The following is a 144179-nucleotide window of genomic DNA, read 5'->3' on the forward strand; positions in this document are numbered from 1 at the left end:
CCACCACGACTTCCGTTGAAAGGGCAGCTCTTTGTTTTGTGATCCTAAGATATAGGAACAGACATTGGAGGGCAAAATTTAACACAAGAACATCACCTGTTATAGCATCTGTAGGCAGAATGCCTGCCACAACAATGTTAATTGTTCCTGATGTAAGTCCAATTGCTGTTGGAAAGCTAGCATGACAGAAGTAATTGGCCTAATTTTGAGTCCTAAGGATGTAGGTGGCTAGCATGGCTATGTTATTCACACATGCTTACAGTCTGGATGGTCTGAGTCGTGGACAGGATAGTTGTTGCAGCAGCAGTCACCATGGTCACGGTTGAGCGCGGCAGTGATGACGAGGCCAAGTGTGCGTTCGTTCAGAATGAGAGGGGATCTTGTCATGTGCTTGCTTTTAGGGTCCCTTCCACTTGCCATTCAGCTGGACTGGAATCCATGGCGCTCACACCGTTTGATTGGAGTTCAGAGGCTTCTCTTTGTTGAAGTTTGAGGCCTTCAGGTCCCTGTTGAGGTGCCAATTCTTGGGGTTAATTCCTGTCAGCGGGCCCTGAGACCGCCTAGGTGTGAGGTGAAGGTGTTCTTCCGCCACGAGACCACTAGGAATACTCTGCTGAAACATGCCCCAGCTACTTGTTGCTGACCAGGCTTCCTGTTACCTTGTTTGGGAAGGCAGTGGAAGATGGTCCAAGTGCTTGGGCTCCTCGCCCTTGTGGAAGATCCACGTAGAGTGCTGGCTCCTGGCTTCTGCCTTGCCCACCCATGGCTGCTGCGCCATGTGGGCAGTGAACCAGCAGAAGAAAGATTTTTCTGTTTTTCTGTGTCTCTTCCTCTCTGTTTTTTCAAATGAACAAATAAATATTTTTAAAAATTCATTTAGTGGATGAGGGTGTAACTAACAGTGAATCAAATTTGACAAGTTTTATGACAAAGTTTGTTTATTAAATATTTACTTGAAAGGTGGCGAAATCATGGATACACTTGGATAATGTTCGGGGATAGAGTGTTACAGGAGAGGAAAGATAGTAGAGAGAATTTTTTTTTCTTTTTTTAAAAATTTATCCTTATTGGAAAGTCAGATTTACAGAGAGAAGGAAGAGAGACAAAAACAAAGATCTTCCATCTGCTGGTTCACTTCTTAAGCGGCTGCAACTTCCAGAGTTGAGCTGATCCGAGGCCAGAAGCCAGGAGCCAGGAGCTTCTTTCAGGTGTCCCAGGTGGGCGCAGGGTCCCAAGGCTTTGGGTCATCCTCTACTGCTTTCCCGGCCCACAGAGAGTTGGATGGGAAGTAGAGCAGCCAGGATACAAACAGGTGCCCATATGGAATCCCAGCATATTCAAGGCGATGGTTTTAGCCATTAGGCTAACGTACCAGAATTTTTTCTGTCTTTCATTTTGTGTCTGCTGGAAGAGAAAGACTACTCACCCACCCATTTCTCCCACCATGCTAGATCCCAGGTGAGGCCGAGTAATCCTGAGGGAGGGAGCATTTGTCTGACAGGCAGGTTGATGGGATTACACAGGGTGGGAGAAATGTGGCTTCCAGCCAGTGACCTTAAACTTGTGATTAGCCCCATCTTATTCCCCATTCAAAGATTTCTGACTCAATATTAAGGATTGTTGAAGAATATGTAGTCATCAGTTATTCTGTAGCTGCTTCCTGCTGATGAAGGGCATAAGGCTCGCCTCTCCTGGGTTTGGAAATCTCTTGCTATCTCATCTAATGGGTCTTTTTAAGAGCCAGGAAACTTCCAGTCAGTGCCTGAAACTATCCCTTACATCATCATTATTACTCTGCAAAGTTGCTGGATTCTGAAACAGACAAGTTTATCAATCAGCATGAGCAAAATTGAAAGAAACAAATTATAAGTGGAGTGGTTTTTCAGGAGCAAAGATTGCATTTTCTTATTTCCAAAACACCGGGTGGTGATAGATTGCCCCTGTGCAGATTGTAAAGCCATCTAGTCTGAGGAGAAATACTTTTAATGTACCTCTCAGTGAGATGACAAAGCAGAGGTGACAAGATATATTAATCACCACACAAGCTCCTCCTTGGTCTATAAATGTTATATCTGAAGGCCTGATGGTTGTCCATGACTACTTAAGACAGAATGATCTCAGACTTGGGTACTTGCTGTAGAAGTTGTCCTGAAGGGTGGGCCAACTTACCTAAGGCAGTAGTCAGGTTTTTCAGTTTCTCATGACCCACCATTATCTTCTAATATTATCTTAGAAGAACTCAAAGGAGTTCTACCAATAGCAGCTTCCTAAAAGGATCAAGAGAAGAGGTAAGAAAAAAATTTGTCTGCCTTAAAGTGTACCAGACTTGATATGATGACTGCAAAAGCTTTACTTTTCTTTGTGCTTTATGGAGAGGTTATGTGAGGTCTTTGGTACGCAGTCTTCTCTTACATGTGTACATGCATATGCTCCCCTTCTTTGCACAGGAGTCAGTAACAGAGGTGGACTAATAAAGAACATGTGTGCCGAAGCCAGACACACCCAAGGGCTCTTGTCTCTGATTTAGAGAGCTGGTCTCATTTGAAGCCAGCAGGACATGAAAGCGCTTTGCCAATGCCAACAGCCAGTGGAGGCTGCCCCCAGTCCAATGAGTGTACCAGGAATGTGGCCTGGGGATTCTGGCCTGCCAGCTCTTGGCTCCTGGCATGTTCCTATCCCAGAAAACACAACTTACAGTTTTTAAAACAAACATATCTATTTGATAAGAGGTGCCTTAACAGGCAGTCACTGGTGATCTCGTCTAATTCCTTTACATCCTACACCAGGAAGCTGAAATCCAGGGTGAGGGGCAAGTCTTCGTACTGCCCACCACTCTGCCTCAGGTCTAGTTGGGGCAGCACATTCTCTGAGCTAATGATTGTGACAATCAATCCGTAAGAAAGATTTGGGGGTGGGACTCTCCTGAATGCAGTGGTTTTCAACCGTGGCTTCATGTAAGATCCACTTGGCCAACTTTTTAAAATCCCAGTGTCCAGGGCATATTCCTGGCCAATTAAATGAGAAAGCAGGAAGCGGGACTTTGGCCAATCTCACCAGGTGATTTCAGTGTGTTGCCCTTACAGTTTTCTCTCTACAGACAGATGTAAAGGTTTTGATTAAAAATGATTGTAACCTCAGCCTCCTGGAGGGCAATTAGGAAGCTCTTAAAATTAACTGGCCTCCTCCCAGCTCAATGCCTGTGCAGAGAGGGAGAGGTGATCAATACATATTTATGGTTGTGACACCTCAGCATCAGCTCCGACTTTAATAAGTCCCCAAAAATAAGAACGACTCTTGACAGAAATATTGCGAGCGTTTGGGTTGGTGAGACAGACTGGAGCCTGTTCTCTTGAACATAATCTTTGTGGAGAACAAAAACGCTTGTGCTCTCTGTGGGAGGCCAGAATTTGTACCTGAAATCTACAAAGAGCAGACAGAAACTAAATTTGGGTGATTCTCTATTCCTTTCTATTCTTTAAATGATCCCCTTTTAAAACAGAGAAGGCATTTTGGCGAACTGCCTCTGTGTCCTGCTCAATTCTGCTCCGTCCCGTAGGAAGGGGATGAAGGGTGCTAACGTATTCCTAAAGAACTGGTCATGGGGAGAGCAGATAAAAGCTGACCCCAAGAAGGGTTTGGGGAAACAGGAATCCCTGTGTCTCCCCTGGGCTTGTTCTAAAGGGAAAGATGGAAAAAGAAATGTGGAGCACAGAGTATGAAGCCATCCATTCCTTCTGATCAGTCACTAATTAACTATGTGATCTAAATTTGTCTGACATCACTTCTCTCACTTAGAGATGACAGTGCTTTTTTTTTTTTTTAAACAAGAAAGATAAGTTTAATTAATGAATGGGAATGCTGTATGAGAAGCAAAATATTTCCTAAAGATGTTACCAATGTAGACCGGGTAGGTTGCTAGTTGCTCTCATTGTTAAGTAAGCAAGCACCACACAGCCACACCTTCCATGAACCAAACTTCATGAGGAGTGACCTGTTTCTAGTGCCTCTCGAGTGATAAATTTAGTCACTGGGTTCTCTAATAAATGGGTGTTTATTGCCCAAGAAATACGAATGCCGGCACACAGCAGTCGGTCTGCCTGGATAGCCCAGTCATAACAGCCCCAAATCAAGTGGCTAGTAACACAAGTGTTGATTTTCATTCAAGGTATGTGATGTTGGTTGTGACTTTGTCTCCACATCCTTTCAGTCTGAGATCAAGCTGAAGGAGAAGCTTATTATCATGGCCACAGAAAAGCAGAGGGTTTTGTTCTAGACCTGTAAAGGTTCGTGAAGCTTCCATCAGACTCAGGTAGGTTAGATTTCCCTCCATCGACTCTAAGAAGCCACGTGGTGAAGGCTGACCTCAGTGAGGGCTGGCAACAGCACTCCTGCTCAGAGCCCTCACGGGCAAGCCAGGCAGCTCCTGAGAGGACTACCGACGGGGTCTGCCTGCATGCCTTGCTGAAGGAAGTGGGATCCAGAAAGGCTTCTCAAAGAAAGTGGCATTTGGGCTGAGGAAGAACTGCTCAGGTGATGGAACTGGAGGAGGGGGACTGTTTTAGAATATGAAAACAAAACACATGTCCAAACTCAAAGTTGGGGTCCTGAAACAACTGCCCTCAGAGAGTGGGAGGAGGACAAGCAGACGGCTTCGGCTGGAGGGCTGAGGCCTGTGGACAGGGTGCCTTGTTTAGACAGTGAAGGAGGTAGTGTTTGTTAGTGCATTAATGAACACGTAGGGGCAACACATGGATGTCAAACTATCCTGGATAAACTAGGCTGGAGGTCACCCACTGACAAGTGAGGTTACGGAGCTTGACTCATGAAGAAGTCTGAAAGACTCTGAGTTGGGAAGAGGCAGATATCAGGTATACATTTTAGAAAGCTTAGTCTGACTGCAGTGTGGAGGACGCATTGGCTGGGGGAAGAATAGAATCAGGAAGTCCATAGGCTGGCCCGGTGCAATAGCCTAATGGCTAAATCCTTGCCTTGCACGTGTCCAGATCCCATATGGGCACCGGTTTATATCCTGGCTGCTTCACTTCCCATCCATCTCCCGGATTGTGACCTGGGAAAATAGTTGAGAATGGCCCAAAGTCTTGGGACCCTGCCCCCGTGTGGGAGATCCTGAAAGAAGTGCCTAGCTCCCTTATTTGGATCGGCACAGCTCCGATTGTTGCAGCCACCTGGGGAGTGAATCATCAAATGGAAGATCTTCCTCTCTGTCTCTCCTCCTCTCTGTCTGCCTTCCCAATAACAAATAACTTTCTGGCTGTCTTTAAAGTGAACACATATGCTGTCGTGTGGCTAGGACGCACCCACATTGGAGAAGATAATATGTCTTTCTTTTTCACTTTCTTAGTTTTTGTCTTGAATCCTGTTTGTTTTCTTAGCACTTAAAGCAAATTTTATTAACTTTTAACAAGCATAACTATTGTGTGTTTTTGTAAGGAACTATGTGGTGTTTTATTACATGAATACCTTGTCCAACCAAATATTTTTTATTCTTTCAAGCACTTAATATTTCTCTACAGTGAAAATATTGAAAATTGTGTCATCTAGCTTTTCTTTTCTATAGAAAATACACAGAAAATTGACATTATCTATTTTTATCCCACTGTGCAATAGAAACCCACAACTTCGGACTACTATCTAGCTAAACTTTGTACTCATCAATCAGTCTTTCTGTATTCCTGCCTCCCCACATCTCTTCTCAGCCTTTAGTAACCACAATTCAATTTTTAATATCTGTGATATCATATATTTTAGATTTCACACGTGAGGCTGATTATTTGGTATTTTTCTCTCTGGACTTGCTTATCTCACTTAACATACTGCGTCCAATATGTTGTTGTAAGTGACATTTCATCCTTTAGTGACTGAGTGGGATTTTATTATACACACTTACTACATTTTCTTTATCCAGTCATCAGTGGATAGACAGTAGGTTGTTCCACTTCCTGGTATATTGAATAGTTCTGCAATAATCCTGAAAATTGGATGTTTACGTAACAAGTGGATTTCACTTTCCTTTGACATACATCTAAGAATGGGATTGCTGGATTGTACCATAGTTCCATGTTTAGTTTTTTGAGTAACTTTCATAGTGTTTTCCACAAAGGCTTTACTAATTTACATTTCCACCAATAATATCCAGGTGTCCCCTTTTCTCCACACCCTGCTCAACACTTATTTTTTTGTCCTTTTGATAATAGTCTCACTGGAGTGAGGTGATATTTCATTGTGATTTTGATCTGTATTTCTCTGATAATTAGTGAAGTTAAGCATTTTCTCATGAATCAATTTTGTCATTATCTGTCATCCTTTGGGAAATGTCTGTTTAGATTGATGGCCTATTTATTAATTATTTAAAAGGTAGAGAGAAAAAGAAACAGAGACGGAGAGAGATCTTTCATATGCTGATCGATTCCGCAAATGGTGAGCACGGCCAGGACTGAGTCAGGTTGAAGTCAGGAATTCACCTCGGTCTCCCGTTCAGATGACATAAGCTCAAGTCCTTGACGATCATGTGCGGCCTTGCTAGCTGCATTAAGCAAGGGACTAGATCAGGAGGAGTAGCTGGGGCTTGAACAAGCATTCCAACTCTCAATAAGAGGCAGGCATCCCAACTGATGGCTTAACGTGGGACTTCAACACTTCACCTATTTGTCCCAGTTCTAAACTGGATTGCTTGATGTTTTTGCTACTGAGTTGTTTGAATTAATTTTATATTCTGAATTGTGACCACTTAGCAGTCTCACAGCTTATAGATATTTTTTCCCATCCTATAGATTGCCTCTATTCTGTTGATCTTTCCCTGTGCTTCCTTCATACAGTCTTAAAGTTTCAAGTCTACATGTAGGTCTCTAATCCATCGTGTCTTATTTTTTTTAAATGGTGAGAGCTGGGGACCTCGCTTCGTTCTTCCACATGTGTGCATTTCCCAGTGACATTTACTAACAAGACCGTCTTTTTTCTCAGTGTTCTTAGCACCACTGTGAAAGAGCAGTTGACTTTCCTGCTAAGGTCTCTATTCTGTCTCATGGGTTTACAGATCTGTTTTTATGCCAGTATCATGTTGTTTTAATTACTTCAACTTTGTAAAAAAATACTTTGAAGTCTGGTGCTGTAATACGTCCTGCATTTTGCTCCATCCATCTAAGAATCTTTTATATGCCAATAAAGATAGTGTAATGCCTTCTAGGTTTTTTTGTTTTTTTCAAGATTACTTTGGCTAATTTGAGTCTTGGTTCCATAAAAATGTTTCTGGTTCTAGAAAAATGTTATTGAGATTTCAACAGGATTGTACTGAGCTGATGAAACACTTAGGGTAGCGTGCACATTATCATGAGTTTGATCTCTCAATCTACGAACCACGGCATCTTTCAATTTCTCTCATGAATGATTTATAGTTTTCATTGTGGAGATCTTTCACCTGTTTGAGTAAATTTATACCCAGCTTATCAACTTATTTATAGCTATTAGGAAAGGACTGCTTTGGTTTTTTCTCACATGACTTCATGTTAGTATATAACAAACTACTTTATTTTTAGACTTTTTTTTATGTCCTGCAGCTTAGTTGATTTTGTTTTTTAGTTCTAATAGCTTTGGGTGAAACTTTAAAATTTTCTATATATAAGGTCACAATATTACTTCATTCTTTCCAGTTCAGGTATCTTTTGTTTCTAACTCTTGCTTAATTGTTCTCTAGCAGGACTTCCTTTACTCTGTGGAAGATCTAGAAGAGAAAGCGTTTAGCTTGTCCTGCTTCAGTATGATGTTAGCAGTTGGTTTATTATATATGGCATTTCTTATGTTGAAATATCTTCCTTCTGTATCTAATTTGGTCAATGTATATGAGGAAGGGATGTTGAATTTTATTAAAGGATTTTTTTTCTACATCTGTTTAGATGATCATATGAATGTTGTCATTCTGTTGATGTGGTATATCACATTAGTTAACTAGTTTATGTTGGAAGATCCTTGTAACCCAGAGATGAATCCCACCTGACCATAGGTTTTTGAATTTGACTTGTAAGTATTTTGTTGAGGATTTTTTTTTTTTTTGCCCCATGTACATCAAGAATATTGGCATGAGGATTTTTGTTTGTTTGTTTGTTGTTTTTGCTACTATTGTGTCATTTTTGATTTTGGTACCAAGGTAATGATGGCCTCATAGAATGAATTTGGAAGAGTTCCCATTTATTTATTTTTTAGAAATAATTTGAGAAACATAGGAATTAATTCTTTAAAAATTTGGCAGGATTCAGCTATGAAGTCATTCATCCTAGTTTTTCCTTTCATGGAATGTATTTTATTATTGTTTCAATCTCACTACTTGTTATTGATCCGCTTATGTATTTATTTCTACATGATTCAGTTTAGGTAAAGAACTTGTCCATATTTTCCTAGGTTATCAAATTTGTTGTCAGGGTTGTTCATATTAATTTTTAACAATGTCCTCTATTTCTCCGGTGTCCGTGATAATGTCCCTAATTTCATTTATAATTCTATTTATTTGAAGTTTCTTTGTTCTTCTTGGTTAGTCCAGCTCAGATTTTATCAATTTTGTTCATATTTTCAAAGAACAAACACTTTATCTCATTGATTATTTTGTACTTTTAAACCCTTATGTCATTTATTTTTGCTGAGTTTTATTATCTTTCTACCAATTTGGGATTTCTTTTACTCTGGTTTTTCAGGTCATTTGTTTGCAGAAATAAGTTGTTTGAGATATATCTGCTTTTTTGATGAAGTCATTGATTGCTCTAAATGCTCTTCTTGGTAGTGCTTTTGCTGTCTCCCAAGGGCTATGGAATGTTATGTTTCCATTTTCATTCATTTCAAGAATTTTTTAATTTCCTCTTTGATTTCCTCCTTGATCCAATAGTTGTTCAGAAGTAAGTTGTTTAATCCCCACATATTTTCATGTATTTGTGTAGTTTACAACATTTTTCTTGCTATTGATTTCTGGTTTTATTGCACTGTGGTCAGGAAAGATGCTTGATTTGATCTCTACACTTTTAAATTTGCTGAGACTTGTTTTGTGACCTAGCACGTGGAAGATCAGTTTCTGATATTGCATTGCATGCTACATGAGAAACTGAAAATGGGGAGAAGTCTTTTACTGAGCGGTACTGATCAAAGAGATGGCAGGATGAACCGTCATGTGCAATGAGTCCAAGCTTGTAGAAAGCCTCCTGAGTCACCTGACCATGGCAGGGCTGGCTTGCTTTCTCTCTGTGTCACTGTCGGTTCGGTTCCCTTTATTCTACATTTGTTTTGGCAATTTTTCTATTTTTTCAACTGCAACTCAAAAGCATAGTAAGAATATTACAATTCATCCCAGGTCATAATGGAATAAAAAAATCATGTTTGTTTAAGATTCTATATTTATCTAACACAAGATCATGCAGATACGCCTCCTCTTCCTTTGTTTATAGATTTGTAGCTCCATCTGACATACAACACAGCTCCATCCCCTCTCTCTGCATTCTTACTTCCTCTTTTTCTGCTGAGCCCTTCCTGCTGCCCTGTTCATGGGGTGTTCCAGCCCCCTTACCTTCTTGCCACCAGTGTTGCTCTCCTGCCACTTCTGTTCCCATTCCTTCACAGGCAGTTTTATGCAGTCCTCTGCATATTTAAAAGACAGATGACTTTGCATATTACACATTCTGACAGTTTGCAGTGTGACAGAGTGAGCAACGAGCTCTTTGCACAGACTGCGCATCCAAGTCTCACCACTGTTGGTGAGGTAAATGCTCTTATTAGTCTTTCTTGTTTGTAGAGTTGGAAACTAAAGGCAAGGACAAAGTCAGCAAGTGTAGCACCTGACAGGAAAAAGCCTCATGTACCTGACATGGAATGTAAATATGGAAATACATATATTTCCCACAAGGCAAGACATTCAGAGGTAGGAAGCTGCCAGTGTTGGTTCAATAATTCAGCAATGCCAAGGATGGTTGATGGGTCAACCAAGATGACTGCACTCATAAATGGTTCATTTGCCTTCAGATCTGGAAGAAAAAGGACTTCTCCTGAGTTCTTGTCTTTCAAGGAAGAGAACTGCCTCTTGGCCCACCAGCACTATTACCACAAGAAAATTTCTTTTTGCACATGCCAGAATTGATAACTCCCTCCTCTCCTTTCATCCCTAGATTGTCCAGTGCTAGAAAGCTTTCCTTGACTGGTTTACACCTATCATATTTCATCTGTGGAGCTGAGATGGAGTTACATTTTGTGAGGCTTAAGGCATCTCAAATTCAGTAACCAAAACAGGACTACACTACAGAGGAGAGAGGGCAGAGATGCTCTTTGAGGAGACAATTTGCTACATCCACTAGTGTTCAATGGATGTTGGTTTTTCAAGTACAGAGGAATCAACTCCCAGTGTATTCTTCCATATTGAATTGTCACTATGCAGCTGGATTCAGCCTAATTTTCTGCAAACACCAAACATGCTTCCATTTCTCTTAATATCTGAGAGTGTCTGATTTGAAGTATGTTCTTCAACATACAAGCATATAATGGCGATATCTCGGGTTCAGCTTTAGAACACTGAAGCAAAGTGAGCCACACCTTACTGTGCAATAGCAACATGTTCATAAAAGAACCGACGTACGGACCTTACAAATCCCAACAATCACCTAAGCCTCAGTGAGACACAGCTTTTTTTTTTTTTAACTGGTGGAAGGTCTAGTCTTGATGTTGATGGCTACTGATTGATCATAGTGGTAGTTGCTGAAGGTTGGGATGGCTGTGCCAGTTCTTAAGAGGGTGATGAAATTTGCTACCTCAATTGATTCTTCCTTTCACAAGAGATTTCTCTGTAGCACACAATACTGTTTAATATCATCTTACCCACAGCGTATTTTCTTTCAAAATTGTCATCAAGTTATTCAAATTTCACAACTACTCTACCAACTAATTATGCACAATATTCTATGTATTTTGTTGTCATTTCAGCAACATTCACAGTATCTTTACCAGGAGCAGTTTCCATTTCAAGACACTACTTCCATGGCTCAGCCAATACAAACAATTCCTATGTAATTCCATCCATTTAAATTTCATTCTACAGTTTCAAGAATTCGGTCAACTCTTTAAGTTCACTTCTAATTTTACTTCTCTTGCTACTTCCATCACATCTTCAGTTACTCCCTCGACTGAAGTCTGGAACTCCTCAAAGCCATCCATGAGGGTTAAAAGCAACCTATTCCAAACTCCTGTTAATATTGAAGCTTTTACCTCCTTGTAGGAGTCACAGAAATTTTCCTGATATTGAGATTGCTAAAGACTTTTCCAAGGTTTTAAAGTTATTTTGTCTGGATCCATTATAGAAATTACTATTTATGGCAGCTGTGGTCTTATAAAATATGGTTCTTAAATAATAAAAATAATCAAAATAAATCCTTGATTCATGGGCTTCCAAACGGATGTTGCATTTAGTAGGCATGAAAACTCTATTGATCTCATTGTGAGTTCGTTAGAGTTCCTCAGTAATAAGCAGAGATGAGTAGAGATGATTTAAAAGAAATCTTTCTGAGAAGTCAGTATCAACATCGAGCTTAAAATATTCAGCAAACCATGTTGTAAACAGATGTGCTGTTTTCTAGGCTTTGTTGTTCCACTGACACAGCACAGACAAAGTAGATTAAGTATTAACTCTTAAAGACCCTAAGATTTTCAGACTGGTAAATGAGTGTTGAATTCAGCTTAGCATCATCTGCAGTAACTCCTAACCAGAGACCCACCTTGTCCTGCCAAGCCAGTGTGGACTTCTCCTGCTATGTAAGCCCCCAGTGGCATCTTTCCATGGAAGGTTGTGTGGTCTACAAGGAAAACATGCTATGTATGTAGCTACCTTTACCAATTTTCTGAACTATAAGTTCTAGATAATGTGGTACATCTTCTACATTAGCACTTGCTGCTTAATCTTGTACTTTTTACAAAAAGATTATTTATTTATTTAATTGGAAAAGCAGATATACAGAGAGAGAAGGAAAGACAGAGAGAAAGATCTCCAACTGCTGATCCACTCCCCAAGTAGCCACAACGGCTGGAGTTAAGCCAATCCAAAGCCAGGAGCCAGGAGCCAGAAGCTTCTTCTGGGTCTCTCATGTGGGTGCAGGTTCCCCAGGCTTTTGGCCATCCTTGACTGCTTTCCCAGACCACAAGCAGGGATCTGAATGGAAAGTGGAACATCCAGGACAAAAAACAGAGCCCATATGGGACCTTGGTGCCTGCAAGGCGAGGACTTTAGCTACTAGGGTACCGAGCCAGGCCCCTCCTTGCACTTTCAACATTACAGACTGGGCTTCCTTCATCAAGCCTCATGAATAAACTTTAGGTAGTTTCTTTTGCTGCCTCCTCTCATTTCCCTGAACCTTCCTAGATTTGCAGAGAGATGGCCTTACTCTGAGTTAGGCTTTGGCTTAAAGACAATTCCCATGACTAGTGTGGTCTTCTATCCAGATCAATAAAACTTTCTTCATGTCTTCAATGAGGCCATTTCACTTTCTTGTCATTCATGTGCTTACATTTAGTATCCTTCAAGAATTTTTCTTTTGCATTTTCCACCTGACTCATTGGCATAGGAGATCCAGTTTTAAGCCCCCATCTCAGATTTGGATTTGCCTTTTTCACTAAGATTTATTATTTCTAACCTTTGAGCTGAAGTCAGAGACTTGTAGCTCTTCCTTTCACCTGAACACGTGAAGGCCATTGTCAGGTTATCGATGGACCAGATGTCAGTGTTATGTCTCAGGGATTAAGGAAGTCTGAAGGGGGAGAGGGAAGCAGAAGAAAATAAGTGGCTAATAGAGCAATCGAACACACACAATACTTGTCGGTTAAGCTCCTCACCTTGTATGGACTTTGTAGTGTTTCAACAAAATTACAGTAAAAGCATTACGATTACTGATTGTATGTTACCACAACAAACACAATGCTTACAAACTTTGAAATTTTCAGGTATTACCAAATGTGATACAGAGATGTGGAGTTGTCAGAAAAATGGTCCTGCTAGGCTTGCTCAATGCCAAGCTGCCTCAAATCTGAAATATGCAAAAAATACACTGTGTGCCAAGTGCAATGAAGTGAAGCACTGTGAGACAAATTATGAAGAACTCTAGGTATTTATTTCAACTCAATGCAAATTGATTTCATGGTAATTTGAAACACCAGAGACTAAATATTAGTCTTCTTAATTTTGATCCATGATTATTATATTTATTGAAAAGTAATTTCTTGCCCCATCAGCTATTGGGCTAGTCATCATCTTAGTGGTTGTCTATGTAATAATTGCTCTCCAATTCCTTGGAAGGTAACTTGCCCAGCTCAAGTCCTACAGTTTCCTATAGCTTCCAGACCTACTTAAAGTTATCAGAATGTGGGTGTAAATCCTGGCTATGCAGCAACTATGAACAGCACACATGAGAAAGAAGCCAACATCAAGGGGACCGTGGCAGAGCAACTGGGACAGTATCGATGATTGTAAGCTGCTGCACAGGCTCAGATCATCCACCTTCATTTGAAAATAGTATCTGAGAGCTAAAAAATACTGTATGTTAAGACCCTCAGGTGGGTTTCCATGAACAGCAACCTGATACAGTCACATTGATACAGTGTTCAATTGCAGCTCTAATAATTGCTATGTAGGTGAGAGTGGCGCTTCAGAACATTGGAATAAAACAACGTTGGCTCTCGTCCTGAAAGCAATTCAAAATGAACAAAAATACAATTAGAGCCTAGTTCAAAGTGACCAATTTTTATCATGCTTTTGAACTCATTTCTTCTTTATTTGCCTCTTCTTCCTGATAAAGATATTATCACCAAAAATCTCTTGCTTGCGTATGAACTGCAGTGAACATGCAAACGTTATTACAGATTATTGAGCACTTTAGGTTAGTCTAGTTTCATTTTTACCATCTTTATTCAATGAAATTCTACTGAATTGTCAGGGTAAATATAAACAAACTATGTGAGCAACCAGAATATTCAGCAGAGATGAATAATAACTCAATAAACATCAACTGAGTGTCCACTATGAGCCAGCTACTATTCTAGGAACTGGCAAAACAGGGAGACAAAACCCACTCCGGTCCTGGTAAGGCAGACAGATTCCAAACATATGATCCAACCACATCTCCGGCTGCAGGCCATGCTAGGAAGACACAGTAAGAGATACTGGGAGAGGGCTCACAAACATGGGTTTATATTAGTCTGGTCAAGGAGGACCTCTGGGAGGAGGTGACATTAGGACTGAAACTGAATGCTGCAAGAATGCAAAGAGAAATGGGCCCAGTGTGATAGCCTAGTGGTTAAGGTCCTCACGTTGAACGTGCCAGGATTCCATACGGGTGCCGGTTCTAATCCCAGCAGCCCCACTTCCCATCCAGCTCCCTGCTTGTGGCCTGGGGATGCAGTCGAAGATGGTCCAAAGCCTTAGGACCCTGCACCCATATGGGAGATCCAGAAGAAGCTCCTGGCTCCTGGCTGTGGATTGGTGCAGCACCTGATGTTGTGGCCACTTGGGGAGTGAACCATCAGATGGAAGATCTTCCTCTCTCTCTCTCTCCTCCTCTCTGTTTATCTGCCTTTCCAATAAAAATAAGTACTTCTTTGAAAAAAAAGAAAATTTCCTTCACAAGCCCTTTTGGTTCTTACTCCAGGATATTCTCAAGAACTCAAAAAGATCCGGAATGTTAGTCCAAGCCCACCTGTAATTAATTGTAGTGTTTATGTTTAAATAGGTCAATAGCTGAGTTCAACCTCACCATATGATGTGAGCTACTACAATAAATTGCAGTGTGAAGGAAGCTGTAATATGAGGGTCAGGACAGCCACTCACATTAACCCTAGCTATGCAGACGAGAGGTGTTTGTTCTAATAAACAGTCTCACTGCTAAAAAGTGGGAAGGCATCTGTCAGGTTCCACCTACGGCTGAGCTGAAAACCCAGAAGACAGGGACCTTGGGCAAAAAATATCCTGTCGATTTCTTTAGCAGAAGACAAGTTTGTCTGGTGGGAAACCACAGGCATGTTTCTGAGTCAGTCTGTCTTCTCTGAGAGGAAAACTAGCGAAAAATGGACGAGTCTCTCACAATGAACACATTTCTTGTTTTAATTTCCCAGTGATTTCTAAGCGGGCCCTATTTGTAGGAAAGCAGCACTTTAAGAACAAGTTTGAGTGAGAAGCAATAGTAACAGCTTTTCAAGAATATCAGTTTTGCCGAGTGATTCCAGCACAAGAAGCCCTGCCAAAGGAAACATCTAGAAGGGCATTGCAAAGGCACTCAGTCTCATTCTCTGGCTGCAATTGCACCTTGATAATTCTGTACTACGGATCTGGAATTCTGCTGTTTTCTAGAGACATGAAAATGTAAATGTTCTTGGTGCTGTTAAATGTCTAGGTAACAAATATGACTTTGTATACGTGCGTATGTGTATCTGTGTGCAGGCTACACGTGCACTTGTTTGTCTTGGTGTGTGCGGTGTGTGTGTGTGTGTGTCAGTGTGCAGGGATGTGTGTGTGTGTGTGTGTGTGTGTGTGTGTGTGTGTGCAGCCCCATGTGTCCCACATTCTGAATAGCTCAGATTGGGAACCCAGATAACCAGATTTACCATTGAAGTGAATTACACGCCTCCTCCGGCCTTCATTTCCTTATCTGTAAAATTCGGAGATCAGACAGAGCATCTTTGGGGTTTCTTCACGCTCAAATGCGCCGTGCAAGGACTCCGCCGAGAGCCAGCTCTTCTGGCACATGTCGTGATCTTTATTGTCTGATTGGAGGTTAGGTCACCACTTCCACTCCTCATAGACAGTAAGCACAGGTCATGCAACAATTTTGAAAGTACGGCAGGGAGCAGAGTCTATCGTTTCCAGCTTACATTCTGCCCTTTCTTTTCTGAGTACACACATAAAGTTCTTGCCCTTTCCCCCACTTGGGGATATCCAACTCCAGCCAATGAAGCCGTGCTGGAACTCAGAGTGGACTCTCAACTGAGGAAAGCTGTTGGACAAAACAACAGCTCAGCTTTTGCCATTAAATTTTTTTTTCTGGAAAAAAGCGAAGGAGGAATGACAGGAACTTATCCCCACTTCACAAAACACGGAACATTAACAATCTCCACAGATTGGTCTATTTTCTTTCTTTTTTTTAAGATTAATTTTTTTTTGGTCTCTTTTTCAAGCATTCTTTTTTTTTGAAGATTTATTTATTTTTATTGCAAAGTCAGATATATATAAAGAGAGAGAAAGAGGGAGAGAGAGGAGGAAAGACAAAGAGAAATATCCTCTGTCTGATGATTCACTCCACAAGTGGCCACAACATCAGGTGCTGCACCAATCCGCAGCCAGGAGCCAGGAGCTCTTCAGGGTCTCCCATACGGGTGCAGGGTCCCAAGGCTTTGGGCCATCCTCGACTGCTTTCCCAGGCCACAAGCAGAGAGCTGGATAGGAAGTGGGGCTGCTGGGATTAGAACGAGCGCCCATGTGGGATCCTGGCATGTTCAAGGTAAGGACTTCAGCCTCTAGGCCACGGTGCTGGGCCCAAAACATTCTTTTCTTTTAGCCATAACATTTATATTACTATCAGAGTCTTTTTTTTTTTTAACTACAGGAAACTGGGTGATAATAAGTTTTCTGCACCTAAGATTCGTCATACATGTAGTAGAGATAATATTAATTAACTCAAGATTGATATAAGGTTAGAAGAGTTATTGTGTATAATGTCTTTATAAAAGTGTATCATAACTGCTAAATATCATTGCTTGTTAGCTATAGGCTTTAATTTAAAAATTTTTCATTTATCATACTGGTGATGTACATCACTGAAAATAGTAAAACTGAAGACTTTTAGTCAGGGAATCCTTCTTTCCATTTTTTTATGAACAAATTATGATACTTTGTCAGTATCAGCTGAGTGGCATCAACAACGGGACTTCACTTGTTGCAGCATCAGGTGCTGGGAGAAACCCCAGGTCATGGTGCTGTAAGATTTGACATAAAGAGGTCCTGGTCCCCAGTCCGGGAACAGCCATCTTTTTCCTGTGTCCTCTTATGATGGAACGAGTGTGAGCTGTCTGGGAACCTTTGAGGAAAGCACTGATACTGTTTAGGACGGCTCACTGTCACTAACCGCCAGTTCATTCCCAGGTGCCCCACTTCCTGGTGCGATCATCTTGGGGGGTCAGAATTTTAGCACATGAGCTTTGAGGGGAAGAAAATGTTCTATTGCAGGGTGCTTCCTGGGGGTGCTGCAGGTGGATTCTCATGTTCCCGTAACAGTGATACTGGGGGAGTGCTGCAAATAGCCTGTGATTTTTGTTGCTGAACAATGCAAGAGCTCAACCCTGACCAGATGGGATATTTTCTGAGAACATGGGAGGGAGGGAGGACAACGTTCGCATGCTGTAATCCAGGAATGACAGATTTCCGAAACTTCTGAGCCAACAGTGCCTTTAATTTTGTAAGGCGGAAACAGGACCCTCTCTTTAATGCCATCCCTTGAATTTCAGTCACCAGCGAAAGCATTTCTCACGGGGTGGGCCCACTGCCTGCTGAGCCCGTTGCCCTGGATGAATGATCTCTCCATCGTGCCAGCCAGGGCTGCTGGCAGTCTGCACACTGCTCGAATCCACCAGCCTCTTTACCCAACGTGGCTATTTCAGTAGCAGGCTGAAAAGACACAGTTGCGATACAGATGTGCCTAATGGAACAGTCTTTGTTTCTCCGGGAACTAGTTTGATAGAGCTCTTAAAGCTGTGCTTTTACGTGTAGCTGAAAACACTTAATCATCAAATAACTCAGTTCCTCCTGATTAAGTTCACGCAGTAGATAACAGGTGGAATACAAAATTCTTCCTCTCTCCTACGTGATAACTGTGGTACTACAGATCGTTGTCCTGACTTTGGAGTGAGACGTCAGCTTCAGTCATCTCTAGCCTCACTGAAGTGAGGATTCTGTCTCCTGCTCCACTTTCCTTCCGCTGTCCATCTTGACTTTTGATGCAGATGTTCACGGTGTAGGCAATCTGCAGCCTGATGCCAGTGAACTGTCAACACCAGAGGATGCAGAATCCCTGTCAGAGGCAGAGAGGGCTACCATGCAGATCAGCTCTCCAGAACCCACACATCTCCGCAAGGGCCTTTTGGTGCTGTTGGTCTTCCAAAGATCAGCCAAGCTCAGTGGAGAATGGGTGCCCAGATCCAGGATGCAGGAATATCAACCCAGGCCTGCCAACGTCAGGGTTGGCCATGCTACTCTCAGACTTCAGCTGCCTTTCAAGACTGCCTCTGGTTCTACTGGGAACTTTTCTGCATGTTTGCCAAAACCTTGGAATCAAGAGAGCCTTAGGGGATTGGGAAGGTGTCTGGGTTCAAATAAAACTTTTATAGACAAAATAAAACCAACATAATTATTGGGCATTAGAGAATTTATGAGTCAGGCAGCACTTAGTATCAGAAGAGGTTTTCAGAGCTCCACTTCAACAGTGTGAGCAGTGGGATTTTGCAGTCTAAATGTGGGAATAAAGCGAAGAAATTTTGCTATTAGGTACAGCTAGGTTGTTTGCCTTTTTCCAGGATGATTCAGTGGAAAGTTCCTAGTTAGAGGTTAGTGAGCAATTTTTGACTGAAAAAGTCTCTAGGAAGAGGTTGATTAGAGGTTTCTAATTGGTGAAGCTTAAGTTGCATTTTTTTTCAATTTATGCTAACTGGCACGCAAGGCACTGAGCTGTCTCAGTCTAATGGCTTGTCAGTTAATTATGTCAATATAGACCATAGCACACCCTCTTCTCACACACACACTAGGCCTCCTTTTCTATTTTAAGGTTTCTGTGGACACAGGGCTCCGTTCAGCACAGCAGTCATCTCATTCTTTCCTCATGACTCCTTGTCCGCCCTCATCCCATAGGGTAATGCCTCCTCCTGCAGAAACAGGCATGCTTGAGACTTTACTGGGCATCCTTGGTAATGACTTCTGGTCAGTGTGGTTCTCAAGAGGTCTCAGAGTTCCGACAGGGACACTTCTAGCTCTACCAGACAATCAAATCTGATCTTCCCTTCACATTATTCTCTCCCCTTGCACCTGGTCTTGCTGCTGGTGGAAGCCTACACTTCTCTATGTTCATACCTGCTCTCCATCTTCTGATTGCTTGTGGGTATGAGAGGGAGCAAGAAAGATGTTGTTTGGTTGCCTTGCGTGTTGTATTGGTTTGTATTGCTAGAACATATGGCTAAAGCCCAGCGCTTGCTTTGGATGGCTCCTACTCGATTTCCCATTTCTCTATACTGTTTCTGACAGTCTCCTGCAGCTCCGGGATGCTGATGGTACATGTACATGCTCAAACAGCAAAGATCTCACCTCTGCATAGCGTCTTCTCAGACGGTTTCATGGGCTGAATTGTGTCTCCTTTGTAAAACATGTATTAAAGTCCTTTCCCTCAGTTCTCAGACATGACTTTATCATGAAATCAGGTCTTTGAAGCACCTGCCTAGCCATGTGACACATCAGTCAGGCTAGAAACAGACCTGCAGGCATCCATGAGAATGGCTCCAGGATGATAGGTTATGTTGGGAACCATTGAGGGCTTTTAAGACCGGCTATGCTGGCCCCACAGGTCTTCTAAGACCAGCTGCTGCACCTGCTGGCCCTCACAAGAGCTGGGACTGGGGATGGATCTGCTGGCAGGCCCAAACAGCTAGCGCCAAGGGCCATATCAGGTAGACTACAGCACCTGCCAGTCACATGAGAGAGCTAGGGGCTGGGGGCAAGCTGGGCAGGGGTCTGGAAGGGCTAGCACCACAGGCCTCTCTGATTCAGGCTGCTGTGCCTGCTGGTGAACACAAGAGCCAGGGCTGGGCGTAAGTCAGACAAAGGGGCCTAAAGGGCTGGGGTCATGGGATTCTCCGGATGAGCCATAACAGGTGCTGGAGAGCATAAAAGATACTGCTGGGGATGAGCTAGAACAAGGGTTTGAAAGGTTGGTGCCACAGGGGTCCCTGATCTAGGATACAGCACTCTCTGGGGTGGTGGAGGCACTAATGGATTTTGGTGTTGGTAGGCAGCCCATACTTTCATGTACGGTCGACTTTAGGCATGTCAGGATATCTGATCTCGAGGATTAAAGTCTGTGACTGTGTTGTCTGGCCTTGATACACATATTGCATGACTGGGCCACCTCCCTTGCTAACTGCTGTGCAAGGCAGTCAACAAATCCCCAAAAAAGTGATTTAAACGAGGGGGACAGAGCCTTTATCACTGATTGGAAATTATCTGGTTCATTAGAGGGATCCATTAGATGAGACAAAGATTTCCAAATCTGAGAATGGCAGCCCTACACCACTAATCAACAGGAAATAACTAATGAAGATGGGATGAATGGGCAATTTTCAATAACCCATAAGATAAAAGGTGAGAAATCACTGCCCTTTCCACAAGTAAGTGATCTGGCAATGCAGAGAGGTGGTCTCTCTTTCACGGACATAAGATGGAAGGCAGAGAGACATTCCTCTTTCCTCCCAGCTCATCTCATTCCTGAACATGGCCCACATGTGTCTGTCACCTCCTTATCATTTGTATAAACTTTGTATGTAAAACAAGACATTGAATCCCTGTTGACATAATCCAATTAAAATGAGATCATATGGGATTAGGGTGGGTCCTGAATCCAATGACCAATGTCCTAATAAGGAGAGGGATATTTGGATCCAAATATGGACAGTGAAGCAAGCCATATGATGAAAGGGGCAAAGACAGAAATTTTGCCATCGCTAACCAAAGAATATTGAGAAATGCCAAGGGTTTTCAGCAGCCATCAGGAACAAATTCTCTCCCTGAGCCCTCAAGAAGAAACCAGTTTGCCAAATCTTTACTTGAGGATTTTCAACATGCAAAACTGTGAGATAATAAACTTCTGTTGTCTTGAACCTCGCAGTGGGTAGTGTTTTATCCTAGCGAACTAATAAAACGCATTCTCTGTTGCATTGTTTGCTTAGGCAGCTATATACCATGAGCATGTGTGAATAAGAAAAGCTAAAGAAAATGGAAGAAAATGAGAATTTGTAAAGAGAAAAAAAATACAAGGAAACAAGTCTTGAATGCAAACCAGTTATTGTTTGTACAGCAATTGCCCTTGTTGAACCCTGTTAGATGAGCTCTCCCTGGGTGCAGCTCAGGGAATTTCCCCTGCCCTACTCCTATACTTATATCTATTAGAAGGCTAATAGATCCAATATACTGTGCTGATAAGGTCCTGGAAGGACTTTTGAGAACTCAAATTCATAACTCCTGTACCCATAATTCCCCAGAAGAGGGTGAGAGGAGAAGGCAAAGGAAACCCAGACTCAAGTCCTGGTTTTGGATTGGCTCAGCTCCAGCCATTGTGGCCATTTGGGAAACGAACAAATGGATGAAAGGTCTTTCTCCATCTTTTGCCTTCTCATTGTAAACCTGCCTTTCCCATAAAGATAAATAAATCTTCAAAAAAGAAGCCTTTGCAACTTTGTTTGCCACTATTCTGCCTCATGATTGAACTCTTCTTGAGGGAAGATCAGAACCTCTGGGCAGCCCATCTCTGGTAGCCTTCTTTTACGCCTCTTCCCCCTCCACTTCCCCATCTCCCCAGCCAGCGTGGTATTCTACAGAAGTCATTTGACTAAAAACTAAGTGTGTGAGCTTAACAAGATTGGAGAAGGTCTTGGGGTGTTTCGTGATGGTTGATCATTAGGTTGAGTGGTTTGCTTTTTGTTTTGTTTTTCTATTTTGTCTTGTACAAAAGAACCAATCAGTTGAAAATCTCCCTTTTTTAGCTCAAGAAGAAAGATTATTATTGTATATAATTAAAACAAACTGTTGTTAGCTAGCTTTACATTTATTAAATCATATGTAATCCAGTCATCTTGTAGTTCCTTACTGTCTACCCCACAGTATAAAGAAACCTCCCTTCAAAAGTGGTGTTATACATGATTATGGTTTCCTGCATTTTCAGTTCCCTTTTTGGAAAGAGTAATGCCACGGCCACACAAGCAGCTGCAGAGGCAGTGCTCATCCACAGAGCTGTTGTACTCTTACTACCTTGGTTACTGTCTCTTTGAACTGTTTCCAAATTAAAGCTGGGCCGTCCCGACTCTCCCAAAAACCACACATCCATGCAAAACGATCCTCACTACTCCAAAGACAGACTCAGCAGGGTTTCATCTTCCTCCTTCTTGTTCCTTTGACCTCTGCTCTTGATTGTCCCCGTGGAAAATAGGCTAATGTTATCAGACCTGAGCATGTTGAAACCACAGGAGCTCACTTATCAAGATAGTATCATTAAAGCAGGGGGAACTCATGTCTCCTTGACCAGTTTCTCTCTACCAAGCTTGGTGGGCTGAATTAGCAGGACAGACAGATCAGGTAGACGTTTAGTTCTTTTACCCCAACTCCTCACATAATGTGAACATAAATTAACTGCACCAAACACCAAAGCTTCAGCTGCCCAGAGCCATTTTAGAACCCTGGGAACTCTGTTCTTTAACCAGTCAACACATGATGCCAGGGCAGTCCACCTCGTGACACCCTGGAGCTGATAGGCTAGAAGCTGCAAACAAATGGAGAAAGTGATCTATTGGGCAGGAAGGAGCAGGCCTGGTGGATTTCAGTGTCTCCACGAGGAAGGGGGGTCATCGATGGAACATACTTTTAATTAAGGAAGTGTGAGAGGCTTTTTTTATCACATGGGTAAACAATTTCTTAGAGTAATAGAGAGGTTGTCAATGAGTCTTTCATGTTCAAAAAGCCCTATGTTGTGCTATAGGTCAATGAGAAGCTGTGGAAGGTGAGATCTGTTCAATACTCATGGCCTTAGGTCTGCAGAAATTTCCATAATATAAGGAAGCATCCTACAGGGACACAAATGCTAAACTGAAGAGGTTTTTTTTCCCTCCTGGCTATCTTGGCTCCTTTGCCTCATCTTCCACAAACATCCCTAACATGGATTAAGCTGCCTTCTTTAAAGAAACCCAGAGACTGAAATTAAAATTTTGGACAATCAATCTGTATTTTAATAAGAAAAAAATCAAATCAACCCAAGCATGCATGAGACAGTAGGGAAGAAAACTGTGTGGATAGAATGAGATTTTAAAAATGTAATTACAGAAGAGGCAGCTGTTTATTTGATTATCTCCTATCTTGGAATCTTGGGCTTCAGCTCTATAAATGTCTTGTAAATGATCGGTTCTTCTTTCCCATTGCCAGGATTTCTTTTTCCTCTTTATTTGGTTTTTTTCCACTGTTGTTCCAAACCAAGTATTGTTGGGGCTCTAATGGACAAATAAATATTCCACTTTCTTAGTTTTCTTTCAAACTGTGGCTACAAATCCAAGTTCTCTGTCTCCTGGGCCCATCAGAAAGAACATGCTGTTCTTAGTAAATAAAGACAAAAGCATAAAGTAGGAAATTTTACCCAGTTTGAAATCTGATGAAGATCATCTCAAATTGAAGAATTCCAACATTAGAGCAACAAACTCCATTCAGCCAGGTTTGATCAAGTACAGTATTTGGAAGAAGAAAGATCTCTCTTCTTCTTTCATCCTCCGTTTAGAGGGATTTGCCCCCTTTTCAGAGAAGCCAGGCTGCTAAGCTACCTGCTCAGCATAGAGAAGGGCCTGCCATGTTTCTGTGGGTTTGACTGAGGGAGTGCGAATAAGAAAGGTGCCATTCCAGCAATGTTGTTTTGGGAGAATGTGTTCGTTGCTGCTGCTGTTGCTGCTGTGTAGTGCTCCATACACTTGAGGATTTACCAGCTTTTTGATTTTCAGAGAGAGGTAGAGACAAACCAGCTATCGAAGCAGATGTTGGCACAGACGTATGTGACCCAACAGTAACAGACCTGTGTTGCACATCAGGATGCTTGAGTTTGACTCTAGCTGCAGCTTCGGATTCCAACTTCCTGTTAATGCAGATCCTAAGATGCAGTGAGTAGTTCTAGCAGTTGAGTTTCTGCTAGTTTGGATCAAAATCCTATTATCCTCCTTTAACCCAGACCCATCCTAGGCACAACAGACATTTGGGAAGTTAACCAGTGGGATAAATGTCTCTCTCTCTCTCTCTGCTTCCGTCTCTCTCCCTCTTGCTTTCTCTTTTATTCTCTACTGAAGATTTTTAAGTGGAACTTGTGACATTCTTTCTCAGCTTCTCTCGCAGAGTATGAGTTCATGGCCCAGGCTCTCAGAGCCAGACTTAATCACAACAGATAAAACCAAAGCCCAAGTGGACATTGCATGGACCCCTTCTTTGGCACCAGTGATTGCAGAACGACAGTGTTCCAGGTGCCTTAGATGGCATCACCTTGTATTGGGTACATGAAGAGGTGGTTTTCTCATTATGCCTGTGTGTGGAATGATTGTGACCGCTGCCTCTGATTGCTTGGCTTGAATATGAACTCAGTTCACAGTGATCTGAGAAGTAGCAACATCCTTTTCATAGTTCCTTCTCTTCCCAAATCAGCCAGAGTTCTATTACGTGCATCTAGGAGCACTGATGTTCATAAATAAATATCAGCACTTCCTTTGCTCTAACTGGTGTGTAGGGTATAGAAAATTTTCATTTATATCCCCTAAGGGAATGTTGTTACTGAGTGTTGATTGCCTTTCTTTAGTCTAAATTAATTAAATGACACAATATCTATTGTAGAAAACAAAGATCATTTTACACTGTATACTGTAAATAGTGATTATAACGTGTGATCTTTCCAGAGAAATAATGGGAAACAATGCGTTCATTCAGACAGCGCCTGTGGAAATTGCAAGGCTGTCCTCTACACTGCACTCTATTTCCTCCTTAGCTGTAATGCAGCAAACTCTACAGTGATTTCACTGTGAAGTGACAGCAGTAAAATCCAATGGTGGAGTAACAGTTGTAAACAAAGTGAATGAACTTTTGTTATATGGAAAACATGGGAGGCGCAAATAATTCTCTATTCAAAAATGGAAAACGAATAACCAAGATGTTGTCTCTGATTTGTGGAACAAAAAGGGGTATCCTCAATGCTTATCTCCGTATCTTGGGTCCATACAAATGCTGGAGAGCTAAATATAAGGTGGGCATCCTATCTATGACGCTCTCCTTTAAAATTCACCTTGTAGGCAGATAGGGAAGGTTGTTCATGAACTTGACCCACAGAAGCTCCTGTCTCAAAAGAGCGTCTCCTCCCACCTGCGCATACTTCTCATCCAACTCATTTCGTCTGTGTGTTCAAATGCTGTTCCATGTCTGTAGACTCCCTAGCTATGATGACCTTGTGTCTTCTGTCTCTTTGCCCTTACTGAGAGCAAAGCTGCCCCTAAAATGTATTGATTTATTGGTAAGTCAGAAGAGCTCATGGATATGTGTTCAAATTATGAGGGAACTTTTGTGGAAAGGACATAATAAATTCCTTGCACACACGAAGAAGGTTCAAATGCAGAATCATGCGGAAGGAGAGGCCCATGGCAGCGAGGGCAGTGGAGATGTGGGCATATGATCCAACTTAGGAGAAGGGGCCAGAGTAGTGAATTTTTCTTTCTTTCGAGAAAAGCAAAAGTCACATTTTAGGCAGTGAGTTAGCTGATTGGCTAGTTTTCTTGTCTGTCTATTTGGTTTAATCTCCAACACAAAGCATCAGAGCTGCCAGAGATAGTTCAAATCCAGGATAGATATCCTCACTGCCATCAGCAAGCTGCATCAGCAAGCAACACATAACAGTCGACTCATTATGGTCATTCTGCATTTACTGAGTGCCTGCTAACCTCAGCACACCACTGCAGATGTTCTTAATTTTCACTCGCTCATGTGATTGGTTTTATTTCTATCCCACTTTACAGTAACAGAACAGAGGCTCAGGAATGTCAACCCCTGAAAGTTCACAGCTAGTAAGCAGCAGCAAAGAGATGCAAGGCCTAGGCCTTCTGAAGTCATTCTCTGTAAGCTCATAGGGATGAATCGAAAAGAGTTATTCTGAAGGAGCAATGAAGGTATTTATTCATGTACATATTTGTAATATACTTCCTATACTGGGAAGTGACTCAAGGAACGTCTGACTTTCTGGATGACTCACGTCAGAGGAAGATGAATGCATTCTGTGTGAAGTCCCAAAGGGTATCTTTGTCCTCTGCTCTTCCCACAGCATGCTCTCTCTCTGAGAAAGTCACAGCAGTGTAATGGCTTCATCTCAGTCTGGGTGACTTCTGAGTGGCCATCTCTAGTCCTTTTCTGCTACTCTGCTTTAGGTGTTACCCTTTGGCTGTAGCATCCTGGGTCTCTCACCCAGAGAGAACACATCGGATTTTTATCACGGGGGTGGATCCTACTCTGAACATCACCACCTCCCACCGAACTCCCAGAGGCCAATCAGGTGGACTTGACCTGCACCCAACCTTTGGACACAGATGTATTCAACATGCCCCTGAAAGGCAATTGAGCTTCCCTGTACTCAGAACCATTCTGAAATACAGAAAATACAAGTGTGGATTCTGAGCAGGTGCTGCAAAGAGAAAATGGAATAGTTATACAGGAAGTGTGTAGAAATTCCAGATGGAAAATTATTTGGGCTAACTTTCTTTGTGCAAAAAAGAAAATTTAATTAATCCCCAAACCTGAAAGATAAAAAACCCCACTTTATCATTTATTCAGAAATGGCCATGGGCATCTAGAGGGACTAACAATTTCAGGAGTTATTTTATTTGAGCCTCACAACAGCCCACCAAAACTGTGGCAGATGTTATAATTATGAGTTCCATATTTATGGATGAAGAGGTTTTGTGCCTACAGAGTCCCTAGTTAGTGAGCAGTGGTGTCAGGATTAGATCCAGTGTGACCACCCAAAGCCACACACACAGCTTTGTCATTACTGCTACTGCCATGGTCCACTTCATCTATTCAACCAGAGATGAGCACTCACATTTGATTTCGAAAGTGAATGTCAATAACTGCCAAGGACTTGTCACCTGGAAATTAATTATTCAACACATTCATTGCATTTTACTTGACCTCACGTAGACATGAGCTACACTTCACTTTATTATAAGCAAATCCCTCCTCACCTCACTTCTCTGTCCCAAGGCCAAAGCACAAGCAGCTGTCTGAGTGAGAGGATTGGGGAGTGACAAGGACAAGTCACAGGACATTTTGGCAAAGGGTCACATTGAATTAGGGGCTTCAACTGGCATTTGTACATTTGCACTGTAAATAGAGAGCTGATTTGCCTAAATCTAGCTAATACAAGGAAATGGGACGTTTCAATCATGTAGCTAGCCCGAATCTTTGAGTTAGGAGGTCAAGCAACCGATGGAATTCCAAAGGACCGGCAACGTCTGCTAATAAAAGGAAAACAAATAAATTACACCTTTTGAACTCTCAGCATTTTTTAAAGCTTTAGAAATAAGAAAACACTAAAACCAATATCTGTGTTTCTGAGATACATGTTGGAGGGACTGCTAGCATAGCCCTAAGCAATTTGATGAAGTGCAAAATTTCCTGGAGACAGGTGATAAAATGACAGCAGTTAGAGCTCCTCACTGCCTTTCCCAAGCAAGCAAATGTGGGCACAGTTAGGGAATCAAGAAGTATCTTTTAAGCAACAGTTAAGTCATTTTCCCTCTTCCTTTTTATATTTCCTAACCCCTATTATCCATTTTTTGGCATTCCTAAATTTTAGGCATATTGTAGTAGTAATTATTTTAGAAAGCAGATCATTTGGATGTTGATGAAATCAACATGTAATGATAATGAAAACACACTAACTCATAAATACTATCAAATTTATTGAGTTTCCAGGAATTGTGCTTATATAATGAGGCCTGTGCCCAAGTTTAATTACTCAACATTCATTCCAGCTCTTCTATTAATTCTGTCTGTTCTCGGTGTGCATAAGCCCTTCCCAGAGATGCCAAGCATCTTCCTTTCTTACATGGTTTAATAAGGTTTGTAGGGGAGAAGAAAAGCATCAAGAGTGAAATAGAAGCAACATTTTTGGTTCAAATGAGTGGAAAATAAGGATTTGTCTAAAGCTGAGCAAAGTATAAACATTATGTGTGTTGTAAAATGCACATGTGCTATACGTCTATATTGTCTCATTTCTTTCCGTGTTTCATCTCCTTCACATTTATGAAATGGCTCTATAGAACAGTGTGCCTTTACTTCATGGTGTTATAATAGCAAACATGGTACCAGTTATATTTAAAAAACTAATTCTTTTATCTGTTTGAAAGGCAAAGTTATAGAGAGAGGCGGGGAGAGACAGAAATCTTTGATCTGCTGGTTCACTCCCTAAATGGCTATACCAGGCGAGCCCTGGCCAGATTGAAACCAGGAACTAAAGGATTTTTCCTGGTCTCTCACGTGGGTTCAGGAGCCCAAAAACTTGGTGCAGCCTCTGTCACTTTCCCAGGCCACTAGTAGAGAGGGCATGGATTCCAACGTATGCCCATTGGGGGTCCCAGGGCTGCAGGAAGATGGCTTACTGTGCATGGCACAGCACCAGTCCCTCCAGCACACATTTGCTGTGAATGCTTTGCAGCCCACTCCTGTGTCCCCTGCTGGTTATTTTTCCCTGGAGAACCCTGACTAATACGCTACTTGGAGCTTGCTGCTGTGCTTTTGATACATCTTAGGAGTGATAAATCTTTGTTTTCTGAGAGGGAGCTTGAATTTTGGACTCTATCACATTTTATATCAGGTTAAGTTTGATAAACAATATTGAAGCTGGATAGAAGACCGAGAAAAATAAAATTGATGCAGTTGGTGTGGAACCTCTTGAGACACTGAGTTTCCTCTGTGACATATAGCTGGGCTCCTACGATCATTTCCAAAGAGCAGCTCAAAAGCAACTTGAGACATGGCAGAGTCAGTGTCACAAGGCTGGACTGCGACAGGCTCCTGTGGAACAACGCTCATCAGAAACTTCAGGTCCTGCGCATCAAATTTATAAAAGCAGTTTCATTAGTTCATAAACTGATGTCCCAGCACACGTGCTCTGCCAACGGCCACACGCTTGGTGCTCCGGGGGCAGCTGCTCAGCAAGCTGGGACTGCGGAACCCCATCCCCACCCCAGTCCTCTCAGTCCAAACCTCTGCTGCTAGAGAAACCAGGTTCTTCTCGACTTTCTACCTTTAAGACGAGTCTCCACAGAGCAGGCCCTGCAATTGGTTTTAGTCTGGAAGCTCCTGGTTGTCTACAGCTAACAACGTGGTAGTGCATGGAAAAAGTCTTCATATGGGATGATCAGAAGGCCCATGTTTCATCTCAGCCCTCCACCAGGTGGCCTTGAGAGCCACTCCTGTCCTGGGGTTTCTCTTCTCCCTGCTCCACTTTGTGCAGCTGACGTCTGCAGCGCATCCCTACCCGTCTGGTTCCCCTTGAGTTCGGTGGATCAGAGGAGAGAAGCTGGTGCACTGGGGGCAACACCCTGCACACACACTCCCTCCCTGCGGGGTTGTGTGCTGTAGCTCCATGGCTGCTGCTCCCATGAGGTGAGCCCTGCCCACAGTCGCAGCCCTGGCCAAGTTCTGACTCCGGGGTTTTCCCCTTTTGGCTGAGAAGTAACAAAAGCTTCTCATTGCTGCTAGTCCCAAAATGTTTCAACATTCCTAACTCTGCCCAGGCTTCAGTAAACAGTCCCTTCAAAAATCCTTCTAATTATGCCTCTCAAATATGCCTTCTATTTCCTGTAAAGACCCTGTCTGATGGAGTTTTCTCATATGGATAATACAAGATTCAGACATGTTGACGCTTCAGCTCCCTTTCCTCCCGGCTGATTTCTGTATCTCCTACCACGTTATGTTTGCTGATGGAAATGGGGTAATTTTACGACCACAGACATGCTCAAAGAACAGTAACCTGCTTTTCTAAGGAGGCCATGACTTTCAAATTTTATTATTTTTAAAGTCAACCTAAGATGACTTTAATAGTCCATCGTCTTCATCCATTATAGCAAACTGCTTATTCAAAATATTTGACTTGGAGTTGGCAAACAGACCCCAAAGTCAGTTCTTTTTCTCCAGGTCTTATTTAAGAATCCAAGGATTAAAACGCCTATAATTAATTAGGGCACCTTCTCTTTTGCCTGATTCATGAAGTCCACCTTGCCCCAGCCATGTCCCTGCTGACCTGCCTGCAGGTTTGTCAGCCTGTCTCGCTGGACCCCATCCATCCAGCCCATCTAATTGTAACCGCTGGGATGTAACTAGACACCAACGGCATTCTTCATTTTGAGTAATCGCATCAATGAGTTATATTAGCTGTCATATTAAAGTAGCTCTCTGCTAACCTCTGGTAATATGAGAACACAGTCACCATCAGCTTTCCTTTCCGTTGGGCAACACCAGGGCCCGATTGTTTTTGCCTGTTTAATCCAAACTAGTATAAAATGCAAGAGAAGAAAGAGAAAAAGAAGTGAACTTGAGAGCTGTTCATTGTTTCATTTTGTGTAGGTTTCTCTCTGCCTTCAAAAATTAACAACGGGTGTGCTAGGCAGAGATCTTGCAGAGCCCAGAGTGGCGCTCAGCTGGGGTCCTGATCCCCGCCCTGGTTTAGGAAGTGATTGGGGATGCTACAGGCTTCCAGAGTACAGCGGGCTTGGAAATAACAAGTGGGTTGTAATCAATGTAACCATTCTGTCAATTTTTACCATCTTTGTCCCTTCTGCAACAACAGGAGATGAGAATTAAAATAAATATCAGCATGTTACTTAACTGTCATATTTTATTACTCTGCTAAGATGAAAAAGTAAATGGGCTCCAGTTCTTCATCTCTTAAAACACAGGTTTAAGTTGTTTTACTGGATTTGAGAAGGGTGTTTACAAAAATGCCTGGGATTGCATTTTTTCCCTATTTAAAATGGATCAAATGCACTTTCCTTTCAATGTCTTGTGATGCCAATATATTTCTCGATGAGTATGATTTGAAAATAACAAACACAGATTTCATAAGCTGATGTCACCTGTCATAAATTCAAATTTTCCAACCTTGTTAAACTCAGACTCTTGCTACTTGGCATTGTCACGGTCCCGGCTGTCTTTTTGCACTTGCCCTGAAGGCAAGAAGATGGCAAACAGGAAAATCAAACTGAGAACGCAGATGAGAAATGAGAAGAACTTGAGAAGGCTACTTTTGCATACAAAATTCAAAGTGTGATTCCTCGATCTATTTACACATTTACTTGCCTCTGCTCTGTGTGACTGGCTGTAAAGGAAGACTTTTGATTAATAATAATTTTAAGACAGAAAAATAAAATTATTCAGTTCAGTAAAAATGCATCAAATCAAAAAGTTGTGTTCTGATACTCTCCTGTCTTTTTATTTTCCTCTTTCTCTCCTTCCCTCCTCTTCCATCTTTCCCTCTGTCTTTATTCAGTAAAGAGGCCAATGCTGCAACAATTAAAATAATAGAGTTATATAAATAGGAACACTAAGATAGAGTTGGGCTGCTTAAAAACATATTAATTAGATACCAATCATGGCCTCTTATGTGTCTTGCCCTATTTTGAGTGTTGGGAAAAGGTGACTCTATGTTTGGCAGGGCCTACTTCTGTCCCATTAGTATAAATACACAGATTGGATTTCCATTCTTTGGCAGAGCACTTCTGCTGCTTTTAGCTGCCACTGCTCCTGCCGCTGCTCCAGCTTGCTACCACCGCCCTGCTTGCCTTTCTTGGTAGAAAGTCGGCTTGGTCAATTGCCAACTCCAGAGATGATTTCTATAGTAATGGGATGCCCAGGGCCATGGTATTACACACAGGATCATCAACTTCTGTCTAAATTGAGCAACTGTGATAACTGCAGTCAGATGAGGCCTTTGTAATTAAATGCTTAAACACAGAGCCAAGTCGAGAAAGGGAGAAGGCAGGAAATCTCCCTAATGAGTGAAACTCTAAACATAATGCAGTTGTGTTTTTTTTTTTTAACTTCCAACAATCTATTTTCTGATTTATCAACAAGACAAGGAAGGAATTCTGACTTGTTTCTTTTTACAAAACATCTTTCTAATCATATGCTTGAACACACAGAGGCTTGGTTGAAACCTCGCACTTAGACCATGAACACTTAGTACTCTTGCAGAAGCAGAGCAGAAGCACCCCAGCGATATCCATCATCCGTGACGTGCGATATGCCATCCTGGAAGTGGTCAGAGGCAGTCAAGCAGCCCAAGGCAATCAGAACCTTCCAGAACGGATACAGCCTTGATTTCTCTTGGAGATTAGGAACTGGGATTTCCCAATTTTCTTCAATGATGTATTCCAGTATCATGGGCCCTGGAACACAACATTTCTGTTGTTTAAACCGCAATCCACTTCCTATTATTTGTTCCTCTGAGAAACAGAGGACAATGACGTCATCTTACCAGACTTCATTTACTTCTTTTCCACAAACAAGGAGGTGTGCTGAGATGATTTGAAAACCTGTCTTCCTCAAACATTCTGATTCCCGTTCATGGATGTTCTGCCTCAGGAGGCAAGCAAGCATCTGTATATACAAGTCCTGCCATGTGCAAACCATTGACACGTATTGGCTGAATGAATAAACGAGAACGTATAGGACCTTTCTAATGTCTGTTCTCTTGATCAAGCAGTCAAATTTCTCTTATTTTTTTTCTTGACTAATTCTTCATTAAAAAGTAAAACCTTAAGGAGATAAAAACACACAGTGGAAACCACATGGGCTTCTGCATCACATTTGTTAATTAGATGAACTAGAATGAGCCACCTAGCTTCTTTGTGGCTTTTTTTCTCTTGTGATATGGCCGAAAGACAATGACCTCAGAGCTTTCGTGGGAACATGTAAGTCCCACAAGAACACCCCATATTGTTCTGTGACTGCATTCTTTCAGAAGGAGATGTCATGGAGAATGCTATTTGCCATGCCAGTCTGTATCTTTCTCTGCCTTCTAGTCCTAAGACCCTAATTTGAGCCAGCTCTGCTAAAGAGAACATCTTTTAAGCTTCCTAGAAGTTATAGAAAGCCATGGAGGAAAGTTCTGATGACAAAAATAACAGTTGCCTTTCACCTCCAGAAGGAGTCCTCCAAAGGAGGGGCAGGAGAATATATTTCTTTCTCATTCTTCCTTGTTGCTTGGAATATAGAAGTTATAGCTGGAGCTTCAGCTGCCATTTGGAACTACAGGGATGTGAGTGACACATGAGGATGGAAAGTGGGAAGGGCTTCGGGTGACTCTAAGATCTATGCCAGCCTTACCTTTCTATCCATAGACTTCTGTTGGAAGAATAAACTTCTGTCTTGTTTAAACTACTGTTATTTAGGCACCTTCTATTAAATGCAGACAACCCCAGATAACATCAAGCAGAAAAAAGATAGCTTAAGCCTTAATTCAAACTAATAATTAGTATATATTTTAATCCCCATATACAAAAAAGTCTTTAAAAATCCATCGAATGGCCTGGCAAGATAGTTAATGGCTGAAGTCTTCCCTTTGCATCTGCCGGAATCCCATATGAGTGCCAGTTTGTGTCCTGGCTGTTCCACTTCCCATCTAACTCCCTGTTTGTAGCCTGAGAAAGCAGTAAAGGATGGCCCAAAGCCTTGGGACCCTGTGCCCACATGGGAGGTCTGGAGGAAGTTTCTGGGTCTTAGCTTTGGATCAGCTTAACTCTAGCTATTGTGGCCACCTGGGGAGTGAACCAGTGGATGGAAAGATCCTTCTCTGTATCTCTTTCTCTCTGTAAATTTGATTTTCCAATAAAAATAAACAAATGTTTATTTTTTTAAATCCATGGAAAGTGTGTATTCCGAGAAATTATGAATGGATTCAATTTTTTGCACCAAAATAAACTTATATCTTCACTACACTTTTTCATGAATTTCCCTCATTTTGCGTTTCACTTCATCCCCATTTTGACTATAATAAAACCACACTGATGCCTTACATTTGACTTGTAATATCTGTCAGTTCCTTTACGATTTGTAGCTAGCTTGCACTACTTGTATGCTTGTTTTGATCTCTATAACAACAGGTGTATGCCATTTTCATTTGAAATGATTTTTCCATAGTTAGAGATTGTATTATCAATTCACAACAATTTAGAAAAAAAAAAAAGGCCCAGAATTTGAGGATCTAATCGGAGTCCGGAACCAGTGCTTACCAGTAATGTGACCTGAGCAAGCCCTTTAATGTTTATGAGTCTTGATTTTCTTTGCAAAAAACTGATATAAGGCACACATGAAAATCAGGTGAAATACGTGACAGCATTTTTGAAAGATAAAGTGCCATACAAATGTTGATTGTTACAAATATTTGTAGAATCTTTAATTATAAGAGACTCATACTGAGCATCTTTAGCCATATGGACATTGAATAGATCTATGAGAAAGGAAACTTTTTGAAGACTCCAATAAGTTCAGTTTCCAGTATCTTCTATTTATTTTTTGAGTTCGGAATGAAAGTTCAATTAGAGATCTCACTGCAAATTAATAAATCAGAGTTAAGGTCATGAAACATTTTTTTCTACTTTGAACTTGTTTATGTGTAGAGGTCGAATAGTTAAGATCTCCAACTCTAAATTACAAATTTGAGGATCTTCTTCATAGTGATTTTCTCCATTTTGCCACTCTGTATGTCATGCAGGTACAGATCCGTGAAATCTGAGTACACTGTCCTTAAAGAGCAAGTCAGAAAGGTCAGAGCCTTCCTCTCACATTGACAATCATTTGAGAGCCAACTGAAATGCCAGTAAAAACCAAGAAAACCTGTGTCTGTCACTTTCTCATTGTCCAGGTCAGCAATGACAGCAAGGAATATTCAAGCTCAGTTTTCTCTGCAAAAACTATATTGATTACTGCGTTCTATTTTCTGATGATACAAAAAAAAAAAAAAAACTCATGTTAACTCCCCAAGTAAACTGGAAATACCCATTTGATTCTTATCAGTTATGTAAAAAATCCAATCACAAAAACAAATTCTGGCTATGGATGTGCTTTAACAGAAGTGAGCTTACATGCAAATGTAGGTCTTTTTCATATTATAGCTGTGCTGAACCTAGCACACTCAGGTATCTTTTCAGGCACATCTCAATTTTCCTGGGACAGTCTTAGTTTATCTGCTTCCAGTATAATCATTGACAGCTTCTTTAATTCCCTAACACAATCATAAGTTATATAGTTGTCCCAGTTTAAAGGTATTTTATTGTATTGAAAAAAATAAGACATTGTTTCTAGGACGAGACCTTTCTTTTGCTTACAATCTGTCCTGTTGGTGAGCTTTAGAAAGATCTCTTTCAAATTTTGTATCCCTAGGATCCACGAATAAAGCAGGACCAATTCACCAGTTTGTTAGGAAATGAAGGTTTAGAAATATCACCACATCTGAATATCTCTAACAGGGCTAATAAACTCTTTGTAGAGGACCAGAGAGTAACCATTATTCTGTGCACACAAATTCTGTTTCAACTACACAACTCAGCTGCCATAGCATGAATATAGCCAGGTGATGTGTAAACCATTGATGTGACTGTTCCAACAACACTGCAGCCACCAAAACGGGAAGATGCCTGGTTCTGGTTCACCAACCAAGGTGTGTTGACACCTGTTCTTGGGCAAGCTTTTCTCATGAAACTGATTAAGTGGATTAGTGTTGTCCAGGTCTCTACAAATCGTAGAGAAGCAAAAACAGTTGTCTTTGGTTAGACGGTCTGTCTTCCATTCTTACTGTCTACATTTCTAATCATTCTGTCATCCACACGTCCTGTTTAATCCCATGAATCACAGTCCACAGTGACTTTAAAGAACTACAATGCAGATATACATTTGGCCTAGAGCTTAACATGCTGGTTAAGATGCCTGTGGGTATGTGGGTTCAGTTCTGGGCTTTCGTTTCAATAACACAGACCGTGGGACTCACTGGTGATGGCTCAAGTAATTGGGATCCTGAAACATTCCTGGGAGACCTAAACTAAATTCCAGACTCTCAGTTTGGGGCTGGGACCCACTGTGGGCATTTGGGGAGTGAACCAAGCAATAGAGAGGTCTTTCTCAATTAAAAAAAAAAAACTAGCAACGTAAGATGGCTTCAGAATGAGAAATTGGCAGCATGAGATGACTTCAAGTAAGACCTACATTGAAGATGCACCCTATTTAACTAGGGCAACACAAATTGGTGTCCTTTATGTGAGATGGAACTGACAAATAGCCAGTTTTCATTGCTTAGGAGCTTGACTTGTTTGGTGCCCAACATATATAACAAAAGAGTTTCTGGATAGTTTCATTTTATTTTGTATCTCTTCGTGTCTTACTAGGATGGCGGAAAGGGTACCTATCTAGCTTTGGGGAATATGTCTGAAATGCATAGATAAATACATTTGTGTTTGTGAAAAAAAGAATTAGAAAGAGGAGAGAAAAGAGAAAAAAAACTGTCAGTGATTAGAATACAAGAGGAGAGTCCATTGCCCTTTAAATCAAAAGCTAAGAAAAATCATGAAGGAAAGCCTTGAATAAAATGAAATTAATGCTGAAACCATCCTCAGAAATACATCAAAGCACTGGATGTTTTCTTGCTAAGCTCAGTACTGTGATAATACAGGATGGTGCACAGTAGGTGTGAGTACGTGTGTGTGTGGTGTGTGTGTATGTGTGTATGTGTGTGAGAGAGAGAGGGAGAGAGAAATGAAAATTAGACAACAGCGAAATATCAAGACTTAGGTATTGGACATATTAAGCAAAGAAATGTATTCAGTCGATGTAAATAGACAAAGTGTGTGACACGCTCTAAATGATGATGAGTTGATGAATTCTTTGCTGTCTGACCTGGAATATCAAGACCAATGAGGAGTGAGTGGACGGCCTGTCTCTCCTGGAGAGGTAGGCACTAGCTGCAGCCTGGGGAAAGAGGAAACATAAAAGCAGATCTAGATTTGCCTTGCAATGACAGCTGCATATTAATCTAAAGAATTTCTAAAAAATCAAAAAGACATTTTTCAGCAAAATACACCCCTAGAGCCTCAATCATAAAGCAGGGGAATAAACTTGAAACAGGATTGATTTCATCTTAAAGGGAATGTTTCTTTGAAATGCTACCAACTGTAGTTGTCTTATTTGGTTTTCAATTCTATAACAAAATTGTGCCATATTGTGTCAAGTCAGAAGATAATATAACGGCTTTAAACAAATTTTGTAATTATGGGATCAATCAAAAGTGCATTAAATTTGTGTGTATTTGGAAAGTTATGCCATTGAATACTAAGTAGCTATAACATCAGTCCTCATTTTTCACTTCTGTTTCAAGACCTTAACTCTAAAAGGGTGAGATTTTGCTAATAGCAGTTACAGACTAGCAGGGAGTCTGTAAATTTTTAGTTGTTTTGCATTCTCTTTAAAAATTCCAGCATTGCCCTGGTGGAGACTGAATATATTTGGACACAAAAGAGATATCCGTGGCCCAATGCTTCTTTTGTCAACCCTAGGTACAGTCCAAACCTTTGGGTATATTCAGATTTCTGGGGGACATATTTCCAGACTCATGAAAAACTGGGCTGCTTAGGAAACCCAAAAGAAGAGAAGGGTTGATAATTGGATCCAATTTGATATGATTTTTGCAAGACTATTTTTACAGCATTTAAAATCCTTTGAGTGGAGAGGAAAGGAGATGAGTAGTTGAGGCAGGTCTGAATTTAAAACCCTGCTTTAACAATGAAGAACTATGGCAAATCATTTCCTCCTGCAGACTTCAGCTTCTTCTTATAAGCTGGAGAAAATGTCGGTACCCTCCTTAATAGTTAATTGTGAGAATTGTCCAATATAAGGTATGTACCATATACATCCTAGACCCAAACACATAATAAGAGTTCAAGAATACAGGGCTATTGACCGATACCCTTAAAATCAAAATTAGCACAACTCACCAAGGCTTCTTGGTGTGCTTGGTAGGAAATAGATATGGGGCATATTCTTTTTCAGGTGATTTTGTTTTGTCAGAACCAACGGCAAGATTAATAACCTTGAGTAGAATTAGAGAAGGCAGATGATGTGAGCTTAGATAATTGGCACTGCCTATAATGTCCCTGACAATCTTTGATCTGTTAAGCCGTGATTCACCTTAAACAAATCTTTCCCCTTTACACTTTCCTTTCCTGAATGTTCTTCTGTCGCTGAGCTGTTACTTGAAGTTTCTTTTACCGTGGTCTTTTTGTATTAATGGGTAGTATATTGGCTGAAATGACGTTGGGAAGTGTTTATCAAGTTCCCATCCCTTTTGTCCTGGCCCCTTTATGGTAATTAGTATCATAATAGCCAACCAGTTTGTGCAGCTTCCCAATAGTCTGTTATGTGATGGTTTTGTTCTAGGCCACTTCAGTCTATACACCTGTATAAACAGCTGTGGAGAGAGGGATGTGTATTGCTAGGCAATACCTGTGATGTGGACACATGCAGAGGACACCGTATGGACGTATATGGATGTTTCCGAGTATGTGTCGCACTGCTGCCACAGACACAAAGAATGATGTCTCCTGTGCTCCAGTCTTGTTGGGGTCAAGTCACTATTTTTTTGTGCATTGTTGTCAGTGTGGGTAAAAGAGATAGAAACCCACAGATGACTCAGAGTTGTTCTCTGACCTGTCAGAATCCTCATCTGCTTGTCCTAAACTCTGAACCCCAGGTATCAAGTCACAGAAGTTTCAGAAGTCGTACTGCATCAACATATTTTTCCTCCTTGTGCTAACACATTTTCATTTAGACCTTTCCAATTTCTTTTTCTGTTTATTTTTTAAAATCCCTGCATGTGAAGTCCCAGCCAAAGGAATAGTTTATCCTTTGTCTCTTGACTTGACTCACCTTAACCAACTCTATTGTTCATACAGTCTGCTGCCCGAAAAGAACATGGTGAGCATTGCATGAACATTCAGGAACAGAAAACCCGTCCCAGACCACTTAGGGAAGTGGAGGGAGAGAAAAATCAAGAGTGCACCTGCTCTTGGCTGGCATCGAGGACATGCCAGGCCCTGCACAAGGTGAGGCCCATTCCCACTTTACAGATGGAAGAATTGAGTTATAGGCCGAAGGTCAAATGACTACTAAGTGACATAACTGGGATATAAACTCAGAATTTACCTGACCCATCTTCCAAAATAGCAGTGTCTAAGGTTATGTCTCCTTTCAGCACCACTAGAAAAGACATGTTCCTGCTGCTGCAAGGGATGCTGGGAACAGGTGGAAAGAACTTCTCCCTAACAGGGCTCTAAAAGGATGGTCTCCACAGCAGCCAAACATCACCTGGGAACTTGTTAGGTAGGTGATAACTAATACAGAGTACAAAAAAAAAAATGTAACCTATAGGTACGATAATGGCATTCTGGGATATGATTATAGTGTACAACCTTTGTTTATATTCCAGAGGAACAGTAGGGTTTTTGCTTCTTTGCTTGTTTTATTTTCATTGTTGTTGTTCTTTGCTGTTTATTTTCTACTTGCCTTGCATTAATATAATAACCTATTAGAGTGTTATTAATTTCCTGCCTGTGGGAAAATAAGTAAATAAATAAAAGCCTATAGGCTAGATTAAAAAAAAAAAAAAAGAGGACAACCTCTCAGGCCCCTCAGCAGACTATAAAATCAGCAAGTCAGGTGCAACCAGCAGGCAGTGATTTAATGATTTAACAGGTCCTCCAGGGGATACTAATGGGTGCTAAAGTTTGAGACCCACCACTCCACAGCTCTCAACCTCCTGCCTTTACAATAACAGTCAAGAGCTGAAGACCTATTATTTTCCTTGCCTTGTCCATCAGTGACCAAAAATAGAACCTGTCCTGGTAGGGCAGAGGGGAGAACAATCTTTTGAGCCATGTCAACAATTCTTCAATGCAGAACCCAACATTAGTTTTCAGTGTCTCCGACAAGTAGCACAAAACAGGTTCTGTCCATCTCAGACAACAGCATGGAAGCCTTTTAATTAGTCCACCCTGGAGGAAACAGAGATATGCTTGTTAAGTAATTGCTCTGATTACCAGCGGGCAGGGGTGTGCATTGTTTTCTGATGTGTTTGTTAGGGGTGAGCAGTGTGACCACACCGAAGGCTCCTTGCAGAGGGCGTTCACATTAAAGGTCTCCAACAAGCCATGTAGTGGAGTGGGAGTTGACATTGTCGACAGGAACAGTCACAGAGCCAAAGACACATACACACTCCTTCACTCTTAAATACTAGTTCCCACTGTGCAGATTGATCAATGGCCCATCTCCTAGGAAAGAGAGCATTCACATTTCTATTTCATGAAATTTTCAAGAAAAATACCAAACCTTGGTACCCTCCTTCAAGTTCCTATTGCATGGAGTTAGATGTCTGTGCTTTACCAAAGGTGACTCAGAACATATTGAACCAGGATTTAGAAATACAAAAAAAAAAAAATCAATATGCATGCCATTTATAGGAATGCACCATCTTAAGACTGTGGGTGCCTAATCCTAGCACATACTTAACCTTGGCAATGAGCTTGAGTCATGGTATAGCGAGCTAGCTCTGCCCTAGCATCTTTCAGAATCATCTTTCTGAAGCCACACAAGCGGGATCAACCTCTTGCTGGATGGGCACAAGCTGCTGGAGCCCCCCGCAGCAAAGCTTCTGCACTCCAGGCAGTGAGGGCTGGTGATCCCAAAGCACCCTCTCAGCAAGGAGCTCAGGTCACTAGCAGGGGTAGACTTTCTGCTCTTCAGTTTAAGTTTCAAAGAACATAAATTGAGTTGATCTAGTTCTATCAAGTCACTTCGGATGCAGTATCTCCTGCCGGTCCAGCTGGTGCTATCTTTTCAACGATTTCCATGAGTGGAATCTTTCCAAAAATCGAAGGAAGGGCAAATTGGGTGACACAAGCGGTGGGGTTTCATTGGACACAAATAGTGTTCTTGTTCATCTTATAGAATAATTCTTATGGAATGTCAACCTGTTAGAGTATAAGTAGGAACCAATATTTATTAGTTTAAAAAATACAGACAAAAATTTTAGAGCTAAAATCAGATATTTTCATTGTGTTCCCTCAGGTCATGGTAGAATTTCACTCTTCCAGCCTTGTTAAGTTGGGTGTGGACATGTGACGTTGTTTAGTCAGTTAAATGTGAGCAGAAGTCCTTAAGATGAGTGCAACTGGAAAAGTTAGCCCATGCTTAGGACATTTCATGCAGGCCAGTTCGCTCCTTTCCTGGGTGGTTTATCATTTGGAGAAAGACAGTACTATGTACTCTGTATTCAGATTCTCATTTAATCTAATACCCTGTGAAGTAGGTTGTGTGATCCCCAGGATACAAACAAGGCAAATATGATTCAGAGAGCCTAATTGCACAAGGTCACCCAATAGAAGCAGGACTTAAATGAGTCCCTGCTCTTCGCAGTGCACTTGCCACTTGTTAGGGAACGTTCTTTTGAACCCTGTATTCATTTAGTGTGGACTGTTTTAACAAAATACCACAGACTGGGTGGCATCGTAAACAACACCAATTATTTTCTCACAGTTACAGAGGCTAGGACCCAAGACCAAGGTGCTGCTGAGATTGATTTCTTTCTGGGACCATATTTCTATGGCCTGTTTACTAGAAATGAGCATTCTGGTGTCTCTGTGTCCAACTTTCTTTTTACAAGGACACCAGTCACACTGGATGAGGGTCCACCCTAATAGCCTAATTTTTACTTTGTCACTTGTATTCAAATTATTCCTCCAAGTCAAACTATATTAAGCCCGGAGCCTCTTCTGGGGTGCAGGGTCCCAAAGCTCTGGGCCGTCCTCGACTGCTTTCCCGGGCCACAGGCAGGGAGCTGGAAGGGAAGTGGAGCCGCCGGGATTAGAACCGGCGCCCACCCGGGCGTGCAAGGCGAGGACCTTAACCACTGCGCCACCACTCCAGGCCCTCCAACTCCATTCTTAACTGTAGCTTTTCTAACAGCTGTGGCCCCCTCTGTTGGCTGTAAGAACCTCCTTGTTGACTTTGTTGTTATGTTAAATAGACTTCACTCTAACTTCTTGTAATTTACTTAAAGAGAGAGAGAGGCTAATTTGTTTATTCAAAAGACATAGTTACAGAGTGTGGAGTGGCAAGAGACAAATGAGGAAGTGAGAGTAAACTTCCATCTGCTTGTTCACTCTCCAAATAACCTCAATAGCCAGCTGGGCCAGGAGCCCAGAGCGCCATCTGGGTCTCCCATACAGATGACAGGGGTCCAAGCATCAACCTATCTTCCATTGCTTTCACACGAATATTTTCAAGGGGGTTGGATCAGAAGTAGAGAATTCAGGACTGGAATTAGTGCTCATAGGAAATTCCAGCATTTAAGGCAGCAGCCTAACCCACTGCGCCTGCTGTCACCATGGCCAAATCCCATTTCTACTAACTCTCAAACCTAAATGCAGCAGTTTGCATCTGTGTTTATTTCTGTGTGTCATAAAAATGCATGATTATTGTTCTCATTACATTTCCTCTTGCTACTTTTTACTTCTTATTTGTGGCATTGAAGGGTTGTGGAAGCTTAATGCTGACACCCCAATCACTTGCTTGTCTTTTCAGTTCAGTGTTCCCTGGTACTTTCTTGGATGTGCCTGCTGTACCTTCACCTGAGACCTGGGGAGGTGTGCCTAATCGGAGCGTTCCCACTGCTCTCAGTCACCCATGAACGGGCCCCTGGGGAGGGTATCTGTTTATTCACCTAGGAGCATAAAACTTGTGAACTCACCATCCTGTGCAGCAGCCAGCCAGCAACTGTCATCAGAACTTCCATTTCCCTTTGGATCAAAGAAACTGGCATCTTTCATCTTTGCCATCTATTTCTTGGCTTAACGTACAGATGGTTACGCCCTCTAGGAGTTGAGATGTATCTTTTTGACTGTTGGAGATTTGATTTCTTGGTTGATTCTCATTGAAAGACCTTTCACTATGGCTTAGGAGTCGGATGGCGCAGCAGTCACTCAGCTGGATGTGCCCATGCAGGGCTTACCCAAGGGAACCCTGGGAGAACTCCCCTGGGCTGAGGAAAACCTCAGTTCTGGCAGTACATTCCAGAGGGATTTCCCTTCACCAGGGGTCCTTGGCACTGTATTGTGGCCATTCTCAAATGCACATAAATGAAATAAAAAACAGTGCCGGATTTACTCTGCTGCTCTAGCCCCTGTGAGGACACAGCTGGTAAGGGTATGCTGCTCTATTCACAAGCCAGTCCCTTCTCTCCAGCCTTGCAATAATTGTGTTGTCTTTGTTATTTTATATCCTGCGGTGACTTCCCTGAGTGCAGTGAGTGATTAATTTAGCTGGTGTCACAGGCTACAACATGTTGATACAAAGGGAAAAAGAAAGAGAAAAGGGGAAGTGTGGAAAGGGTGGAAGGCTGCTGGGGCAAATACGCACGGAGCCCAAGCTCCAGCCCTTGCACAAAGCACCTCCATTGGCCAAAGTGACCCCACGACATTGTTTTGTGAACATGAGCATGAACCTCTGAATGGTTCAGTTCCAAAATTCAAAGCCTGAAACTCTCCCGGGGCTTTCTCACTCCCCCCACTGCCTCCAGAACATCAATAGCTTCAGGAAATAATGAAAAACAAATCAGAAATAAAATCAGCACTTGAAAACTGCTGGTTCTCTCTGTAAAAAAGCTTCTGCTGCTCAAAGGCCAGTTTACAACAGAGCAAGATTCAGGATCATGAGTGAAAACAAGCTTCAGGTCTTTGTACAGGTGCGTAGAACCTGTTAGGAAGCTCAGAAAGGGTTCGTGTGACTATGGATTTGTGGCATCTTACTGTTCCCCAATCCCAGGCAGAAGCCTCTGTCAGCATATGGTTGTCAACCTTGGTGAGGGAGTTTATCATGGGGATAATTCTGTGTGTAGGCCACTTGACGTAGTTTGTTCCTTTTTAAATAATGTGATGGAGATTTAACTGCATAATGGCTGAACTTTTGATATCAGATCTGTGAATTCACAACCAGCACTCGGTTGTGCAGTGTCCACCCTCTTTAGTCTATTTCCTCGTCTGTTTTGTAATCTGTTTTTAAATATCAAATTAAGAGCTAATTCGAGAATTTTTTCATTTCATACTAACCCAAAGACATACAAAATGTCACCATGAAGAGATCAGCATTGCTAATACATTTGGGCTAATTTTCTTCGTTATGGATGCATATTTAACCTGAATCATGATCCAATGCCATGATAGATTTGTTTGTCACCTGTATTTCTCCACTGAATTAACTCTAAACATTATTAAATGGTATTCAGTTGTTCTACAGTATGTTTGCAATGTTTATTTATATGCCCCAAACCTCACTCCAGTTCTCCTATGTGGGTGGCAATGCCCCAGCTACTGGAATCGCCACCTTCTGCCTCAAAGAATCCCAAAACTGTACGGTGGGGACGTCAACGGCGTCATCACTTACATTTTAGAATGTACCCAGAAGATCAAATCATTTCAGCTTTACTTTTTCAGTTTTGCCATAATCATTTCTTTAAAATCCATGACCCATTGGCTTTAACAGATGACTTTATCATTTTTGAAATTTCTCTGTAAAAATAAATTTATTTCCAAACTCTCAGTTTTACTCCATTGGTTTACTATTCCTAGTCTGTGCTATTACTATGATTTTAACTATTGCAGTTCTAGAAAACATTTTGATATGTACAATGCCCAGTCTCCCTCAGCAATCCATTCTTATTTCCTCACTATTCTTAACAATTTCCAAAGTAAACAATGTACAAAGGAAACAAAGCAAACCCCAGTGGGATTTTAATGAGACTGGATCAAATTTATAAGCTTATTTAGGGATAACTTGCATCATTATATTCGTGTGATTTTTTTTGCTTTTCTCGTGTGATTTTTTTTTTGTTTCTTACTGATACTAAAATCATCTCCAAATATTCCCTGCACATTTCTTACTGAGTTTAATTTGACATGTGTAATGCTTTTTTACAGCCTTTGTTAATGGGGTAATTTATTTCATTAATGTTTCTTTCAGATATTACTTGTCTGCAGAAAATTTAAATGAGACTTTCCCTCATCTACCTTCAGTATTCAGTACTGACATTCTTGGTTTTTTTTTTTTTTTTTAAAGAGAAGGATGTGTAACCATCACATTACCAAATAAGGTTAGAGACTAAGAGCCCCTCTGAACCCAATATGCTATGAAGTGATGAAACCATGGTAGGAAACAATTACCCAGTACATTGTTAAAATACAGATAATGGACAATCAATGTAATCTTCAAATAACCGTGCAGCTTTAAAGGGTTTGTATAATTTAAAATAAAAGCAAAGGACACTGTCATTCTTAGCCGAGGACAATAACAACGTGAATCAATGATGGTGACCAATGCACTATGTACATTCCGTCACCAATTCCTGCCCCTCTTCCTTTTCTTCCTGTCTGTGTCAGAGATGCTTCTCTTAATGCATTCAAAAGGGCTATTTTGGGAGTTGAGTCACCTTTCTCTCCTTGTGTCTCTGCAACAAACACAATCTATTACCCTCTCACCGGACGCAAAAGAAAAGCGTCCACTCTCTAGAAGAGTGGCCTTCACTTGGTGCTGTGTGTCGCCACAAGGGCTGAAACCAGGTTCTTGGAAGCTTTTGTGTGAAATGTCAGCCACCTCAGTTGCCCACATTTGAGGTTCTGAATAGCCCGGGGTGGAGCAGACCACTTTCCCTAACAAGATTGAATTTCTGGTTGTATTTTCTTTTTGATTGCATTGATTATTTGCATTTATGATTGTATTTCTGATTGTAGCATGGCCTAGCATTGGTAGAAATAAGAAGTCATGTGAATTAATGAATAATAACCATGTCACAAGGCAGAGGTTCCACCTTGAACCTGAGTTGCAGGTCCTCACTTCCATGCCTGAGATAATAGATGCTCAGTTGGCTTGTGGTCACAAGTAGACCTCCCTAGTCATGGTGGAGACTACAGAAAAAGGGAAACGTATGTTTGCACAATTGGATGGGGTTGAGAGCTCTAAAGATGAACCCTAAGAAGAGTATCCTGCACAAGAACTACTCTTTCTGAGAAGTAAACTTGACCTTCAATCATGTGGTAAACCCCCTATGTCTCTGGGTATGCAGGTACCCCACTGCTTGGTTACAATGGTTCCACTGCTCATTATCTGCGGAGACTGAAAAAGCCAGCAAAGTAAACCAGTGTTCCCCGAATTGTAGGCTACAGTGACCAGTGCAACCACAGCAAAACCCAAGAAGCTTCTCTGCTTCTCCTAACTTGCCCCTTTCAGAGTAACCTCACCCTAATGCTCCCCTTCATGCTCTCCACACCCTGTCCTCTCCAAGCTTATGCCTGATCCATCAGCCAATCCTGACAACTTCACTCCAAAATCCAGCCACTCCTCATATCTCTACTGCTGTCCCCCAGGTCCCAGCCCACCATCGCCTCTTATCCTACAGTACCACTGGCCTCTTAGCTGATTTATTCTCAACCAAGTCACCAGAGCAATGCTGTTACCAACTAGCATGTTAGCCATTTATTTGCCCAAAGTGCTGTAATGGATCCCATTCCACTGGGAATGACAGGTCAGATACATCCCACACCCTAAAAGCCCCATGTGTTCAGCCCCACACACGTCTCCTCTTCTGTACTGCTCCATCGCACCTCTTTGCTCCCTCTCTGGCCAGCTTGCCTTACAGATGATCCTCAACATCCCAGGCTGCCCCATTTGTCATCCCTGCACCCTCTGCCTAGAACACTCTTCTGTCTCAACTCCACTGAGTCTTTAATGACATGTCATGGCACCAGTGAGCTCTGTTCTGGCTGTACTATTTATGATGTCCACTTTTCCCTGCCACTTTTCCTCCTTCTTCCTTTATTATTCTCCTCATACTTCAGCACTCAGATACTTCACTTACTCATTCATTGCCCTCCGAGATCAGGCTTAGCAAAGACAAGGATTCTTGTCTGATTTATTTACTTGTCCCCAGCACAGTACCTTGCATAGCATAAGCTTTATAAATATTTATTGAAGGAACAAATAAATGAATGAGTGAGCATTTGAGGAAAAGGCCATAACAAAATGACCGTGGGGTTTTAATGAGGTACTTCAATGTTCACTTTTTAGATTAGATGCTTGGGACGCTCACGGATGAAAGCTTATCTGACATCCCCATTGTCAACTACCGCACCTTCGTGTTGTTTTATTTTATTCATTTTTTCTTAAAGACTCCGAAATGTGGTGGGAGGTATGTAGGTATGATCCTCAGCTTGAAAACCCCACAATTCCTCTCATTTTAATTGTGATGTCATTGCTTAAGACATCAGTGTTCAGTGCCACTCTTTTCAATAGAATAGAGGGTGGGAAAGCTTTTGTTTGACATTGTGACCACAAATGTCGTGCTTTTAATCATAAAACAAAAACCCTAAGTGTTGCAGATTTTCTAGTCCAGCCTGAGGAAAGACACAGTTCAGCATGGCCAAACGCTTAGTACTGACTGCAGTCGTATTAAATCGAATATAATGAGAGACCAGAACAATCTAACTCTACTGTTTCACTGGTGGCATGTTGAGGTGGACAGAGCCGTAGTGAGGAGTGTCACAGATTCTCCGTGTCTCCGCTTACACTCTCCCTGATCATCTAATTGTCTCTGTTACTTCAGATTTGACCTCTTACTCTTCCTACTGATACCAGTTGTCTGCTTCTTAGGTACACACCTAAGCATGAACTTTTGTTTACAAGAGCTAATTGATATTCATTACGCATCCTGCTACCATTAATAGATAGCCCGATTAAATGTTTGTTTTACGTCGTCCCTCACCTATTAATTCATTTTGTAATTGAGCTTCTAAAGATTAGAAAACCAGTCACCCGTATATAAAGTTAGATTACTTGTTTGAAAACTACATTCATTTAACATTCAAAACAGTAAACTCTAGCCATATTATGAAAAATAAACTTCACTCTAAAACTAGTTGATGGAGTTGGGGAGAGTAGGAAGGTTTTGGAGAGACTATTTTCAGATTAAATTCTGTATAATTCACATTTTTGGAGATGCGAGTATGACTGGAGGTTCATTTCTGTGTATAGAGTAAAAATACATGTAAGTATACTTTTTAAATGGTAGAAAATAGAATTAAATCATGTTTATCTTGAAATCGACATACAGTATTTTTTCTAATATGCATTTCCCTTGAGCGTTTTGGACGCTTCCCATATAGGAAGACTTTTGGTCTTTTTATATATATATATATATATATATATATATATACCAATAAGCCTTTTCCTCAATTCCTGGGTGAAAATCTACTACCACTGCAATACTAAGCAAGCATCTTCTGTACAAAGAATTATGGAGACAGCATATTTAAATCGCAATGTAATTATCCAAATATAAATAATGCATATCCATGGTTCATCCTACAGGAGGAATTTTCTAGTCCCATTGATTAGTGGGTCACTTTCCTGAACTAGTGGTATTTGAAGTGTGACAAAAAGTCCTTATTTGGATTGGGGTGGATAGATATGGGTATGGAGTACAGCTAATGACAACTTTGTGTGTCATTCATCTAAGTGTCAGGGCTCTGAATTTAGTTATGCTTTCTGTTTCATCCTTGTGCAGGGGCCATGCTAATCTCTATATCATTTCGGTTTCAGCATATGTGCTGCTCATTTCTAGGCAGTGAAAGGCAAGCACCTGAGTACAGCTCTTATTGCAGCTGTAACTTTACACTGAACATTTGCATCACCGAGTTTCACTTTCCATGGAGCCATTCAGCAGGATTCTTCGTCACAGTCTTCCACCTCAGAAACTTGATCATTGCTGTGAGGGTCTCCTTCTCTCCCTCTTGTAAAACTAGTGAGACAGTGCGTTTAAGCCCACAACCAGAATAATGCCTTTCTTTTCATTAAGCAATCAATTCACTGAGGCACAGTATTTTCAAATGATTCTAGGAGACTTAACAGAACAGAAAAAACAGTAAAAGGCATCATGTATAAAAGGAACGAGTATTAATTTTTCTAAATTCTGGGTGTGTGGGTGTATATAGAATACTGATATAAAAATGATTACTTCATATTGGTGAATTCAGAAGATTTGAAAGCCATTCACAGCAAACTGCAAGTATCCCCCAATGTTTCTATTTTCTCCTCCTTCTAGGAATACAAGAAGACCACCTCGTTTCTCCAACAGCTGGCTGCACCATGAGACTGAGATTAACCAAGGGAATGTGAATAGAAGTGCTGTGCATTTCAAACTTCGTCCTGATCCTGAGTATTTCCCCATCTGTAAATGAAGTGAGAGTTCCCAGAAGAAAGTGTAACTGGAAGATGTGAAGATTCCAAGTCCCTGAATCAACTGGTGAATGAGTGAACTCCAAAATGAGATGTTGCTCTTTCTTCTCTCTGAACTTACTACTGTGCACCCAGCAAGCACCAAGTTCCACGCGTGTGGGACACTGAGGAGGCTCTGCATTCCTGCATCGTAACTGTGGCTTCATCTTACAGCAGAATAGTGGATCTCTGCTTGGTTGTGCTCATACTCTTGCTCAACTAAGTCACTAAGTCCTCCAAGCTTCTGAGACCTTATCCTAGCCAGTCCTTCCCCAACAATTTCCTTGTGCATGGTCCCTGATATATGTCCACTTTAATATGTGATTAATTTGTAGCAAATGAATTTATGATAAAATTTCAATGTATGTGAGAAAATTCGCTTTCCAAGAAAACAATTTTGAATAATATTGAGTTAATACGGTGAGTAACAATGGTTAGTATACCCTGAGTGCTTACCTCCAGGCAAGGGCCAGATGTCTTATGTATATTATCCTTAATTTCCACTCACCGAGCCAGAAAAGCAGATACTATCCTCAATGATAGGTGAACAAATTGAAGCCCAGACAGGCGAGGGAATGTGTCCCAGGTTCCTCGGGTAGACAGTGTCAAAGCCAGCACTAGAACTCATGTGGGTCTGACTATCAAGCTCATACACTTTCCTTATCATGCTTCTAACAACAACACAAACAACTGTCCAATAATGAAGACAAAAGAATCAATGCCCAACAGTAAGAAGGTTGGATTTCTAGAAGCCTCCTGGGAGCCCTGAGGTTGTCCTAGGGAAGAGATTATCCACTCATGAAAATCCCTGGTCATTTCATTCCCTGTGATTTAGTGAGAAGTAAGCAAGATCAAATCTGAAGGGAGCCATTCAATGGTGGGTCACTGCCACCACTGACAGTGCAGGTGCAAAGGACTCCCAAGTGTTCACCTTGGTCAAGCGTCCTGTACAATTCTTACAAGTTTGATCAAGACGCTAACACAAAAGGATAGCAAGACCATTACCGGCTTCTTCCAAGGGCACACAGAACTTGCCCCGTTGTGTCTTCCCGTATGCATTTTAGACCCAAGTTCTTTCAGGAAGGTGCTCTTGACAGCTGGATGGGGAATGGGAAGAAGATACTAAAATTTTTCTTATTGTGCAACTTTATAAATAAGATGGAACTCCAGCTTTTTCTGACATCTCATGAGTGCACTAATGCTGAAGCGTTCTTCCTCTCCTCACACACATGTGACAGACTGTACACGTGATGAGGGAAATGGGTGGTTCATAGCAGGGTTGAACAGAGCTCTTACTCATTCTTGCACTCAGTTAACATGGCTTAGTTTTAATGCAGCTATCTGTTCTTAACAAAAGCAATCTATACTGTCCCCTACCCACAAAATAGTCTTATGGCTTAAAATGTGCCTGCCAAGCAATCGAATGCTTAAGATAGTACTGTTGCGGTGCACACAGGGAAACAGGAAAATGGCAGAGCTGGCCCTTATCCCACAGAGGCATTCCTTCAAAATGCGGACTTACCTGCCGTCATCAACGGTGATCCTCAACCCAACTGTACAGTGTGCTTTCTGACTTCAGTTCCTTTCTGAGTTCTGCGTAGAAGGTTTGCTAATAAGCTGAGGATGAGGGCCAATGGCTTCGTGCTGGTAGTATGCAGCTCAAATTCCAGATGTAAAATGCCCTGATGCAGCTCACTGTGGGCACTTTCCGCAATTCAGAAGGCACTGGCGGGTCTTGAATGGCTCCACCCGGACATTCTGCAGGAAATGCATGGGCCTCTCAAGTCACACCTCTTTGCCCCTCTGTTTGAGCCTCCAGAGCTGCACTAGCATAACCCTAATTGCCTTTATAAACACAGGCAAAATCATTTTCAGCTGCCTGGGCCTCGGCCTGGGATTTTGCTTTTCATCAAACTCTCCCTGTTCACCATCAAGCATGGTTGGAATGATTTGGTCTTGATTTGGATTCAGAAGCTTCGTTCACTTATGGCTCTAAGCAAAGTTTAATCAAAATATTTACCTCAATAATTTGGCCCAAAACTTTCCTCAAATTAACTCAGGCTAACTCTTCAGCCAGGTTATTGCTGAAAAGCCCCAGGGCAGGGCAGAGCTGTGAAAACAAGAATGAACGGGGAAGGAAAAGCCGCATGCTGACAAGATGCAGTCAGAAGTATATACAACATTTATTAGCTAAAGGACCACGAAAAGCATTCTAATCAGTTGGTTTCCTCTCATTAAATGTTAATTAGTTCATATAAGCTTCCTGCATAGGAAAGTATCAAGTACTTAGCACGCATTAGGAAAGAGACAAGTCACCGGGGGAGTCTTGGAGACAACAGACACAGAACAAGGACAGTGCTGGCACGCGGGGTGACAGCTTTGTTTGAAGGCACATGTGAAGTCCTTGAGGAAGAGCCACAGATCTGCCGACGACGGACACAGACTAGTTTTCATTCTGGTAACGAAGCCTCTGCAATAACATTTGTGGAGTTTTAAAAACACACTTAACGGGATCAGCTCCCGAACCAAACACTGTGATTGGATTTAGGTACGTTTTCTCACACTGTTTAAAACCACAGAACAGGATCATCAAATCGTATTAAATGGCTTTTTATCTCAATTGCTTTAGTATGCTTATAAACCACCCTGGTAACAAGTTATGAAAGTAAACAGAGCAAAACTCAACGGCTCTGTGAACCAGAGAATCAGCCCGTAATTTGGAAATCGGTTGTGGATGACAGACTTTCGGGCCTAGGATGAGCTCAGAGACCATTTTCCCAGGCTGACAGGTAGCCAGGCACCGCTCTGGGCTGCCCTTGCTCTCACTGGCCTGGCTTCAACATGGATAGAATATGCAGCACTTGCTTAATAGACTGTGTATACAGTTCCCCTAAAACCTATTGAAGAGAAAAACAGAGCTGGACTCGAGCCTCCTCATTCTACTGTCTCTCTGATGTCCTCACACCCTCTGCCACCCCAACCTAGCTGCCATTTCCACATATGCACTGAGTGAAGCAAAAACAGCCTTTTGATATAGAGTGACAAAAACCAGTAAGTAGATTAAGTCAACATTTGTCTGAAAAGAGAAAGGATTTAATTTGATATATGCTTAAAAAGAAAAGCAAACATTGCTTGAGTGTTACATGTGAAACAGATACTTCAGAAATATTTACTCTGTTCCCCTTTACAAGAGCCTTATCAGATCATTAATGTGGCCCTGCTTTCCCATCCAACTCCCTACTTGCGGCCTGGGAAAGCAGTGGAGGACTGCCCAAGGCATTGGGACCCTGCATCCCCGTGCGAGACCTGGAGGGGGCTCCAGGATCCTGGCTTTGGATCAACTCTGCTCTGACTGTTGTGGCCACTTGGGGAGTGAATCAGCTGACAGAAGATATTCTTCTCTGTCTCTCCTCCTCTCTGGATATCTGACTTTCCAATGAAAATAATAAATCTTTAAAAAAACAAAGACTCAGGTCAGACAAAAAAAGCACACAACAAAAGTGAGGGGATACCAGTCCCCAAGATTACGTTACAAATGACCATTTGATCTGTCTTGCCAGTAGACTATCCTTGCTGCCCCCAACACAGCAACCTAATACATTGGGAACTCCAATAATCAAGGAACTGAGGGCAGCTTCCAGCCAACTGCCAGCACAGAATTTAGGCTCTAGTCCAACAGTGCTAAACAGAATCTTGCCAACAACCCTGCAACTGAGCGTGGCCGCAGATGCTTCTCTGATCAGAGGGTCAGATGACTGCAATTTTCAAGCCAGCACCTCGATTCCAGGTGGCCAAGTCTAACTAGTTTCCTGATTCATCAAAAGTATGAGACAATCCATACATGCTGTTATAAACCCTTAGCTTCTTATCAAGTCTCCGATAACTACACTAGCCCAAGTGGTAGAGACAAGGTTAGGACCTAGGGAGTCTGGTTTCTTAATCTGGGGTCTCAACTATTGCTCCTGTGCTGCTTCTCCAAAGGTCCACCGTAATCCTTTCTCCTTACCATCACCACTGCCATAGCCATCATTGCTTCACCATCATTTAACTGCCATCATCACCACCCTTGTGTTCATATGATGACTACCACTTTACAAAAACGATTTTTCTTAACCCTAAAAGTGACCTTGTAATCCTACCCTTGCACAAACAAAAACAAATAAACAAAAGACGTGGATAACATATGCTGGTATAGGAGCCACGGAAAATTCGGAATGTGGACCCGCTGGCTCCGAAGCCCATGCCTTCTCTGCCCGCGTGCTGTTCCTCTACAGCCCAAGTGTCATGCTCAACCAGATAATGACACCCTGAGGAAAAATTCTTTCCAATACTAGAAAAATCTTGTGACAATTTATTCATAAACCATTGATGACAAAGTCCGTTTGTTGTAGATTTTTCTAACTTCCCAAAATTAAAAAAAAAATCCATGTGGAATTTCAAAATGTGGGATGTGGGAATGTCTGGAAGCAGAAAAAAACATTCTGCTGCATTATGTGTAACACTTCTTTGTAGCAAATACAACAGAACATGGATTGAAATCATGTTAATTATATGATACTATTTCTTCCAAGAATGAAAATCATAAATTGTGGTGTAATAACTTGTGTTGCTTACAAAATCCCCAGTAGTCCCTAATTCACGTTACTTGAGGGAGCTCACGGTCCTTGGCACAGCCTCAGGTTCTGGTCATCTTAACCAACCTCGCTTTTGGCTTAATCTTCTATTCGGTTTCCACTCATATTAACTCAAGTATAATCATGTCATATAAGTGCCTTGAATCAGAGGTCTGCGCTTTTTCTTTCAAAGTGAGCACATAACAGGAGCTGAAATATTAGCATATGAAAAAGAAAAAGGAAAGAAGGAAGGAGGGATGAAAGGGAAAAAAAAGGAAAATTTTTTTCCTGGCTAGCAAAATATCCCAAATTAACTAAATACTCCAATTATATCATAAGTGAATCACAAAGTATTCTGGCATACTTTGCTTCATAAAAGAGCTCCCTCTAGAAATGATACCGGAAGAAGTGGGAATATTCAGTTTATAGTACATCAAGTATTCAGCCATAACACTAGACACTTCATTTTTCCAATGCCTGTCCCCACGGTACTAAGATTTCTTCCAATTTTGCCATCATGGCTTTTGAGTTTTAAACCACAACTAAACAAAAAGTACAACGTGTACTTTTCAGGGCAGCTAAGGACTCTGCTAAGTGTGGAATGCTTCTACTGCTAAAACAACAGAATGAATTACAAAAATGCCAATCATGTTCTTTAGAATATCTACAGAACAAGGAAAAAACACAGTACACACAGAACCATCTAGATGAGGGATGAACCGTAAGTACCATTTTTCATGTAAGTTCAGTCACTTTATAGATAGGATATTGACATGGTCCAATTCACTTCACTTACTGTCCGTTGGAGGATTTCTTTGATTTCCACATAACCTCTGACCAGCTTTTTGGGTTATGTTTTGATGGAGTCCATCAGCCTTCATTTGTGAGCCTTCATCATCCAACTCGCACATGTCTGCCACTGATTGTGTGTGTGTGTGTGTGTGTGTGTGTGTGTGTGCGCGCACACACGCACATGCGCTAGTGCATGCGTCCATGTGTGTTTTTTTTGGCGGGGGAAGAAAATGACCTCATAATACTTACTCTACTCAGCAGGTTAGAAAATAAGTGATGGAATCATGCTGTCCCATGATTACGAGCGGGAGCTCTGGAAAAGTTGAAACGGACCTTCTCATTCTTGGGTACAGAGTGAGGCAAATGGTTCCACCGCTGTGTTGCACTTCCCAGTGTTGGTCTGGATGTCTTTCTGTTTTCTTCATAATTTGGCCACAGCTGATTATCTAAAATGATATGCCTAGGCTACATAACCCTAAAGGATGCAACCGTCACTGCCACTACTTCTTACTGCTTTTCCTTTCAAAACTTCTGGGGTTTCTGATCCCTAAACATCTCCCTCTTCCTGAGCACCCGTGTTCACTCCCTGCAGGGCCCTTTTTCTGCCTTTTAGGTCCAAGCACTGTTGAGTGCCATCTTTTCAAACTGCTTTGGATGGGAAGCTTTATAAAACAGATTATGCCCTTCCACCCAGGGGTGCCCGAGAGAGTCGGAGGTGTATAGAGCATCTGCCCCATCACTAAATGGTCCCAGACAACTACATGCTCCCAGTTTGTAGGTCTGTTTTCTATTACTTCCTGTCTCCTCTCTGCTGCCAATTTATTGTGCCTACCTCACTCCCCTACAAAATGCATCCCCAGAAAATCAATTTTTGTTTTTGGAAATCAGAAATAGCTAAGATCTTGAGCCATCATGGTTCACTTTCTGACCCAAGAGTTTAAAGCTCAAGTCCAATGAAATTCTTCCTGAAGAAGCAGAGTTGTGTAAGATATAAAAGATGCTCGCTATAGGAATAAAAACAAAAGTAGTCAGACTTTATAATGAAGGCCACAGTCTATATTCAGCATTTTTTTTTATTTCAGTAACTGACTGCTCTTTTACTCAAAGTCCTGGAATGAGACGGATTCATTGGAGGCAGCTTTTCCTGTAGCCACATCTGCCTGACTTTATTTAATTTCCGTTTCTTAATGAATCATGAGGGTTGAGTTAAATGTTAAATATCAGTGTTTATATAAGGAACATGCATGTTTGCTTTTTCTTCAATTAAGGAAAAGCTGGTTGACCCTGGTGCCACTGAGCCTCGTGCAGGTTAACGGCATGGCTTCCTTACTTAACTAGCTGCTCCTGTGAAACCCACCACACTGCCTCACAGGCGCAATGAGCGCACACATGGCTGGTTACCTGCTGGATGGCATTTGCATAAGGAGCTCATGTGTCAGAGAGTTGAAAATGGGAAAGTAGGAAATCTCTCCCATGATGCTGGGGTTGCTTCTGTTTTACGCAGATTTAGATAAGATCCTGGGATGCAAAAAGTTATTTCAAAACTCCAAAGACAGGCAACTGAGTACAAACATAAAAACTCAACTGCAAATAAAATTATCTGCAAACTTTTTTTAAATGTGGAATTTGGGGCCCAGCACGGTAGCCTAGTGGCTAAAGTCCTCACCTTGCATTTGCTGGGATTCCATATGGGCACCAATTCTAATCCCGGCAGCCTCACTTCCCATCCAGCTCCTTGCTTGTGGCCTGGGAAAGCAGTCCAGGACAGCCCAAAGCCTTGGGACCCTGCCCCTGTGTGGGAGACTCAGAAGAGACTCCGGGATCCTGGCTTTGGATTGGCTCAGCTCCAGCTATTGCGGCCACTTGGGGAGTGAATTATCAGACGGAAGATATTCCTCTCTGCCTCTCCTCCTCTCTGTAAATCTGACTTTCTAATAAAAAAATTTAAATAAATCTTTAAAAAGATGTAGAATTCCAGCAATGTTCTCAAGATCTATAAAGTTAATATCCAGAGATTAGAACCTTGGGAATCCATATTTAACATCTCGTTCCAGGGGAAGTGAGAAGTTAGCCTGCATGCCACAGCTCCCATGTTCCCCATGTTGAGTCCCAGGTCCAGTTCCCAGTGTAGGCCCTAGGAAGCGGTGATCACACATGACGAAGGCAGCAGTGCAGGACAGCTTCTGATTACCTGCGTTCTCTGGGAAATCTCCTCTGTTCACAAGCCCTCCATCACTTGTTTGATGCTAATAACAACTAAATGATCACTTCAGCAATGATTGATTTCTCCTGAGTATCAGGTCCATACATGCAGCTTTCCTTTGGACATTTTCATGTAATAGTCCCTTTTTCACACTTCATACTTTCATTTCAGCCTAACTAAAACCATGGTACCCCTCAAATCTCTCCATTCTTCTTTTTTCACCATTTGACACATGATTCCCCTTCCCCTAATGCAAGTCAAGGCCCCACGTTGTCAGGATCCCAATTATTTCCTCTTCCAGGCCTTCGACCCCCAACACTCGGTTCTTTAGCACCACGTCCCAGAGTTCCCCTAAGTGTGTCCATTTCCTTGTCACTGCAATGCCACCTTCATGTTCTAGACCTTCGTCATGTCAACTCCCAATTGAATTGCTTCCAGATTTGCTCATTTTAACTCTTTCTCCTGGCTTCAGCCTGGTCTTTCAAAAGTATAATACCCTTCAGGTAAAAAAAAAAACCCAAAGTCTCTAAGATCCATGGCCTACACAGCCATCCCTCACGCTCTCTGGCGCTCTTTCCTACCTCTGCCTTCACATACTCTGCACTGGCACTGCTCAAGGTGCTATCGGCAGGCCAACATCCTCAGCGTCATCAGAGAGGGATAAGAATGCGGCGTCTCGGACGCCTAGATCACAATGTGCGTATTATAAAGATCTCTAAGTGAGTTATATGCTGGTTCGTTTGAGAAGCACTGCTCTTTATAGGTAAGCCTTGTTCTTTTGAGCCCTTGGATCCAGTGTTTGTTCTTTCTGACCTGTTATTGGTCTCAGACTTTAAAGCTTCTACTTAACACATTCACGTGTGTGTTAGAAGTGATTTTATAGAGTAAGCCTTTGGAAATGCTCACGACTGTGTTTTATGCCTCTTCAAGTGTACTTCTCTTGCACTTAGCACATTGTTCTATAATTAAGTTCACATTCATGGGAGACATCCTATCTGCTATCATATTTTCTAGTGTGAATAATAGTCTAGATGCTTAATATGTATCTATTAATTAAAGTATCTATTGAACTAGCATTTAATATGTAGTAGATGCCCATTAAATTCCAAATCTCTTTCTAAAATCCAGATGTGATACGATCTTAGTTACGCTCTCTGTTACAGTACAAGACCGGAGAGAGGCTCTCACAAGAGGACACATTTCTCATAAACTACATAGATTCTACTGATCACCTCTTCTTTTTCTCAATATTTAAATGCTCTTCTTTGGTTATTCTCATAGATCTATTGATAGAACACAAAAGGAAAATGAAATTCATATGATTCATACTTTTGGCCTGTAGACGTAAGACACCTAGAAATTAGAGCTTGACTTTTACCGTAGGTCATGTCAAATTTGTGTGAGAGTTCTTCAGTCTTCATCCTTCTGAAAATTACAACATGTTCTCTTCTCTCTGGTTCAAGTTTCTCAACTTCCTTTTTGCCATTCACAATTCTTCATTCTACCCCAGGTTTCTCAATTCTCTAAAACATATTTTGTCTAGCAACAGATATTTTAATTCTCTTATTAGGATTCAAAATGATCTCTTATGTTGCTTTATTTAGAAGTTTGGTCTTTGAATACCTCAAAGTAAGAATATATAACTGTACCTCTGGGTAATAAGGTTTCAAGAAAGTACAAATGCAGTTAAAAAGTAGAGTTAAGTAATACTAACATGAAATTATTTCCATGTAGCATTAAGCTTATGTCTTCTTATTCTAGACATTGCCCTGAAGACTTGTTTTTGTCATCCACCACAGTTTCCTAACTATCCTGTATGCATCCTCCATCCAGTATGGCAGTCAACTGACACATGTGACTATTGAGTACTTGAAATATGACTAGTACAAATATGACAAGCAACAAAAGGAAGTCAAAAGAGTCTTTATACAAAAAGCCAACAGAATTGGGGGGGTGTTGATCTTCATATTTGGTTCAAGATTTTGTGATCCTAAAGGGAGCTGGTTGTAAATGAAATGTACAGCATCTACATCTGTATCTTATAATGTATTACTTTTTTTTAATATGTCCTGCAGCCTCATAAATAGATCTGTTTCTTCAGTGGCTTTCTTGAGAATGATATCAGTGCAGATTTTCTTTCTTTCCTTTCTTAATTTCATTTTATGACACAGTTTCATAGGCTCTGAGATTCCCCCAACCTCTCCCCATGCCCTCCCCCCATGTTGGATTCCTCCACATTGTTTCAATAGTACAGTTCATGTCCAGTCATGATTCTTTCATTGCGAGCATGTACCATGCATAGAGTCCAACATCTTATTGCCCAGATAAATTCAACAGTTTCCTTGAGAGACCATCCCTGATCTGAAAGTAGAGCTGGCAGAATATCATCCCTTCTAATGAAAAGCCACAACATAACATCAACAACAATTTACAACATCACGGAGTTAATTGACATAGTGTTGAATGACCAATATGTTAGAAAATGCAAGTTCTTAACCACATCCTGTGACTACTTCATTGACATTTCAATTTTAGTTCATACACAACCAGCTGCTATACACCTTAAAATGGTTATAGGGTACTATTCAGCTGCCGCGTGTCTATTTTCATTTTTTATATTTAGCAGCTTATAGTATTGAAGCATGATTTTTACTGAACTTGGTGAATTTTAGAATAGTCCAAACAGGCTTATAACTCTAACAAGGCATATGTCAACAGTTGAGGTGCAGAACAGTTTTAGGAGGGGTGTGCAGAGAAATCTTCAGTACCTTAGTGAGGAGTAACTAATCTTTGTGTCCTACCTAGTAAGTACGTGTGATCTTTACCTGACAAATCCAGCACTCTTTTCCAATGACAGTGTGATGTCCCAACCTGATTAGCTTTGAGCTGTAAGCTCCTTTGGTGAGGATCATTATGTGCATATGCATGTGCGTTTGAACACTGACTTTCTTTAAAGTAAACTTGAAGTCTATGTCTCCTTTACTATTTTCAATTTCTAGGTTATGTAGAATAGACAAAGAAGAATCAGTTTCTTTCCCTCACTGCCTTTCAAATCAAGTGCCATTTGGAAGAAAAGTAATGATTTTTTTTAGCCCACTTCCTATCCAATAATAAGGACAAATATAGTAAGGTGTCCTGCTGCTTCATGTAAAATTATTTTAAGACTATTAAGTTGGTCTATCTAACTTTCATCGGATGCAGAGCAGAACTTGCTGATCTGTGCATTATGAAATTCCGTTGCTCCTATACAAATTCACTGCCTGGAAACAAGGAAGCTTGACACTTGGAGGGCCGTGCTGCCTGACAAACTGGATTAATAATGAATGAGGCCTTCTTGTATAATCAGAAGGAGGAGGAATGCTACAAATTAGAAATAAGTGTGTCCTTCATTAAGGATGGCAGCCAAATGCTGCTTAGGGCATCACTGATGCTCAAATGAGCTGTGGGGCACGAGGACCACTTGCTGCTTCTCCCTGCTTCTTACTTTCCTCTTGAGAATGTCCTTCTCAAGGGATTTGTAAAGTGAGAATTCCGAACTTGGGGGATGCACTTCACCACATGAGAATGACAACTTATTATTCATCTAGAGTGTACAGATACCATAAATGGGTTATATTTCCATCTTAAATTAAGTTAAAGTTCTCATCGTTTCCATATAAATTAGATCAAAATTATACCAAGATAGGAATTTTTGTAAGCTTTCTGGTATTCTCAAGAGATTCTTACTCTGAGTGCCACGTACTTTCACAGAAAACAAGCTGCCCATCTCTGAATCAGGAAAACTTGCTGGCACTCTGCTTGATTGGAACTTATTGTCTTAACATATGTTTCCAAGGGCTAGCTGTGGTGTTAGTGCTGAGCACATAAAGAAATAATTGGTTTAAATCTCTAGGAAGATTCAAGGGAAAGGCAATTGGTATCACTTCATCATATGTATTGACACAGGGCAAATATCTCAGAAAATATTCAAAATATGCCGTTTTCTTGTCGTAAGAATGGTCTTTGAGTTGAGATAAAATAACAACCTGTTCACGCATCTATAATGGAAGGGTGAGGAGAGTGAGAAATCTTCTAACTTCTGGCTCTAATCCTGTTTTGCCAGCATCATCTCGCTTCCCCTCTGCTACGAAATGAGATAAGAATGCTGGGATGAGATAAGAATGAATCGGGTTAAGTTTAGGTGACCCGGGAGCTTAGCATCTTCAAATCAATGGAGAAGAGGCCTGGGTGTCCCAGTTGTGCCATGCCTACTTTATGAGATTTGTTTGTGGAAGATCAAAGCAAAGATCAGTGAACAGTAACTGGCGTGACATTTTCCGATCACAGAAATTGTTCCCATAGCATGATAGTGAGTGTAGGAGAAATTTATCAAACATAAACAAAGTAACTTTCCGTTTTCCTACCAACAGGCATCTCCAATGTGAGTGTGAATATTAGTGCTTATCCAGACGCTTGCATAAAAGTCTGCTAAAATTAGGACAGAGCTCCTGTATTTAGGGGTCAGAGATTTTTGAGAGACAAAATATTTAAAGAAGAAATAGCAGGGCAGGGAATGGATGTTGTGCGCTTATGCAAGAATACAAATAAAAGAGCAGCCACCAGCACTGACCTCTGCTTTCAAGGTAGTATCGAAGGCAAGCAGAATGGTGCAGACCAGCCATGCCCTAGGCCCCAGGGCCTCTGAACACTTAGGTTACACAGCAAGGAGGAAGTCAAGTTGCACATAGAGTTAAGGATTCAGACAATCTTGAGTTGCAAAGATGATTCCGAGTTTTCCAGGCGAGCCTAATGGAGTCATGTGAGAGTAGAATGTGGAAAAGAACAAAACAGAGACACTGTGTCATGAGCAAGATCTGGCCAGTAGCTCTGGGCTTAAAATTTTAAGGCAGAGAAGAATCAGAAACCAAGGGATAGGTTAGATGTCTACAGTGTGGACAAGAGAGAGCAAAGGATTGCCCTTGAGTGCTTCCACAGGTACAAACCCCACCTGCACCTGATATGCTTTAGACTTATTTTTTATTTTATTTTTTTTTTGGAAAGTCAGATATACAGAGAGGAGGAGAGACAGAGAGGAAGATCTTCCATCCCTTGATTCACTCCCCAAGAGGCCGCAACAACCGGAGCTGCACCAATCCGCAGCCAGGAGCCTCTTCTGAGTCTCTCACACAGGGGCAGGGTCCCAAGGCTTTGGGCCGCCCTTGACTGCTTTTCCAGGTCACAAGCAGGGAGCTGGATGGGAAGCAAAGCTGCCGGGATTAGAACCAATGCCCATATGGAATCTCAGCACATGCAAGGTAAGGACTTTAGCCGCTGGGCTACCATGCTGGGCCCCATGCACCCAGTCTAGCCCCATGTGGAGGAGCTCTTGGGGCTACAAAGTAATAATTGCAATAACTGTTTTCAATTTTTAAAAAATCACCATAAAGCTACAGGTGCAAAGTTTCATGCCTGGGAGCCTTGCTAACAGGGAGTAATACAGCAGGGAAGAGAGAAATGTTGTGTGTGTGTGTGTGTGTGTGTGTGTGTGTGTGTGTGATCTCCCCAGAGTGGACTACACAGAGTCACAAAATGATAGAGATGTCTAGCAATGATCGGCCGTAGGACTCAGTGGTTGCGTGATTGTAATCGGTAGAGCCAAGAGGTAATAGTTATTTGTATGGTTCATAGAACAAGGATTCCTTGCTCCAAGCACCAGTACACAATGAAAGGGAGTCCCTTAGAGACATCTATACCCAACAGATGCCCTGCAGTAACTGTTTGCAATTGTTCATAAGCAGTTAGGGCCCCCTGGAGATCCTCAGGCAGAACTTTGTGGACGGCTGAGGGCCTGTGTGAGCAGCGGAGGGAGAAGGCTGTCATTTCCTGACCGTCACCTGCCTATAATCCAAGGCCGGAGCTGCCTGGAGTCCTGAGAATATCTTACAGTGCACAGGACCATACACATGATGGGCACATAAGAAAAAGGGGAAGTGATTGATACTATCAGAATGGGACAAAACTTTTCTGGGCACTTTGTAGCTGGGACTTCTAAAATATTTCTGTGTAGGATATAAACCAGATTTAAGCCTAAGGCAAGGGAGCTGTGAGGCAAATTAAATTGCTTTGTTACCAAACTGTTAGCAGTGCATTTTTCATCGACTGTGCCTTCACTGATGTGGTATCAGCCCTACAGAAATGCACATTGCCAAATAAAAGACATAACATTCAGATGCAGAACCTCCATCCTGGAGAAGTCAGATGTTTGACATCAAAAGAGGATGTGTTCTTATGTTTGCTTGAGAGCAGCTTCCAATAAGGGGATTGAAACATGCTCCTAAGAAGAGTGCCTGAGAGCACTCTTGAGCTTCTCCCACGAACACAGAGAGGTCAGAGCGGCTGCCCCACCTGCACCAGGTAGGGGCATTGTTGTCACCCCTTGCTGAGTCCTGAGTGCATCAAATAGAGTTTTCAAAAGCTCCACGCCACTCTGCCACCAGACCCCAGGATGCCTCCTTCAAAGTGTTCCCTCCGCTGCCAGCGCTGGAGCCGCTGATGACTCTCTTCTTGTCCTCCACTTACAAATTGACTGTCCTTTGTCGGAAGTGTCTCTGAATTCACTCCTGGAGATCTCCTGCCCTTCCTTTGGTTTACCATATGTGTTGAGTAAAACCCCTGCCATTTACTTTGATGAGATTCTAGTGTTCCACTCAGGGAGGCAAGGAAAGCCTCTTACTTGACAAGATGAAGAGGAAAGAGTAGAGATTGGTTGCATTTAATCAGAGCTCACACAAACCCCAAGCAAAATGAAGCTGAAAATCCCTCTTTTTGACTGATTCAAAGTCAAATTCAGTTACAGGTCTTGGGCAGCTACAAATCCCAAACCTGGAACCAAAGCCCTTCTCTACGAGCTCATTCAGCAACTTGAACTGCAGTGGGAATGGTTATTTAGAGCTTATTTTCTTTTGTTAGGATATAGACCCGTGGTTCTTTTAATTCAATTTCATGGTCACATGTGGAAGCTGAACAGAATAAGGAAAAATTGGAATATGGAATCAAAAGACTGAGCTCAAGTCTAAATGTTCGCAGTTCCTGACTCTAACCAAAAGTAAACTGTGCGAGAACTCTGCTTCTGGAAATTAAAGAAATCACTCCCTGTCTTGCCACCTGCACAAGACTGCTTTGGGGCACAGGTGCAGTAAGGGGATGGGGGTACAAGGATTCCAGAGGGCTGGCCCAGTGCTGTTACTCCTGGCTGAAACCTGCGAAGGACACCAAAGTGTGTAACTCCCGGCCAAGTCCCTAAAGGAACTCACTATCCAAGAGGGGGCGGGGGGCAGAGAGATACGAAAGTGACTGTGAAACACACCACATTGTGGTCATGACAATGAAAACTCAAAGGGCTGCTGGTGGCGGGAAGGTTGTGAATAACAAGGCGCTGGATCCCCCCTGAACGAGTGGGTTGCCTTCCAGAGGGATGGGCCGAACCTCAGCTTGCAGCGAAAAGGTGTTGACCCGCAGTTCTAGCCTTTGCTTGATAAACAGCAGGAAGACCCTGTGGTCGGAGTGGAGGGAGCCTGGCATGGACGGTCAAGGCTCTGGGGAGATGACCTCGGATCTTGGAGCTGGAGAGCCCTGGGAGATACAGGAGTGCAAACAGCAGGTGCAGGCCTGCATGTTCCTGCAACAGAGCTTCAGTTTGAATTTAGGAGGAAAATTGAAAAGGGCATAGGATTTTTACCCCAGTGAAGTGTCAATTCCCTCCGATAAAGCTGAGCTTCAGCTGGGAGGGGGTTGTTGCCCCCTCCCCTTTAATTAGAGAGCATGAGCCTTCTCAACTAATATCCCACTGGATTTTTGTGCTTCCTTCATATCCTTGACTAGGTTCAAGCTGAGGAAAGCTTATACTTCAAGAAAAGCCCAAGGTGAACTGTAAATATGCCAGAAGTCACAGTCTATTATCTTTCCTGCAGCTTCCAAACAAAGCATGCCAGTTAATTTCCCTGGCCTCCACATGCTCTTTGGTACTGAGTATCCCTGCGGCCAAAAGAGGGCTTGCAGCTGTCTTGCAGCTGAAGAGCGAACTGGGCTGTGCTCATGAGAAGTTGAATGCTTCCTGCACTCTGATCTCATTATCTTACATGTCTGCTCACAGAATGGCCCTCTCTGCCTCTCTTTCCCTCACTCTTTATCTAAGCCCCTCCCCTACACTATGGAATAACTTGACTCTATTCCTTGCCCTTTTTATCAGCGTCATTGTGGGGAAATTTGGTCTGCCAAGTATTAATTTATTCAAGACAATTATAAAATCTAATGACAGGTGCTATTTACGTAAATTCTAAAGATGTCTTAGTCCTCTTTAGAACTGTCTCCTCTCTCCAACTCTCACTATTTACTGTTGCTCAAATATTTTTATATGGTTTTCTATTTCTCCCAGACACTTCAGTTTGATGTTTAATGTAAACAAACCTATTGCAAACTCCAGGGTCAAATATTTTCTCCTATTTAAAGATGCCCCTTGGTAGGCATTTGGTTTTCTGGCTAAGGTATCATGTCCCATGTTTGGGTGCCTGGTTCAGTGACCAACTGCAACTCCAAATCAAGCTTCCTGATAATGAAAATGGAAAGCAACAATGGTGGCTTAAATAGTTGGATCTCTGCCACTCACATGGAAGAGCTAACTTGGGTACCGACATAGCTAACTTGGGTACTAGACATAGCTTTGGCACAAGCTGGTGGGCCTTGCAGCTACTTGGGATCTGTTTCCACAGGTGGATTCGCTTTGTGTTTTTCTACTGGTTTTGTGCTTACTTACGTGGAATACTTTTTAAGAATATCATATCCAGTGGTGAAGATACAATGCAGTATGCATCTCTACTTCCAAATCGAAGATGGATTCCCAATGAAATTGTCAAATATATCCTGACAATACTATGCTGGACTCTCCGCCATTGTCCATACCTACAATGTCAGGATACACTTAAATGATAGAATGACGGACTTACGACCATTTATGAAGGACTATACTACTGTAATAATAAAGGGGGAACCGAAAGGAGAGGAGAATGGAGAGGGAGGAAAGAATCCTATGGAACTCTATCATAAAACAATAAAATAAATTAACTAAAAATAAAAATAATATCTCAAATGTTTTAGACATGTTTAACTTTCAAGCTCAATTTTGTTAAATTTCCTAGCCCAGGGAATTCGCAGTTTTCGGGTATAGCCAAAATACAATGTTTTCAGGCCTTTTGTTTTGCTTCATGTATCACAAATGTGACATATATGAATTTACTTTTTAAAAAAAGATTCATTTATTTATTTATTGGAAAGACAGATTTACAGAGAGAAGGACAGACAGAGAGAAAGATCTTCCATCCACTGGTTCACCCTCCAATTGGCTGCAGCAGCTGGAGCTGAGCCAGTCTGAGGCCAGGAACCAGAAGCTTCTCTGGGTCTCCCATGTGGGTGCAGGGTCCCAAGGCTTTGGACCGTCTTCTGTCACTTTCCAAGGCCACACCAATCCCAGCGGGTGCAAGGCAAGGATTTAGCCACTAGGCTGTGACACAAGGCCTAATACATGATTGTTAACAATTGTCATTCTTAAGGTTTTTGAGTCAATTCAAATAAAATATGATAAAATTTGATAAGTGTAAGATAGCTTGAATTTTTGAAGCCTTAAATTTGAGATGCAGATTCATGTAGTAATCAGAACAAAAGCATTATAATATTACCATAGGAAGCCATCATCTATTTGATATAAGTCCAAGATTTTACTCTAGCTGCCACACATAAGGAACTTGTTGCAGAGTTCAAATATCTGAGTTTCATCTTGTCAGAACCCCAAGTAAATTACTAATTTCAGTGAGAAAAACCAAAGTCAAAGCTCACAGAACAGTCACTTGGTGACAAATGAAAGATTTTATTAACCTTTCAAATGGCAATATAAATTTAAACCGATGATTTGGTATTCTTGTCATTTACAATGAAGATTAAATGATTACATTGTTTAATGAAGCGCTCTATAACTTGCCGATCAGGAACTACCCTGAAGTATTTTAGTTAATAGTATAATGAGAAGTCTCAGAATGTCAGCTCCTTAAATTTTCAGGATTATGAAAAGTTATGCAAGATGCAAAAATAGTGAGGAGTATAAGAATCTGTACGTAATCATCCTTAGCTGTGTGGCCTGGGACAAAGAGTAAAGAAAGCAAGCCCGCAAGGGGACATTCCGGATCAAACTGCCTGCCAGCTACATTGAACAGAATCTTCAACTCTAGAGTTGAAACTCCCTGCAAGCAATGATCAATTCTATCTTGTTCACTAATGCCCTCCTGTATATCTTGAAGGGATGGATGGGGGGGGGAGGGAGAGAAGCAACTGAAGGAATTAATTTTATTCCTTAAATTAGTGGAGAGAACACAAGAAAGTGAGAAACTCTAGCGAACACCAGTGACTTAGTGGCTCGTGTTTGTGTCCATTGAATAGTTCACTGAACTCTTCACAAGTGCCACGTCCTGCCTCGCACACTCTCACAGTCGGGAACACGAGACAGATACAAATGGTCAGTCAGACGCAATGTGAAAAGCTTCATGATTGGGGTTTGTAAACTATTCAGTGAGAACACAAAGTGAGGAAACTGTTTATTCTGCCCAAGCTGGGCCTTAAAGAATGTTTCCCCAAAAAGGTGATGTAAGGTTTGAGGATAATTAGATAAATCATTAAGGCAAATCAAAGAAGAAGCAGAACACTGTCGTAGGTAAAAGGAAAAACACGCAGGCATAGAAATATGAGAAAGTCCTACGGATTGTGATGTGCGTGATGCTTGTCAACAGCAGGGGTGACTGAGGCAGAGACGCAGCCCAGGAACACAGACAAGGACCCAGGTGTGAAGGCTTCCAAGATGGAGCACTGAGTAGCCTTTAAAGGGGTGCAGGCAAGAAAGACCCAGGTGAACTGTGCTTTCAAGCTGTGCTTCCGTTCTTGGAAGACTAGCTTGGAGGTGCTCAATTCTCTCATCCAGAACAACTAGGAAAGACAAGAAAACCTTCCACTGAACACATTCTAAAGCTACTGATCCACTGCCAAGAGCTCAGAAGTAAGGAAACTCACTGAGCTGAATACAATATTTGACATTTCTTTTCCCCTCCAACGTACTTCCAGTTCATAAACATCATGAATGGAGAGCCTGAGAAGCAAGGAATACACAGATGTGAAGGGACTCAGAAAACAAGCACAGATTTCAGAAATGCAATAGAGCTAGGATACAAAAATTGAAATTTGGAGTTGTTAAGGTAGTCGGGACCTAAGGAGTCCAAATTCTAGAGAGAAGGAAATTACAGACAAATGAACACAATTATTTAAAATCATCAGTTATTTTCTAATCTACCAGATGTGGTGGTAGTTAATTTTAAAAAGCTGAATGGAATTACAGACCTAAATGTAAAATCAAAACCAGGAAACTCCTAGAATACAACATACGAGAAATTCTTGCTGACTTTGGGTTTTGTAACAGCTTTTAAGATACAATATCAAAAGCATGATTGGAGAAATTTTTTAAAAAACCTGTTAAGCTGGGCTTAAAAACTATGTGAAAACTCTGTAAGAAAATGAAAAGCTACAGATGGATACAAAATATTTGAAAACACATACTTGACACAGGACTGGTATCCAAAAATACATTTAGAACTCAAATTCTTTCATAAGAAAACAGAAACCTAATTTAAAAATGGGCAAAAGATCTGAATAGACACCTCACCAAAGAAGATATACAGATGGCAAATAAAGAGATGAAAAGATGCCCAATATCCTATGTCACTAAATAATTGTATGTTATGACAACAGCGAGATACCTCTACTCATCTATTCACAAGGCAAAAAATCCAAAAGACTAACACCAGATGGCAGCAAGGATGTGGAGTACCAGGAACCCACGTTCATTCATTGCTAGTGGAAATTCAAACACTGAGAGTTTTGCAAGTTCTTATAAAGCTAAACACACTTTTACATGACCCACCACTGTGATCCTTCACTCAAGTTGAAAACTAATAACCACACCAAAATCTGTATACTAGTGTTTACGCTAGCTTTACTTATAATTGTTAAAACTTGTAAGCAACCAAGATGTCCTTCAACAGATTAGTTGATAGACAAACTGTGGTATGTCCATACAGCAGAATACTATTAAACAGCAGAACTGAGGTCTCTGCCATGAAAAGACCTAGAGAAATCTCAGATCCATAGCCACAAGAAGTCAGCTGGCAGCTATACATTGAATGATTTCAACTACGTGACATTCTGGGAAAGGCAACACTGGAGAAGCAATATAAGGATCAGTGGTTGTCAGGGTTTGCAAGGATGAAAGGAGCAATGAATGCCTCACAAATTTTACACCAATGAAATTATTCTGTACACTACCATACTCATAAACATATATTGTTATGCATTTGTCAAAAATCCAGAGAATGTAAAGCACAGAATGATGCCAAATGGAGCCTAAAGGTGTTTGCTACTGAGTAACAAATCGTAACACATACTCCATACAAGGCCAAGATGCTAATAAAGAATATTGTGTGGGCAGGGAGGAGGATGAGAGAATATGTAGGAATACTCTATGCTTGACATTAAATTTTTCTGAAAACTCTAAAATAATTTAATTTTTTTTAACAAAGCAGAAAGCAATATCTTAAAGGCTAACGGTGCCAGGGCTATAAAAATTGGAAGTGAGATGGTCTGCTAAGTGGGAAAAAATCAGTAAGAATCCAAGATTCTCAGTTATTATCCTGGAAACATTAAACTGTAAGAATAAGCCAATACAATCAATACAATAGAAGTTGTACTGATGCAGTACCAAATCTGGTCAATCCATCATCATCAGTCACTCAGTAAATTAGTTGCAAGCTCTACTCAGATGCCTGTTAGAAGGTAAAAGAAATTTTGTCTTTAGGGTACTGCATCCAATAGCCTCTACTATTTGTCATACACAATGTATGTATTTCAAACAAAGATTACCTGGTATAAGAAAAATAAAGGGAAAATAAAAATAGATCATAACACAAAACCATAGACAACATAGCACACCTATCACATCTACTTCCAAAGAAACAAAAATAAGACTGACAGCTGACTTCTTAAAAGAAAAAAAAAAAAGATGGAAGCTAGGTGAGAGTACAGGAAAGGAGACGTACAACAACAGAAAGGCCAGAATGCAACATTAAGCCACAGTACTGGTCAACAGGAGAATCCTTCCAAATATAAAACAAAGAGGGAAGAATTTCACCTCATTTATGAGGCCAACATTGCAATCATATAAAAGCAGGACAAAATGATTACAATAAAACAGGGCTCAGTGTGGTGGCCTAGTGGCTAAAGTCCTCACCTTGCATGTACTGGGATCCCATATGGGCACCAGTTCTAATCCCAGTGGCCCCGCTTCCCATCCAGCTTCCTGCTTGTGGCCTGGGAAAGCAGTTGAGGGTGGCCCCAAACCTTGGGACCCTGCACTCATGTGAGACCCAGAAGAGGTTCTGGGCTCCTGGCTGCAGAATGATGCAGCCACTTGGGGAGTGAATCAAGGGATGGAAGATCTTCCTCTCTTTCCTCTTCTCTGAATATCTGACTTTCCACAAAAAAATTAAAAAAATAAATCTTTAAAACGAAGTTAAATCTAGAATTTGCTATCTTTTCCAGCAGTCATTGCCCCATGTTTTCACCATAGAGGAATTTAAACTTGCACAATAACTGCACATGAATGTTCACAGTAGCCCCAGCCAAGACCCAGCACAAGTTTCCATCAACTGATGGGTGGGTAGACAAATTCAGGTATAGAACAAAATAAAAGTGACTGAACGAGTGAGATGCCCAGCATAATTTTAAAAAACGATGGTGCATGTACAACATTCAAAAGAAGTAAGTATTCACATAATACAGAGGATACTCATAAGCATCGTACAGCCAGACACAAAAGAATGCATAGAATTCCATACTCATGAAACCCTAAGGAGACTAACGTCAGTGACAGCGAGCAGATCAAGGCTTGTAAGCAAGCTGTGGAAACAGGGCTGGCTGCAAAAAGATCCAAGGAAACAGAAACACTTACACAGGTGCGTATTTGTCAACTCACATTAAATTATATGCTCAAAAATGGTGGATTTTATTGTACGTGAATCTAACTTCCTAAATATTTTCTAGAAAACTTAGAGTGAAATAAAACTAAAAGCAAACAAGAGCAGAGATGACTTGTTATCGGCAGAACTCCATGTTAAAAGAAACTGTTTTGAAAATTCTCTGGCCATAAGGAAAGTTCTCTGTGGGGTGGGGAGGTACTAGATAATACCATATGAAAATATTAAAAAATCGGTTGATGAGGTTAAAGAATTCTGACATCCTTTCTTTCCATTTTCCAGAAAATTAGTAATTTTTATTGACATTTGAAAAGTGAGGATATATGTTGTAATTTTAAGATAATGCCAATAATAAAAGAATACATATATGCACAAAAAGACATACATATATATACACAAATACATAAACACAAATACATACATACACAAATACGTAAACAATAAGGAGAAAATGGGATTAAAGAGGTGCTGGATTAAAAAAGGAGGTGGGGCCTGGAAAGAAATACATAAGGCAATAAAAACAAATTAAAAAAATGGTAAATTTAACTGTGCCAGTAATTACATCACATATATACTTAGATTAAAAGAACCTTTTCAGACCAGTCTTTAAAATGTAACTGTATATGAATTACAGATGACAGAAGTGAAAGACAGGAACACAGATAGAAAAATAAAAAATGGAATACTGCACCAGGAAAACACTAACCATATGTAAGTATTTATTTAGATATCTACTTCTTTATTAGCCATTTATTTATTTTAAAAGTGGAGTTAACATACATACACACAGAGAGACAGAGGGCGGGCAAGAGAAGGCAATCAGGAGAGACAGAGAGAGAGACAGTCTCCTATCTTCTGCTTCATTCCACAAATGGCCAGAAGAGCGGGAGCCAGTCTGGTGCGAAGCCAGGAGCCAGAGCCGCCTTGTCGGCCTTCCAAGTGGGTACAGGCTCCCAAAGACATGAACATCTGCTACCATCACAGCGTGCTATCAGGGAGAAACACTGGAAGCGAAGCAGCGAGGACTCAAACTACACCCTTATTGGGTGTGGCATTTCTGGCGACAGCTTTATCTCTTATGCTACAATGTTGGCCCCAAAGATTTTTCAAAAAGCAGTTCATGACAAGAGTTAACTAGTCAGAGAAATATAATAATTCTAAATTTGAGTGCACAAATTAATGCAGCTTCAAAATGTATAAAGCAAGAATTGACAAAGCCAAGAGAAGAATCCACAATCATCACCGAAGAAGTTCATGCTTCCATCACAACTGATAAAACTAACAGATAAAAATCAGTAAGGATATAGAAGATGAAATAAGTAGGTTAACCAAAATAGCCTAGTTGACCCATTTAGAAAACTGCAGAATACATATTATTTTCAAATGCACATGAAATATTTACAAAAAATCATCATATTCTAAATCCACCAAGCAAATTTTATCAGATCTTCAAGAGTATATTTCTCTGACCGTAGTAAGATTCACTTAGTAATCAATAACAAAACTTAAAATCTAAGTTAAAATCTCACATGTGTGTAGGAATACAAAACCATAACTTAAGAAATCTCATGCTAATTTTTTAAAATAATTCTTAACATCACTTTCAATAAAATTCAATGTAGCAGGGCAGGCATTGGGCTTATGGTTAATATGCTTGAGTCCCACATCAGAGTGTCTAAGGTCTATACCCGACTCCACTCCTGATGCCAGCTTGCTGCTAATGCAGACTCAGAGGCAGCAGTGACGGCCCCATTAACTGGGCGCTTGGCACCCACACTGACCATTAACTGGGTGCTTGGCACCCACACTGAAAACTTGGAGTGTGTTCTTTGCTTCTGTCTTCAGCTCAAGCTGGGGGACATTGCAAGCACAGATTCTCTTCTCTCTCTCTCACTCCTCTCAAATAAATAAACATAAAATTTCACACAACAAAGTTTGAAATAAAGCTACATAAATAGCTTTAAAATAAAGCTAAAGCTACATTTTGGAATAAAATTATCTTCCTTAATACAAGTACTAGGAAAGACCTAAATGAAATATTGTAAATATTCATCTTGAGAAGTTACGAAAACAGTAACAAAATATACTCAGTGAATGAAAAAATACAAATTAAAGGATAAAAAGACATAAATGGGGGCTGGTGTTATGGCACGAAGTGCTCTCATCCTAGAACATAAGCTTCCAACAGCTCTACTTCCAATTTAGCATGCTGGCAATGCACCCAGCAAATCAGTGGAGGATGGCCCAAGTACTTGAACACCTGCCACCAACATGGGAAAACCTGGGAAACGATGGAAATGTTATCTCCTGGCTTTTGGCAGCCGGGCTGTTGCAACCATTCAGGGAATGAGCCAACAGATGGAACACCAGTTTCAAGATATATTGCAGGACTATTGTAACTAAAACAGTATGGTACAAGCATAAAAACATCTCGATAGGCCAATAGAACAAAATGGAGCTCATAGAAATTAATCCACCAATTTACAGTCAACTGATTTTTTACAAAGGCACTAAAAATAGATGATGCAGTCTCCTCAACAAGCAGTGCTAGGAAAACTGTATACCTATATGCAGGAGACTGAAATTATACTCACACTGTACTAAAAACAGCTCACATAGGTCAAAGAATTAAATGTAAAGCCTGAAACTATGCAAGTAATGGAAGAAAACAAAAGTTAAACATTTCAAGACATGGCATAGACAACAGGTTTTTTGGTGGTGGTGTTGTTGTTTTGTTTTGTTTTTGATAAGCTCACAAAAGCACAGACAAAGCAGCGTAAGCAAGTTTATATCAAACTAACAAAGTTCTATACACAATGAAAACACTCAGCAGAGCCAAGAGACAACCAACAGAATAAAACAAAATATTCGCAACTATTTCAAATATCCAGAATACATAAGAACATCACAGATTTCTAAACTATCCATTTAAGAAATGGGCAAAGGATCTGCATGGGTATTTCTCAAAAAGAAGAAATATGAATGACCAACACAAATAGGGGAAAAATTGTTCATGTTGGTATCTTTTAGGAAAATGCAAATCATAGCCACAATGAAGCAAGACCTCATTCCAGTTAGCACAACTGTTATTAAAAATGAATATATAATATAATATAATATAATATAATATAATATAATATAATATAATATAATATAATATAATATATGTTAGCAAGGATGTGGAGAAAACAGAACCTTCTTACACTGCTGATGAGAAAGCAAATTAGTACAGCCATTATACAGAACAGTATATGAAGTTTCCTCAGAAAATTAAAAATAAATTTACCAGATGTCCCTGTGGTCTCACCCCTGGGTATACATCTGAAAGAAATGAAGCCAGCATAGGAAAGAGATACTGTTCATCACAGCACTGCTCACAACGGCCAAGATATGAAATCCACTTAGGTGCTCATCAGCAAATGGAGAGATAAATAAAATATTGAAAAGCGACAAATTGGATAATCTTAAAAATTAGGAATCTGTGCCCAATAAATGAAATCACTAGCAGAAAGAACCTACAGAGCGGAAGCTTCATATGTGCCATGTATGTATCTGACAAAGAACTTCTATCTAGAATATGAAACAAATTCTTATAATCATTAACAAAGAGGCAAGACCAGAAAATAAGGAAATTTTTTGAAACAAACATTTCAGTGAAATATACAAATGTTCAACATGTATGTGAGAGAACTCTCAACTTTCTGAGTCATTAGAGAAGCATAAACCAAATGCACAATTAAAATGGCTAAAACGTAAAATACTGATCATGATTATGGTGTGGCAAAGCTATGAATTATTTTAACTTTTCTATACTGTTAGCAAGAAAGTAATCTGGGATAAAAACTGAGAAAATTACTGGCAACAAACAATAATTTAATGTGCATATATATAATTGAATATATGTATATTCAACGTATATATATATATATGTTAATCAAGAAATCAGCTCTAAAGTATGTATGTCCCAGAAATTTAAACCATCATTTACAAGAGAATTACAGAGCTTTAGCCAACTCTCTAAATGCTTATTAATTAAAGAATGAATAAATCATGACATAAGCACAACATGGAATACAATACAACAATGAAGATAAATCAATTACTGCTACACATATCAATATGAAGGAAAAATGACAAGTGAAAAACACCAACCATAAAAGGTATGCATGCTGCGTGGTTTGGTCGACATAAAGATAAAAGAATAGACATCGATCCATGTGACCATGACTGTCTTTAGGGAGGTATCGGTGGTCATAGTAGGGAGCAGGTGGAGAGGGGGTTTCTGGGAGTTTGTAACATTCCCATTCTTGCCCTGGTTGAAGATTATGAGAGTATATTCACTTTGTGATAATGAAGCAGCCTGATGGCCACAGGTGGTGGTGTCCCAATCATATTTCCTTTCTTCAATGTGTGTACCCACCCTCGTGCATTATCAGAGGTAATTACTAACAGCCCACAGTTACACTGTTTGCCTTGGACCAAAGTGTCTCCCTTGGAAATATTTAAGGGGTTACGCATTCTTATTAGGGTGCGCCACAGCCAAGGGTTGAGTGACATGGATAGGCAACAGTCCCCTTGCTTCAGGGGACATTATTACTCCAATGTTCCCCATTGTGGTCACACTGAGTCTATAATTTATCGGAACCCAAATCCTTCTATTGGGGAGGCAATTTTCCTATGTCTTTCATACCCCTACCATCCATCTTGCTAGAAGCACTGACTGCCTTTGTTCTCCGTCTCCCTTAGGAGGATTTTTGTATAGTTAATATCCTTGAAAGATTAATACAACATCTTTCTTCCAAGGCAAAGTTCAGACAGGTTACTGTCCATGATAAAACATTCAGGTTCCCTAAATTCAAGGAACAAAACAACCACTTGTGCGGGACAGTACCTGGCCTTTCTTGCCTCATCTTAAGGACCCTGATTCAGGGAGGCAGTGCAAGTGCTCATATGCTGGTGCTATTTTTGTCAACAATAAAGCACATTATTTTTTTTATCCAAAAGTCTACCAGTGTTCATGAAATCCGATGGCTTGCAAGTAAGGGAAATTTCTCAGTGCCTTCAGAGTTCTTCATAGCTTCCCCTCTCAACTATCTCCCTTCATTGATTCTCTTACAAGTTGTATTTAAGAGTACTTCCCCAACAAATTACTGACATAAAAATCTCCACCCAAAACTCTGCTCCTGGGGAAGTCATCATAAAGCAACACAGCTGAGCAGTAGCCATTTGCTCACTTCTCTGTACATGCTACATGTATGCTTCTGCTTGTTAGAACGTAGTTCCTATAAGTACACAAAATAATTAGCTAGCACCAACAGCATGCATGATATAAAAAAAGACCAAGCAAAATCTAACACCAGAAAAAAAAAGAGAGAGAAAGGCTACCTGGTTAGTCAATATTCTTAAAAAAAAAAAAAAAATGATTGCTGGAGTCTAAATTCATGGTAACCAAACTCTCACCCGAGGCAGTAGCATGTCAATAGAAATACAGGCGCAGATTCAAATGGTATTTAAATGGCCGGCTGCAGGAATGACACGAAATAGTAACAATATGCACTGCACACTATCGCCCATCAGAATGGATGCCAACCCAAACAACTGCTTGTGGCAGTCTGATGCCTACAGACAGAATATCTCTCGGCCTAATCAAATGGATGGGAGTTGAGAATCAGTCGCTTGAACTCCACGGGTAAGAAACTCACTGAAATACTTCCTAAGTTCCCAAGCCTGATGACATGCCGACTAACGGTGCCCTTAACTGATATGAGTAACATCATTTTTATTTGCATAATTGCAATTATTTGATTTTAGCTTGAGTGACTCACAAAGCTATCCAGATCCTCTGAAAACCAGAGAATTATCCGAATTACTTATTCCATGCACACAATTTAGAATGGGACGTGTTTCTCATTTTAAAAATATTTTCAAAATCACACCAATTAGAAGCCATAAAGAAAGGAATGTAGACCAATAAAGTAAGTCAGCTTGACAGATGATGTATCACTTTTAATCACACAGCACATGCGACTGCCAATTGCTATTTTTTTCTGTTAAAGAACACTTTACAAATCATTTGACTTTTTCACAGATCTTCCGAAGGTAGCAGAAAAGCAGCTGGGTTTTTATGGAGTGAGTCTCTGAATTGCTAATTTACAGTCTTTTAACATATATCCTCGTTTAATGCAAACAGTCCAGAATTAACTCTCTTTAAATGATTAAGAACCTATGGCTTTCCATCTTCCCTTCCCTGTAATTACCAGTATCTTTTAAGAAAGAAAGTGTGTTTTCTGTTCATTAACGGTAATACTACCTAGGCAAACCAATCAGTGAGCCCATGATCTGGCAGTCGCTGTGGAAGCCAAATTGCCCTCTATAGCAGGACAAAATCAATTAACACCACTAGGGATGTCATTATTGTCACATTATGTCACACGATAGTCTCCAGGGCCTATAAGCGATTTAAATTTTTTTTTACTGCCATAATGTGTTTGTGTGTGTGTGTGTGTGTGTGTGTGTGTGTGTGTGTGTGTGTGTGTGTGTGTCTGTGGCATTAGGGCAGGCAACAAACTCCACATTGACAATGAAAATTTCTATAATGGGTAAATTAATTTTGCAACATAGAAAAAGGCAACGCAAGGTTTTAAGTCTTTGGAAGAAAATGACTACACTCTTGGAAAACACTGAAGCCTAAAGGATTTCTCATTCTCGAGTGTATTTTAGATGTTTGCTTAAACAAAAGCTGTTAGCTGGAGTCAGGAGGCATTTTTTATGGGTGAGGAGTAAACCAGACACTGGAAATCAATCAGATTATGGCAAGCTACACGGCCATTGGAAGTCCAAGATTCCAAAGTTATAATTTCTCTCCAACAAAGTCAACTTGCTTCTGATCATGAGAAATAGCATAAATCTAGCTTTGCAAATTTGGATACCTACTGCAGCAGAAAATAAGGCAACAGTGCCATGAATGTGTGTGTGCCAGAACCTCATCTCCTTTGGGAAGATTGGGGTTCATGCTTGGAATTCTGAGCATCCTCCACAGCAGAGCACCCAGTTACTGGGCGTTCCTCCATGGCATGGTCTGTGCATGGATTGGTTCGGCAGCCACGCACTAAGAGGAAAACCACATTTGACATCATTCTCTTTTGACACTTATCTTTTTCTTCTGCATTTACTTAACTTCTCATCACTACCAGTTAATATTAAATGAGATCTGGGCTCAGAGTTTGTTTTTATTATTGTAGCTGCTGTTAAAGAACAATTTAAAAATTCCCAATTAAACTAAGCAGAATGTTTTTGAATGCTTCGTTTCCTTTCTAAAAAGTAGACCCAACTTCTGTATTTTGGCCTCCATCAGGGGGTATTTAATTAAGTCTATTCTGTCTAACATGATCTGATGTCATTGTACAAGGATATGTTCTTTGTTAGCAGCACTCTTAGTTTCAGACTCCTCTGTGTATTTGAAACCATGGTAACAGAGCAGTAAGCTAAAGCCAATGAGATAATGAGATATTCTCATTGTAATTGTGTTTCATGAGGGCACAAGATCCCACGGGTGGTATCTGACTGTCTTACAACTGCTAACAGAATTTAAGAAGCAGACATATATTAGCATGGTACCGTTTTCCATAACAGCCATGTAAACATTTGTGACATGGCATTTTCAGCTGTTTCCAGCACATAAAAGTATATAATGTGCATTTATGTCACAAAAGCCACACAATTAATGAATATCAATATTTTAAAATCCTTAGAACTTCAAGGAACTTCAAATTTGAAATGCACCAAGCAGGCTGTGGGGATGCTGTTTTGCATTATAATTATGAGCTGGGCTATGGTTTATGAGGAGAACAATCCATCAAAGCAAAGAAAAAGAGAGCGGGCAGCCCTGCCTCACCTCCCCATCACCCCACACACACCTCCTAAAGACAAAACTAACCATAAGCAAGGCATCGCAGTTTGTAGAAAGAAAGCCAAGCTGGGAGTTGCTAAATGCATTTTTCCTTTAAAAGAAAGAGATAAAAACAGGGAGGTGGGGGGGTAGGGGGGTAGCCAAAATATTTACAAGCCACTTCTTGTTCTGAACTAAAATCAGAAAGGAGAACACCTCACTTTGAGTTCCTTCTCTTCCGTCGGTGTTTGAAGTGTGCCCACAGTTTTCATTTCAGTTGCAGATTTTATGCACAAGTCAGTGAATCCATGTTCTCCATCCTGATGAGGTTGCCCTAACAGGCGTTGTGTCTTTTAATAAATAATTTAAAGCCAGAGCGAGAAAGTGCAATATCGCATGACTGGATGATTTCAGCAGGGCTAGGATTCACGCACTCGCATGTCACAGGGCTTCGCACCAGGAGCCCTGCTTTAGAGACGAACTGACCGGTGAAGGTGCATTTTGTCAGCTCTGTGATGCTGTCGCCTCATGGGACAGAGGTGAGCCAATGCCCAGGAACTTTACAGACACAGACTCTGTTTGTTTTTCTGTTCACAGACAAAGGGGGTCACTCTTTGGTTTTCAAAATGTGCAAGTGTCATTTTTTTTTTAAATATTGTAGCAAAGAGAGCTAAATTAGCATGAAAACCGTATCGATGCAGAAAGGGGAGTTGGCTTTCTTGAAAGTCATTCAAGTGCCTATGTTGGGTTTTTTCTCTTTTTTCTTTTTCTTTTTCCTTTCCTTTCCTTTTTCTTTTTCTAACAGAGTGTGGGAGTTCTCTTTCAACTTGGCAATAGTGGCACATTCATCACTGATTGTCACTTAAAGACAAGAAGTTATTTCCTCTGCTGTGTGTGCTTATGCCCGCGTGCAGGTGGGAAGTGAAACTGATGGCCTCAGAAGGGACCCAGAAGAACGTGTTCCGGGCTGTAGTGTGTGGCCTTCAGCTCCGTGAGATAAGGTGGCCACCAGAGCGCACAGCCTCAAGTGGGCAAGAGGCCACCCCTACTGGGGGGAGATAACTCCTGTATCTGAGCTGTCACGGCCCATTAGGTCCTCACGCTGCCTATTCTTGGATGTGTCTCTCAGGCTGCCCTTCATGTCCATGCCTGAAAGGAGAAGACCTTGTTTTCTTTAAAACCCTTCCTTCTTGTTTCTGACAAAGAGGAAATGGCTGTCAAGACTGAAGGCTCCCCCAGGTGCCATGTTGAAACATCTCGTGAAGACAAGCATGGACAACATATCCTAGAGTTTGTTGATAAATAGCTGTTTATTGCAAAAATGTTTTTGCTGTAGGCTTTAAAATGAGTTACTCTGTTTTAATCCAGAGGAGCCTAACGGGCTGAAGCCTCGGTGAACCCCAATTTTAGAGGATGAGACATGAAATAAAGGATGAAGTCTGTTTCCAAAATGTTGGAATCACAGTGTTTTGTAAAATGGATTTTGTTATGTACTTTCTCCAATTTGAGGTCTTTCAACACCATAATTTAGCCTGAGAATAGTAAATGTGCCCAGAAGTTGTTTCTATTTGCTTAAAATGATGGCCAGAGGCTGGCATTGATTTCTTTCCCCTTATGTTCCCTGACATCTTCTCTGCCAGGAGCTGACAAGTCCAGGTTTAAAAGCGGGGGGAGGGGCAAGCATGTGTGAAGGATGTGATAAATAATTGTTTTCTAAAATACGCAGAATGAAACCAGCACACTGGCATGGAGCAGTGACTGAGAAGTTGAAGCTCCCAGGTGCCAGGCTCCCAGGTAAAGAAAGGACTTGAGAGAGATCTGAGTGAGGGGAGGTTGCACAGTGACCCATGAGTGATTACAGCCAATTGTTCCAACAACCCAACTACCTTCAGCAAAACAGCTACCACTGGTGATGAGGCACTAGCCACTGCTTTCCACCTTCCCAGCACACATTGCAGGAGCTAGGACACTAATGAAGCAGCAGCACCTGGGTTTTGGTGGGGAGAACCTGTCATCCATCCCAAACATGCCTGCTAGACAGGCACCGTCCAAGCCCACATGGGTTTACAGACACGGGCTCATGGGGCTGCAGACACAGGCTCATGGGGCCGCAGGGGGAGCATTCATCCTGGCTGAACCACGCCACCCTGCAGTGCTGGCTGAACCACGCCACCCCACAGAGCTGGCTGAACCCTGCCAGCCCATGCCAGCAGGCAGGAGCAGCAACACAGTCTTTTGAGCTCCAACAAACCTTCCTGTGGGTCCTCAGGACCATTCTGCCTAACAACTGAATAAGTTTTACTTTTAAAATCATATTTTTACAGTGTTGTAACAAGAATTACATGGAAGTCTATATCTTATCATATTCTTATGAATATTCAGGTGTCTCAAATCTCTCTTAGATTCATACATGTTTGTATGTGTGTATATATAGACAATTATACACATAAACATAAACACTGGGCATTATTTCAAATTTTGATTTTCTATCTTTTCAGTTAAAAAGGGGGGGGCAATATAAGTGAAATGCTTGGGGCTGGCACTTAGTACAGCAGTGAACTTGCTGCTTGGGACTCCCACAGCCCATCTGGAGTGCCTGGGTTCAAGTTCCCACCCTGCTCTTCATTCCTGCTTCCTGCGAACACACAGAGACTCAGCAAGCAGGGGCTTCCCAGGTGCCTGGCCTCCTGCCACCCACATGAAAGCCGCAGAGTTCCAGGCCCATGGTTTTAGCCAAGCCCAGTCATGCCTATATTGGACACTTGCGGAACATATAAAGAGAAGATCTCTCCTCTCTGAATCTCTGTCTGCCTTTCAAACAAAATACAAATAAATGCTTGTAAGGAAAAGAAAAACAATACTGAGCAGAACCTGGTTCTCTGAGCCAGCCTGCTTCGAGTCTTCGCAGTGTGTCCAGTGGCAGCACCTCAGACATTTTGCTCCATTCAGTGGTTCTTTGAGAAGCTAATGACAACAGTTAACAAAAACAACAAATGGCAGTGGGTAGACTCCGACTCCACCGTTTGATCCACAAATTCCTCTTAAAAAGTCACACTCTTAGATGTGAGAGGAACGGAGAAACATGATGCCAGACGTGCACTTACTTGGTTCAGAATGAAAAGCATGCTGTGGAACGTGTGCCAGAACTTGACTTTGGCTTGGTAGTATATCTACTGGAAAGTCCCACCCTAAGTAGGGATTTTTCATGTGTACAAAGCGAGCAGCTTTACCCTACTGGTCCCAAATATCTCTACCTTCTATCCCACTGGTCATAGATGTGTGAGAACCCGCCTGGGGCAGCACAGTGTATTTTTGGAATAACAAACAACTGAGTCCAAAGCCCTCTGGCTTTTCCCGGTCTTGTACCATCATTGCTAACTCATTTAGGCCACAGAAATATTAACATCTGTTAAAGAGAGGAGCATTTACTCTTACTCCGGTGACAACTTGGGCTGAATACAGTTATCAGCTGTTTCCTATTGCCTCCAAACACCTAGAAATAAGTGACATGGAAAATAAAAGCGTAGACTTGAATTTAGGGTGTCTGATCCAGAAAGACAGTATGAACAATGTGCTCAGTAGCAACGTCTCAACATTTTTCATTTTATTTATATATTCTTACTTAAAATGCAAAGCCACAGAGGAAGAAAGAGGGAGATTTTCCATCTGTTTATTTGCTCCCCAAATACCTGGAACAGCTGGGGCTGAAATAAGCAGAAATTGAGAGCTAGCAGTTCAATCCAGGATTTCCACACGGATGATAAGAACCCAAGTAGAACTCAAAAACTTCATCCATTACCTGCTGCTTCCCAGTATGTGCCATGGCAGGATGCTAGATAGGAAGTAGAACTGGGACTTAGATTCAGGAGCTCTGAAATGAGATGTGGGTGTCTCAAGTAATGGCTCAGCCACTTTACCACCTACACCCTCAATAGAAACCTTTGAAGGATGGCGTTTGGTGAGTAACAGTAGAGATGGATAGAAAGTTGCCAGAACTGACTTCCCGATTCTGTCCGATTCTTTCCTAGTCTGACACAGTCCTAGACTATCCCACAGTAATATTCCAACTGCCAAAAATCTTTCCAACTGAGGAAATCGAAAACTGCTTTCCTAGACCCATAGCCTCTGCCATGGAAGAACCACAGTAGGGCAGACCCCGCAGGAGTGTCATATTTTGGCCATGAGCACTTGGTGCTCGCAGATACATACTGGGAGGACTGGGAGAACATAGGTCAGCAGGTGAGTTTCTTTCAGAGGAAGGAAACAATCAATGTAAGTAGTACATGAGTGGACTCTACACTGGCTTCCTCATAGAGCATAAGCTCCTTAAGACCTGTAACAATGTCCAAGTTGCTCATTGTTGTACCACCAGCAACTAACACAGTCCTGAACCCAACATGGGTGCCCAATATGTGGAATGAATGAATCAACTAGTGCCCCATACCCCACCCTAATTTTCTCACCTGGCACCTGCATTTCAGAGAACAAGTTCAAGGTCTGCTATTGTTTTACTGCTTTCACATCCTTCTCTTTCTTTGTTCACAGTCAGCACATCTCTCCTGCCTTCTTATCTGGGCTAAGTCTACACCTCTTCCCTTAACACCAGCCAGGATACAACTGGCAACCTCTGGATAAACAGCTGTGTGTAGTCCTGCCCTACTCTGCCCTTGAGTCTCTCGAACACTTGCATTCCAACCCTGCTCTTGAGCCATGAGGTTGAAATCACCCCACATATGCAACTGATTAGAGCTGAACACACAGAACGCCACATTTATCTTGTGAAACTTCCATTCCAGCCAGCTACAACAACCTTGGAGATTACTATGGCAAAGAAAATTATTTTCTTTAAGTGAAGACTGGTTGACCACCACAGTGTGGTCAAAATAACTCATTTTCCCCTCTTTAAGAAGCACTAACTCAAATGTGACAGGGACTCGCGCTCACACTCAGCAGACCCTATTATTTTCCCGCCCTCCTACCCCCAGTACCTCCCTCCCTGGGGCAGGATCCTTGCAGGGAGCCAGACTGTCCAAGGTCCAAGGTGCCAGTCAAAGGAAAGTGACTTGCAAATTCATGATCCCATTCCCCCAGTGTCCTTCACTAGTGCTGTAATAGGATGAGCATCACAAGCAAAAATCTCCGTAAAGAAGACTTGGAGAAAAAAAAAGTGTTTCCTTCTTAAAGTTCAAAACTGAAGTTTATAAAAATAGTCTTTATTTCAGAACCAGAAAGAAGAAAAGGGTAGCACTTAGAAAACTGAATGCATTCTTGGGGGACTAGAGACTATGACTGAGGAACTTTGCTATTAAATCTTCATGGCTCATCTGAAATAAAACAAAATTCTTAGGGAAAGAAAAAAAATTCTATAATTAAGAAATTGAATGAGATTTTACATTCATGTTTGGTTTTTTTTTGAGATTGAATTCAGAAACAATCTTTATTAGTGAAATATATTTTATATTTTTTGAAACAGAATGACAACTAGTTGATTAACCAATATGAATTTTCAAACTGAACCTCTTCAATAGCCAAATATTTTGGAAGTAGGGGTGAAGAAATGCTTGAGATAGTGAGAAACAACTGTGAAGTAGCCGGGATGGAGAGATTCCAGGTTATCCTGGAAGAGACTTTTAGTCCAGCATTATGAGATTGTCTTGGGCATTTTACAGTCATCTTGTGTGGAGCTTACTATAAATAGCAAGCTTACAACTCTGATTGCTAGTGCAACTTATGTTCTAGAACATAAAATAAAAGCATAGTATTTCAAAGCTGAGTGGCACGTTGGAGATCCTTTTGTCAAACATATTGATTCACAGAAAACAAAAGAAAGGCTCTGAAAAACAAAATGACATTCCCAAGGTGCTCCAGCTAACAAGCAGACCAGGATCTCTGCCATAGCTGGACAAGGCAAACGCTAGTTTAGAAAATTTTCTTTGTGAGCTTTAAACACATTTTTGTTTAAAACACAAGAAAATGCAATAAATACTTGCATTTCAGTTTGTAGTTTTGAATTTCATTCACAACAGATTTTTCACTCAGTATTCTGTAGAACAGAATATACAACTTCTACTATAGGAAGTAAAGAGTTTTGTATAAAATGTAACATTTGTTTTGGTGCAGAAAGCTTTGGTATCTGTGCACATCTTTTTTCAGAACATAAATTTTCTATTAATTTTTTGAAGGCCCTTATGTGCATGGATTTTAAAATTTCTTCATTGGAAAGGCAGACAGAGAGAGAGAGAAAGAGATTGAAAGAAGCAGAGGAGAGAGAGAGAGGCAGAGGGGCAGAAATATATATAGAAAGAGTGCCTATCCACTTTTTCATTCCCCAAATGCTTAAAATAGTCAGGGGCAGGCCAGAAGCCAAGAGATGGCACTGTATCCAGATCTCCCACATGCATGGCAGCAACCCAACTATTTGAGTCATCTGCTACCTTCCAGAACATGCACTGCAAGAAGCTGGAACTGGAAGCAGAGCCAGAAGCCGACTCCTGGTACTCCAATACCTGGCGCAGCCATTCCAAGTGAAGTCTCACCCACCATGGCAAACACCCACCATATATTTCTAAACGTTTTAACAAAAATAAACTATTGATAAATCTATTGATTCTACTTTTCACCAACACTTTGAAAAGTGCTATATATTTATTTGCAAAGCAGAGAAGCAGAGATTGAGTACACAGGTTCGCTAACACAAGGGCCAGGCTGAGCCAAGGCCAGGAGCCAGGAATCTCCCATGGGGTCAGGAACCCAACAACTAAAACCATATCCACTCTCACACAGGGTCTACAGTAGCATGGAGCTGGAGCCAGGAGCCAGGGCTGGGAATTGAGCTCTGGTACTCTGGTACAGAATATGGGAATCCTATTCAGCTCAGAGAGATTTAGAGACTGGCCCAATGCAACAACTAGAGAATGGTAGAAGGTAATTGACTCCTAAAGTGTCATTTAGTAAGTATTTTGACATTCGGACAAAAGCAAAAACTTAGCCAGAACCGAGAGTATGAGTGGTTATTAGAATTATAATGAGAAATTAGTGAGCTATGTGATTGGAATAATTGTCATGTTTTTAATCTCGTGTTTCATATGCTCTGGTTATTCATTTTAACACTAATCTAGGCATCCTGTGAAAGGTCGTTGTAGATGGAGGTAAAGTTAGTATGTGCCAACTTAAAATAAGGAGAGTATCTTCTGTCATCCAAGTGGGCCCCATTTAATCTCCTGAGTCTTGAAATGAAGAAGAGGAAAGCAGAGAGATGCAGCAGAAGAAACAGGACATACCAGCATAAGAAGAACTCTACCTGTCATTGTTGGTCTTGAAGAGGGAACAACCCTGGCTGGCAGTTGCTAAGGGAACAGAAGAACTTCAGCCCTACCACCTCATGGTCCTGACTTCTGCTGCCAACTTGAGTGATGCTGGAATCGGACTCCCGCCCAGAGCCTCCATAATGTAAGGCAGTCCTCCTAACACCTTGATTTCCCCTTGAAAAATGTCAAGCAGGGAGCCAGCTGAATCAAGCTGCATCTGGACTTCTGACTCATAAATGTGCTGTTTGGAGCCGCTGAATTTATGGTTATGGTAGCAAGAGAAAACCGACATAAAAAAAGCTAACTAAAAACCAAATGCTCCTTTTGGTTTCTAAGTTGTTTCAGTTCTTATGTAGGAAGTGAGGCCCTTTGCCTCTGTTCTTTCGCCCCACATGTCTTCCCAGTAATACACACTGCCAAGCACTGATGGTCACGTAAAAAAGAAAGCACTGCTTTAATAATCTGGACAAACGTCAATAACCCATCGAAAGCAGGGCTCCTGGTGACCTCTCTTCCAAGAACACAGCTTAGGTCTGAGGACAGTCTGGAGCATCCAGGTCCTCCTTGCCTGAATCCAAGACAGCAAGGCCTGAGGCTCCTCAGAAGCTGGGGACAGGGGGCAGCAAGCGTGTGCTCATGGCCCTCGCCAAGTACACCATCAACAAGACCACTACCCCAAAGGTAGGGAGGCTTGGAGGCCATTCAGAGATCTGTGACATCACCTCTGGCTAGCAGGTGGCACAGTGACTTATAGGCTGCTACCAATCCTGTAAGCTTTCCTGCTCCACTGGGAAAGAGTAGGTGGGAAGTGGGTTGTACATTTCTTTTGTGAGCAAGACTGAAATATCAGGAGAATTAGAAAGGACTCTCTCTTTACCCTTTTATAAATTCTGTTCTTTTTGGGTGGTCGTAGGATAAAGAAGAGAGCGTGGAAAACTGTGAATAAGTACCATTTGGAATACTGCATCTGAATCTGGTGGGGTGAGTCTTTTTAAAGCACTAAATCCCAGATGCTTTTAAAATAATTGTGATGACAGAAACAATCACAGGATATAAAAAAAGGAATAAAGAATTAGATCTTTCTCTGTAAGTATAGCATTTGATTCTCACATGTGTTTAAAATTCCTGACTGATATAAAAATGGATCATTTGAGAGAAGTTCTTTAAGATGATGACAGTATTCACTGCTTTCGTCTTTTGGATAAGAGTGAGAGGAAATTATGTTGCATAGTCTGAAGCTGGGATCATTGAGAGAGTGGAGTTAATGATTACTTATGGCATGCGGACTTTAAAGAGTTGAACTATCAGAAAATTATTCTAAGCAGTACAAGACTATTTGCCAACTATGGTCAGGGCTAAAGGGCAGGAAGAGGAGTGAGGTCCTTGAGTGTCAGGGACAAGTTGTCAGTTCTAGGAAAAGGCTTTCACAAGCGCCCAGGGCCTGTAAGATCCTGCGTAGCTGAGTGGTATTTCAGGGTAAGCACGGATCCACGGCTGTTCAGACTGCTCTTGACCCTGATATTCGTCCTGAATTTGAACATGTACTACAACGATTGTATCTTAGGAATGTACCAGATTTCACTGTCCTCTTTGTTTTCAGAAAGGAATTAACAGCTCTCCTTCATCTCTAGCAACCCTCTCATCTGTAACCTTAATCCTTTTGCCAGCCTCCTTTTTGTACCTCTTAGATAGCAATAACAAAATACTGAATAATGGGACAATTATATGTGTCAACTTGGCTGAGCCATGGCTTAGATATTTCATAAAACATTGTTCTGGATGGTTTCGTGAGGGTGTTTTCAGTGGGACTGGTGGGTTTTGGGTAATGCAGATGCCCTCCATCCTGAGGGTTGGCCTCTAATCCATTATTCTATTGGTTCTGCGTATCTGAAAAACCACAAGGAGGCGCTTGGATGAAAGGTTGAGAGCGGAGCTAGAGAGACACACCTGCGATCCATCAGTGTGTGAGGTGTCCTTGGAGCTGGTAGAGTTCTGATGGGAGAGCTTGCTGTGTTCAGAGCCTGGGTCCACCAATAAACCATAGAGCAGGAGAACCAGAAATGGACATGGTAGAAGCTAGAGAAGTGTGTTTCAAGGAAAACACATTTTAAAACAACAACTGATGATGAAGGACTAAGATAAGAATGGGAAATTGACCAGTGTCTTTGGCCGGATACAGATTATTGGCAAATTTAATAAGGGTCAATTTAATGGAATGATATCAGTGAGAGCAGGATAAAGAGGGTTGTTTAAGCAAATAGTGGTGAAGAACTGAAAACACAGAATACAGACAAGTCCTGCTGGGCTGAGTAGAGGAGAATGGAGAAGTATCTGAAAAGTATTACGTTGTTCTTTTGTTTGTTTTATTAAATGGATATGCCAGTCGGGAATGAAGAAAGAACATGAGAGAGAAAGAGAAAGACAGAGGCGATGGTGCTGAGGAATTGTGCGGCATAAACGTTCCCAACATTAAAGTTCTCAGACAGCATGGTGATACGGAATCATTACGAGTAGTGCTTCCTTGGAATTGTCTTGAATGAAATGAAATACAGGTACAACCAAGGTAGTCTTCCTAATCGAAATATGTGGCATTTCACTTTTGCTCTCACCCATATCCTGCATTTATACCCTTTTCCAAAAAGACAGGGCAATGGTAAGAGCACAAATACGGTAACAATAAAGGCAGCTATCGGTGCTGTTCCTGCCATTCCAGAAAATCCTGACTTTCTTTAGTGCTCTGGGTTAGAAAAGGAAGCATGGTGAGATTGCTTTCCTGGCATACTGCAGAAACGAGACACTAGAATTCCAATGTCCAGCCCCTTTCCTCTTAACAGTACATCATGGCAACCCTCCACTTGGGAAAGAAGGGACAAACGGTGAGGTCACATTGTGGTGCAGTGAGTTAAGCTGCCTCCTGTAACACCAGAACCTCAATGGACACAGCTTTGAGTCCTACCTGCTCCACTTCCAGTTCAAGTCCTAATTAACATGCCTGGAGAAGCAGGGGATGGCTCACGCGCTTGGGTTCCTGCCACCCACATAGGAGAGCCAGACAGAATTCCTGGTTCCTGGCTTTGGCCTGGTCCAAGCTCTGACTGTTGCACTCAGCTGAGAAGCGAATCAGCAGATGGAAGAACTGTGAGTGAGTGAGTGAGTGAGTGAGTGAGTGAGTGAGGGAGTGAGTGTCTTTCTCTCTGGTGTATGTGTGTGTGTGTGAGGGGCGGGCGGTGTTGAGAAGAGGAAGAGAAAGAGAGAAAGTCTCCTTTCTCTATAACTGACTTTCAAATAACTAATATAAATATTTAGGAAAAATAGGAACAAACAAGCAGCTGGTCACTTGGTGAAGTCTTTATCCTGTCAAGGTCATGAGCGCACAAGCAACGTGGAGCAAATGCGTTCTACATCTATCACAGGGCCTGAAATGTGAGAATCTTTTTTCTTAATAGTGTTGTTTTTCTTTTTGTGCCCAAATTAAAGAGTGATGAGAAAATTGTAGGCTGATTATTATCGACTGGGTGTCCCCAATGACCCCCACATAAATGGAAAGTCAGCGAGTGGGCAGAGAATATTCATTTTCTTGCATTAGGTAAAGAAATAAATGTGCAGTTTTTGCAGTCTATGTGCTATAGAAAAACTCTGATACAATTTGTAGGAAATTATAACAGCTATTAATCGAGGTAAAGCATTTTAGAAATCCATTGCCTTTGTTCCCTTACAATGAGTGACACTGGTTAGCAAGATTATTCAATTTGAAATAATTAGGTTTCTGGTTCCTGTAATTTAGGTCTTACCTGTCACTGCAAATTATCTAAATTGCCATACATACATATATATATAAATAATTGTTTCACGTCAATATGACTAAATATTTTTAAACACTATACTCAAAGATCACATTTACTTTCACATGAAGAAAAAAGTAACAGTAATGAATTTAATATACTTTCAGCAAATGCTCAAAAAGATCTTTACATCATTTTTTCAGTCTATTGTTTTATATTGAACATTGATAAGATTATAGATGTAGATGTGTTTTAAATTATTATTTTATGTGTCGGAATTTTTTTTTCTTGTTCAAAAAATTTTTAAAGGTCATCTAATATCTTATCATACAATCGTGATATTTGGAGTATAGACATGTTTTAATCTGTAGTGACAATGTGCCTTGTAATATAACCGTCCAGATCTTACAGCATCCAGCTTTGACTGTAGCAATTCATTTGATTCCATTATTTAGCCATGTAGAATTTTACAGCTATTAAGGTGGAGCACTAATTCCTCCCACTGAAGTTGAGCCTAAGACATTGTTTAATATATTTAATTATAAACTAATTGAGTCCTGGGACACTGCTAGCCCACTGATGGACTTCAAATGTTATTATTTAATAATAATTTATTGAGTACTTACTCTTTGTTTTGTACACAGGCACAAAACTACATACTTTACATGTATTACCTTGTTTAATCTTCTAAATAGCCATATGAAGCAAGCACTATTTGCATCTCAAATTTACATATTAGGAAAAAAGTTTCCAAAAGATTATATAATTTGCCCATGATCACACTTTGTTATTTGAGCCAGTATTGAACCAAGAGCTTATCTAAGAAAATATTATGATGAATTGCAATAAAGAATTTCTCTGTCTGAAACTTGCTAATAAGGGTATTTTCCCATTCAATCAATTCCACTTTTCCTCCACTCTGTCCCCCCAGTTTGCTGCTGTCCATTCTCTGTGACATCCTTGCTCTATGGGGACAGAGGGTTAGCGTATGACAGTCCCTGCAGATGTGCAGGTGGGTATGTTCCAGTTACTCACCCATCCAGTCGTCCATGTGTATTTATGTCTGACACTTATGGAGCACACTCTGCACCAGCCATTGTTCTAGAAGAGCAGCAGAATAGACGGGGACCTCAGTCGCAGTGGAATCCTCTGCCAAACAGGTGAGACACTCATTAGATTTAAATAAGCACTTTAAATGTGGGGGGATTTGGTTTCTAGGAAAGAGAATAATCAGTGCTTGCTATTCCCCATTAGGGGATTGGGGACCTTTGAAGTGAAGCAATGGTAGTCACACCTCAAGGAAGCGAGGGAGAGACTCCATGTGTGATGGCTCACTTGGCAAGATTTGTGGATGCTTTGCTCTGTGCATGTCACTCTGCCAGGTTCAAGGACTGCATCACAGGTCCTCTCCGCTTAGAGCTTTCCAGTCTATGGGAAAATGCCAAATGTTATGTATCTAAACATAACTGAAGCTGTTAGGAAATGACTTTTAAAAGGATTTAAAGAGAAAGAAGCCCGGGACTATAATATCTGTGTCAGAATGTGGGCTTTGTTTTCCTGCTCAATGAAGAAGAGTCCTTGGCATCGGCACTGTGGCACATTGGATTAAGCTCCCGCCTCTGGAGTCAGCATTCCATGAGTCCACATGTTCTACATCCGATTCAGCTCCCTGCTAATGCACCTGGGAAGGCAGCAGAATATGGATCAAGTACTTGGGCTCCCAGTGCCCACTTGGGAGACTTAGAAGAAATTCCTGGCTTTAGCCTGAACCAACCCTGGTCATTGCAGCCATCTGGAGAGTGAACCAGAAGATATAAGACCTCTCTCTCTGCCTCTCCCTCTCTGTCTGTAACTCTTCCCTTCAAATAAATAATAAATAGATCTTCAAAGAAAAGGAACGTTTGATGAGGTAAGCACCTGGTATTGTAGCTAAGACACCAAGTAAGATGTTCAAATCCCATGCAGAGTACGAGTGTTCAAGTGCTAACTCTGACTTGCTGCTATTGTAAACCTTGGGGAGGCACCTGATGATAGTGCAAATATTTTGTTCCTGCCCCACACACATGGGGCACCCCAGTTGGGTTCTTGACTCCTGGCTTCTGCCTGGCACAACTTTAGCTGCGCTGAGTATTTGAGAGATGAACAACTGGATGGAAGCACATTGTCTCTCTGTGTGTCTCTCCTAAACAAATTAATAGTAACTAAATAAATTAGAAAGAAGAGTAATTCAAAGATTATACCTAAAAAGTATTAAGTTCACAAAAAAAAAAATCTCTTTCTCACACATACACACCCTCCAATATTCAACATATCCTACTCATCCAACTCAGAAGTTAGGGAAGACAAACTGCCAGGTGTGTAAAACCCCACCCCGGGCTGGGGGCCAGCACAGCACCTCTGTGCAGACGCCTCAGAGGATGGTGTGAGCTAGGTTGAGTGCAGTGCTGAATTCAGCTGGAACCACGGACACGGAGATCCGTTAGGCCATCAGTAGCTGTGGTGGATAACTTCTCATACGTGCAGATGTGTGTGTGCTTGAGGTGATGCTGATTAACAATGAATCCTGCCATAGCAAATGCTAGGTAATAATCTTGGAATCTCAGGTTACATGTCAACATCCTGGAGAATCTAGACGATGCTGGCTGCTACATTCTATCCAACTCACAGGTTCACCAGCACCATTACTTAATCTGAAAAAATCTGACTGATGCAGACTTTTGAAATATCTCTAGACACAGCTCAAGTCTGTATCAGAAAGCAGTCTCTGGGACCGGTGTTGTGGCACACCACATAAAGCCACAACCTGCAATAGCCAATAATCCTTATAGGCACCATTTCAAGTGCTGCCTATTCCACTCCCAATCCAGCTCCTGCTAATGGCCTGGAAAAAGCAGATTTCTCTCTTCTCTTCTCTCTCTCTCTCTCTCCCTCTCTCCCTCTCTCTGTCTCTCTTTCTCTCTCCTCTCTGTCTCCTATAACTCTGAATTCCAAAATAAATAATTACATTGTTTTAAAAATATTTGTTTTTCTATTGCAAAGTCAGATATAGAGAGGAGGAAAAATAAAGAGGAGGATCTTGCATCCAATGGTTCACTCCCCAAGTGGCTGCAATGGCTGGAGCTGAGTCTTTCTGAAGCCAGGAGCCAGGTGAGGACTACAGCCACTAGGCTACCGTGCTGGGCCCTCCTGCTCCTGAGCACCCGACACCTACATGGGAGACCCAGACTGTTTTCCAGACTCCTGACTTCAACCTGGCCTGGCCATAGTTGGAGTGAACCAAGTCTTTCTCTCTCTATCAAATAAATAAGTTTAAAAACCTGTAAAAAGAATAGCTAGAAGAGACGAGGGAAAGCATGAAGAAAACAAAAGCCACCTTTTATCCACCTTATCTTCTTCTCCTAGCAGGTACTCTGTCCTGAGGAGCTCAGTAGAGACAACTGACAAGAAGCCTAGATACCACATGTTTGCCTTAATTTAACCAGTAATTTTGTTTTTTTGTTTTTAATTGTTATTTAATTATTTGTTTATTTGTTTTGTTTTTGAACCTGTCATTGATACTGTCTCAACCCATGTGTTGTGAAGAATTGAACTTGCATTATTTTTAACATATTGTTTACTCAATACTATGTCAATCAATTTCATAACATTGTATATTGTTGCTGATGTTTTGTTGGGGCTTTTAACTGACAGGGATGATACTCTGTTAGCTCTACCTTCAGACCAGAGAAGGTCTCCCCTAGAAGCCGCTGAACTTATCTGGACAATAAGATGCTGGACTCTATGCTAGGTATATGCTTGCAATGAAGGAATCCCAAATTGAACTTGAATTGTGGTTATGCAGCAAGGTGGAGGAATCCACCATGGGGCTAGGGTTGTGGGAGGGGTGGGGGGAAACCCAGTGCCTATAAAACTGCATCACATAATACAATGTTATTAACAATAATAATAATAAAAAAAGAAGCCAGTGTCCCAGGATCTCAGGACTATTTCTCTAGTAAGTGTCTTTGCCAACAGCATGTGTACGTGCCACAGCAACCTCGGAGGGCAAAAGTCTAGAGAGTTCAGATGCTTTCCATCAATAGTGAGGATGGCAAGATGACCTCAAACTCTTTTACATGTAGTCGTGAGCAAGTATTTCTGTGCAGAATCTTCATATGAAAAATATTCCATTTTTCCAGAAAGATCATTCTCACCAACTCTTTCTTCCAACTTTCGAAAGAAGATACTCTGATGGAAAACATTACTGATTTTCGTGAAGTGTAACGCGAGTCAACTAACCATTCACGAGATCTGAAAGGAGAATAACAGAGCCAGGCCTCACCGGGTGAGGATCGCAGCACGACACTGCAGTGGATAAGCAGCAATCACAGAGTCCAGCGGGTCGCGGAAGGCAACGCGGGAACACATCTCTTGCACACTTTCCATTCTCTGCTGCAGCTATCTAGTCAAAACATCTGAAGTCATTCTGCAAATCTAACATATAAAGGGCCGCTCTCCTCCTTGATGTGGGTCTGTGCAAAATTCATGATCTAAATGCCAGAGAGAATAGCTATATTAACAACTTGCTTTCTAAGCCACAGGAAAGGGAGATGCTCTCTGATCTTGACCCATTCCACACGTGAAATGTGTCTCATCCAGCTGAACTCTGACGCCCAAATGACTCTGCCCACTCCCTTTTGAACACTAAATGAAAAATGTCAGACAGATCATGTTCATCAAAAATAGAAGCTTCTTTTGTTGTTCCTAATTTAAATCAAATAAGTGCAGTATTGTTAGTATTAGCAGTAATGAGTACCTACTAAGTTCTTTGGAATGTTAATGTTTTTATCATCATTGGAATATCAAGGAAAATGGTAAATCTTCATTTTTTCATCAAAAAAACTCAAATGGTGAAGTATTCTGTAAGAAATAGGTAAAGAAATCCATTAGGCGATGGATGTGGTGAGCATTTTGGGGGGCAGTAAACATCATATTGATTAAATACTATATTGTTTTATTATCATCCTTATGTAGCACTCTGATTTCAGAGCAAGACTAATTTCCCTGGGTATTTATTGACTTAAATTTAAGTGGACACTAATTAATAAAATAAAATTTTAACAGTGTCTCAAAGGAGAATTCAAATAATTTTTTTCTCAGGCCCAGGTCCAGAAGAGCTGAAACTGCCTGGAAGGGGCTATGGCTGTGGATTACTAATTCCACTCCCTGCACATTTGCCTCCCAAGGACCAACAAGCTCCGTTTCTTCTTGGCTTGTAGAAACTGGAGACTGTGCATCCTTCAGAGACATCGTTGCAAGCAATGTGTTTGTTGGAGACAAAGAGCATATTCACCTCAAGTAGTTAAGCAATTTTTAAAAAGAAAACATGCAATGAGGTAAGCCCTAAGTATTTTCGAAGGGCTGGACTGGGATATCACCACTCAGACAACACTTCCTGATTCTTCCCTGGCAAAATTCCTCCTCCGTGCCTTGTAAATCCTCATTTCTATTCATGCCACTCTGAGTGCGGATACAAGGGGAGAAAGCCAATATGAAAATTTGTAGCTGTGTACCTTCCATATTTGAAAATAAAAGGATGGGGCGGAGGAGAGAAAGGACCGAGAGCAAGACGTGCCTCTTCTAATTGAAGGCTGAAAGGGATCCTTCTTGCCGCGTGTGACGGGACTTTCACACTCAGAGAACACGTTGACTAACGCTTCATCCCATCGCAGAGCCTTGGGCAGCATCGCCGCAAACCAGAGTCCAGTTCTGATTTCTGTTTCCATGGGCTTTGTGCACATGGCTGTCCAGAGCAAGCAATGAAACCTGGAATGAATGGGTCCCAATAGGACAGCCACTCTCCATGGAAGGGAGCTTCACAACGCAGCCGAGGCCCACACGACCCTCTTTGAGTCTGAATTTTCACCTCTGAGGAAAGAACTAAACACCTCAAGGATTCCTTCCAGCTCTGAAATTTTATGACGTCCGATTCTTACATGAGAAGTATGCTTGAATGCTTACCAGAAATTAGAAACGTCAAGAGAAAGACAGCCTCTTCTTTAAACATTTCCATATTTTGTAATCATCTTAAAATTTAAAGCCCTTGCAGGTGCACCCAGCTTTATGTCTCTGTCAACCAAGGATAGAAATCTAATAGAACTCCAAGTACATTTCAGTTAAATCTTTTTTTTTCCCCAAGTCTAGGAGTATTTCATTTTACTTAACCATTTTACCAATGTTAATTTTGAATTAAACTGGGCCCAACTGTTTCTAAGCCATTCTGAAACAACGAAATCAGTTTCTTTCCAGTTATTTGCCATCTAATCCCAACTCTGTCAACGCATGCATTTTTCTGCTAAGCATCCTTTTAGCTATGACTGGATGCCAACACGAAAAGGCCCAAATCTGGTTTCAGACATGGACCCCGCTGAGTCTGAGACTCTCGATTTACCCAAACTTTCTCACTGACTTCTTGGCAGGTTTATATTGGGAGCAAGGCTTTCCTCACATCCTGAAAAGTCCAATTTCAGAACATCTGACCCAGCCTGCCCTGTCTTCTCCCAGGTTGTTCTCATTCTGGGCTTTTATGACAACTGGAGACTTTTCTTAAAATACCTGTAGACCGATCCACCGTTACTTTCTGATTTCCCTGAGGATCCATGGAAGTAGCAAATGCGTTCCCCCTAAATTGCAAGAGAGGGGAATTTGTTTGCTAGCTCTTCCGAGAGGGGGTGCCATCCGCCTGTCGCCGTGGGCTTTCTGGAGTCAACCTGCGGCCTTGGTACACAAAGGCACACAAGAAACTATCTGCAGGATGAACACCTTACCATGAGACGGCACGTCCCACAATAAGCAAATAGAGCGTAGAAAAGAACAAATCACAGTCTTAACCCTTTTAGAGTAAGTATTAGGTTTTTTTTCCCAAGGAACCATTGCTTTTTGATAAACTTACATGATCTATGTTCTGTAGTTTTCCCTTCAGCAAAATGTTGATAAAAAAATAGAGGATTAAAAGTATCACAAGCAATTAAGAACAGTTTGGCAAAGAGATATTGAAAACCATTGACTTCTACAGCATTTGAGTCACTTCCATGATTGAATTTACTTGTTTGATTACTGAAAGACATTCTGACTACTTCTGTCCATTTATTTGAATTGTATTAGTTGTCGTACTATGTCAGCATAAGAGCGTACTTATAAAAGTTGGTGAAAATAGAAAATATGAGCCTATGGGGTCCAGCGCAATAGCCTAGTGGCTAAATCCTCACCTTGCATCTGATGGAATCCCATATGGGCACCAGATTGTGTCCCAGCTGCTCCACTTCCCATCCAGCTCCCTGCTTGCGTCCTGGGAAAGCAGAAGACAGCACAAAACCTTGAGACCCTGCACCTGCATGGGAGACCTGGAGGAAGCTCCTAGCTCCTGGTTTTGGATCAGCTCAGCTCCAGCCATTGTGGCCACTTGGGGAGTAAACCAGTAGACAGAAGATCATTCTCTCTGCATCTCCCTCTCTCGGTGTATCTGCCTTTCCAATGAAAATAAACAAATCAAAAAGAAAACATGAGCCTGTTTTTGTTTGCAAAAAGAGTTTTAGAGATGTATTTATTGGAAAGGTAGATTTTCAGACAGAGAACATCAGAAGTAGAGAGAGAAAGAGGTGTTCCACGCAGGGCTTCTCTGTCCAGTTGGCTGCAACAGCCGATGTTGAACTAGAGCAAAGCAGGAGCCAGGAGCTCCGTCAGGATCTCCGAGGGAGCAGCAGCTCAATTAGGCCATCTTCCACTGCTTTCCCCGGCCCATCAGGGGAAAGCTGCATCAGGAGTGGACTTGAACCGGTGCTGGTATGAAATGGCAGCGCTGCCGTGGCTCCCATGCAAAATATTTTTAAATACATGCAATTTTTCATCGGTACTAATTTTCCGTGAGCTTTATAAACTTCTGATTAACCACGTCTTTGATATAACATCCATTCCCTGACCCAACCTCATTCAACAGTCCCTGCCTTTGTCGGTGCTCGTTTTTTCAATCAGTCCCTTACGGGACAGGCTGTGCAGACACAACAGTCCCCGCCTGCGTAGGAAAGATGTCCAGCAGGTAAGCTCTTACACAAATGAGGCCATCTTAGGAAGTCAGAGGTGGACGCAAGGTAACGGAGGCTGGTGGGATGGGCAGAGCACTCTAGCAGGTGGAAGAAACACTGGAGGTGAAGGAGGGACTGCGAGCAGCCAGCTCATGCAGAGCTCTGGGGAACAGCATTCCGGGTAGAAGGAACCGCACAGGCCAAGGCTAAGGTGCAATGACGTTTGGAGTCCCTGAACCCCTGGCAAAGAACACCAGTGTGGGAGACAGAGCTGCTGTAAGGAGAGGTGGAGGGCAATCAGGGCTGGAGCTTGTGGGACCATCCACACACACTACAGGGCGTGAAGCTCGAGGTGATACAACACATTTATGAAAGACTCTCTTGGCTGCCAGGGAGGGGGCAAGTGCCCATGGCCACGAGTGGCTGTTGCTCAGGTGATGGAGAGGTCACCAACTCAGGTAGTAGCAATGAGGACAAAGCAAACAGGACGAGGTGAATCTCATCGGGAAAGGCAATGGGGCTTGCCCACTGACTGGCGGTGGGGGGCAGAGGAAGCGCTGGAGTGATGCCTTATTGAAATTAATGAGATCTGCTAATTAGGATAGCATTTTACCATAAACAAATTATTAAGCACTTTTCCTGCCAGTACCACTGTCCTGCCTTTAGGAATGAGGCTTAAAGATCATTAAAAAGGAGTCTGACAGGAGTCAGGGGACCTCTAATAATTTCTAACCATGGGGAAGGAAACTGCCGAAGTCAAGCTGTAATAATATGTCACATTTACAAAGCACGTTGCTGTTTACAAAGTACTTTCATATCCACGGTCTCCCTCACACTTTTATTTTTCTTCAGTTCCTGTGACATTTCCATAGCAGAGCGGAGATGAGCAAGCCGGTGAATGCATGTGACAAACCCGGGACTCTCATGAAGAGTTTGCTGACACTCCTCTGCCTATTATAAATTGTCGTTCTTTTCTGCTAAAATCCTGCCTGATGACAAGAACTCTGCTTCTAACAGGAATAATTTTCAGCAATTTAAAAGAAACATTTTTCATTATCTTTTTGTTTCCGTGCTGTCCAGAAATCACCCTGAGCAGACTTATGAAAACAAAATTCAATTGGATTTTTTAAGAACTTCGGCATTATGAGAGCTTTGAAATGATTATGCTTTTCTCTGAATGAAAAGGAAATTCAGATTGTTATGCCTGAATTAATTAGGGCCATAACCTCCCAGGCCCGCACACAGATCAAAGCGGATTTCTGCCTCAAAGCAGGCTGAGGGTGGGAGCCGTATCCAAACAGCGGCTGTGATCTGTCCCCGCAAACGGCCAGGACGCTGTCGCAGCCCAAGCAAGTGCCAGACACAGGGCCCAGGGCCCGGGACAAAGGCTCCAACGGTGATACGCCTCCACTAAACGGGTTTTCAGAAAGTTCCTGGAAACGTATAATATAAAAAACAGCTCTGCTGGGGTTTCAAAAATGCTTGTGCAAAAATAATGTAGCTTTTAATCCCATTTTTCATAAACATGTTGAAGTCCTCTCAAATACCCAATTCGTTTTTTAAAAAGATTAATTGATTTGAATTGCAACGTGAGGAAAAGAAGGGGAGAGGAAGATCTACCTAGTTCCGGAATGCCTACAGCAGCCATCTAAAGCCAGGGGGAAGCCGGGAAACCAGAACCCTGTCTGATCTCTTATTTGGGTACATTAGTACCCTGTTTAGGGACTCATCATCTCCTGCCTCCCACACCCATTAGCAGGGAGGTGAATGGAAAGCAGAGAACATAGAACTGGCTCCCAGACATTCTGATATAGATGTGGGTTTTCAAATGCAACGTGATACACTGCACGGTGCCAGCCCCTGACCAGTTCCTTGATGATGGCTTCCTGGAGGTGACTGTGCAGCTGGAGTCCAGCAGAAGAGGAGAAAGAATTACATTTGATAATAAAAGAGCCCTGGAAAACCCAAAGAATAAACATAAATAAAATACCCAGCTTCAGATGTTAGTTTGAGATAATAATAAAAACAAAGGAGAAACAGACAGAGTACATATGGGGATAGAAAGAAACAGGCAAAAGAGGGTAGAGAAGTGAGTTAGGGAAGTTACAGGCATTGAACACCTGTATTTAGCTAGGCAGGCTTTCCAGGCGAAGCAAGGGAAAAGGAGAGAAGAATTGTGAAGAAAAAAAAAAGAACATGGATTCTGGGACACATGGGGATCCAAGCTGCTCCATCTTCTATAGGGTGCCTTGCCTCTCCCGCCAGCCTTGGTGAGCCAGGCTGAGCCGTGTCTCAGAGCTCCGTGCCTGCCTCCTACACCCTCCTGGGGAACCCTAAGCTTTGGATGCGCTCTCCAGCTGTCTGGATGCCAGGTGTGGCCCCTCACAGTCAGCTTTCCCACTGCAGCTGGGCTACAGAGTGAGCCTCCTCGCAGCCAGGAAGACACTGTTCTCCCAGGCTGGCCCTGGCCCAGCTTCATCACCTTGCATCCTCTCCTACAAGTACCAGACTTGAGACAAAGGGGGAAAATGCAGCTCCTTCCAGCGCCCTCCGGACACCAGGAGTCTCCTACATACTGGCAGCAAACGCCTCGGAGATCTCTGCCCTCCTGTGCCAGGCTGCTTTGCCTTGGCCTGCTCTCCACCACAGCCACCCTGAGGGTCTCCCTGAGGACCACTTCTTCATGCTTCCATGGCCTCTATCAGCTCCAACTTTGTAATACTTAATATTTTTACCTGGGCTCTGAAGAAAGTTCTAGAACTTCTCCCTGGAGGAAGATAAGCTATAATATTTTGCATGCATGGGGAAGGGAGGATTGATATCCCCCCTTGCCTCCAAACCCATAAATAGCCTTAAGGAAGGCCATTGACACCAAATTAGGGCTCCTGATTCTGCAGCCACTTTCCAGAAGTTTCTTTGATTTCTTGTTTCTAACATGGGGCTTTGGAAAAGTATCAGGATTGCAGTCCACGTAAGAGGCCTTGCTGAGCAGGATGACTAACGTCTCCTTTAATGTAATAACCAATTTCTAACTCGGCTTCAACCAAAAAAATCACAGGCAAGGAACAATGCATCACCGAGGCTCAAAAGACAGCGACTTTCTTCTTCCCCGAGCCTCAAAGGAAGTGAAAAAAAATATATATATATATGTATGTATATATATGTATTACTTCCAAGTTGTGCATTTGTGGTACTTACTGAACCAGATAAAACTTTAAAGATTTGTGTTTCTCTGTGGATGTAAACACAAACAGCCAAATCCAAGCTCTTTCATAATTATATTTGCTTCTGATTAATCATCTCCACTTTCTGTTACAAAAAAACAAACAAACAAAAAAAAAACTCTTAGGACTTCAGAACATGCCAGGACAAGCCCTTGCTTTCAACATGAAGGTGCTGCTGCCACGGCTTATTTCTTTCCCGGCTTTGTGATTACACGTGCTGATCACAGCTCAGATAGTTGTAAAAAATACACCTGCTATCATAGCCTGTATGTAATTAGTTCTAAATGTGTGGCCTATTTACAATAGCAAGCTGAACATTAAGCACCGCAAACATTTAAAATGCCAGATATTGCCACACTTTTATGACAGTCACTAAGTGAGCCGCAGCAGCAAATATTTAATGTGACAGTTACATTAGCATACAGCCGTGCTGATAAAGAAGCATGCCTCACCACTTGCATTGCCTGGCACACTGCTGAGCACCACCCGATCCAGGTGGTTCCACTTGGTCCAGAAGCCTCCGGGAAACATGGGGTTCCTGAATCCTTCTCCATGAGGGCCAGTGAAGGTGAAAGGTTTTTGCTGGCTGACCGCCTCTGGTCACACTTGGCACAGACCTCCAGGCCTAGGCAAAATCTCAATTATCGGACACCCTCAGAGCACCAAGGATTGCAGAAGAGAAGTGCTCTCCACTTCATGGCTTGTCACAGAAGGTGCCGCAAGCATGCTGAGATGGTTTCGTGGGACTCAACACGTGTATTTGAGATTTCCCATCCTCGTGGAAGTACGTGAGATCAATCAGCCATCTTAATTCCAGAAAGAGGAGCTATGTACCATACTTCAAATGCCCAACTCTAAAGGATGTGCCTACAGTTAGATTTTAAATGCCTTTATCTCATTCTCCGCTATTCAACAAAGTTGTTGTTTACAGAAGCATTATGCAAAACCATAATAATTGGCAAAACTATACTGAAATCTATTTTTGTGCAACTTTGCATGTGGCAAGCTAGAGTGGAGTGACTCTCTCAAGTGCTACTTCTTGATGATCTCTAATTGATGGTGGATATTTTCTGATAGTAATTGCCAGTGTCAGGCATCAAGGAGACATATCTGAGGAACAGAAATTAACTCTACTTGGAAATGCTCATGACGGTCTCTGTGAAAAAAAAAAAATCCTGTTTAAGTGCTGAGGGACATTCACGAATCAAGACTAAATGAACAGGATCTCTGTCCATGTTATGTGGTCCACCTGCCCTGCATTTTAGCAATATTTCTATTATAGCAAGTTATAGTAGGTTTTGCAAATTCAAAAATCAACAGGGATGAGGCAATAGCATTAACAAGTAAAGTGGGCCTGATATGTTTAATAAGAGTGTTAGGGACTATGAAAAAAGGAAATAGAAATGTGCATTCTAGAATAGGGAATTAACACAGATTTATTGTCTCCATACAGGAACCCACACCCAGAACTGTAGATACTCTATTTGGGGCATGGGAAGTTCAGAGTTTCTTGTAAAACAGCCCAAATTTTAAATACAGCTAATCAATTTATTATCTTTATTTTCTGGGCTGGCCAAACAGTTTGTAATTGTGCCTTATGGTACCTGAGAGATGCATGGGAGCCTTGGCCAAGGTGTTAAAATGGGGCCACCACCTTCTGTAGTCTTTTGTTGCTTTCTTACCCACTGATAAGAGTTCCCAGTTTGGATCCCAGAAATTATTCTGAGTCTGGAATTATTCTGAAGAAACTGAAACGTAGGTTGTTGCATCAGAGAACTTGGTTCACGTTTTACAAAGCTGAAGACAACAGCTAAATACTTATTGGACACTATTCTGCCTAACATGTACTCACTAAGAAATAGTAACAATAGTTACCACATTATCTGATGCCAAGCACTGCAAGTTTTATGAATATTAACTTACATAATATTCAGGACCACTTTAGAAGGCAAATGCCATTGGTACCAATCTCCCCACTTTGCAATAAAGAAGTCAAGGTACAAAGAACTGTGGCATGGTGATGTGATTAAAAAGGGGGTGAATCCTATGTTCCAAGCCAGTCAGGCTGGCTCCAGAAGCTGTGTTCTCACCACGGTGCCATCCTGCCACCTCCAACAGGAATTAGTGACTATACCTGGAACATCCACCGCTGAAATCCGTGAGCTTTCATTCCAGCTCTCAAGTCTCTAATGTGGACACATGCACAAAAATATAAACCAGCCTTAGGAAAAACAAGACATGATTTTTGTCAATTGCTGCTATGACAAGGAAGAGAGTTGAGATTCATCAAGGGCTTTCTGTGTGAAAGAGATATTTTAATATCTGTTTGAATCCTATCGAGAACATCATGTGGTTTATCTGCTTCCATTGTGTATCAGGTTAAAGGGCAGACAGAATAGTCTTTGTCCATGCAGCGGAACCCTGAGAAGACCCCAGCAGTGCCTGTGACTGGAAACACAGCGCTATATTTGGAATGAGCAATCCTTGTTGATCATATCAGTGCTTGACTTTAGACCTGTTCATTGTCCTTAGGGAAGCACTGGAGTAGAAGCAGGGAACTGTGTGCTGGGATGATTGGAGGAGGCTGTCCAAGACATTCTTGACCCCACTTCCCCCAGGAAGTAGTTCAGTACTGACAGACAGACAGAGGAGCTCTGAGAAAGATGCTGCCTGCTTTTGTCTTGGCGATTCAACAGTTCAGAGGCAAGAGGGTTTCACGTTGTCTACCCTGAGAGTGGGCTGCGGTCCAGCAACTTGGTCTGCTGGGACATCTCGTCTCAGAGCTCACCCCTATAACAACACCCTAGTTCTCCTAATCCAGCTCCATCCTGCCACACTGAAAATGCTCATCGTCCCATGGTGTTTACACATTTCAAATATTTGTAGTCCATTAAAAAGATATCGAGCACATGGAGAAATAGATGTCCACATTTGGAAAACATAAATCTGAGGCACAGGGGATTGCAGGCTCTCTTTATACATTTTTTTTTTCAAAGATGAGAAAGGTTTCCTTTGATATTAAACAGAGCTCTAACCCTAGCAAGCTGCGCATTCTTTTTAGGGTAGCCCTCCCAAAGAGGCTTACCAGCCCTCAAGGAACTTGTGGATTGCATGCTATGTGTTCTCATTTCCCCGCTTTGCCTTTCAAGAGACGGTGCTAATTCTGCTTCTCGCATTGCTCTGTTGACAGAAGGTGCCAGGGACATCCTTTTCCACACCCAAAAACAGCGTGTCTTTCCTACTGTCTCCTGTGTTTCCTTGTGTTTGCCTCCCATAGGACTAAATGTGAACATGCCTCAGAGTATAAGCTGACCATAAGAGGGTACACAATAGCCAAATGCCCTTTAAGGTACAAGGTCTTGCCGAACTGACTCTACCCAGGCCTGGGCACTCCCTTTGGGAACCTGGAAGTGAGTACTGACAGCTGAGAAGCCATTTCTGTTCACAGCTCCCAGTCTCCTCTGATTTCCTCAGAGTCCAGCCCCTGGCTTAGCACTGCGGTTCCAGCCCCTCCTTCCTCCCCTGACATATGCTCTGCCCTCCCCCAAGAAGGAACTGACCCATGATGCCAGGGTGCCAGGGCAGGCATGCTTTGCTGTGCCACCCTTCTTGAGATACTTGCTTTAACAGAAGACAATGACCCGGATTTGAAGGAAACAAAGACCTACTTAGGCTCCTAGGGGAAGATATTATTGAACTGAATGAGGGAGGTTTTAGAGAGAATTACAGGCTGGATGGGCTTCTTGGGAATTCTTGAGATCAGACTCAGACAAAATGAGATGTTCTCTCCCTCCATCCCACATGTTACCGTGCCTGCCACTGAAGGAGAAAGTGCCCTCTTTCTAAATCCCATCCCTTCCTGCACTCCGTCTGCTCCCAATTGAGGCTGTGGAGCTTGTGAAGGAGAGTGAGGATGGCACACATACCACACCCTAGCCCCAGTGTCACCTGCGCCCAGCCCCTCCTGTGCACAGGAGCTGTTGGAACCTCCATCTCTCACAGCTTCACTTAATGAATGCCCCTTCCCTCTTCATACAGAAACAAAAAGGTCATCAAGCCAGTGTGCCCGCGGTTCCTTTACCCACGTCCAAGCAGCAGCATTCATGCTGCTGCCATCAGCTCTACCACCAGCTGCCTTGCTCCCAAATTCCACCAGAACCGTTCTGAACCTCTCCCTACCAACATAGCCCCCATTTCACCTATTCCTTCTGCTTCCTCCAACACCTACACCTAAAGACTATCACCCCCTCTTTCCCCAGAAGTTAACAGCATGATGGTCTTATGACTGCTTGTGAAGGACCACCCATTGTAAAACTAGAGGACAAATCGAGGTGGGGAGGGAAGATGGGAAAGGGGATGAGAAATCCCAGAGCCTATGTAACTGTATCATAAAACAACAACAACAATGATAATAAATGTTCAGGTTAGGGCCACCATGGGACAGGGCTTTAAGCCACCATTTGAGAATGGTTTGAGTCCTGGCTGTTCTATTTCCAATTCAGTCCTCAAACAATGAATTCAGGAAAGCAGCACAAGATGGCCTAAATGTTAGGCCATGCCACCCACATTGGAAGCCTGTATGGAGTTCCTGGCTCCAGGCTTCTTCTGTCTAGCCCCAGCCCCAAAACCAATGCAGCCATCTGGGGAGTAAACTAGAGGATGGAAGATCTGTTTCTCTCTCTCTTTTCCTCTCTCGATTTTTGTAACTCTGCCTTTCAAATAAATAAATCATAGAATAAATATGTCCAGATCTGGTCCATTCTTTTCAGCTTTACAACAAACCAAAACTGTGGAAAACAAACAAATGAACCCACATCCATTGCCCTAGGATAGCCCTTGGCCACCTGTTCCACTTGACTTCACTCTGCCTCCTTCTCTCTGCCTCCGCTCTGGCCTTAGCTTGCCCATTAGAAGATGTCATGAAAACAACAAATCTCATCACAACCAATGAAATGTATGTAAGTTAACTACTGCTATTTTTGGAAATGAACATACATTTGGTGACATAAGCAATACAAACTTACTATCTTACAGTTCCATGGGTTAGAATTTCGGCATGGGCTAAATTGAAAATGTTAGTAGGCGGAGGTTCTCAAAGGAAGTTCTAGAGAGACTTCCTTTCGCATCATTTCCTAGCTTCTAGAAAGCATTTGCACTCCTTGGCTCATAGCCACCTTCCTTCACCTTTAGCAACAACAGCTTAGGGCTTCTCACACTGCCTCTAGGCACACTTTCACTTCTGCCTCTCTCATCCACTTTCAAGGACACTTGTGATTGCCTCAGGCTCACTTGGTAGACACAAGACAATCTACCTGAAGATCGGCTACTTAGCAATCTTAATTCATTAATCTCCTTTTCTAAATATGATGCAGTTTCTGGAAATTCAGGCATAAGCATGTGTAGGTAACCAGTATTCTGCCTACAAGACCACCTCGCCAAGCTCAAAATGAAATCCAAGTTCCTTGATTTGGAATTATGGTTTGAATCTTGGCTCTGACTCTTACCACCTACATCAACTTTGAATTAGTTAACATACCTATTTTTCCTCTGCAGAATGAAATGATATGTTTGGAGAGTTAACTGAGGTAAGCACAGGTAAAGCATTTGGAATTGGGGCTATACCCATGCAGTGTTCAGTAGATATAGTTTCATTAATTGCTATACAGTATTGCAATCAAGAAGGCACTTAGCTGCAAACAGCAGACAACTGAACTTTAGTACTATTTTTCTCACATAAGTCCAGAGATATATGCGTGTGGGCAAAGAGCCAGCAGCCCAGGGATACCCAGGCCATATATCCAAATCTATAATCCTTCTTTCCTCAGTAAAGTATGTGCTACATATTCTACAACATTTCCCAAGTCAAACCAATAAAGAACCATGCTTAGCAAAACACTTCCTTTTTATCAGGAAGGCAAACACTTTCCCAGAGCCCTTCCACTAGATCTGGGCTTTGAATTCATTAGCCAAAACTGGGTCAGGAGATTGCGAAGTCAATGTGTGTGGTACCCCAGCACGTGCTTGCCTTCTGATGAGGCCCTTCTTGCTGCATCGTGAAACAGCAGAGGGCATCACACGGGAGGCGGGCTGGGCAAGCCTGACAGCCTGAATCTTCCTTGTGGATAAAGCCACTGTTTGGAGGGCCCTTCTTCATGACTTCATCTAATTCTAACTCTTTCCCAGGGTTGCTATCCTGAAAGACCATTAGTGTCTGTGTTTGGGGACCTGGTTTCCAACACTCACCATTCTAAAGGATGTATACCAACAATAGCATATTATTAGCATGACTCCCAGCTGTTTACCCTACCAGAGTGGATCTCAGTATATGGCCAGTAATATCAATACCAATCTTGTGGGTTTGTTTCAAGAAACAAACACAATGATATAGCAAAACAAAACAAAACAAAAAACCCCACTAGCTATTAAAACTGAGCAGGAGCCCAGCACGGTAGACTAGAGGCTAAAGTCCTATCTTTGCACACACCAGGATCCCATATGGATGCTGGTTTGTGTTCTGGCAGCCCCATTTCCCATCCAGCTCCATGCTTGTTGCCTGGAAATTAGTCAAAGACAGCCCAAAGCATTGGGACCCTGCACCCATGTGGGAGACCTGGAGGAGGCTCCTGGCTTCGAATTGGCATAACTCCAGCCGCTGTGGTCACTTGGGGAGTGAATCAACGGATGGGAGATCTTCCTGTCTCTCCTCCTCTCTGTGTATCTCACTTTCCAATAAAAATAAAATAAATCTTTTTAAAAAAACTGAGCAGAAATGAGAAGACCAATGCTCTTAAAAGACACAAAATGAACAGGTTCTCTGTGCCCACATCAGAACTGCTGGCCCTTAAGACAGAAGGGCCTCATCCCAGAACATGCAGCTCCATTCCCAGTAGAGTGAGGCAGGGTAGCAGCGAAGCTGGCCTCCTCCCCTTACCAAGTGAGAGCTGCTCATGACAACACATGAGATTCCCTCTTTAAAAAGGCTGATTTCCCCTCTAAAACTGCATGTAGCCACAATGACGAAGACCTTAGGATGAAAAACAAGTTCTATCAAAGACTCAGATTTTCATTTATAAAGCACTCCAAGTAATGAGGTTATAAAAGTTACACGGATGCATTTTTATGTGACTATCGCTCCCTGGAATTAGTTTCTTCCTGCGCAGAAAAATGGGAGTGTGAACCCGAGTGAATTCTTCCCTCGCCGTTGATGGCTTCGGCTGAACCCGGAGCTGGGCAGCCGGCGTTGCTGGCTCCAGAAGGCCCATTTTGTGGTTTCAGCCTGTCAGGAGGTCACTCACTGATGACTCAGACACGCTGGCCTGAAGGTATTTATGTGATCTCCCGAGTCGGCGGAAAACCTGCCCTTAGAACAAGGCAAATAGATCCCTGCTCTTGATGGCTTCAAGCTCTGCAACGGGGGGCTGACCTGACAGCTGCTCGTCCTGAGGGAGAAATAAAGCGAACTGGAGAAACACATGCTATTTCCATGAATTCCCACTCATCTGCTGTTAGAAAATTCAGCTGAGACCCTGACAATAAAGGTTAGACTTGTAGTGTCACAATAGAAAGGAAAGGAACTCCAACTTGCCCTCAGCATACCAAGCAGGCTGCACTTCACAAGAACCATCTAAGATGCACCACAGAAAAACTATCAATGGGCATTTGTCTGAATTCATATTTATGGCATCTGTTTGACATGCGGTTTTCATTTCGATGGCAATCCAGATACCGCTTTGCATAAAGTTCTGGCTTTTTTAGCTGTCCATATCAATTGTCTTGTACCAAATACTGAATTTTCAGATGTTTACAGATCCACCAGAGGAGTATTTTCAAATCATTCAAAAGAATGGCATCCTAGAAAAAAAAAAAAACTAGGCAGAATGCTAATGAAATATCTTGTGTTTCATGGAGAAAAATGCTGTGAAATGAGAGGAAAATAATTTTACCCAAATTTACTGCAAAAAGAACAATTTGTCTGTCTTCGGAAATGAGTTATACCATTGCCCTTCTCTCCCCGTTCCTAATTTAGGCAAAAGGCTTGTATCAGATGCATTAAATCAGAGTTTCATCATTTTTATAACTAAATGTAGTTTTTAAAAAAGCCATAAAAAATTCCCAACGCACTGACACAGGCATCTCGGTGAATCAATTGTTATTTCAGGGATTTATCATAATTCCTCATCTCGAGGAAAAATGAAGCTAATTGAAACAAACTCCGTACTTCATATTAATGCCATTTGAATACAGTGTGCACTGCCAGTCACAAAGTGACATGGAAAATGAGGCCGTGCTCAACAACACCACGGTTTCTCAGTTTTATGTATTTTTTAATTTCCTCTATGGAAAATCTGGTCTTCATAAAAGAACTGCTAGAGAAAAATGTGGAAAAAGTTGATTCATTCCATATTTACATTCTTTCTGGTACCTGGAAATGAACCAAATACAAAAGTATGCCAAAAAAGAAGTTAGTTAAGTCATTTAGAAAACTCATCTTCCCCCAGGCTAACGGATGAACTGCCTTGGGAAAGGCCTGCTTTGATAATACAAAACACCTTTCTGTCTAATGAGCTCTGTCTTCTAACCTTTTACCCAGACCTCAAGGAGGCCAGCCTTCAGCAATGGCTGGTTTTCTTTAGCGAACAGTCCGCCCCGCAAACCACCCACCAACCTGGGAGAGTCTGCACTCTCCAAATCCAGAAATTCCTCCTATGACATTTGAACAGATCAGGCATTTAGTGCAAATGTGTCCAACAGCAAAGAAACGCTGCATTTCATAACAAAATCGCCGTCAGCCTGCTGGGCCCACTCTGCTAAAGCTATTTGCCATTTCCCTTTGAAGAACTGAGCAAAGTACAAGCAAGGTGTCGCCCTCACGGGCAGAGGGCGGCCTGATATGTCTCTCCCAGAGCTGCCAGATGCATTTCCCCATGCGGCTTGTCATTAACAGCTTCATTTCATTTTATCTACGATAAAAAACAATTTCGAAGCATGGAAATGACATTACCCTTTGGTTTTCTTGAAACATCTTAGTGGTGAGAAAGCGATTACACCACTGCATCTTTCACTTTGGAAATCCCTGCTTTTGCCTGAATTGCGGCGCAGTGTAAGTCATGACTTTTGACTTGAACAGGTGACAACATTTCTTCCAGAATCAGCAGTCCTTTGATAGAAGCACATTTACCCTATCCTAAGGAAAGGGTTAGAAATGTGAGCCACAAGATGGCAGGTGGGCCGTGAAATTGGAACTGCACTTTAGCAATGTCAGTGCGGCAGGACCTCAGAGGCTGGGCAGAACTCACTGCCGCCTACTGGCAGACCCCTGCTTCTTGCTCCAGCAAAGCCAGCTTCCTCTCCACGATTTTCTTTGTTTAGCTCTCATCTGTGTGCAGCCCAGCAGACACAGAGAGTGTAAAGGTGTTGGGTGGTAGATTCACAAGGCCCAGATGTTTGAACCTAACTTTTGTTCTCGGGCAAACCTCTTTTCCTCCCACATCAGTATCCTCAGTCGTTCCTTGGTCATCTGAAAGAGCAGGTGGTCCTCAAAGTTTTCTCAAATTCCAAAGAATCCACAACTTCATTAATTCATTCACAGATGCATTCAATCTTGCATCTGCATCTAATGGTACCTGACAGAGAGCAGCACTGACTGCAGCCGGCACGTCCAGCTCGGTTTTACCTCCTTTGTATGAGATTCCAAGCCCAGCCTTTCACCCAATCACGAGGTTGCTCTATCTTGCTACCCACTAGAGATTTCTGTCACTTGGCTGTCTCGCAGACACCTTAACTCAATGTAGCAAAACTTGCTGTATTTCCAGCCAAGCCTACTCCTCCTCCTGACTTTCCCATCTCAATGGAGAGGGAAATCATTGTTGAACTGGGAAGCCCAGGATTCATCCACATTTGGAATGATCACTAAGAGTCGCTGATAACTTCTGTAGAAACATCTCTCACCTACATTCTATATCTTACCTCCTCCTTACCGAATGCAGACCCTCATTTCCCTTTCTATATCATAGCAACAATTACAGCTCTGTTGCTCTTTCTTGATCCCTGCCAACCCATTCACCACGATCATCCAGAGTAATCTTTCCAATCTCTTCGCTAACTCTTCCAGCCTCTCTCCATTTCACATGGGGCTGAATCTACAATCTTGACAATAGCAAATAAGACCATTTGGATGCTTCCTATTTTTCCAGGTCCATGAAAAGCCAGCATGAACTTCTACAAGGTCCCATTTCCTCACTTTCATCCAGCTAACATTGCCTTAGATCTCTTGAATCTTCCCTTTTCCTCTCTGCTTTTACCTTTGTTCCTCATTTCTCACTTGCTTATTGACACAGCTTCCTAATGATCCTCCGTACCAGGCTCACTTTCCACCAGACCACCAAGGTCATCTTTATAAAATGGATATTGATCTTCTCACTCCGCTACTGAAATTCATCCAATTGTTGGCCATCTCCTGGATAGAATCTAAACATCTTAACAAGGATCTCCGTGGTGTGGACCTTCCTAGCACTCCCATGTTACCTCTGGATATCAAATCCTCATCTCAATTGCACAAGGAGGATTGGTCTCGACCTGAAGCCCAGAATGGTCAGAAACTGTGTCACTTGCCTGAAGTCTTCCCCGAAAAAGAACGCAATAGAGATTGGATGAACATCCTGGCAGATCTCCATGCTAGCTATTATCTCCAAGACTGGGCAGGAGGAAAGAGATTGTTGGAAGGAGAGGGACCTACATTCAAGGAAGCTGTCTAGAAATCCCAGCAGGTTTAGAGCATAAAATCAGCACCAGAAACCAAAGCAGTCCTGTGAATCAGAATGCCTTCCACATGTGCAGTTCAGGAGCAAAAGCAGCAGCCTCAGATCTTCCAGGCTGAATTTGGGACTACAGCTTTGAGCTACTGTAGGCTGAAAGCATCATGTAAAGTGTCCCCAAGTGCCAGGCTCTCTCTCCCACCTGCATATAAATAGTATGCTGCTCCTTCTGCCAGAGTGCCTGCTGATGCCTTATCTGCCTGTCAAAGCCACTCTTCCAGTGTCACCACCCCTATGAGGTCATCCTTAAATCCAGAGAGAATGCTGAATCTAGGTGACATTCAGTAGGATGTGAAGTACAGACTGCATCCAGTAAGCAGCATTCAGTTCGTCTTGGAACAATAGCAAATTATTAAGCATCCTTGTGAAGAAGAGAAACCCTTTCTCCTGCTGCTTACAAATGGAATTTGCTTTGCCCACTGCGTTTTGATGTGGTATGTTGACAAATGTTATAAAGGAGCTTTAAAAAGCTAGATCAACATCAGATGCCATGCCAAACTGACAGTTCCACTCTACAAATCAAGGACCATCGATAAACCATTATATGCTACAAAATGTCTAAAATTATTCTTAATTTTTTTCAATTTAGCTGTACTGAATACGGTCCCGTTTAGCGGCAAAATTATTCAGCCCATAGCCAACCTTGTTACCCAACCGAGTAACAGACTGAGAAACGAAAAACTGCAGCCAGTGGAAATAAAGTTAATCTAGAACTTTGAGGGAGTGCTCAGAAACCAGCTGGTTAGATCTGGTGGACACAAATTATTTCAATAACCAGTAAGTTACTCTAAAAGACTTTGGTGATGTCCTAAGACCACATCTGTGCCAGTGACCTCTCTAAGGGTCATGTTATCTATAGTTTATAATCTATTTGTGAAAGAGCAACCCCACAGGAAAGAGTAGGGACACTGTTAGGCACTTTCCAAAACCTAAGAGAATACATGCTTAGTATTCCCAAGGAGCATGTATTAGTTTACTGTGGCTGCTGTGACAAATTGCCATAGATTTGTTGGCTTAAAGTAATGGTAATCTACTGTCACAGTCCCAGAGGCCGGAACTCCAAAATGAAGGCCTCAGTAGGATGGCACACCCTACCGAGCTTCCCAGGAACAAAAGTTCACCCACAGGATACAGCGGAGGTTGCTTCTCACCCCTGGACAGTGAAGGCACCATTGAAAATGGCTAAAATTTAGACCAGCAGACACAAGCTGGGCTTTAATGTGGCAGGAACGGCAGGTGCAGGGAACATCACACATTTTTAGCAAAGGAGGCTTCAGGTTTCAGGTGATATCACTGCTCTTGAGGCCTTGATTGGGAGTGCAGAGTAAGGAGCTTGGTCACCGGATTTAGCAGTAAGGACCGAAGCAGCAGTAAATCAGCCCAGACATGACAGACTAGGCAACATGAACTTTTTGTGGGTTCCTTAATAAGAATGTCTCATGAGGCCAAATGTTCTAGAATTCCTGAGTAATTACAACATTTTTCAAGCATGTTCTCTTTTATTGATCCTATCTCATTAAGCAAAATCTCAGCTACTAAACTTGATTTTCCTACATTATATTGTTTGCACATATTAGTAAGAATTCAGTCTAAGTCCCATAATGGAAAGTTTTTCTACTGGATTTAGTCATTTTTATTAGAAAAAAATTTTTAATAAGATAAATTATATATGTATGTATACAAAATATATTTCCATTATGTGGCTTAAAAGGGCTCTCTTCATAAGCAGTTATTTATACATCTGGCTTATAATGAAATCATATCATGCAAATGAACTGGATTGACTCAGAGATGAAATTCTGATTATAACAATATGGGGCTTTGCAATATTCCATTAGGGAGAAAGGAAATGCTAGTCAGCAATCCACCAGGAAAAACTATTTTGGTCCATAAATTATGCAGCTTTGTGTTTATTCAATTAAGTTAATCCTAAATGAATCCTTCTGTGAAAACTCTGTAAACACCGCACCATGCAACAGACAGGCGGTGCTGAGGGCTGCGTGCGAGCAGGGCTGCCCACTGCATCTGCCCCACCATGGGGCTGGCCCATTCAGACATCTCCAACGGTGTGAGATCAGCTGCAATAAAAACTCTGTCTGGACCCAAGGCCATGCAAATCCAGGTGAGGCCGCACAAGTCCTTAAAACTTGATTGTTTGGGGCTGCAGCAACACCAAAATTTGATGGAGATTTTACTAAATCTGTGAGCACTTTAAGAAGACATATTTTAGAAAAGCAATATGGAACATGGGGATAGCTGCCTTGTGGGCACGTATTGAAGGCTCCACAGTCATATGGGGATTTCATGGGCAATTGTCACTTTTCATGATTCTACACTGAGTAGGACATGCCAGAACTGGAATGCACTGCTACAAGTCTGTTTCTACATTAATAACAAACACTTGACAAAACTAGCAGACACTGAGAGCCTCAGCCTCCCAGCAGTGTGCCTTGAGCCTGGTCTCTTTCTTAACCTGGATAAGAAGGATCCGGCAGCTCAGAGCTGGAGTTCAAGTGCCTAGACTGGAGAGGCCCGTTACCCAAACCTAGCCTTGCTCTTGTCGAGCAATCAAGTCCACACCGGTCTAATGATTTGGTCCCACTGAAAAGCCTGTAGTAACATAACCAATCCAATTAAGAAACAGATGAAGGATCCAAAGACACAGTTTGCAAAAGATAAATTGTAAATGGCCAACAAATATATGAAAAACTATTCAGCATCATTAGCCTTCAGTATCATGAGCATTCAGCTCAGTTGGGTCAATTTAAATCAGAGACATGAATTGATGTAACTAACTCATCCCTGCCTGTCAAAATGGCTATTATCAAAAAGAACAACAAATAATCTTAAGGATGTGGAGAAGAGACCTCTTCAACGTTGCCAGTAGAAATGTTAATTAGGACAGTCACTGTGGAAAACAATTTGGAGATTCCTTAAAAAATTGGAATTCAAGCTGAGTTGAGTCTAATAAGTCTAGTAACTGAGACACAGAAAGACAAACATGGCATGTTCTTTCTTAAATCGGAGGGTTAAAATTGAGAAAATAAAGACTCAATCTACACACAGGATGTTGGTTACTAGAGGCCTGGAGTGAGGGGAGAAATGAGATTTTGGATTAAAATATAAAAGGTAAGCGTGGTTCATGAATTGTGACAAAGGTGCTAATATAAGACAGTAATGGAGAAATTGGGTGAATGGTTATTTGGAAACTCTATTACTACCTCATCATTTTTGCTTGTAAATGTAGAATTAATCTGAAATAAAAGGTTTTACAAAAAGACAGTAGAGCCAAGCACTCACACTCAAGATCCACGACTGGGAGTTGGTCTGATACGGGAACTTGGGAGCTCCCTTGTTGGAAAGCTGGTGAGTACAAGAACCAAGGCTAGGTTTCAGAACCCTTCGGCATATGTGTGGGTCTGGTCTGGGAGGGGTCAGGCTGACTAAGCCGCAGCCCCTATGGCTGTTTATCAGACAGGTTGCAGGAAGGGTTGGACTAATCTCCTAAACATGCCAGCACATGCAGGAACCACGGTTAGGAACAGACCTGGTTGAAGTTATTGGGGGTTGCCCTGACTAGGCTGCAAATCTCATTGGTGTGTATAAGGGCCATGTTTATGGTGCGTTGGATTGCGTTAGCCCACAGCACCCTTCGGTTTACATAGGAGATGGGACTGGGGGCATACTCGACCAGGCAACTACATTCACTGGTATGTGCATGGGCTGAAGTGGGTGTCAGACTGAATCAGACACACACTAGCTGGCGCACACAGGGATCAGATCTAAGGTGACGCCAGGCACCCCAGCCTGGGAGACTCCCTGGCTAGATTGTTGGACTCAAACCCCACCTACAGGGAAAATCACAAAATGTATGGTCTGACTTTGGAGTATGTGTGTTGGGACTGGGACTCCTCAGTTACTGATGCCTGTGCAGTGGACAACATTCCCAGAAGCACACAGGGAACATTATGGCCAGCTCATCGAGGCAAGGAGAGGACATTGAGTACCTCATCAGAAGATGGAAAGCAGAACAGCTGGACTACTCTCCTGGACTAGCCATGGCAGCAAGTGTCTAAGTGTGTGGATGCCCTAGGGTGGACTCTGTAGACCAATAGACATTCAAAGATTTTTCTCAACCTTGAAGCAATAAGATCAACAATGTTTCAGAACTATCAAAATCACTCAAATAGCACCCTGGGAACACTCTTCCCCATATCAGGGTCTCTAAAATGACATCAAGTGGCCACCCCTTTTCCCAAATATTGATACATATTAGTAGCCAGGAGCAGTCCAATCCTGTTCACCACCCCCTAGATACAGGAGAGAAAAAAAATTGAAGCCTTTATCCCTTCCTTCATGTCTTGGCCCTCCCCACCTGAGTCATGGTCCACATGAGCATGCATCCTTCTAAACAGTGCAAGCGACATTAAAAAAAAAAAAAAAAAGACAGTAGGGACAAGAGGAGACTTTCAAAAGCCAAAAGTTGTTATAGAAGGAAAGGTGAATGAGGCATTCTACAGGTTTTTAAATTTCCTAAAAATGTCAATCTTTCTCAACAGCAAAAGCAAAAGCAAAAAGCTTATGGAGTCCCCTTTGTACACTCAAGCAAAAAGATTCTCCAGGAGACCACTATGGAAGCTCTCCAGCTATGATTTGTCCATTTCTTGTTCTGACAGCCTGAGGAGCCATTGTTGTGTAATTCCAAGCTCCTGTACCAGACACTGGGCCTAGGTTTCTTGCTAGTTGAATGTAGCCTGAGCTACAGACTAAGGAACAACAATGGAGCATATTTCATAAAACTGCTATCCCCATCCCATTATCATGGCTTGGAAGTTTTTGGATGAGCGAATCAGTGGTGACAAAGCAATGCCTGAAGCCTGGGAGTGGTCCTGTATACTGTGGTGACAAGGCCCTGGTTGGTTAGACCTGGGTGTGGCTGGAAGACAACTTCCTTTTGGACATTACCAGCTTCCATCTTACTTAAGCCTAGTGCTTGGGAAGATTATTGACAGATGCACCCAAGGAGAAGTCCACAGAGGAAGACATCATGACCCACCAGTGGCTCTAAATGGGACAGAAAGAATCAGGAAGAAATGAAAAGAAACATGTGGAGCCACTGGATTTCCCAGGATCCTGAACTCCAAGAATACCTGGTAAGACCGGGATTTCAGCTGGGCCATAAGGAAGGCTCCCTGACACCCAGTCGATGAGACAGTATCTCCATGTCCCATGCCTGGAGAAATCCCAGGAAAGGGGTGGCATCAACCTAAATATCACCCAATGAATGAATCTGGAGCCTCTAGATGCTCTCCAGGGTACCAAGGTCCAAGAATACCTGAAAGGCCTGGGCTTTCAGCTGGCCCTGACTTCCAATTAACAAGATAACACCTTACCACTCAAGCTGCACAAGTGTTACACCAGAGGGACTTGAAGCCTGTGCCTCAGGCCAGCCACTTTTCTCAACATGCCCTGGTCCCCAGAGCCTCCCTGGGTACTTGGATGCCAAGAGGACTGTACATGAGCATGCCCTCCCCTTCTGCCAACTGCTACTGCCTGCAGAAGACCAGTTGTCAGGGCTGTTGCTTGCACCACAACAAGCTGCCCCCCACCTTGAATGGTGAGAATGAGAAATCTAACTCCCAGACCAGCTCCAGATTTGCCAGCCCTGGAGACAGGCCCTGAGACTGGCGTCAGAAAGTGGCTCCTTTATAGCCAAAGTCAGGGGTGTTCTAAAGAAGCAGGGGCTCTCAAACTGAGCCTGATTTTACTGCATTTCATTTAGCCTTTTGTTGATGATTCTCACAAATAAAAATCACAACTGTATAAGAAAGAAGAAAAAGGAAAGAAAACAAAGGCAAAGTGGCGGTCCCAATGAGAGAAAGGAAGAGGAGGTGGTAATGGAACAGCTGGAAAACATTTTCTCCCCCCAGAAAACAAAGAGCTCAGTGCTGGCGGTCAGCTAACGTGGCAGGCAGGGTTTGAGATAACAATAGGGCGAACCGTTTGTGATGCCCTATTCCCAAATGTGGGCTATGTCAAAACTCCACAAAACTGAGATTTCAATTTGATGCTTTTGGATACCAAGAGAAACATTTACAAAATGATAATATCCAGTGGAGTAATTTAACCTTTCCAAGCCATCTGGAAGACACAACAATTTGGAAATCACCAGTGGTAAACATGGGATCTTGTTTTTCTTCCTGCCACTACCATTTACACTAATTCAGGTCCATAGCCTCTTGGAGCTGGTATATTTCCATTCAGAGATTTAAAACAAAAGTGGTGGGGGGAGGAAGTAATAAATGTATAGTGGTCTCACAGGGAAATAGATCCAATATTTTTGGGTGACTTCATCAAAATTCCAACCTCCCCCAAACTTTGGAAGCATTAATGATCAATTGAAAGTGCTCTTCTGTGGAGTCACTAAGTTACCAACTAAAGCAAGTATTTTTAGATTGCTTTGAATAAAATTATGTATCATTGTGGGTCTTTAAAGTTTATTGATCTCACATACAAAATTACATAGCACCAGAAATTCCATGTCTTAAATTCACAGTAAGCCCAGTGTTTTGTCACCACTAGATTTGTCCAAATCCTCATAGCACAAAGTAAACAATAGAGCTGAAACTTGGGTTGCTTAAAGTAGGGTAGTCACAGGTACATAACTGCCATATCTTTAAAGAACATTTCCAGATAGAGCTTACGCTGAAATTCTTATTCCCTGCACAGTAGCCTAAAGCAGAATGTATCAGAGTAATTCAATTTCAATCAGAGTATAAATTTTTTTTTATACTCAAGTTGCCAGTGACAATTCTTCCATGACTATTCCTTTTAGAAGTCAGGTCTTTCAGAAATGAAATAATGAAGGTAGTAATTGTGGATGGGAGCCAAGATTTTCTTGGACACTGCACATTTTTAAGACACAAGAAGATTATCAGATAATCTTAAATGTTCCATCTCCACCCCACCTTCATGATGTGTACTCTGTGTGTGTGCGTGTGTGTTTTCACACTTTGTATACACAGATGCACTACATGGGATTGTTGAGTCTCACGTCTTTCTCTAGTCTAGGTTTCCTCAGTCAAGGATGGATTCCAAAAGAGTCAGTTCTTTGTTTTAAAAATATTAACAAATTCTGAGCCAATCCTATGATGCAAGAAGTTAAGTTATTGTCTACAATGCCAGCATCCCTCATGATTGAGGGTTTGAGTTCTGTCAGCCCCATTTTTAATCCATCTCCTTGAGGATGCATCTGGGAAAGCAATGAAAGAAGGTTCATGTGCTTGGGCTCCTGCCACCACATGCAAGACCTGGAGAGAGTTCTGGATCGCTGTATGGTAACTAGCCCAGCCCTGGCTGTTGGCTGTTGCAACCATTTGGGAAGTGAACCAGCAAAAGATTCTCTCTCTCTCTCTCTTTCCTCTCTGTGTAACTCCGTCTTTAAAATAAATAAGTTTTTGACAATTTTCACAGATTTCAGTACCACGGTCATAGAAACCAGGGGCTCTTCATTCAGATCCTGCATTTTCTTTGAAATTTAGAAAAGCAGAATCGTCTCACCGTGAAGCTTCAGAGTGGTCTAAAGCAGAGGAACTAATCACCAGGAACTTCTTAAAAGGGGAGAGGCATTAAAACACTGATTTTGCCCTCTTTGTGTGTTCTGCTTCTGCCTTTTTGCTTCGAAACCTCACCTCTTTCCTGGTGATTCATCACCAGGTTCAGATGTCTGGGCCTCCACCACTTCCTCTCAATGCTCCAGTTCCTGCCTAGCTCACTGTTACTGTGGACAAGCCATGGGTACAGGCATGATGAATTTACTAATGCCAAAGATGACTCACTCCTTGATTCCGATGTATAAATGTACACCTTCATTTCTCTCCTAAGCAGCTCCTAAAACAGATTTGATAAGCTCATAATTTAGGCAGCATTTATGGCCACAGTCACATCTTCCCCGGGCTCATCATTGTCTCCCATAGGTCATTTTTTAGGCTGCCGATCATTTGTCTCACTAATCTCTCTATTTGTTCCTGCAGCTAATAGCAGATCCCCAAATACCCTCTGTAATTTTCTAACAAGCAGAACTCCAGTTCTCCATTAAGAAATCTTGCTTTAAAGTGTAATTAAAGATCATCGAAGAAAAACAGGGCTAATTTTGAACAACCTACAAGCAATTTTTTTCCTCTGCCAGAAGGAAGGGTGCTTAGGGGGAATTAAAAATCACTTTATGAAATTATAAACAGGTTTAATGCAACCATTTTGATCAACAGGCTTGTTATCAAGCGACGTCTCTAAAATTAAGGGAAGTGATTTAAAAGGGAAGATTGAATAAAAATCATCTGCTATTCAAAAGGCCAAGCAATTACTAATTCTGTGTTTAACTATAGCCCTTTATGAGGGCAATGAAAGTAAAACTTGGTTTGTGAGCTCCTATTAAATTAGCATTGATTTTGTTTTACCACCAAGTTAAAGGCATATCAACATTAAGAAGTTTTTTTTTAACTCTATTTAAAGCATGCACATGCACACTACAACACTACATTTAGTCTATAGGTTGTTTATCTTGCTTTGTGCAATGAACCAAAGAGATTCATTCCCAGCAGAGAAGTTTTATCTATGACCACACAAAAATATGGCTATTTATGTAACTAAGAGGCCAAGAAATAAAAATAAAATTGAACTTTTTATTCAGTGTGACATTATGCCTTTGGCTATAATGTAAATTAAAAGTATGTTACTCAGAAATAAATGCAATTTTAAATTAAAAAAAGAAGAAGAACTGAAAGCACTACTCCATTAAGTGGAGCCAAGATGCAAATCCACTGAAGTGTGATCAAACGCTACATGTAAGAAACTGCTTGCATCTGAGTCGTTATACAAAGGAAATGGTGACATGTGCCAAGGCTATTTTCTCAATTCTGCTTCTGTTTGTAAATATGTCTGGTTGTTTGGAAGCAAAAGAAATATCACATGTGTTAGATTAGACAGTATATATAGCACAGGTTTCCTGTTTTGCTTTCTAAAAAATATTGGTTCAGAAGAGAAGTAAATGTAATCAGACCTTGCAACAAAATAATTACAAAAGTTGTGACAAAATATGGCACAGCATTGACGAAAGTATTGAAACCACTCATGAGAGTCAGTGTGGGGAGCCAAGTCTCCCTGAGGTCCCCAGGCACCTCTGCACTACGTTTGTCACAAATGTGATGGCAACACGTTGAACTTTCTTACTTTGCAAGAGCCTGGTCTTTTTCATATTATACGAATCTAAAATTGATTGAAAGAAGGACAGCAATTAGACTTGTGTCAAAAGGCCTTCCCATGATGGAAATGTACTAGCCATTTGAGATTTAACCGGGCCCGGCGCGGTGGCGCAAGTGGTTAAAGGTCCTCGCCTTGCACGCCCGGGATCCCATATGGGCGCCGGTTCTAATCCCGGCAGCCCCGCTTCCCTTCCAGCTCCCTGCCTGTGGCCTGGGAAGGCAGTCGAGGACGGCCCAAAGCTTTGGGAACCTGCACCCGTGTGGGAGACCCAGAAGAGTCTCCTGGCTTCGGACCGGCATAGCATCGGCCGTTGCGCTCACTTGGGGAGTGAATCATCGGATGGAAGATCTTCCTCTCTGTCTCTCCTCTCTGTATATCTGCCTTTCCAATGAAAAAATAATAAAAATAAATCTTTAAAAAAAAAAAAAAAAAAAAAGAAAAGAGACTTAACCATAACCCTTGGGAACTTTATAAGCACCTAGAAACAATTTCAAAACAATATAACTTTCGATGAACTTTTGGTGTTCTATTTTTCTGTTACATACTTATCATAGGATATACTGAGCATCTCCAGAGATTCTTGCATAAATGAAAACAAAATAACTAGACAGTGAAAGCAAATTCTATGATCAAAATAAATTAGCATACTCTCATTCATGAAGGAACATATCTCCAGAATTTTTCTGGGTGTGTAAAGAGTATTACCTGACTCCTGAGTTCTTGCTTGAGTAACATGGCTGTTCTAGAAACAACGGTATTACAGAAGGAATGAACCTTTACTCTGCATCTGGTACTGTGCCAGCTCTTCTCCGTACGTTAACACATTCGACTTTCCACATGTAGAGAACAAGCCTTAGGATAACTCCTGTCAGACCTAAGCCTGACTATTGTCCTATCAAAACAGCAAGATCAATAAACACTCAGGAACATCAGATACTTGGAAATACTTTCTCCTCAACTGCTGCAATTTGTTACTACAATAGATGATTTAAAAGTTTGTTTTTTAGAATCACACTCTGCCCTCTGAATAAGAAAAATGTTCTTGTGCAGACACCCACAAGACAAACACAGTCATGATAAATTGTAGAGCGTATACTATATGTTGCAGCCATTAGCCAGTATCTCTAGATACCATATCAACACAGGGCAAGACATGGGGCTTTAAAATACTGGATGTAGGTCCACATGACAAATAGCCATCCTGATTCTTTTGAATATTTTTGGTTGAACTTGTCAGGATGATTAGCTTCACTGTGTGAAGTGGCAAAAGGAGTGTTCAGCTCGCAGGAGGAAAAGACCCGTTCTGTGAGTTGCTTGTTCTCCATTGTTACTACTGGATTATTTACTATTTACTTTAGAAGGGATTTTTAAAAAGCTATTCTAAACTGTCAACACGCTCAGCACATCTAAAGACTCTTGAGGATGTTGGTGTCTCCGCAGTGCTCCATCCACACGCCCCCCTTGAAGCAGCCCTCCCGAGCCATTCTTGGAGTCATGCGATGGTTTGGTCTGCAGGTCCTAATGACAGCAGCCATGCCAACAGCATCTTGGGTAATTAGTGAAGTTTGATTTCACTCTTTTTTTATTTTCTCATAAACATTCCAGTGCCTCCTCTGACATTCGCTTAGCATTATAGACCCCTATTTTTGATATCAGTGTCAGCAAAGAGGCATAAACGTTGCCTTGAGTGCAAAGCCTTCATAACAGATTTGCATTAGCTGCCCAAGAATGTTTGCCCCATGTTTCTGAACAGAGTAAGACAGGGATAGATTAGACGATGACTGGAAGTCCTAGTCATGTTTCTTATTACCAGCTGACTTCATCTCTGAGTCTCAGCTCTCCCGTATGGGTGCAGGGTCCCAAAGCCTTGAACCATCCTCAACTGCTTTCCTGGACCTCAAGCAGGAAGCTGGATGGAAAGTGGGGCTGCCAGGTTTAGAACTGGCGCCCATATGGGATGCCCGCAAGTACGAAGCAAGGACTTCAGCTGCTAGGCTACTGTGCAGGGCCCAAAAAAACATTTCAATGAGCAGTCTCTCATAGGACAGATCACATCTCCATAGACATAAGCTGTGTACCACTACAAGTACACTTCACAGTCTGTGGAAAAATACCATTGAAAGGCAAATATCCTGCCACAAAACATTTTAAAATCCTTGCATTCATTTCCAGAAATGTGCATTTCTACGAATTCTTTGAATATCCTAGTAATGATATATTTCAAAGATTTTTGTACCAAATTAAAGTTATCTTTTAGTTCAATTTTCCAGGGAATTTTTGAAGCTCTCGCTTATAAAATTAAACCAATAGGAGTGCTAAGTCTGAGTCCCAACCTTTTATCAGGCCTCGTAAGAGACAAGAGCCAAATAAAAATGACTTGATTTTCCTAGAAAATAAATAATAATCCATAAAATATACTTTTCCTTTCTGGTTAAAATCACTGTCCCAAGACCAATAGCAGCAGTGCATCACGAGGGAGCTTTTTAAAAACGCAAATTTGCAGGCCTTCTGAATCACCAAGCCCAGAGAAGGCCCTGTGTGTTAACCAGCCCTGTGCCTGGCGACTCTGGAACGTGCCCAAGTTCCCTCTGAAGTGGAGAGCTGTCTCATCTTCAGGCTCAATGATCAGGTGCATTGATTTCAGTTATGTAACTTCCCTATAATGAAGTGAACTCTCTCTTCCCTTGTGGGTGTTAAGATGTTAGGACAATGATAAGTATAATCACACAAGTTAAATTTCATTTGATTTAGTAAGATCACTCAATTTTAACACAAGCATTTGGCTATAACTCAAGAATGCTAGCAATTCAAGATTGTGGTTATTTACAAGATCTTTGTAAAGAAACTTGTATTCATAGGCTAAAACAGGCAGTGAAATTTTTTACAATGAAGAAAGTTCAACAGCTATTCAATGCTGCTTTCTGGGTAATATATATATGTCTGTCTCACAATTGTTCTTTGAGTTAAAAAAAAAAAGTAAAAATATTCACTAAATTTTCCCAGTATTGCATTTGATACTGTTTGGTATAAATCTTTTCTTCTGCTCTAATTTGTTATAAATATTTTACTATGATTCGTGGATTTTTCCCTCCCCTTCCCCTTTCTCTCCAGTTTTCCCCACCCTGCTATTATTCCCACTTGGTTATGGTAATCTAGTCCCTTAGTAACACCTATAAGATTACCTTTCTGCTGTTACCTGTATCATGACGTGCCGGTATAGGTTGAGGCAGGATATCTGTGCTGTACGGGTCTATTTATAAGTTTTGTAATGGGAGTCCTGCTTTCTTTGTGAATAGAAATGCATACTGTAACCTAACATACTTAACTTCCCGATATGCTCGTCTCTGTTACACCGTTCACCTGTGAGAGCATATGTAGACACCTGCTTACTGGCATCTATTTGCTTTGTAATGAATGACCTCAGTTTGCCTTTACTGCTATAGCCCAGAAGCAGCACTAGCAAGAGGAGCTGAGGTTTTGCCAGCACTGCCCCCACTGCCCTCGTTGCTGCAGCCGTGCGCCTGGCCCCACACTGCTGAAACCTTCCCTCTTCCTTATACCACCCAAACCACCCTTCTTTGTGCCCCACCCAAGCCCCCTTTTGCACACTGCTCAAATCCTCTTTCCATCCACCAACCAAACTCTCCTTCCCTTCTCTCTAGTGGAAGACCACAGTTTCCCATGTTTTTGCAACTTAGAACCAGCAGCAGCTAGACAGATCCAAAATGACTGCGAACTGTGTCCTTTTGGTGACATTAAGATCGTCAATATTGTGCTCCACACTCCCACCACCAGGTGACTCATACCATCTTACCTTTAAAATTAAAAAAAGGTGGGCCGGGGCGGGGATCACCACGGTAGCCTAGTGGCTGAAGTCCTCTCCTTGTACATGCCAGAACCCCATAGAGGTGCCAGTTCATATCCCAGCTGTTCCACTTCCCTTCCAGTTTTCTGCTTGTGGCCTGGGAAAGCAGTCAAGGGTGGCCCAAAGGCTTGGATGCACCTGCATGGGAGACCTGGGAAAAGCTCCTGGCTTTGGATCAGCTCAGCTCCAGCCATTGCGTCCTCTCAGGAAGTGAAGCAGGGAGGAAAGATCCTTCACTCTGGAAATCTGTCTTTCCAATAAAAATAAGTAAATCTTAAAAAAAAAAAAAAAAAAGGAAGGAGCGTGAACTGAAACAGAAAGTACTAAAGCCATGCCCCAAACTCTGTCCCCTTTGAATATTCAAATAAGTTCCACCCCAAACACAATCTTGTGAGCCTCAAAATGGCATAAAAATACGGCCTGAGTGTTTCGATTACACTTAACCTTAGCCAAAAGGCCAAGAAGCGATTCTGAATCTTGAGTATAATTCATTCTCTCACAAGCTCTCTGCATTCTCTTTCAATCATGCTTCTCGGCTCATGCTTATCTAGATCTCTTCCCTGGATTCCTTCCCGTGTGGAGTCAGGAACCAGACCAAACGCAGGGCCACTCCACCTTGTTATTAAACTTTTACATGCTTTTATTTTTAACTTCTTGAACATGACGGCTTTTCTTTATTTCGTCCCCTTTTCTGAATTTTTTCTAATTTATACAGTTACCTAGAGTTCTGTAAGTGCAAGTCCATATCTGAATATAAACAAACCACTAAACACACACGCAATTAATAGCCAATAAAATCACGTTGTCTTAGATAAGAGGACGTTCACATTTTTCAATGATAGAAACAGACTTCTGTGTAAATAAACCTGAATGTTTTATTGACTGATTAAACTTAGGCATACACGTTAGCAGGTGTTATCAGAAGCCAAAACACACAGAACTGGGTGTCCTACAGGAAGTATTTTCCCTTAATCCGTGTGACCTTTCTGTTGGATCAACTGTTGTTTATTGGTGGACTGCACTATCATTTTACACATGGTTTGTTTGGGGCCTCCTGGCAGAAATTTTGCCCAGTCACATCATTTTCTTTGTAAGCCAGAATATGGGTAATTGCCAGGCTTAGATGGCCTTTCAGTATTAGGACTGACAGATGAAATGTTGCAATACATTTGCAAAATTTGATGAAAGACAAAAAGAACATTCTCAGATAATAATGTATGGCCCAACTCCAGAAAGCCAGCTGTGAACTTGATTCCTTAAAAATGATTTACATGGTCCAATTGCACTGTCTCTGCAATTTTCTTTTTATGCATCAGCCTGGATCTAGATTATATGTACATATATATGATTTATTTAGTATTTTTTGTTCATTTTGATTTATTGCTACACAATTTGGGTTCAAATACTTCCACAATGTCTTCTATGAAAAATGATGTAGCACTTATTGCACTTAGTGTACTTAATTATAGACCTTTCAATGTATTCACAAATGCAAAAACCTGATAAAAAATAACATTTAATTTAGTGCAAACACACGATTTTACTTGAACAGGCTTTACATGCATAAAAATCCTCAAGATTTTGGCTTTTCATCCAGGGCAACTCTCGATTTCTTTTCATTTTAGATTATATTGGGGTCAAAATTCTCATGTGATCCTCATGTTTATTTGTGGGACATGACAGGGACAGACAAAAATCTATTTCTAGACAAAAGACTTAGATATCGATTGTTATTTAATCATCTCTCTTTTATGTGAGATTTTTATTGGCTTATTTCTCCTATAAAAGGAAAAAAGTTTATAAAGTCTCATTGTAAACCAACATTTTTGGGGTCAAATATGTACTTCTAAATGGAATGGAATGCCTTCATTGATTTAAAATGCTTTCCAAATTCCCAGTCATGCAGTCCCCTGTGGGAATGGATTATAAGGGTTAACATATTTTTTCAAGTTAATCAAAACTCATTTTGAACTAACTCAATTCTTTCCCCCCAATTTAATGCTTCCATTTTTTACCAGTGACCTGAAAACATTTGATTTCATAGATGCCAACACAGACAAAAAGCTCCAAATACCACGGAGTACATTTCCATGGCAAGCGTAATTTGTTCATCTTGTTTAAACTGTTGGTAAAATTCACAGTTCCATGTCTAACACCCCAAACTGTATGCTTATGCAACTCAAGCAATTTATTAACATTACCATGAAATGCTTATTTTCTTGACATATGGTTAAATTTAAAATTTTGGTCATTTCTCCTATAATTTATTTTGAAACCAAAATGCCTGACATTTTCATAAATTGTTCAGAAGTTTGGAAATGTACTACCATGAAATTATCTAATTGTGTATTCCATCTACCCCACAAAGCCCAAACAATCTGTACTGTTAAAAACAAATGGATCTGAAGATGCTTAACTCAGTTGAAGATGCTTCCTAATATAAAGCCAATACCAAATAAACAACATATTTTTATATGTTGAAACTGCAATTGGTAGGAGGGGAAAAAATACACTTTTAAAAGAAAAGGAACTTTTCCCTGCTTTCGTAACAGAAAACAGCACCACTTCAATTCCACCTACTCGAAAACAAGCATATCACCTTCACTTTGACCTTACCCAGTGAAAGTTAGGTCAACTGAGAAATAAGTGCTTAGTGGAGGGAGCCAGATGGGGGCAAGCTGGGGTATGAAGGAACAGCATTCACTGAATGGAACACTCAGCTTATGAAGCACAGATGGAAACGCCTGCACAGCTCAGGCTCAAGTTTTGGTTCACTATCTTTTTTTCTTCCCCATTCCCTTTAAAAGACACGACTCTTCAGATTTGTAATTTTTAAATGAGTCAGGGCCTAAATTGCCAATTTACTTGAACTTGGGGTATGTCAGAGATTTATAGTTTTTAACCAATGGATTGTCTTTGTTTTCCTATGGGAACCTTTTCTTTATGACTCTCGCTCTTTAGAGAAAATGCCATTTTCCATGATTCTTCTGTATTGCTACACTATTTTACAAATTCACAAGACAATTTAAAAGTTTTAAACCTTACTCACTCTGCTGGCAGCTGGCCTGCTGTAATCGCTGACTGTTAAGCTTGCATTTGGTCACTAATGCATTAAAACATTGCTAATGACACAGAGGTATGACAAGATAAGACCAGTCGCATAATGAATGACTCCACAAAAACAAAGTGGCAAAAGTAATTATAGAATCACATGGGCTGCTGGCCTTGGAGCATCACAGACATCCCATTTCATGTTCAGCTAAAACAACTCAGAGATAACCTTGTGTTCTGCACAGGCAGAAAGGCATCCCATAGCTCCAACTGATGTTTGCTTCTGTTTTGAGAATTAATTATTCTATAAGAAAATAGCTCCATGTTTTCATCACCAAGATAAGTGGGTTTCCACTTATCTTATTCATGTTGTATTCTGACTATACAACAACAAACCTTAAAAGTGGTAATAAATGATTTTAAAATATTTCAATAATCTTCTGCTGTAGTAAATATCACTAAGCTTCATCAACTCCTCATAAATTCCCATAAAACTTCCTAGGAACTTTTAACTCATATATGATATATAACTCACATAATTGTAGAATAGATGAATGCATTTCAATATGCCAATGTTTCATCTGATATAATTACCAGGAAGGGAAAAATCTAATCAATACGCTGAATCAAGATGTTGGTGAGAACCATGTATGAGTATTTTTTAAATACTTAACAGCATTTTAAAAAATTCTTTCAATATGGTTAGAACCTTGTAAACAGAACAATAAAGTTAGCCCACACTTCTATAAGACTGGATGTGGAAAACAGAATATTTATTTTTCAGTTCTGCAAAAGTATAGTTCCACTTGGGCAACCCTGGAGCACAGTGACTCCATCATAAAATGAGCCATGGACCCCAGCCCCTGATGTTGTCACTTCCACCCAGATGAGTAGATGAGTATCTTACCCCACAACCTGCTAATAGTCTGTGCTGAGGTGATGGTAAACCCAGCAATCTAGGCACATATATCAATACATTCCTTGATGGAAGGGGGTGGGAAGAAAACTAAAATCACCCCAAATTCTAAATAGACTTACTGCTGTGATAATCTCTACAGCAAATGCAGCACTTCAAAGTATTGCTCAACAGTCACCATTTGCTTGAGTTCTGGGTCTAAAATAGCAGCACCCTAATCTTATCAATTTGAGACTGAAAAAAACCATAAGACATATTTGCTCTTGCAGCACATGCAATTCCAATTACTAGCCCATGACTGAAAAATAATAAACACTGGGATTTTTTTTGATAAACTGAAATCAATTAGTAGTAAGTGACAAATGAGACATAGTATTAGAATAAACTAATCTATAAAAGCAAATAATTGCAAGTACATGAGGAAAGCAGAAAGGTAGATTTCTGAATCCTAGGAAATCTTGACCTAGGAAATTAAATGTGTGCGGAACATGGTTATTACATATTAAATAATATTTTATGCATGTCTCTACTTTAAGCTTTTACTAGGAGGGAACTATCAGGCTGATTCCTCACTTTCTCACAGATGTCAGGAAAGTCAAAGACAAATTTGGAACCTGTAGTTCCCACTGACTGTACCTTTTAATTTTATGTGTGTGAGCAAGTATGTCTGCTTTAATTAACCTTACCTTCACTTTATCTTACTTTTTCTAACTATCAACACATATATATTTATATCATTTTATTATATCTGTTTGCTAGACTTCTTCAGATTCTTCAGAGTGGGGATAAATGTATATGCCATTGAATCCAAGACACTCTTACTGCAAGATGCAGCTCAATTTTACACATCACCAGGACATGGAGGATCAACTATGAACACACTACTCTTAGGGTTTGGGCATATTATTGCTTGGAGACACATTCTGGTTTCAGAAACAAGTATGAAAACTTTGAATTAGTGAAATGCAGCGATATTGTCCTCATGGGAACATTTGATTTCATACTGGGCTTTAAAGGACAAGGGCAAAACCTCCAATTGTAGAGACGGGCCAGACACTTGCTGGCCAGCATCTTGTCTATTTCCTGGTTTTACAGATGAAAAAATGCAGGAGAAGAAAACAGCCCGAATTATCAAAACGATGTATCATCTCACTGCAACTTGAAGGCCCACATGACAAAACAATGTGTACATTAATTACTCAAGGAACAAGATTTTTTTTTTACCACAAATGCATGTATTAATTTAAACTAAACCCAGACTCATTAAACTTGATTCAACTGAACATTTTTACACTTCATTTTTTCCTATAAAAGGTAAGCTACTTTCATCTCAAATATGTCAGTGATTATTGAAGAGTTCCTAGCATGTTAAGAATCTGTTCTTTCCATGAAACATTCAACCATATAGAAATATTCCATGATAGTGTACAAAATTGGCTTTTTAGATTTTCACATCTAGAATAGATAATTTTTACAAGGGCTTTGTAAAACTCTAGTAGGGATGAAGACTGTAAGTTCTCCTACAGTACAGGAGGCATAATGTGCAACATTATGTGTGCAGAGACAAAATCGAATCATTTGAGTCAGAATTATTACTTATTGCTAACCAGTGAATATGAATATATCCCTACTGTTTACTTCTTAAAGTGTCTTTATTACCTCTTAATTATCTTTCTCCCTATAACATTTCAAATTGAGTGGTATGTCTTTTTAAAGTTTAATTTATTGTTATTTGAAAGGTGGATCTTTCAGTGAAAGGAAAGATAAAAAATGCCTTCCACCTGCTGATTTACTCCCCACGTGGTAACAATGACCAGAGCTGACCCAAAGGCAGGAGACAGGAGCTTCTTCCAGTCTCCAACATGCGCACAAGGTCCCAAAGACTTTGTGAATTCTCCACTGCTTTCCCAGGCCATCAGCAGAGAACTGACTCAGAACTGGCACAGTCAGAATATAGACTGGTACCCATATGGGATGCAGGCACGGCAGGGTAGGGGATTAGCCTGATGCGCCATTGTGCTGGCTCCTTGAATGGTTTATTGTATAAACATTTCTTCAGCCTCAAGTTTTATTCCAAACACAGAAGAGACAAATCAATGACTAAATTTTCAATATGTGTATATATGTATGCATATACACATTTCTATAAATATACACATACTTATGGAGGCTCTTCAAAAAGTTCATGGAAATGGAATGAAAGATGTTTATTTTCATGTATAATTCTTTCATAATATGTACTTTTCCATTAACTTTTTGAAGGCCAAGGATACACACTCTATTTGAAAGGACTCCAGAGTGAAATTTTTAAAAACTGGTAGTAAGATAATTGGCAATATGAATAGTTGGAAGTTAACGGTGACTTTGTCTGAACACACAATATTTAAACGTTAATGATGGTAGAAAGCTAATTAGTGAAATTTAATTAGATGTATGAAAAATGGAGTAATGAGAAGAGTTCGAGTGTATTTAATTTTTAATACAGATCCAAACTCTGAAGTGGGAAACCAACTAAAGCCAATCATTGTAAAAGGCAGACTGACACATCCTGAAGACTGCCCTTTTAACACATGGAACAAATTGGTGTCTAAAATTAAATACGGTAATATATTCTCTTGCGCCTTACAAGAAGTAACAGATGTAAAATGCAATTATCTAAACTACTTGAAGACAAAATTTTGAAATGGAAAGGAAGGCAAATATATATGAAAAATGATCCCATGGAAAATAAATTGAAAGATGGATTAAATGTTATTACACGCAGATAAGCATCCCCAGCAAGGAATCCACAGGCCAGAGAAACCTAGAGAGATGCAAATGTAAAAAGAGCCACTTCAGGGAGAGCACCCCGTGGCACTGAATCTGATATCGGGGCAATATGATACAGGAACCAAGAAGGTCAGGGCTATTTCAGGGCATATATGTTACAGAGAAGTCGATAGTTCCCTCTTTGTGCACATGATATTGAAATCACACCCAGAGCTGGGAGGGTAAAGGTCCTGTTCAGAGTGGATCACAATCCTGAAAACACAGTATAATCACCTGAAGAACTTCAAAACCCCCATGCCAGGGCCCTGGCACCAAGGATTCCAATTTAGTAGGTCTGGGGAGAGGCCTGATGATGAGAGTGTTTGCAACATATCCCTGGCTCGGAAAGATGGTAGAGAACTGATTTCCCATTAATTGGTTCTGGCTTCTGCCAACTGGCAGATTTGTCTTTTTCTTGGAAAGGTATATAGCTTATGTTCTCACATGGTAGCCTTTAAAGTAGAAATATGATGTTGGCACACATTGTAAATCAGACACAATATCATGTTTTGAATAGATCAGAATTATGCTATCTTAGGCACCACAATCAAGTTCACAGTGTTTTTCAGTGCCTTCTTTGCACTATAGACAATTATTACAAGTGCCAAGCACTGGAAAATCATGGCTTTATGATGCCTTGGCAGGGACCTTCTCCTCACAGCCAAGTCACAGCAACACAAGAAGCTGGGAACTTGAAATAGGACGTACTCAAATGTTAATCGTATCTCTCAGCATTCTCAGAAGCAACAGAAAAAGAATCCCTAACAGGTTATTCTCTGGAAAATGCAGACCCAGCTTGATGCTACCATCTAGGCAAGCCTATTACTCCAAACCATGCCTCAGAATGGTCCTGTGGGAACCCCATAGCCCTTAGGCACAGACCGCACGGACTGTTCAGCCCCGCACCTGCCTGGTGGACATCGTCATCTCTGGCTGCCAGTGTCTGGCTGGAGCTCCACCACCACCCCTGCTACAGCTTCTACAGCCCAACAGAGTCTGTGTTTGCTACTGGATCACCACCTGCTGAATCTAAACCAATGAGACAAGACTCCAGGATTGCTGCTGGCTCTTGACCAGGCCGGCAGAACCCACATCTGGTACCTCCCACCTCCCTACTGGGACATGTCTTCAAAATGCCTAAGGTGTATGGAATTCTTCAAAGTGGCTTTGTTCATTGAGAAGCCAAAAAAAAAAAAAAAAAAAAAAAAGAATGATAAGTAACACAACAATATCTGTTCCTGGAATTAAGCAACGCAGTGGGAAGTTGTTTGCTTTATATTTTACTTCCAAGCACATAGTTTGCTGTAGTTGAGACTAAGCCTACTTTCAAGCTTCCAAGTTCATTTCAAGTCATGTTGGATTCATCAGTCTCCCAGACAAGCAAATATTTATTAAGTGCTGAAGCAGAGTTGCTTGATTCATACAGAATACTGAGCTCTTATGCTGATTTTTCTATACTGTATGGTCTGTTCCACTAAAATTTGCCAAGTTTGAGCATGCATTACGCAAAAGCAGAGTATCAATACATCTTAATTACATTTGGAATATGAAATAATCCGTGCTCATTACCACACTCTGAACATTTATTCTAAATTTTCCATTTTAAAGCAAGAGTAGATCGCACTTTTAGAGGCATGTATATCAATATATACCAGGAAACCACGAGGCATAATGTTTTTCTGTGGCCTTAACATCTTACCTTAACCATGAAAAAAAATTTGTGCTGGCTCAAAAACATCTTCGAAATTTCTTCTCCCTGCATGTGATAGTTTCATTATTTCTAAAACATTTTCTGATCCTATAAATTACAGCGTTTCCAGCCATTTGCTGCCAGACACTTTGACGGGAGTGGTTAATATATACTTTTTCAGGAACAACTGAATGGCGTGATTTCAAGCCTGTAGTCACTGTTCAGTAGCATAGCCTTATTCTGGATGGCAGTGAACTCAAGTCTCCACTTGGGATATATTAGGTTATTATCTCAAAAATAAAATCAAACTGATCTTCAACCAAAGCTTTCTCAAAATCATTTCTTTCAATGTTTTTTTCTCACGAGAAGGAAAGCAATTATATTTATCAAAAAGCAAATGTTGAGTCCAAAGCAGAAAAAAAACATAAAGTAGATAAACCCTAGGTACAGTTAACAGAAATCATTTTGGGGCAGAAACTCCATAAGCCCTCAAACTGCCTTCCGTGTGGAAAACTGTATCACTCAGGTTATTTTTGAAATACAAAGTATATTTCCAAGTGTGAAAGGTTCTGATTTTAAGCAAAGAGTGATCACAAACAGTACTTTCGTGAGATTGTGTGCATATTTCTGAGGACAAACACACAGTTTTCCACAGAAATAAGGCAATGGAGGATGATAAGGAGATCTTTGCCTGTTCCCAAGGTGGGTGCCTCACTTGCCATCATTGATCAGCTAAATCAAACGATGAAGGATTAAGTCTATTTCTACATTTAAAATTTCTCTGGTGACCTATTTTTCATATTTCTTAGATACGAGGTTCCAAACTGTATTATCCTAAATGGATTTCTTGTAGTGGACTGATTTACTCTTTTACTTCTTCCCAAGCGGTGTGTCCAGAGGCAGGACCCCACGGGGTACTGACAGACCAGACACCTTGGGCACCACCCACAGGCTGCGTCACCACCACACGGTGGCAGATTGGGAATTGGTTCAGGCGCAGAGGTATTCCAGCACAGCGGGAGGCGTAATCATGTCACGAGAAAGGTGGAGTAACTAAGGCATGCAAGGTCTTCAAAGCCAGTTTTAGCACTCCGAAATGCTACTTGACAGTTTAAGAGTACAGAACTCTCCTCTGATACTTTCCTCTGTGTTTTCACAAACTTCAAAGAGAACAGTTGACATTAGGTGTGGCGGAATGATTCTTTCAAAAACAGTAAAACTATCCACATGCTATAACCCAGATAACCCAGCCTCCATCCAGTATTTGATTACAAAAACGCTTCACACCTGAATTAAGCCACTAGCTCGTTTTCTAGAGATCAGTACCCCCTGACAGTACCCTGGTTTTAAGGAGTCCCTACAGTGCGGGTGTTACTTGCCTACACACCACTACATCAACAATACCCTGGAACATGAGCCCCATAAAAAGGAGACCTGAAGACTGAAAGATCTTAGATCTGAATCTCCCTCCTAGCAAGAGACCAGGTCCTGTTCCCACAGAAGAGATCCTAACAAATTCTATTATACTGACTGCCAGTTCCACTGTCAGTTCCACTGACTGCCAACCAAAAGTCCCTTAGCTCCTCACCCAGAAACTAAAGACTTTATGTTTAGAGAATATGTTTAATTCTAGTGGTAGCACCTTAAGACTTCTATGACTGAACTTGCAGAGTGCATAGGGTGAGTATCAGTTACTCCATGTCAGGGATGAGCAAATAAAGCATCAACAGTTCCAGTGTTTGTTCAACATCACTTGGGATATTGTGAACACAAGGTCAATGCTCTTTTAGTTGTCTGCTGTTCTGGATCTTCCCAGCAGCCACAAGACACTGAGACAGCCACATCTTCCTTGGCAAGCCAACCCAGAAACACACCCAGCTGGTAACAAGAGCAACCATTAGAAAAGCTTCTTCCATCACAGGATTTCCCCCAAGTGCCCAGCCTTACCATTCTACCCTAATACCCCAGCAGGGCCAGAGGACTCTTGCTGCCTCCTTTCACCAACTCAGATTTAAATTAGGTGTCAGCCTTTCTCAACTCACACCGATTAGTGATGACAAATCTCCTGAAATATTCAACAGTGAAATTTAATGATTTAGAGCAATAAAATATGTGCACATCTTATACTTAAGGTTTGTAAGATTTAAAAAAAAAAGTTTTTCAAGTGTAAAATTACTCATTAGTTGATGGAACAGGAAATAAATCAGTGTTAATTTTATTTGCTCCCAAAATCATTAGGTTTCATTATAGTTCAAATAAACCACTCAGTATTCTAATTGAATTTATATGTAAATTTATTATATTTTCACATAAAGGGAACACAATATTGTTAAACTTTAAATGGTGTAACTGGTTTTAATATTAGTTTTTGAGAAGGAGGCAAACTCTCAGAAGTAAATCAAGCACTATGTCAGTTAGAAGGTTGTCATAATTATTTCTGGGGCAGGGGGAGCCTCCCAGTCAAAGACAGAAGAGAAGCCATAGCTTTTACACACACACACACACACACACACACACACACACACACACTTCAAGGGGAGAGAATCCAGAATTTAAATAATAATAATAGGAAGAAAAAGAAGGAGGAGGAGGAGGAGAAGAAAGGCCCAGCATAGTAGCCTAGTGTCTAAAGTCCTCGCCTTGCAAGCCCCAGAATCCCATATGGGCACCAGTTCACAACCCGGCAGCTCCTCTTCCCATCCAGCTTCCTGCCTGTAGCCTGGGAAAGTAGTAGAGGATGGCCCAAAGCCTTGGGTCCTGCATTCATATGGAAGAAGTTCCTGACTCATGACTTCAGACCGGCCCATATCCAGCCACTCTGGTCACTTGGGGAGTGAACCAGTGGACAGAAGATCTTTGTTTCTCCCTGTAAAATCTCACTTTCCAATGAAAATAAATCTTTTTTAAAAGTAACAACAAAAGAGAACCTTTGTAATGAAGCATTTTCCATAAGCAATTATGCCCAATCAACTTCTGTTTTCCAGAAACTTGGCAAGCAGTTCCGCCCTTCTAGCGGTTTTTGTTTGTTTGTTTGTTTTTTGCCTCCTTTCCCCCATCTGAGATATGTTTCTTTGTGTCTGTTTCACATTATCACTCACTTTCTTACACCTGAGGTAGAATTGTAGGATGCATTAGCACAGATACAGAAAAAGCTCTCCCTACTTTTGCTTCATGTACATTCCATGTCCTTCGTGCCTCCCTGGCAACACCACATAGGAGCCCGAGAAACACTTGCTTGAGCCCTCAGCCTCCGTCCCTCAACCTCTTCAAGTCTCCAGCTGCCTCCTTCTGAAATCAGCTGGTACATCAATGCCTTGGTGCTTTATCTCCCCTTACCTAAGTATCACACAATAATTGTCTCCTGTTCTTCAATATATATGGCTTTCAAAACAAAGTTGATCAACCAACTACATGCTTAAGAATATCTGTGCATTTGTATAAAACCCGTTCCCTACCCATGCACTCACCCATTCCACAGACTTGCTAAAACCCTCCTCTGATCTGAAGGAACTCAGTTTAGCAGGAAATTCTACGTGCAAAATAAATCATAGCTCTTCAGATTACACACAGCACCAACCAGCTACTGCAGAAACGCACACATAGCAACAGCTCAATCTACTGGGTAACTTAGAAGTTTTCAGAAAGAGGTGGCCTTGTAAGTTGGCCCCTGTAACATGGATAGTGGGATATGACAGGCATATTGGAGGCAATTGCTTGTTTCAGTTGGGATAAATGGAAAGACCATTTTCACACACATGCCAGTAAAGTTGCGGAGGTACAAATAAAGTCAACTTCAAAATCTATGTGAGAGAAATTTACACTTTCTGAGCCAGTGGAAGGACATCAATCAGCTTTTGGCATCCCCCCACCTGACCTCACCGTCCTGTCAGGCACCTCTCCACACCTTCACTAACAGTGATTTAAATAAATTTTCCTTCCCCTGAGTTTTCAGACCTACCTGTTAACATCCCCTTCTTCACACCTGATAAATGAGCCAGTGATTTCTTCTTGTGGAAATACAGCTGTAAAGGTTCAGGAATAATAAATTAAAATTTGCTATTGCCATCAAGGTTTAAAATAAGCCAGACTGACTATCAGCAGAGCAGTTAGTACTAGCTTATGATGGAATATGGTTCTACCACTTTTGTTCTAACTGTTGCCAGTGGAAGGCAAGGGATGGGTTTTCCAAGAATCCATGGTCAGAACCATTCCAACATGGTGGCATGATGTTGGCCCAATAGCTAACTCTAGTTTGGAAGGTTTTATCCACAGCTTCTGGTTTTTCTAGTTTTCTTCAAAAGTGAAAATTTAAATGGGCCAAATCCCTGTTCTTCCTTGTCTGCATTCTCCTTGTGTGTCCTTAGCAGAATTTGTGAGCAGATGATCCCCGATCTCCAGGTGATCCCCCGATCTCCAGGTGATCCCCGATCTCCTGCACACTTCCACTATGAGATTTCCCTTGCACTATTCCAAGGTTGTACTGACTGTGTCTTTAGATGACCTCTCCAGATCCCTAACCCAAAGCCAAACATTCCAGCTGAAGCTTAACATTTCATACTGCACTGTGTTGATCCTGTATACCATGGCTCCTTCCCCAAGCCTCCTTGCTCAACGATGGATGCATATATCCCTCCAATGCTCACTCTGCTCTCTTTTATTCATGAGTTAACACTACATTTGTTTTCAAACAATTCATAATCCTGTAGGAAAATCAGGAAAGAATCCAGTAGTTATCAACAAGCATCACAAATTATTAGAAGATAAATAGACAGCAGGGATCTTCTCATCCCACGAACCAGGGCAGAGAAAATGTTCTGGAGGCCATTCCACTAAGCTAAGCCCAGACGGTAAAGGCTCATTTCCCAAGAAAGAAAAAGCAGGTGTCAGAGCTTCACTGGTCACATCTTCCTGCCTTCTCCTCCACCTACTTTCTGCTTTCATTTGGGGTTCTGACTCCTCTGTGTTTCCTTTGCCCACTTCTCCCCTGTAACAGGGCCTGCCTCCAGTTTTAACCACCTGCATTATGAGGTGATGACCCACTCTAAACTTCCTGCTCAGAACCCCAGCTCCCTGCAAGACAGCCCTCAATGGAGAGCACACCATCTCCCAACTGTTGGTATTTTCAGACCTGACTCTTTACCTGCTGAAAAGTGGTCCCTTCAAACTTTCCAGCTATACTACTGCCTTTTCCCCCAGACATTATACTTCAAAATTTTTAAGAATAATTTTGTCCTTTTCTGTTTACTGTCTTCTGAATTTTACAAATTAAGGAAGAGAATTACTATCTGTTGTGACTTTTTTCTCCTGTTCTAAAACCTCTAGAATACTCCTTTTTTTTTTTTTTTTGCCCTCAAAATATGCCAAACTTTTAAGCTACACTTAAAGTTCTCTATAATCTGGTCCCATATCCAACCCCAGCCAAGTATACCATCCACCCTGGCAGCATTTACGCACTCTTCAGTAGTTTTCAAAGTGTCTTCCCAAACAATTTGTATAAATTTTATTCCTTTTTATCTATTACAAGGCTGATAAGGCACAATGGGAAGGCATGATTATCATCATTCTTTTATGGAAGGCAACATAGAGACTTTGAAAAGCAGATTATATCATATCTTCCAAGTCTTAACCATAGCTTCTATTGCTAACCATTCCATCACATCATGCTGCACGTTTTGATTTGTCAGATAAGTGCTAACCAACGGTTTCATTTGTATGTTTCAGATTCTTGCCAAAGTGTGAATTCCTAAAAAACAAGAAGGTCCTAAAAATACATAATATCTAGCACTGCTTATGCAAGAATGCCTGAATCTAGCAGACCTAGCTCTTCTGATTAGATTCTCTTAAAAGTCTAAATTTGGGACCCTGGTTAACAGCATCTGCATGATCTCGTGCTTGCTAACCCCTCTGATTTCCCTCTCTGTCATCCTCCCAGTTCTAGCCATTCTGGCTTTTGTTGTTGTTGCTACTCCAGTTTGATGAGCTCATTTCTGCCTCAGAGCTTTGTGTCTGCTGCCTCCTCTGGGTGGAACATTCTGCCCTAGATCTTCATGTGCCTGGCTTGTTCCCACCATTCAGGTTCAGCACACATGATACCACCTCTGAGAAACCTTCCTTGATCACCCAACGTTGAGTTAACCTCTATTTGTTGTCTTTCTCATGTCCCATGCTCCTGGTGAGTTTTCTTCCCAGCATGCATCACAGTCTGAGTTACCAGCTATTAAACTGCTTACTGTCTGCCTCTCCAACTAGAATGTAAACTCAGTGGGATCACCAACATCATTGCTCTCATTCTTCTCTACTTAAATTACCATAATAACTATTGTGAAATGATTGGATAGATGGATGAATGCGCAAATGTATAAATCTTACTTTAGACATCTATGGAATCAAGAGGTTGGAGCAGGTAGCCTCCAGGTTCTCACTCGGTTTAATGTTATTTAATGAATCAAAGCTCTTGTCTTTCCATGGGATCAGCTTTGGCTCTTTTATGGGTTTTCATTAGCTCATATTTTCTCTTTCTCTTGTCTTCAGTTCCCCTACTGAAGAGGCTCCCCTGAGTGAAGAAACAATATTGAGAAGAGAAGGGAAAAGAACCAGGTCAAACAAAACAGTTCAGGTAAAGACACCTTGCTTCATTCTGTGATGCAGCTGCCTCACCTGTCAGCTTTGAAATAGGCTGTAGCTCTCACAATCACATTTGCTATCTACGTTTTCCTTTTTAATATGTTTGCATTATTCTCCCAATATACCCCTTTGTTTGCCTTTGTCTTGATGATAAAGATAGTTCTAAGGTGGTTATTACTTTTGAGTTTTTCTCCAGATACAAAGTGTACTGGCTGAGAAATCGGTGCCTGTCAAGTGGGCACTATTTTTGTTCACATGATGGGACAAGACACTGACAATAATATTGCAAGCTATTTGAGGGGTCTTTGAAAAGTTCATGGAAATGCATGTTATGAAAAACTATGTATTTTAAAATGTTTTACAACAAAATAGCCTTAGCTATTAATCCAATTTTCTAGAACTTTTTCAAGTACTCTTTTGTACATCTTCTCCTTACATGTTAAGCATCCAATTACTGGTGAATTATAGTTTCTCTTGGAAAATATTGGTTTTAACTATTTTGGAGATAGCAGATACAAAAGGCACTATATACTAAAAGGAAGTTGATACAAGAGTGCTCCAAGCATCACAAAGACTCAACAACTACTAATAATAATTCCAAATCATTGATGATTGTTGACCTTACTTGTGATTGTCTTGAAAAAACAAAATGTACCACTGGTGACTGCCTTTGTCAAGAATCTCCAGAAAGAGCATTTTTCAATTTGTTCAGGGCTCCTGACTGCGTAACCATCATTTTATCAGCTTTAGACTTTCAATATGTTCTGACCTCAATCACATCTTACATACATGAAGATAAATTGAACATCCCTCAAGAACTCAACAAGGGCTGATGTCCTTAACACTCACAAAATGAAAAGGTCAGGAAGCCAAAGGAAGCCTCCGTAGAGGGTTCTGCCCTTTCAATTCGCATTGTACTCTCAATAGACCATGGCACTGCATTCTTCACTTCTGCTTAGTTAGATCATCAACTTCTCGTCCATGTTTGGGGCTATGAAGATGCCAGCTGAGTCAGGACAGAAGCTGTTTTCTGCCTTTGCACATACGTGGCTACACCAGCATCTTAGATTGCCATCGGTAAGCAGCAATTTGAAGAAGACAGAAAAAAGTTTAAAAACTGAGCTTAGACCATGATGTCAAAGTTGGTGGTGGTCCCTTCCAGCATGGGATGCTGCTACCCCCTGTGTGAGAGCCTTTAGAGGGGGAAGAGAACACACTGGGATTATGTCCAAGGACAGAGGGTTCTCCTCTTAAACCAGATCCACTCTGCCGGATTCTCTACCTCTCATCTGCTTAAACCCAGATATTTGATTACAGAGATATGATAAATGGATCCCCAAGGACTATATCAATTAAATTAATAACCTAGAATTTCAAAGACAGAGATTCTCAAGTCAAAAGATTCATAATAATGCAATATTTATAGGAAAAGTGTGAAAATCTATCTTCCAATAATGAAATGTATTAAGCCACCTCAAATGTGCCAAATTTAATTGATGACCATAAATAATGCTAGAGTATATTATTAAATCTAACCTCTCTTTAAAATGGCTGCACTGAAACAATAAAAATCAAGATATTTTCAAAGCTAAAATGTAAATGCTATAATTAGTTTTGCTGTAAGCCATTTTATTTTTCATGAAAATGTCCTTACTGGTAGAGAAATAATTTATGAAAATAGGAGAAATATTTATGGTAGCCTGCCTAATTATATCCAACTATCTTTTCCCCTAACTCTCCCCTCAAAATTGTTGTCTAGTACAAATTTAAAAACATCAAATTTTCAAAGTCGAATTTGCCATTATTTTACAGTGCTTAATTTTATCGCAGTAGCCAAGCCTGAGCTGGAGTTGAGGACGAGTACCTGTGCTTGTGCTCATGAGTGTTCACTGCACAGTTGCAGGGTGTGCCATTTGTGCCAAGCAGTGTTACACGGCAGATCTTAGCACTGGGTAATGCATCCTTCACCCGGTCACATGTGTCAGCATTGTTCTCATGCTGCTTGTCTTCCACTGCATGAATTAGGGCTGTTTGAGTCCAAATTCTCTAGCAAACATTTTCTGTCTTTACTCCAATTACACACACTCCCCTTGACATTTATTTTTTTCTTTCCCTTTGTATTAAGTGAAGGAAATTCTACGTGTTTTCTTGACAAAACTCTCACTTCTTTATTAAGTATTCATAAAAGCTATTATTAAGCCTACAATTAAATTTCAGAGAGGTCAATATTTTTCCTCTTAGGCTAATCGGTATACAAGAAGGAAGGAACATGGAATTAGTGTTTAAATAACCTTCCTGGATATGCAACTTGGGAAATTTTCTTAATCTTTCAGAAATACAGTTTCTGCTTCTTTAAGAAGGAAAATGGACACTTTACTTCAGATTTTCTTGTAAGGATCAAAATGCTCCATGTAAAAGAGGCCTAGCACGGTACTTGGCACACTCGGGGCTCAGTATAAGACATCGTAATCATCAACACCATCATCCCTTCAAGCAGATGGAACATGCCACTGCACCACTCTGTGGTGTTTTCCATGCTTTTCTTGCCTTTTCAATTCAAGACATACAATTGTCTATGCTGGGATATAGGAAGACATCCCAAGACTTCTGCATCATCTCCCATACACCCTGTTAGAGAGCCACTGTTTCTGGTGTGTAATAGCAGTCTGATGGCACTCCATCCTCTGCTCACGAGTGCTGAGTAGGTCTGTGGTATTTTGGTGCAGAACATTCAAGAAAATTATGTATCAGCAACAAAACATCAATGCAGAAATTGACCTTGGAAGTTTGAGGCTTGACAAGGTAGCCCTCACACAAGTTTAAATCTTTTTCAGACTCTCTGCCCAAAGAGTTCAGTTAGCAAATAAATGGCCCCAGTGTTTGATTTTCCTCATTTCACATAAATAGTCCCTTTTTCTGGATGAGCAGTAATTTCCCTGGGTGGAATAACATATCCCACTTTACTTCTGATGCATGCAAAATCTCTGCCTCACCTGCAAGCAGAGAGCTGCGAGTGATGAAGAAGGTGAGGGATCAGGCAGTTTCATACACATGTGTTTTTCCCATAAAGCAGCATATGTTTTTCAAGTTGATGTTGGCCAGATTAAATTGATCAGGGCTTTGCTTACTGGGAGTAAAAGAAATTTCTGGACTATCTCAAAGTGGAGTAGTAATCAGACAGGTGATAGCCCTGCACTGAAAGAATACTAACCACATGAATATTTTTAGATGGATGATGGGGTGTAGGTGTATTTTCTCTGCTAGGATGGCAATATGGCAGTGGAGATAGCTGGGTATGCACAATCATTTTGTATCCGGAAATGAGATACTACCACTATTCAAATAGGGATGGGAAATCTATCACTTGGGAGACAACTCTTTGAATGATTACAGCCCTTTATTCTAAAATGAAGTGCCAGGGACAATCATCCAGGCTTCCCTTCCATGATTCCTGATGGTCAGAAAAAATGGGAATTCAGGAGCTCAAGGCCATGCAGGTGAGGTCAAATCTGGTGCTGCAATGCTGTGTTGCCAGTGACTCATGATGTGCTTTTCCTATGGGAAGCTTCGCCTCAAGCAAACGGAACAACTTCCTTCAAATACCCTTTGCATTTCCCCATGTGCTTCCCGTACCTTCCCAGCAATGCCCTCACTACCTGAAGAAACACTACCACCCAAGGTTCAGCTCAAACACAACCTTCTCCTGTGAAAGATCTGTGTTGTCCTTGCCAAAAAACATCTAACTCAACTTCCAGAGTGTGTTCTTGCACTATGAGGTGCAAGTCATATATTTCCACACATATAGCTTTTTAATGTGTAGCTTATCCCTTCCCTGTCTGAAAATCCTGGAGTAAAATTTTCTCTTACTCAACCCTTGTAGAAACTGTTTTTTTTTTAATGAATGGCATGTATTACATTAATTTCCTCTCTCAT

General features: G+C 41.4%; 1 pseudogene; it reads right to left on the reverse strand.

Moving 5' to 3' along the window:
* Positions 1 to 48501: 48501 nt before the first annotated feature.
* On the reverse strand, positions 48502 to 48600 carry LOC121152781 (annotated as a pseudogene).
* Between the last annotated feature and the right edge of the window lie 95579 nt (positions 48601 to 144179).

Source organism: Ochotona curzoniae, unplaced genomic scaffold, assembly GCF_017591425.1.
Source record: "Ochotona curzoniae isolate NIBS_2020 unplaced genomic scaffold, NIBS_Ocur_1.0 contig_2599, whole genome shotgun sequence".
NCBI lineage: Eukaryota > Metazoa > Chordata > Mammalia > Lagomorpha > Ochotonidae > Ochotona > Ochotona curzoniae.